At 42.7% G+C, this 144,179-nt stretch overlaps 1 protein-coding gene across 5 annotated transcripts; it reads right to left on the bottom strand.

Annotated features, from left to right (window-relative positions):
• Nucleotides 1-1,939: 1,939 nt before the first annotated feature.
• Nucleotides 1,940-74,113, bottom strand: rbbp8l (retinoblastoma binding protein 8-like). Of its 5 annotated transcripts, none has more exons than XM_068000778.1 (15): nucleotides 74,012-74,113; nucleotides 51,414-51,522; nucleotides 51,112-51,154; nucleotides 45,696-45,791; nucleotides 42,672-42,784; nucleotides 42,504-42,579; nucleotides 39,474-39,640; nucleotides 36,912-36,976; nucleotides 35,064-35,200; nucleotides 34,253-34,712; nucleotides 32,276-32,384; nucleotides 31,057-31,118; nucleotides 26,896-27,025; nucleotides 14,207-14,336; nucleotides 1,940-4,405 (listed from the first exon to the last, which is right to left on the bottom strand). In XM_068000778.1, exons 2-15 carry the CDS (start codon nucleotides 51,478-51,480, stop codon nucleotides 4,348-4,350), a joined length of 1,713 nt encoding a protein of 570 aa, XP_067856879.1. In that variant the 5' UTR covers nucleotides 51,481-51,522; nucleotides 74,012-74,113; the 3' UTR covers nucleotides 1,940-4,347. The 5 variants fall into 5 exon arrangements, with proteins under 5 accessions (XP_067856879.1, XP_067856881.1, XP_067856882.1 ...); XM_068000780.1 differs by lacking the exon at nucleotides 74,012-74,113 and adding an exon at nucleotides 57,877-57,943 and having other exon boundaries at nucleotides 35,064-35,197; XM_068000781.1 differs by lacking the exon at nucleotides 74,012-74,113 and adding an exon at nucleotides 57,877-57,942 and having other exon boundaries at nucleotides 35,070-35,200.
• Between the last annotated feature and the right edge of the window lie 70,066 nt (nucleotides 74,114-144,179).

Consider the following 144,179-nt stretch of genomic DNA (forward strand, 5'->3'; position numbering starts at 1 on the left):
CTCCCAGGAGATGACATGGCTGCTGGGGGAGGGGGGGTGGTGGTGGGTAGGAAGTGTCTAGTCATGATGCTCCAGGCACCATGAGTGTGGGGCAGGCTTGATGGACTAGCTAGTCTTTTCCTGCCCATCATTTTCATATGTTTGTATAACACTGCAGAAAAAAGCAATGCCACAGTCTCCATGTGAAAGCCCGAATGACAGGTGGAATTGGATGGATATGTCAGCTGATACAGAGTGGATGCGGTGGATGAGTTGGGAACATATGATGTATGGAGTGAAGGGTGGGATTTGGCCATGAGAATTGTAGCACAGAGGAAGTCACCACAGCACAGCAGTTCTCAATGTCTGAAGAGAGAAAAAAGGCAAGAAATATTTCCTGCCTCTGGACTATTGACATTTGTTCTTCAAAGAACACCCGAAAAATATTAAGTTTCAGTTCAAACAGGAGCAGATCAGCACAAATAAGAAATTTTATTTCCTCCTCAAACATATATTTATTGCTGAAAAATTTAGTCCTAGGACTGAGGAAAGAGAAATCAGCTGTCAATCAAAGATGGCAGTTGTCAATCAAAGATGTCAGTTGTAACCAGTACTTCTGCAATGTAACTTTGAAATTTTTCTGATGTTCTGCTATTCTGATCCTGGTTAAATCTTCGCTTCTCTGCTTTTGGCAGCAGAAAGAATGGGGAAGTTAAAACTGTTAGCGAGTAAATATAATCTACATTGGGCATGAGAAGGAAAATACTGTAGGATAGATTTTCCTGACTTTTGCCTCCAGGGAATGCTTATTTCCCCAGGTGCAAAGGTGAGGAAAAAGTGACAGATTCATTTTACCGGGTCTCCACCCCTTTTAAGTTTCGCTGGATCCCTATGGCTTCCCTGAGAGGGACAGAGATGGTCCTATACCTGTAGTCGGCTCAGGCCTGAGGATCCCATGCAAATGAGGCAGGAAGGGACATACCCAGTTTCCTGACCTCAACCCTCATTTCACAAAACCAGCCTTCGCTGGGCATCCAAGTGTAGAGCATTTAGTGAGACGCGGCACCCCCATCAGTTGCCAGACAGCCTTAATCGCACACGCCTGACATATAGCTGAAAGCCTGAGAGGCCTGCAACTGTGCCTCACTTTTCTGCCCCTTCTGCCTGGGGCAGGAAATGCCCCAGGAAATCCCAATGTTCCTGGGCCTGGACAGGAGCAGCGCACTCCCAGTTCATTGCTCCTATTCAGCACTGGGGCATAGTCAGGCATATCAAAGTTGCAAAGAGAGCAGGAAGAGGAAAAAAATTAATTGGATCCGTGAACAAGCAAGCACAGCAAACTCCATGGGGTAATTTTCTGAGTACTTGGCACAATGAAGATCTGAGCACCGCAAACTGCAGGCCTCTTACCATTGCCAGTGTCTACTTGGAAAATGTAGGCAGGCGATCTTTGGGACCATACAAAGTCCATGTAGCAGGTAAGACAGGGATGTTTTATTTGGGAGCCCTATTACTTTTTAACTTTAGTCTTACACTACCAAAAGCCATGGATATTGAAGAGTAAAGAAAATCATGTGTATTAGGAAGTATTGATCTCGCAGTTTAAAAAATTGTCCATGGTTTTTTGTTTGTGTGTGTGTGTTAGTATGTCTGTTCATGTGTTTTAGTATGTATGTTGTGGTGTTGGTGTGGGGGTGGGGCAAGCTGAAGGCTATTACTAATGGCAATACAAACATAACAGTTTTTTCTGAATGACTCACTATCGTGTGCTATTTGTCTGGCTTCCAACAACAAGGGCTTACTATATTATACATTTACAGTATGTGAACAAAAGGGAAACAGGAAAATTAAATTTGGAACAATAAACATTTTTAACACATTTTATGTAGGTACCTATGATGTAAACGAGTAGTTTTTCGGGTAAATACATTAAATAATACATTCGAATTTAATTGAGAGAAAAAATGAAAAATGTGAACTTTATTTAGCTATCACTAGTTACAATATTCACATAAAAACTGGACAATGTAACAGGAAGTGTCATGGCCAAACATGCAATGTGACAAAGTAAGACTGATTGGAGAATGGAGAATTAGCTGATGGCCACCCTCACTCAGAGTATTTCTTTTACATAGCTGGTCATAAGATATTCTATTATAATATTTGAAGAAGAATTTTAATTGAAAACCCCTAATTTTAGTTAGTATTGTGCATTTTTGGAGCCCATAAATGTGAGTTGAGATTTGTTTACTGTCACTTTGTTGTTTTGATGTTAAACCTGCAGAAATTCAACAAGTGTGGTAAATAAAAGTATGCAGGACTTTACCTGAATTAGATTTTAAACTGGAGCAAGTATGAGGGTGAAGGACATTTTAGGCTGGATTTATATTGTAACATGAGCATCGCTGTGAAGTGGGTTCTGTCCTCCTGAAGGAGGCAGTGTCACACTATTTGGTCACATGAAGTATAATTCCAGCTTGGAGTCAAAGCTGTTTTGAAACATGCTCAGGGCCCATTTAAAATTAGATTTTAAAATAACTCCAAGTTGATTTGAATATCTAGACAATGCAATATTTCCATCTGCACTCTCAAATTATTTAAGGTTGAACAGTTGGAAATTGGTCTCTGCCCATTTGTAACTAAGGTGGGGGAATTCCATTTGGAGCCAGGCAATATAAACGAGGTATTGCCCAGCTGGAACCAATGCTGCAGCTACTCGTCTAAATGCACCCTTTAACAGCCCCACTCCTGCATGCAGAGAGGCTTTAACTACTTTATTCCCTTAAAAATTCTCTTTGCAGGTGCAAAGACCAAAATCAGATGCATTATTAGCGTGGAATTAGTTTAAAGCTGCTTTTATACTGGCTTTAGAGGTGTGTTGGTGGCACCAATTTCTGGAGCTTGGGTCTTATGCACTGAGCACCATCCTCAAAGTAAACTTACTGGGTTCACTATGTCTGGCCAATGGGAAGATCTGAAAAAACAGGTCCACCTTGCGTCTGGATTTAGTGAATCCAACAAGTTTATACTGAAGTTGGTGCTGGCTGCACAAGTCCTACGTGCCAAGAACTAATGGTGTTAATACCTCTCTAAATCCAATGCAGAAGTTGCTTCATTTTATAACTTGATTCTTTCATTAGCATTTTAAATGTTAGAAAAATGAAAATACATTTTAAAAACGGCAGCATCTTACCAATCACTAGTTCAAACCCGACCTATTAAATGGGACCTTCTGTAATGAATATGCTGCAGAGACAGATACAATGCTAGCATTTATGTTCTTTGAAAAGTTACAGTGAGTTATGCAGCTCCAACTTATCCTGAGACAAATTGTGATGCTCTTTTCAGAACACTTATGCAGGTAGGTCAGAGATTGAGAGGAATGTAGGAAAAGCTGAATAAGTTATGCAATTGTTGGCAGAATCATTTATTGCATTGACATGCTACACCAGAGAGCGGTAGAGCACAAATACATAATCTCAGGTCGGCCTGTCTAAGAATCAGAGAGTGGAGGTGAAGGGTTTCCATTAGGCTTGAGATGGAAAAGTTAGAGATGTCTTAAAGCAGTTTTCCTCGACTGCCCATCTTAATGGAGCAACGCAGGAACAGTATAGCGTTCTAAAGACCCATGACAAAGAGGAACAGTATAACCCACAAATAAAGTAAGACTTGTAAAAATACTGAATGACAGACTGAAGGCTTTCTCCCTCTGCTCTCTGTAAGGGTCCTAAAGAAATGAGTTTAAACAAACTCAATCCAGTTCCTAGTACGTTAGTCCACAACGCCTACTTGCTATTAATTTAGCATTAAATTGGTAATCTCATTTGGAGAGGCTATAGGAATGGCTGGAGTTAGGAAATAGAATGGCAGTAGGAGCTATAATGAGGTTAGGGTTGTGGCCTATTTTTGGGGTAGAGTAGAGAAAGTCTCAGTCTGTTCCTGGCCTGTGTTACATTTGTCACAGGGATGCTTGATGTCAATACATGATAGCATAAGTGGAAGTGCTCCATTTCCTCAGCAATTAAACCATTCCTCAACTTGCCAAGAAAATGTATTTTACAAATGCCAGTTTTTTTTAAACAATGTACTGGATCAGGTGTTTATGATATTGTAGATCTGTCTATGTTACTAATTCAGCCTAGACATTTCAAAAGTACGTAACATAACTGATCATGAAAAGCAAAACTAATTTCTACTCTAACTGCGGGTGTTCAATTCTAAATGTGCTATTGGTCCACTAGAGGATTTGGTTGACTACTGATCAGGTAATGTACAAGGAACATTGGAAGTTCATGTGACTGAACTGCTGCTTAACCAAGTCATATATGTATTGATATTCTTAACTTCTCTTCTGTTCATGGAGAATCTTCAATCTTCAGATCTGTTGCTTTGCCGTCTTTGTAATAAATCTCCTCCTTCGTTTGGACTACAGAAAAACATATATTGTCAACATGATAACTGGATTCTGTTAAAATACAAAATCACTGAGTATTAATACATAGCTCTACAAGCCCACTTTCATCATAAACAGTAAGCCTTATCAACTACTATCTTTAAAAAGTATCTATAAAATACTTAACTATGAAAAGCTTCATTTCTTTCCCTCAACACTTTGGACATGATTTTAAATGGGAAAAACGGGTGGGCTGGGGCGGGAGGAGACAGTAAAAATTTTAAAAAGCTAAAACCCGCCCCTAACCCGCCTCCAACTCACCCATTTCTGGTTTTCATGGAGGCAGGACGAGGGGGCGGGCGACCAACCCGCTCTTGGGAGGTGAATCGGTCAGTGAAAGCTTTCAAAGATGCTGCGGGCCTCCATTTTGACAGGGTTTTTGTTTTTAACCCCTGGGAGCCGGGATTCCCAGGCCTTCTCCTTCACGCCACTTGAGAGGAGGTGAGAAGGCCCGAAACTGCAGGTAAGTGCCTTTATAGCACAGCTTGTGGGCCCGGAGGAGCAGGAGTGCTTCCCCAGGCCTAACAAGCCTACCTGCAGCGACCAACCCCACGATCTCCGATCCCCCCCAACAATCTCTGAACCCCGCCATGATCTCCGACCCCCCCACAATCTCTGACCCTCGACCCCGACCCCTCGATGACCGACCCCCCATCCAACACTTATCTGCTCGCTTCCTCTTCCTTCCTCTTCTCCCGTCCAACTGGGACCAGCCTGTCAATCAGGCCGGCCTGTCGGGCGGGAAATCGTCAAAAAAAAACGTCCTTATGTCAAAATCGTAAGGAGTCTGGGAAACCCATACTTCCAGGTTTCCTGTAAAGAATTCCATCCCCCGCCCCCTCGATAAAATCATGCCCTATAGTGCCCTAATTGTACCTACTGAAGTCATGCTTCCCCGTTATTCCATTGAGGAATGATACAGCAACTTTTGTACCAAATTTCTAAAACAAAATTACATGTTGAACATTTTTTTTATTTTAGATTGTTTTGGGTGAATTTTGCACTTAAGACAAGGGGCCCGATTTTACCAGGCCTGCGGGTTTCCGGCGGGTTGGGTTTCGGGAGCGTGGTCAACACGCTCGGTGAAATTAGTGGGTTGCCCGCGCGATCGTAGCAGGCAATCCACTAATTGGATCCAATTACCTGCTCCTCCGGGCTCCGCGCTGCTGGTCTGCGTGTCGGGCGGGCTGCGCATGCGCAGTACGATCTGTCAGCTGGAGGCTCTCTAGTTAAAGGGGCAGTCCTCCACTGACAGATGCTGCAACCAATAGAACACATTACAGCATGGAGCAGCCCAGGGGGAAGGCTGCTCCCAGTTTAATGATGCCTCACCCCAGGTATCACCAGATGGGGTGAGGAGGAGGGGGAGGACAGAGATCTTCCACCCGGCGGGCGGGAGGAAGCGGCCTGCCTCTGCCACCAAGAAGGCCTGGATCGAGGTGGCAGAGGAGGTCACCTGCACCACCAACATATTGCCCACCTGCATACAGTGCAGGAGGCGCTCCAATGACCTCAGTAGGTCAGCCACAGTGAGAACACATAGTCTTTCCCCTACACTCCGTCTGCCACAACACTGCCCCCACCCCACATCTCCTTCGGCACCGCCAACACCACTCTGTCACATCACCCCTCATACCCACTCAAACCCCATCCTCATCTTACCTGCACCTACTCACCTCGCGAGTACTCACCCCGCCACTAACACGCAACCCAATCCTCATATAATCTCATGGCTCTATCCCATACACACCCTCTCGTGCATCTCCCTCACGGCCAGCCTCACTCAACCTGCCACCACCTGTGCTGCAGCCACAGGGCATGCATCACATATGTGCAGTAGGCAGCGTAAGGCAAACATGTCGTGAGCATGAAGGGGATGCACAAGGGTGTTTGAGGGTTTGTCATGGGTGTTACCTATATTGAATTTCAGAACAACTCACATCACACATTATATTGGCACCACCACTGCCATGTCTCCGCGAATCCTGTATGTTTTGTGCAATAATGCCCGCTCCTGGGTATCACTATGAGGACCCACCACTGATGCCACCCATTGTGTCACTGCAGAGTGGGTGCAGTTTTATTTGCAGGGCTCTTCCGCGCAGACGACTGAGAGACATCGGCGGTGTACGCGGCTGCACCCTGGAAGGATGCGGAGGAGAAGTTGTGGAGGGCAGTGGTGACTTTGGCAGCGACAGGTAAGCAGATGGTGCTGGGGCCAGCCAGGAGCAGCTCGGCATGAAAGAGGCTGCAGATGTCCACGACTACATGTCGAGTGAATCTGCGCCTCCGTATGCACTGCTGCTCGGAGAGGTCCGGGGAGCTGCGCCTCGGTCTGTGGACCCTGTGGCGAGGGTAGTGCCCTCTGCGATGCGTCTCTCTCTGCGGTAGCCCTCCCTCCTGCTGTACAGGTGGATGTGTCACAGCACTCTGTTGTGGAGCTCCACGTGTCAGAGGTGGACGGCGTGGATGGCGAGGCTGGTGATGCTGTTCGCCCTCCGAGGGGGTCATGACTGCAGCTACGACGGCCCCCATCCGCAAGATGTACATCTGAGGGGGTCCGCAAGGTAGGCACATGTCTCCGGACCACGGGGTGAGTGTGCAGGTTGGTGACTTTGACCGTCAGGAGGGGGGTGGTGGAGGCCACACTTTGTCCCAAGTGACAGAGCGGCCTCCTGCAATGGGTGAGGGTCTTCCCCCCCACACCTGTCAAATGGACCTTTGCAGCTGCCACAGGCTGACGGCTGCAACACGTCCAGTTTCCCCCAGGGTGTGAAACAGTCCCATGTTTCTCCAAAATCACACACAGTCCCTTAATCAGGTCAGTTAATGACCTGAACAAGCGAAATAAATACACTCAAGTGGCATCCCGCTGGCTTTAATTGCCTGCGGGATTCCTACCAGCGGGGGCTACGCACGCACCCCCGCACGTCATCGGGGAACCCAGAAGTGGGCGGGATCGTGGTGCGATCCGGTCACGTGTCTGGATATCGGGATTTTCGGGGGCCCCCCGCTGGAAACGCACAGGAAACCCGCCGGTAAAATCGAGCCCAAGATTTCTTAGTGCTGGGGAAAGAAACAACCTTCCATTTCTACACCAGTCTCAGTCGCAAGAATAGGTACTCCAGGGACCAGATATAGACCCAAGCTCCTTCTACTCTCTCCCAACGATTGGATTGAAGTGGCACTATTGTGATGTTAGTATCAAGCCCGTTAAATGTTTGTGGGAAATTCCTCTCCTCACTATTTTGACAAAGACACCTCTGTTTAAAATAAATGGTTTAACACCTTCATTAAAATAACAGGAATTTTACTTGAACATGTTGACATATATTTTACTTATATATTGCAGTGAAATTTCAACCCAAACATGCCTTAATCCCAATCTCAGCACAGCACACCCTATTGCCCTGTGTGAATTTTCCAGTTTTGCACATTCTTGTGATTCTTCTGAGCGAGAAGACCAATGCAATGTCAATTATTGGTTAATTATGGACAATTTCATGCTGCAGATTTGTGCTCACTAGGAACTGAGTTGAAGCTGTCTAAATTCATCAGGACTCTTCTAGCCAGTAGCAGAAGGAGAAGTTTATCCCATCAGTCAGAGTTAAATTTAAACCCAAGTCTAAGAAGTAAAAGGGCAGTGTGCTAACTGCTCAATTCCCCTATTAACTTTTTAAACTTATTCAGAGAACAGCATAAATAATTTATTCTTATTGCTGTCATTTATTTTGAAGAAAAAAAATCAGCTAAAAGGTCTTCATCTCCCAGTGGAGCCGTGGTGCTCTTTGGGGTTGATTACCTTACTCTAGTAAAGGTTTGGGACTCTCATTAGGCCCTTGACTGTTTTTGTTTGGACAGGAGGATCACCCTGTTGAAGAAGCTGCAAACATTGGCCAGGATGGAGGGGGTCGTCAGGTTCCCTCCTAGAAAGGTAAAAATGCTGCTCCTTGTGGCTTCTGTGTCAGGAGGCTGAGTCAGGCAGGTGCCTCGGTCGCCTGAAAAAAGGGCCCAGTTAAGATAGTGGCAGATAGAAATCGAGCAGGAACGGGCTGGTAAGTCTTTGCAAAGATATTTTAAATGCGCACCCACCACCCTGTTCCTCGCTGGGCAAGGTGGGTTAAAATATCCCCTCATTTTTCTCTGAAATATTCAGATATGGGATATTATTAATAATATAATTAAACAACAACACAATAATGGCTAAATTCCTGGCTACAAATATTCTTCCAGTCCCACTTACCAATATGGTTGACTCTTAACTGCCCTCTCCAGTGGTCTAGCAAGGCACTCAGTTCCACCAGCACCATCTCAGGGCAACTGGGGATGGGCATTAAATCCCGAGAATGAATAATACAAAAAAAAAAATCACAAAGCTGGTAAATTCACCAAGTCATGTGATAGTGAGTCACACAGATAAGGATGGCCCCAGGTTCGACCCCCGATATGTGCTGAATTAACTAACCTTAGCTGGGGTGGGGTGGGCTTGGGAATCACTGCAATTGGTCATGGCTTCCCTGGGCTCGGGAGGAGTAACATCAGCTAAGGTTTCTGCTCCTGATTGGTATCCAGTGACTGCAGTTGGAAGTGCATCCTTATGAAGATCAGGCAAATTCAAGATTGGGTTCAGCTGTGATGCCTGCCAAAATGGAATAGCCCAGTGAAACTCACAACTGATTGGCCAATTGGATGAGGTACCAGAGGGCTGTGGCTGCCCATGGCACTGCACTGCAGAATAAGTTACTGCATTCAGCCAACATTCCTTCCTGATATTTGTCTAAGTCTCCCCTCTCATCTGATCCACTATAGCAGTACTAGCCTATTTACGGAGTGTAAGAAAGAAAGAAAGAGAGCCTTGCATATAGCGCCTTTCACAACCTCAGTACATCCCAAAGCGGTTTACAGACAATGAAGAACTTTTGGAAGTGTAGTCACTGTTGTAATGTATGAAACGTGGCAGCCAATTTGCACCCAGTTATGTTCCACAAACAATAGTGTGACAATGACCAGATAATCTGTCTTAGGATGTTGGCTGAGGGATAAATATTGGCCAGGACATCGGGGTGAACTCCCTTGCTCATCTCCGAAATAGTGGCATGAGATCTTTTACATCCACCTGAGAGGGCAGACGGGGCCTCGGTAAGAAAGTAAGCATAACCTCATAGGAACAACGAGGAGGCCAGTCAGCCCCTTGAGCCTGCTCTGTCATTCAATGAGATTATGGTTGACCTGTACCTCAACTCGATTCATCTCCTAACCTCTCCCTCCAGGAGATTGAGAATAGGATGGGACAGCAAATGGAGATGGTTGGGGTAGAGAGGGGAAACAGACACAAATTCACATTAGGCAGGAGAGGGAAAATGGCTGGTCATGGACTAAGTGTTTTGTGCATTCCACATGCCTGAAAACATTATTCAGGCACTTGTGGCTCAACCTATAAAGCTCTGCATAATAGAAATTGTTTCTCCCCCTCTTGCAATGCCATCCTTGTGCTGGCTGAAAATGGATATGGAAGACTTTCCCACGATAAAGTGATTGATCTCTGCTCTGCACCGCTCCATGAGGAGATAAGCGACTCAGCAATGTGGTGTCATGAGCATGAAGCCACGTCTTGCTACTCCATGACGCCACATATTCGAGGTTCAACATGCTGTGGCAGTGCACCATCATTGCTTAACTAGCTCTGAAATTATATTATTGGAAACATTGATAGTGATTGATGTTCACACAGTAAAGTTCATGGCCCCGAAACTCCGAACTGCTTGCTCCACCAGTGAGGACAATCAGACCTCGACCCAAATTCTGGCGACGGGGTCATTTGCATACTTGGGGCTGGTGCATCGTGTCAGTGCGGCTGCATCAACAGCACTCTCCCCTATCTGCTGCCGTTCGTTAGACTTACACTTGCCCATAGACTTTCTATGGGGTTTTGCATGGTGAGTTAGAGATCCAAACAGCGCAGCGCCCTCTACAGGACATCTGGGACCTGTGTGAACAGGGCAAGCAGCTGTGTATCTCCTTCACTGATCAGACTGAAGAATCGTTAATGAGCAGCGCAGTCAGAACCAGGAAGTATAAGTTAGAATAGTGAAAGCAAAATAAAAAGAGGGAAAGATTGGATTATGAGAGAGATAAAAAGTACAGAAAGAAAAAGTAAAAAAAAAATTATTAAAAAAATCTCCAACAATGATTAAAAGCTGAGCTAATGAGACTCCACACTTGTAAAGGTTAATTTTCAGTGCCAGAGAGGTTGTTTGGCAGTAATTAAGACTTACCATGACGTTAAAAAGGTACTTAGACTGGAATGGACAAGCCCTAACTTTCTGTGGTGAGTTTAGTTCCTATCTGCCACCCAAGTACAGGAACATCATGTCGTTCAATATATTTGAATGGGGAACCAGACGACGAGATGTCACTTTAGTGCAGCTTCTGGAGGAGCAGTGCATCTCGGACAGCAACTTCCAGATCTCCACGTTTAACTGTGCATCTCCGCTCGCTGGCTGTTGCTGCCTCATTTGTGTATAAATAACGGTGAGCGCTGTTAGCCTCACCATTATTTTCACAGCAAAATTCGGCCAAACAGGGTCTCAAAATTAGTTCAGTAATAATCCTTACATAGTGTTTCTCTCCCTTCCTGTCACTAGGTGGCAGGCTGTTAATCAAGTTCCATATTTTCCACAGTACAATCTACTCTTAATTCAAAGTTGTTTAATTCAAATGATCCAATAATTAAAATTTCCGAAATTCTAAATTCTCACTTGCTGTGTGATTTACATTGCTTAATTCAAACTATTGTATAATTCCATTTTTTTAGTGCAAAAAATGACTTTGAATTGTCAGGAATTTAAAGGGGACATGAATTCCAATCCTAGTTAATTGTCTTGGATGACACTTTTTCATCAGGCAACATATTGGAAAAATAAGATGTGCTCAACAATGTGACTGATAACTCAGCTACATCACCACAACGCCTATGGATAGTGCCTGTCTGCACTTAGGATTTAACCACCCATCCTCCCATACACAGCATAAGTTGTTACTACAGCAATATATAGCATTTGTGGTTGAGCAAACTTACTTCAGAAGCCAACATAGTGGATGTTCAGCTGAGCCTTGTGAACAGGCTGTTTCTGGGTGTTGCAGGAATTTAGCCTGTCTGAAAAATTCCCCAATGCGGTGACAATACCCATTTTACATAACTTTAGCTGGCTACTTACTTCTATTGGAGTATTACAGTAGAAATACTGAATGGTGCTAAAGCATGAATATATTAATGTTGAACAAGTAAATATTTAGGCTGGGATTCTTGTCTTTGGAATGGCGTTCCGGTAGGACAGGACTTCTGCCCACCCCTTTGAATCCGCCCCAACCCCGACACATTTACCTGGGTTTGCGGTCATTTGTGATGCTTGGCAGGTTCTTGCCACGATGCCTGCTGCCAAGAGGGAGCCTGCTAGTGCGAAGAGGACAATCTTAACCAAGCTGGCAAAGGACCTTAAAGGGGCAGGAGATTGGAGTGCAAGTTCCACTGAAAGCCTTTGCCGAGACCAGGGCCTTCAGTGAGTAAATGTTGGGTGCCACACTGGAGGGAGAGGAGTTTGCTACAAGCACCACAGGCAGGACTTCAGGGCCATTACCGATTCTTCCTGGGACCGACCGCCACCTTCCCCATGGTGGCTCCGGGAAGCAGCAGTAACACATGCAGATGGGAGGGAAATCTGACGGGCAGAGAAGGAGAGGCCAGCAATAATCTCATGGGGGGCAGGGGGAGGGAAATATCGGTCAGTGGTGGGGCGGGGGGAATGAGTCGGTAGTAGGTTTCACATTTTCCTTCATTCTCCACTAAAATCCCATCCGATTTCGAGGGGGGGGGGGGAATCGAGGGGAATCGAGGAGAATCCCGGCCTTAATGACTTGAACAGTTAAATCACTCTCTTCTATTTCACTTTTTTCTGCATCACTGATGATTGTTGAATTTTAGGAATAGCGCATGAAGTGAGAAATATTAGGGCAAATTTTCGCCCCTCACCCCAGCACTGGACAGGAGCAGTGCAGCCAAAATGCTCAGGCCCAGGAGTGCTGGGTTCTCCTCTCTCACGGCATTAACATAGCCTGGGGGCATCACCATCAAAGGCCTACCCCCGGGGGGGCCTAGCAATGTCAGAAGGGCCAAGAAATCTTAAAGGCCTCTGCAGCTGCATGTTAAGCCTCCAACATTGGATTGGGGCCTTCTGTTCGCCGACGGAGATCAGCAGCCAAAGAGCTCCGATAACTAGAAAACAGCTGAGGGTGGGGGAGTGGAGAAAATGACGGCCACTTATCTTCCTGTCTTTTGCCTGCCCCTGGGATCTCAGTTGGCAGGTATCCAATGGTAGACCACTGCACCATGTTTCACTGGGTACCCCTGTGCTGGGCTGCCTAGTGAGTGTTCCACTAGGAAAATGAGGAAGGATGCCAGGAATATTCCTCTCCTGCCCCATTAGCATGGCTGCAATAGGCCTGTGCCTACTATTGGTGCAGGCCCATCTCTGCCCCTCCACATCAGCCCTGGAAATCTGGTGGCAATGTTAAAGCGGTGGAGACCCATTAGGCTGGGTCTCCACCCCTTCTTCTTGACCTATGTGCCTGGGGAAATGGACGTCTTAGGGGCAAGAGTCAGCACACTGAAGCTTTAAAGTGGCAGATGCTTTTTTATTTTAATTTTTCTTGTACTTTGTGCTGATTTTTGTTTATTGTTATATTTTTTCCCCCCTATTTAAATCTTCTGTTTGTTTTTTTTAATTTTTAGAATTCTTTTGTAGCTGAACATAAAGGGAAGTTTATGTTGAAATCCAAAGAGCTGTTTCTGTAAAATCCTCTGAAAGCCGACTGATTATAAACATTTGCAACATTTCGAAATGACAGCAAGAATTTAACAATACAGGGGATATATAAAGGGTTCTTACAATACAAACATTCATAGGAGTTCTGGGACCATCAAGGCATCTAAGTGCATCCTGTGGCAGTTGCCTCCTTCCAAGCTATTATGGGGATCATCTGCAGTATCAGTCAATGCATCAGTCAGTCAATCACCCATGTATCAAACAGATGACTGACTGATGCATCAGTCAGCATGGCCAGCTCTTTCATCTCCTTTCCACTGAATAGCAACAGAAGCATGACACACCTGCCCAATGTTACTGTCCTGCTGCATTTCCCGAAATGCGGGGGACCATTGATGGCAGCCATGTGGCCATCTGGGCAACAGGTTCTTGTTCCTCCCCTGCCAACATCAGTTGCTCCTCCTGACCAGTGTATCATGACTCACCCATCACAACCTCCCCACTAATTGTATTCTTTGGAATGTGTGTAGCTATGCTGGTGCTTGCAAATGTTGGTGAGAAAGATACTGGGTGTTAAAATTGGTCTTCAGTGCCAGCGCAAAATGGGCGTTTGACAAGTCGGTAGCCTGTTTTACATCCTGCCCGAGGGTGGGGTGTAAAATAGGTTGTCAATTGAATTTAAGGATAGAAAATTGGGTGGGTTGTGGTACAGGTGGGCAATCCCCCCTTGCCTGGATTTCCTCTATATGGTGTGTCCAAGTGATCCTTTACACCAAATGCAATAATGTGAAACCTAGCTGAGTTCTAATATGAATAATTAATTTTGCACAACTTGTATTTTTACAGGGTGACAGGCATGTTAGCATCATTAATTGTGTCATACCACTGAGTAACTGAGAATGGTTAAGGCAATGTACAGATCTATTTAGAATAGTTACAAATGAACCCTTACCTTTCTGGAGCTAACACTGGAAGACTGGATGTTCTGTTTTCCAGGATTTTTGCACTGCATTGTGAGGACTGTGTGGGAGCTGGTGGTGCTGTTTTGCATCTTTTAAGTCTTCTTCCTCTCTTGTATGCTGCTACAAATAAACAAATGATTACATGCAGACGTTTTGGATTGTGCTTCCTAATGGCTCTGGTGATTATTCTGACACTCAATTAAATAACGAACAAATGGCAGGGAAAAGGAAAACAATTAAAATACAGAGATTGATTCTTCAAGATGGATGCAAATATCAATCCAGTCTTTAGCACTGTGATTTTGGCTGATCTTATTCCGAAAGTGTTCTTCCCATCCTGGTAATTATTTTATTTTACTTTTGCCTCTCTTTTTGCATTGAGAATTCCAGAGGTCAGGAATCAGGCTGCCTGCCCTCGGCCACTTGCACCTACACAATGACAGCACACCCAAGACTGAGAATTTGCCAATGGGAGAGTTGATGGTGCAAACCTGTTAAGTTGTCTTATCTACAGGTTGCCTTATATTCAAGTATTTCTCGCATAACAGCAACATCAGTGAGTGATACAAATCACAGGAGCAACAATATCAACAAACAATATACCGTATCAGAGAGACAATGAAACAGTGAGATTAGGTAATCAAGAGCGAGAATTATATAATAGTGAGAATTCAGATTGAAAAAATCAATTAACTTACATTTAATAAATGTAAATGTAAATGATGTATTCATATATAATTTAGGTACAATTTTGTACAATTATTTAATTTGATACATTTAAAATATATATAGTTGGATATATTCATACATTGCCTGATATATTATAATCTGTATGTTTTTGATACTCATCTATTCCATTTTTAATTATTATATGACAAAGAATACAGATCGGAGAGGGCACAGATTTATGTATCTAACTGGCATGGATAGCTGGCAGATGTTAATTTATCTGAGTGGGGTAAGCAAGGGCACAGATGTATTCATGTATGTAACTGGCATGGATAACAAACAGAGTTATTTATAAAAGTAGGGTGAGTGGGTGAGGGGCACAGATTTATTTGTATATATTCTCAATTACTCCTATTTTAATTTTTATTCATGAGCAATGCCACAGGAGTTCCATTATTTAATAATAATCAATGGAGGATCTCTCACCAATGATGTGTGTAAAATATTGTGAGTTGCAGTGAGTTATACAACAACTTGCATTTATATATCATCTATAATAAAAAAAGAAACATCTCAAGTTGCTTCATAAATAAGTGCGGAGAAAAGAGACACTGAGCCAAGAAGGGAGGGATTGGGAGAGATGACCAAACATTTGGTCAAAGGGATAAGTCTTAGGAGGTTTTTAAAAGTGGAGGTTTAGAGATGGAGTTCCAAAGACCAAAGTGGCTGAAAGCTCTGCCACAGTGTTGGGGCTAAGGCATTAAGGGAGACACAGAAGGATAGAGTCAGAAGAACGGAGCATTCAGAAGAGGATATAGGATTGCTCAAGATTGAAGATGGATAGGTGGGGCAAGGCCATGGAGGGATTTATAACAAATGACAAAGATTTTGAACTTAATGGGTTGGATACGGGGAGCCAGTGTACGTCAGTGAGGATGTGGTTGATGGGGAAGAGGGCCAGCATACATGGAACAGAGTTTTTAAAAAGTTGGAATTTATGGAAGGAGGAGGCTCAGATACCAGCAAGGATATGAGAAAGGCATTTTAAGTGTTTCAGTACATTGACACTGACTTGAGACAGGCAATATTGCAGAGGTGAATAGTTAGGATGTGGGGTTTAACGTTCAGCACAAAATCAACAGGATGCCAAGATTGTGAATGGTCCAGTTTCGCCCAAGAGTGGCCAGGGAGAATGAATGAATCATTGGCAAATGGGTGGAGTTTGTGGCGAAGGCTGAAGAAGGTGGCTTTGGTCTTCCTGGTGTTAAGCTGGAAGAAGTTGTGACTCATCCAAAGCTTATGTCAGATGAGCAGTTTAGCAGCACAGAGGCAGTTGAGGGTAAGGTGAGGTAGTGGAGAGATAGACACAATGAACACAAATGTACACAATGTACACATGAAAACTGAACCTGAACCTACAGATGATATCACCAAGGGGCAGCATGTAGATAAGGAAGAGGAGGGGGCCAGGTAAGATCCTTTGGGGTACTCCAGAAGGGAAAAGAAGCCATTGCTGGAAATGAACTGATGAGTTTGGATATGTAGGATTACATCCATATAAGGGCAGTCCCATGGAGATGCCTCCTTGTCCTGGATCCCCTCACCAGAGGAAATAGCTTCTCTATATCTAACCTTTCAAATCCCTTTATCATTTTAAATGCCTCAATTAGATCACCCCTCAACCTTCTAACACAATACAAACAACAAAGTTTATGCAACCTATCCTGCTATTTCACCCTTTTAGCCCTGCCATCATTCTGGTGAATCTGTTCTGTACACCCTTGAAGGCCAATATATCTTTCCTGAGGTTCGGTGCCCTAAAATGAATACAGTACTCCAGATGACCAAGGCTCCGTAAAACTGAAGCATAATTTCCTCACTTTTGTTTTCCAAACTCTTTGAGATAAAGGCTAACATTCCATTAGCCTTTTTGTATCTGTGCTATCTTTTAGTAATTTGTGTACATGGATACCTAAATCCCTTTCCTCCTCGACAACTCCTAGGGCATAATTTTAGCCCGGGGATGGGGATGGAATTCCTGTCAGGATATCTGGAAGTATGGGTTTCCTGGACGTCCTTATGATTTTGACAGGCTGGCTCTCAGTCGGACCGAAGAACAACCAGGAAGAGGACGTGTTCATGTACGTGTTAGATTGGGGGGGGTCACGGGGGGGTTGGGGGTCATGGGGCGGTCAGTCATCAGGGGAGGATCGTCAGTCACCGGGGAGGGCCATCTGTCATCAAGGGAAGGGGGAATTGGGGGCTCAGTCACCGGGGGTCATCCGGGGGGGGGGGGGGGAATCGGAGGTCAGTCATCGGGGGAGGGGGGAGACCAGTCACCTGAGGGGGGAATTTGGGGTCAGTCACTGGGGGGGGGGGGGGGGGGAAGGGGATCGGGAATCAGTCACCGGGGGGGGGGGGGAGTGGCAATTGAAGGGGGGGGGGGGGGTTGCGATCATTGGGGGGGGGGTCGCGATCGTTGGAGGGGGTTGGCGATCGTTGGGTGAGGGGGGGGGTCGGTGATCGTGGGCTGGGAGGGAGTCAGAGATAGTGGGGGTGGTCACTGCAGGTAGGCTTGTTGGGCTTGGGGGAAGCACTCCTGCTCCGCCGGGCCCACAAGCTGTGCTATACAGGCACTTGCCGGCAGTTTTGGGCCTTCTTGCCTCCTCTCATGTGATGTGAAGAAGAAAGCCCGGGAATCCTAGCCACCAGAGACTAAAATCAAAAAAGCTTTGAAAATGGAGGCCCGCAAACTCATTAAAAGCTTTTAATGTCCGACCTGCCTCCTGAGAGCAGGTTGGTTGCCATCCCATGTCTCGCCTCCGTGAAAACCGGAAATGGGGGGGTTGGAGGCGGGTTGGGGATGGGTTTTAGCTTTTTGCAATTTTTACTGCCCCCCCCCCCCCCATCCCACCCGTTTTTCCAGGCTAAAATCATGCCCCTAGTCTCTCACCATTAAATGAGAGACTAGGAGCTGTGGAGGAGCTACGTGTTCAGGTGTTAAGTAAGGAGGGGATCGAGCAAGCAGGAGGTGGGTTTCATGAGTGAGATGATCATTAAGAGGGCCAGTGTGGAGATAGGCAAGAAACTGCAAACATATGGGGATTCTTGGCTGATGTGGGTTGGGGACTGGGGTGAGGTTGGAAGTGTGGGTGAGAGGAAGAGGTGAAAAAACAATATAGACACCTGCATGAATGGGCTTGATTTTGGAGACAAAAGACTTCATGGCCTTTTGTATTGAGTTGAGGGTAGTGGGGTGAGGAGAGGATGTTTAAGGAGGTGGTTAGTTGTGGTAAAAAGAAGCCTTGGATTGTTCCAAGGTTTAATAATTATAATCTTTTGCAATTACTGATGCAATTTTTTGTTTACTCCATGGACTTTCATCTCTGGTCCAGCCTTGTCATTAAAATTGTGTACCATGCAAGGCAGAAATTCCTGTTTGTAACAGCTTTTAATCCATGGGTTATCAAATTTCACACCTATAGTACAAGCCAACTCTAATTTTCACAATACTTTTTTGCCCATCCCTAGTTGCCCTTGAGAAGGTGGTGGTGAGCCGCCTTCTTGAACTGCTGCTTGGTTTCAGAAAAGCATTCCATTAGGAATTCAACATCAATTAGGATGCATTTACACTACCAATCTAGTGTCAGTGCAAAGCAGTTTCGGTTTTATATCAATTCTAAACTTGTGTGGTGTAAATCAGGGGTAATGGCCCAAACTATCTGAAGCAAAACAGAGTGAGACTCCTTGCTCTAGGGAATCTTATTCTGCTTCATTCTAGTGACCTGACTCCAGATTCAAGCTGCACTTACACAATAACTGCAGCATTGATGCAAAGCAATATTGCTTATACCAACACTACAGATGTAGAAGTATCATTTTGCCTCTAAGTCACAAAGGACATGGGTTCCAGCCCCGCTGCTAGGGCTTGGGAACATAATCTAAACTAACACTGCAATGCAGTATTGGGCGAGTGCTGCATTGTTAGACATGCTGTCTTTCAGATGAAATGTCAATCTGAAGTCCTAGCTGCCTATTGAGGGGATATAAATGATCCCATGGCGGTATTTGAAGAGGCGCAGCAGATTTCTCCCAGTGTCCTACCCAAAATTTATCCCTTAACTGACACCACCAAAAAACAGATTAACTGGTCATTTATCACATTGCTGATCTTGAGACCTTGCTGTGTGCAAATTAGCTGCCATGTTTTCTCATATAACAGTGACTAGACTTCAAAAGTAATTCATTGGACACTGTGAAATGTTTTGGGATGTTCTGGGGACATTAAAAGTGCTATATAAATGCAAGTTCTTTCTTTCTTTAAATGCGACCGTACAGTAGGAGATTGCCTGCCTGCCTAGTACATCGCCCTTTAGTGCTAATACCTTCCATTTGTGTAGTTTTTAACTACAAGTCTGATTCTCAAGTGTGATGTTTAATTGATAATTGTTTTTAAGAGTTAAGTTTTCAAGCCCCAACTCTGAAAGAACTGACTGAATGGCCTTCTTCTGGATCAAAGCCAGATCTGCACTGCTAAAATGGTCAGATGCTTCCTGTAGCTCAACAGCAAAGTAAAAACTTGGCTTGGCTCCATAGTGTTATTTTGCCATTGGAAACATTTTAATCTGTGCAGATCCAATCCTAAACCTGATCAGGCTTGGTTTTGACTTAATTTTACAGAACCACACAAGTTTGAATGAGCTCGCATTTCAGCCTCCTATGCTTGATCATCCCTGCCCTTGGGCAAAAATCTAAAAAATATTTTCTTAGCTTTTCACAATGTCATTCAATCTTTGAATTCAACAAGAAATGGTCACTTTTCTGAAACAGTAAGCCAACTGGCACATTGTAATCTCTTATCTTTATTATGCAGCACGTGTTTTAGCAGAAAATCTCATGCGATACTAATTAAATGTTAGAGTTACAAAATGACATTTTGTTTTGAATTGAAAGTAAATAAAGCTCTTGTTTAACAAGTGCTTTAAAGAATTCTGTGCTGATATCACTGTCTCCAGTGGCATAATCATATTGTAGTTAATCAACTGTGAATAATAGGTGTGCGTAAAATCACAGTCTGATGACTACCTCACCCTCTCTGCACATATTCACTATTAGTAAATGCCAGAGTGAAGGTTAGATTTTATGGCAATGCTTTCCCAGGCCCCAGATAACTTGGAGCTAGCAGATGTAGCTATAAATTCAGTTCCCACAATAAATAAGCAGAGTTGCCAGTTTTGGGATTTTACCTCCAGTGAAAATCTTTCTTCAACATGGCAAATGGTCAGTTGGACAAAAAATTAATTTCACAAAGATACCATAGTATTTCCTGAACTGACTCAAGAACTTTTAAAAACCATACAGAAAAGAATTGGATATAGGTAGGTATGGATAAAAGAAAGGTAACCCATGTGTGGAGGTGGAAGGTGTGGATATGGTACTTAATGAATACTTTGCGTCTTTCTTCACAAAAGAGGGGGTGATGCAGAGATTGTAGTTAAGGAGGAGGAATGTGAAATATTGGATGGGATAAATGTAGTGAGAGAGGAAGTATTAAGGGGTTTAGCATCTTTGAAAGTAGATAAATCACCAGGCTCGGATGAAATGTAAATGGGTAATGGTTGACGGGTATTTTTGCGACTAGAAGGCTGTTTCCAGAGGGGTCCCGCAAGGCTCAGTATTAGGCCCTTGCTTTTTGTGGTATACATTAATGATTTGGACTTGAATGTGGGGGAGCTTAATCAAGAACTTTGCAGATGATACAAAAATTGGCCGTGTGGTTGATAGTGAAGAGGAAAGCAGTAGACTGCAGGAAGATATCAATGGACTGGCCAGGTGGGCAGAAAAGTGGCAAATGGAATTCAATCCAGAGAAGTGTGAGGTAATGCATTTGGGGAGGGCAAGCAAGGCAAGGGAATACACAATAAGTGTGAGGATACTGAGAGGAGTAGAGGAAGTGAGGGGCCTTGGAGTGCATGTCCATAGATCCATGAAGGTAGCAGGACAGGTAAATAAGGTGGTTAAAAAGGCATACGAGATACTTTCCTTTATTAGCCGAGGCGTAGAATATAAGCAGGGAGGTTATGCTAGAACTGTATAAGACATTGGTTAGGCCACAGCTTGAGTACTAAGTACAGTTCTGGTCACCACATTACAGGAAAGATGTGGTTGCACTAGAGAGGGTACAAAAGAGATTTACGTGGATGTTGCCAGGGCTGGAAAATTTTAGCTATGAGAAAAGATTGGATAGGCTGGGGTTGTTTTCTTTGGAACAAAGGAGGCTGAGAGGAGATTTAATTGAGGTATATAAAATTATGACGGGACTAGATAGAGTGGATAGGGAGGACCTTTTTCCCTTAGCAGAGGGGCCAGTGATCAGGGGGCATTGGTAGAAGGATTAGAGGGGAGCTGAGGAAAAATTGTTTCACCCAGAGGGCGGAGGTCTGGAACTCACTGTCTGAAAGGGTGGTCGAGGCAGAAACCCTCAACTCATTAAAAAAGTTCTTGGATGTGCACTTGAAGTGCTGTAACCTACAGGGCTACGGACCAAGTGCTGGAAAGTGGGATTAAGCTGGATAACTCTTTTTCAGCCTGCATGGGCACGATGGTTCCGAATGGCCTCCTTCTGTGCCGTAACTTTCTATGATTCTATGATAGAAAAATAAATGCCTGAGGAAAGCATTAAAAAGCTGTAACTCAATCAAGGGGATCATACGATACCAAGCTATTGGTTAGAAATTCCTTCATAGGTCAATTTTAACCTATGGGCAAAGTGAAGGTCAAGTTAGAGGAAATTCTGATGTGAGCAGTAACTCATTATTTGCCTGTGTGTTGCACATTGTTCAAAGTTTCTTGCTTAACTGGAGGAGGGCAAATTTCAGTGAGTTAAAAAGGGAGCGTGCCCAGGTGGATTGGAATCAAAAATTGGTAGACAGAACAGTAATTGAACAATGGGAGACCTTCAAGGAGGAGTTGGTTCGGCTACGGAATAGACACATCTCTACGAGGGGGAAAGGAAGAGCATCCAAAGCTAGAGCTACCTGGATGACTAAAGATATAGAGATTAAAATGAAACTGAAAAAGGAGGCATATGACAAAAGTAAGGTTCATAATACAGTAGAGAACCAGGCTGGATACAGAAAGTACAGAGATCTAAAAAAGGGAATAAGAGGGGCAAAGAGAGAATATGAGAATAGATTAGTGGCTAACATAAAAGGGAACCCAAAAGTCTTTTATAAACACTTCGCATCTGTCTTCACTGGAGAAAAGGATGCTGCCATTGTAGCAGTAAAGGAGGAGGTAGTAGCGATGTTGGATAAGATAAAGAGGAGGCACTTAAAAGATTGGCAGTACTCAAAGTAGAAAAGTCACCCGGTCTAGATGGGATGCATCCTGGGTTACTGGGTAAGGGTGAAAATTGCAGAGGCTCTAGTCACAATCTTCCAATCCTCCATAGATATGGGGACGGTGCCGGACGACCGGAGGATTGCAAATGTTACACCCCTGTTCAAAAAAGGGGAGGAGAATAAACTTGACAATTACAGGCCAGTCAGCCTAACATCGTTGGTGGGGAAACATTTAGAGACAATAATCCGGGACAAAGTAAATTGGCACTTGGAAAAGTATGGGCTAATAAATGAAAGTCAACAAAGATTTGTTAAAGGAAAATCGTGTTTGACTAACTTGATTGAGTTCTTTGATGAAGTAATGGAAAAGGTTAATGAGGATAATGCGGTTGATGTTGTGTATATGGACTTTCAAAAGGCAAATGATAAAGTACCACATAATGGACTTGTTAGCAAAATTAAAGCCCATGGGATTAAAGGGACAGTGGCAGCGTGGATACAAAATTGGCTAGGGTACAGAAAGCAGAGAGTAGTGGTGAACGGTTGTTTTTCAGACTGGAGGGAAGTATACAGTGGTGTTCTCCAGGGGTCAGTATTAGGATCACTGCTCTTTTTGATATATATTAATGACCTGGACGTGGGTATAGAGGGTTTAATTTCAAAGTTTGCAAATGGCACTAAACTCAAAAATGTAGCAAACAATGTGGAAGATAGTAACAGATTCAGGAGGACATAGACAGACTGGTGAAATGGACAGACACATGGCAGATGAAATTTAACGCGGAGAATTGTGAAGTGATGCATTTTGGTGGGAAGAATAAGGAGAGGCAATATAAACTAAATGGTATAATTTTAAACTGAATGCAGGAACAGAGAGACCTGGGGGTGCATGTACACAAATCTTTGAAGGTGGCAGGACAAGTTGAGAAGACTGTTAAAAAAGTGTATGGGATCCTGGGCTTTATTAATAGAGGCATAGAGTACAAAAGCAAGGAAGTTATGCTAAACCTTTATAAAACACTGGTTAGGCCTCAGCTGGAATATTGTGTTCAATTCTGGGCACCACACTTTAGGAAGGATGTCAAGGCCTTAGGGAGGGTGCAGAAGAGATTTACTAGAATGGTGCCAGGGGTGAGAGACTTCAGTCATGTGGAGAGACTGGAGAAGTCGGGTTGTTCTCCTTAGAACAGAGAAGGTTAAGGGGAGATTTGATAGTAGTGTTCAAAATCATGAACGGTTTTGACAAAGTAAATAAGGAGAAACTGTTTCCAGTGGCAGAAGGGTCAGTAACCAGAGGACACAGATTTAAGGTGATCGGCAAAAGAGCCAGAGGCGACATGAAGAAACATTTTTTTACGCACCAAGTTTAATGGTCTTGAATGCACTGCCTGAAAGATGGTGGAAGCAGATTCAATAGTAACTTTCAAAAGGGAACTGGATAAAAACTTGAAGGGAAAAAAATTACAAGGCTATGGGGAAAGAGCAGGGTAATGGGATTAATTGGATAACTCTGTTAAAGAGCCAGCACAGGCATGATGGGCCAAATGGCTCCCTCCTGTGCTGTACCTATGTTATTATGGTAGTTGCTGGGGATCAACAGAGATATAACTGCAATTGAGCTTGTTAAATAACTGTTAAATGGCAAGTTTGCTCACCTTGTGCAAGATTCCTGTGCTTTGGAATTTCCACATTTTGTGCATTCCTTGCTCTTAATTGAATCTGGGCAATACTTTGATGTGATCTGGCAGAGTTCCTTTGGGGACCAGCAGTTCAGAATTTTGGAGGACACTGTCTTTGTGGCAGCACGGGTACTGAATATAGTACCCACCTAATGCATGCTCCACTTCACTCCTTGTCCTGAGGAAGGAGGAAGCCTCCGAAAGCTTGTAGATTTCAAATAAAAATCGTTGGACTATAACTTGGTGTTGTAAAATTGTTTACAATTGTCAACCCCAGTCCATCACCGGCATCTCCACATCATGGGTACAAGATTAGTCAGAGGACTCTGTGGTAACGGATAGCTATATAACAAATAAAGGAGCCATCCTTAGAAGATGGCACCTGACTGATTATGATCTTCATGAAATATCACCCAAGATCTTACCCCAAATTCCTTTGAAACTATACCAGAGTAAAGGATATCTCAAAATTTCATTTAGGTGGTCAGACATTGACAAAATTTGAAATGACGGTTGTCCCAACAGTACAATCACCTATCAAAGATATACTTTACACAGCCCCACAGTACACTTGTAATGGGATAGAATGGCATGATCCATTAATCAGTTCCAAACACAATCCAAGAATAATGGCAGCAATCAAGCCAGCACATCAAGGCGTTTGGTATAGCAGACTCTAATGTACATTCTCTGCAGCTTTCAGAAATAGCTAGCAGTAACCAATTTTAACCTTGAGTGCATTGTGACCAGCAAGAAAGAATGCAATAATCACTTGCAGTAATTCTGCACATTCTGTTCAGATGCCTCGGGTTAAGCAAACTCTTTGGGGGAAAAATTGGATAAAGGCCATTTTTGGGTGTTAGCGTGATATGTTATTACCCCACGCCCAATGACCCCCTGCGCAGGCAGGACGTAATTTTTGACCAGCCCGAGGACTCACCTGCAATCAACATTTCATTCCGGGCCTTGCACGCGGAATCAATGCAATTCGCACTTTCCACCATCAGTGGGAGCTCAATCTCTTAAAGGGGGGATGTTTCTTAGAAATCTCTTAAAGGTAGCTGGTATCTGTTATTTGCTGAAAATAACAGTCTACTGTCTGCACGGAGTCTGAACGGAGATCAGACATCGCACTCGTAAAACACAGATGCAGGTCCCATCCCTATGTTTATACACTGATGAGTTATGTTAAAACATTGAATAAAGGTTGCGCATTATCAAATCCCACATCCTCCAATCTGCACGCCAGACCTCACCAATCTGCCGATCTGAGTTGGTCCCAGACCTGCGAGAGTGCGTGCACCAAGGTTCTCTGCTGATGCACTAGAGACCTTGGTGCAAGAGGTGGACAGAAGGAGGGACATCCTATATCCGTGGGGTGGGGGAGGGGGGGTGCAAGAGGCCCTCCAGACATATATCCAAAAGGCAGTGGGAGGCAGCGGGGGACGAAGTCAATGCCAGGCGCACAGCATCATGAACATGGATGCAGTGCAGGAAGAAGTTCAATGCTTTGACATGAGTGGTCAAGGTGAGTGAGGTCAACTGTCAAGTGGTGTCTCCTACCAACTGCACCACGTACTACACCCCCCATCACCCACATACCATCAAACTCTTTCCATCAGTACTCAACTCTTCCAACCAGATGCTTCCTCTCACACTTACACATTACCACTGTTGCAAGCCGCGCACCCACAACTCACAGACCACACACACCGGCAGTTATTCAACCATGACAGGCACATCACCCAGACACACGTCCTGCTTTCTTGCAGGAGAAGGTGCAACATATCAGAAGGCAGCAAATGGCAGTGACATTTAGCCCCTCGGGCCTGTTCCACCATTATGTGAGATCATGATGGACCTATGACCTAACTCCATATACCCGCCTTAGCCCCATATCCCTTAATACCCTTGGTTCACAGAAATCTATCAATCTCAGATTTAACATTCACAAGTGAGCTAGCATCAACTGCCGTCTGCAGAAGAGCGTTCCAAACGTCTCCCACCTTTTCCTTGTAGAAGCATTTCCTAACTTCACTCCTGCACGTCCTGGCCCTAAATTTTAGGCTATGCCCCCGCGTCCTAGTATTCAAGTCTACGAGACCTCCAAAAACAGTTATAAATGTCTCAGCAGCCAGAAGCAATAATCCAGCCAATAACCTGTAAATCCTGCATGGTCCCTTTAAATAGCGCTGGTGGGGGGTCCTCCAGGCACTTTAAGGCACGTTCAGATGGTCAGGGTTAAGACTGTGCGTTGAGTTGAGCGTTAAGTCCCAAAATGGTGTCTATCACTTTAAATCAGCATTGCACACTGATTGAAGCCATTTTCTCCTTACTTTACATGATTCCAGCGTTCGTTATCTGCGCCTGCACTAACCCCTATACCAAGATGGCGTCCGGTACACGTCCCGCTGGAAACGTGCACGCGCATCCAAGATCCCATCTTGGATGTCGGAGAGGCCGTGAAGCGCCAAAACAACGGGCGCTACACGGCCCAATTTAGCGCGCATAGACTTTTATTAATCTGAGTCAACTGTTTGTGCAAGCTGCACACACCCATCTCTACACCTGTCTTCACATTCCATCATCTGGAAGATATTTCCATTTCTTCTTCCTATGCCAGCCTCTCTTGGATTGGGTCTTTTTGGCTTGCATTAATAAGAGTAAGAAACTGCTTACTGGCCAACTTGCTTTCATCAGCTGCCTTATCAAGACCTCAGCTCTGTTACAGTCTGGGAATTCTATGTCTGCGTCCATTAAATGCTTGATGGTCAACAATGCCTTTTAATAACTGGGCACTGCGTAAACCTAAACCTGTGTTTCAATGAGGAGAATAAGATGTGTCACCACATTGAGAACAACAAGCTTTTGTTACTCCAATGCCTCTGGCCCCAATCTGGATTTTTGAACTTCAGGAAATTCTGGAAAGTTTTTTGTGTTATTTTTCTTATGAAGATACAAATCTATCAGAAACTGCTGCATTCTTACCAGACGTCCAATAATCCTGTGGTCTTTTCTTTCTCTTTCTTTTTGGCGGTACCTCATTATTTTCGGATTGGTGCTTCTCCTTTTTAGATTTTATCCCTTGGTTTCCGTGCACTTCTGGAAAATCGGCAGTCTAACAAAACAAACAAATTTTAAAAATTCACAATGGAAAACTGCCAACTACAAAATACCAGAGTTCATAGAGTTCTCTTTCTTATCAGTAACCTGGAGTGGGTTTATTACCACATTTTTATTTAGTGTCTAATGACAAGCAAATTGATTTTCTCCCTGTATCTAAAGCCAATCTAATAGGGTCCTATTGCTGAAGGGGTGGAATAGGATGCTGTGGAGGACATCGTTGGGGGGGGGGGAGGGGAGGTGGGGGGGAGGGGGTGTCTGATGTCGGAGGTGGAGACCAGGGTGGGGGAGGGGGTTGCCGTGGAGAAGATCGCGGGCCGGGAGGTGATCGAGTCATCAGAAGAGTTGGAGGTCGGGAGTCATTGGAAGAGTCAGAGGTGGGAGGGGGGGTCTCCCATTGGTGGGGGTGTCTCCCATCGGGGGAGGGGGTCTACCATTGGGGAAAGGAATCTACCATCGGGGCGGGGGGGGGTCTCCCATCAGGGGCGGTCTCCCATCGGGGGGGGGTCTACCATCTGGGGGTCTCGGACATTGGGGGAGGGGGTTCGGATGATCGTGGGGGTCCAATCGCAGCAGGTAAACTTGTTGGGCCTGGAGGGATCATTCCTGCTCCTCCTGGCCCACAAGCAGTGCTATAAAGCCACTCACCTCATGGATCTGGCCCTTCGCACCTCCTCTCATTGGACGATATTCACGAGCCCCAGGAAACCCGTGCAGGTGAGGTTAAATTAGAATCAACAAAATATTAAATACTTCAACTATTTCAATGAGATACATTGCCCCTTTAACCATCCGCCCACCGGCTTTAACTGGGGACGGGACTTCCGGGTTTCGAATGCGCGCGCATCCAAACGTGCCTGGGTTAAACGCGGAAGTGGGCACGTTGGAGCTGGGTTGTGGTCCTGCTGCTAAAATCTACAACTTTGACTACCCTCCCGCCCCGAGCCCACCTTGGGGTTAAAGTTACTCCTCAAAAGTCAAGATGAAAAGAATATTCAATATGGGTGGAAAAAAATAATTTTTAAAAATGCAGTTTGTACTGGAAAACTATCTTTGCCCCATTGCTCAGGAACAGGACCTTTCTTCATAGGTCCTGAATGGTGGAAACATCAATCACGATGTATGAGCATATATTTTCACAAATGAGACTCATAAATAACCATGAATGGTAATGACATACATTGATAATATGTTAGTAGATTTTCAACTGAAAAACTAAGCGCCTGAAATTCCAAGAGGGTTGGAGGGTGCAAAGCATGCAGTTCGACTGGAGGAGAGGAGTTTGAATGTGGAGCAGAATCTGGATAACTGGATTCACTAGGTTTCTATCCCATTTACAATCCATCTAAATTCCTGATGGGGTTGGGGGAGGGGGGTGGTGGGAGTTGGACAAGATCTCCACACATCCTCCATAGCCAGATGTTTCTGGGTGTGCTCCCAAGATATTTCCAGAATTCTGGCCATTACACCATTTGATAAGCTCAGCGGGACCTATGCCTGTTGATAGACCTCAGGATTACAAAAGAGAAAGGTAGTCAATCCCAGAGGGAACAATTACTGCCTCTTTGCTCCCTTTCTTTGGCCCATTCCGGGCCTTTGGGGGCCTCTGTCAGAGCAGAAGAGAGCTGCTCCAACTACTGGCAGCTCATCGGGGCAGGTGCCTCTGTTGTGCCTCTCTAGACATTGGCCCCCACCCCAACTATGAAATAACCCCATTCCCAAGATATGGGACAGAAACACTGTCAAGACTTAGTGGTGTTGGGAAGTCTTGCCCTGCCACACTTCTGGTGGCAGAGTGAGGGTCCTAGAATTTCAGCCCCTAAGTAGTTTGTAGTTTTTGTAGCATAAAAAAATAATTTGAAGATAATATGTAAGGTTTCTTTGTTGTCGTGATATTATGCCAACACAAATTAATTTTATTTCTACTACTATTTTCTCAAATTAGTGCTAAAGAATATATTCTGTTTGTGTTATACCATTAACCTTATATATAAATGTGTTTACCACATATCTATCATACTTTAACTGTCACACTTCAACAGCAACTTGCATTTATATAGCGCCTTTAACATAGTAAAATGTCCCACGGCACTTCAAAATTTGACACCGGTCCACGTAAGGAGATATTAGGACAGGTGACCAAAAGCTTGGTCAAAGAGGTAGGTTTGAGGGAGCGTCTTAAAGGAGGAGAGAGAGGTAGAGAGGTAGACAGGTTTAGAGAGGGAATTCCAGAGTTTAGGGCCTAGGCAGCTGAGGCACAGCCACCAATGGTCGTAGTATCAAAAGCATTTTTTTAAAAAAAGAAAGGCAGTTACTTTATTCTGGTTTCTTCTAACCTGGAGCCAAAAATTTACAAGCACCTGCTAATCTACAAACTTTCCTCAGTAACAGTAAGTAACCTCTAATTGACCTCACCATTTATATCAATTAATTATCTGATCTTGTTTTTTATAGTCTCTATCTGAACAATTGTACAGTAATCCTTAATAACATGTTTTCAGTAACCTGATAGGTCATTCGATCATAGAGAATTACACCTAACTACAGGAAGTTAAAGAACATTTTCAGAATAGGGCTTGAAGTCAAAATTAACATTCTTAACTCTCACTTTGATAAAACCATTGCAGAATATAATTGTAAAAATGAAAAAGAAAAAAGTTGCAAACGTTGGAAATCTGAAATAACATAAAATACTGGAAATAGACTGCAGGTCAGCCAGCACCCGTAAAGAGAAAATTCAGGCTAATGTTTCAATTGTGCACCCTTCATCGAAAGTGAAAACTAAAAGATCAACAAGTATTTGCATTTCTTGCTTATCTTCTAGTTTTCAGTACAGATAAAGGATATATACCTGAAGCATTAACCTTTATTTTCACTTTGAAGATGCTGACTGACCTGCTGTATATTTCCAAAATTTCATTATAGAATTTAATTGTTTATTTCTATAAACCAGATGGTCTTTTTTCAGTTAGTGTTAAAGAAAGAGAAAAAAAGAAAGACTTGCATTTATATAGCGCCTTTCATGACCTCAGGAGGTCCTAAAGTGCTTTACAGCCAATGAAATACTTTTTGAAGTGTATTCACTGTTGTAATGTAGGAAGAGAATCTTTATCACCTTATTTTGTCTCCATGTGGTGAAATTCCTTCTGTTCATAATTTTAATGAAAAAGATGGCCTGATTATAAAGCTCCCAGGGGTAAGAATCCTTCTGCTATGTGCACAGTAAATGTCTTTATAAAGAGCACCTCTGTTTGGATTTCTAATGAAATCATAGATACGTTTTGTTGTGGAACACGTTTATAATTTCACTAGAAATAATGAACCAAAATCGTCACAAACACATTGATGATGTTGCTACAAGTAATAATCAGAGGAATTTTACATAAGTAATATTGAGCGGAGGAATTTGCCCACCAGATGGACAAGCCATTGGCCAGGACTTAATGGGTATCTCTATAGTTGATGCCCCTTTTCCAAAATTTAAGACTCATCTAAGAGATAGCAAAGGGAATTTTCTTCTTTGCACCTTGGTGTTAAATAATCACCTGGGCAGAGTGCACAGAGAAAAACTGGGAAGAAAGAACTACATACTGGGAATGGAGTCCACCTGATTTTCCAACCAGTTAAATTAATAGAAAAAAAAATCGGGCAGGCTCCGTTAAAATCTGTTCGATTTTCCTCTACGCGCTCTGTCCAGGTGATTATTTAATACCAAAGTACAAAAGAGGAAAATCTGCCCCCAGTGTGCTTTCTCAATGTCATAATAACTGGGTTGGTGTTACAATAGCAGGTCAACCTTCTTCACTATTTAACATTCAAAACGGTCTCTAAATTTGAACATATTTTTACTACCTTTAAATTTCAACCTGTGACATAAATAGAAGAGACCATGAATGCACTTAATTACCAAGTAAATTGCAAACATGAGGAAGAACTTTACATCTCATTCATGACATTATTGCTTATGAGTTCTGAGGGCTTCCTCACTTGTAGATCAATCAATTTCCATGTAGCCTCTGTACTCACCTCACATTGAGAGGGTTCATGTGCATCTGGCGGCATGTTCAAAAATTGGAGATGAACTTCCACTGAAGAGGAAAGAAAAGTATGATAATCGCACTGCAATTTATAATATATATATATTATTAACCTGGTAAAAAGCAAATTTGAATTTTGCCTACTTGCAGTTTTACAGCCTATGAGGAAAATTGGACAACCACCTTCCTGGAGGATTACAGTTGATTATTGGAATAGCATTGAGAATAATACAAATGTATTAATCCAATGTTTGCTCTTTCAAAATATTTAACACTTCATAATCTTATTTCACTTGAGTTATTTAATGTGACTGATGTATACCCATAACTTATCCCCATACACAGTGACTCCAGATAAGTGTCTGCCTGATTAGAATAAGTTCCAACCATAATATGAACTTCTGGTCAAAGCAAATCATTCTAATTTTATCAACAGTTGAAAACAAGGGTGGGAGTTGAAAATAGTTGTTTTTTTGGGTCGCAACTGTAAAATTTTCAGACTTTGCATTCCCAGTGGGAAGCCTATATTTTACGTGCCCAAGTTAAACCCGGAAATAAAGCCGGGTTGTGGTCGCGACCCAAAAAACATTTATTTTTAAATCCCACCTGCTCCCAACCCACCTGTTCTTGGGGGTTAAAATCATCCCGATAATTTGGTGTGTCATCAGCACATGATCTAATTGGTTAACCAAGAAAACTATACCCAGAGATGTTGTCAACTGGTCATTACCATGGAAACTTTGGTACCCAATCAGGAAATGTGGTAACAACCGTTACTTCATCGTCGCTGGGTCAAAATCCTGGAACTCCCTTCCTAACAGCACTGTGGGAGAACCTTCACCACACGGACTGCAGCGGTTCAAGAAGGCGGCTCACCACCACTTTCTCAAGGGCAATTAGGGATGGGCAATAAATGCTGGCCTTGCCAGCGACACCCACATCCCATGAACAAATGAAAAAAACCCTACACAATTACAAATCACGCATGAATAAACAATATATTTTGACTCTTCACTCTAGATAATCCATCATATGGGAAGATTTGGTCTGAGTGCTGGGTATAGCAAAATCATAAATGGATTTAGAAAGAAAAGGTTTAGGATTTCCCTACACCAGACAGTGGAAATTACCCTATATGTAAATAGAAGCTGAAATCAGCAGTTACATGTTTGATATTTCTATTAGTTTTTAAAGGTCAATATTCTTACCACTTGAATTTCCACCATTCCTGGTCTTGGGTCTTTTAGTACATAGTTTCATTCTAATTCTTGGATTGACGTCCGGCTCTCTGGATTTAGAATTGCTGTCGCATTGTGCCTGCAAGCAGAGTATCTGATCCTCCATCTCAGCTCATACAGCATTGTTCAAATAGGACAGCTTAATACAGTTTACAGTTATTGCACGTACTTAGAAGAGTGACTATGAAATTGTATCAAACTGCACGTTATATTTTGTGCTTTATTTTAATTGTGTGGAATACTAATATCTGTAAAAGCTAATTGCTTACTTCAGTTCAACAAGTTTCTCATTTTTAATTGCACTGAATTCTGTTGTACCGTGTGACCTACAGATGTACTTTTCTCTGCTGGTGCCAATGAAAACATTGGGGTAAACAAAAAACAGGTAAAATACACTCACTGGTAATTGACTCATGAGTGTAATAGTTTATGTGACAGACAGTTTTCCTTAAGAACTTTAAAAGGATGCATATATGTATATAATTGCTCATGGGCTGCATTTGGCACCAATATGATTGCAATTGCGACTAAATACTTAAAAGATTCCCCACTCTGCACTAGATACATCCTTGTGTAAACATCTTAGAGGATGGTCCAGCATGGTAAAATACTGAGCTGTTAGAAGTTTTGTGGTGATGGTTGCTATGGCTCTGTATGGCTGTTCTATAGTAAAATTTCTCTATTCTTCAATTCAAACCTAAAAAGTTACAATATTCATCACAGAAGTGGGTATCTTTCAGTTTTCACTAATAACACATATTCTTAGTTTATATTTTCTAATTAACTCACTTTTGCTAAAAAGGTTGTTTATTTTTCAAGTGGAAAAAAATGCATTATGCTGCGTGATATTAGTAACAAAAATAATCAGCTTAATAGCTTTGTTAAAATAGCAGACAAAGGAATTTCATTCAAAAACACTTAAGGAGATTTTTACTACCTTTGTCCTGTGGAAATGGGGCAGTAGCAGAGTTAAAGTGGACGTCGTGAACTTACAGTCTCATACTACTATCGGCTCTCAAAGATAAAGCCAAAATGCTCCTCAAAACTGAAACAAATTAGTTTCTAATTCCCTTCCAATACTTAGATATAAACCTAGGAATAGCTGTTGGTGATGTTAGCAAATGAATGCTTACCACATTCGTATGACACTCCTTTGTCCGCTATTTTAATGAAATAACAACAAATTGCACAGTGTTGAAAAACTTCACAGAGGTGAAAATAACAAGACACTGAGAAGTGGAGGGAGAAGGTTTAGAAGTGGTTTTCAAAGGTGGATCCAAGAGGTACGTTTTGAGGAGGCTTTTAAAAGAGGGAGAGAGATAGCATGGTGTAGGGTTTAGGGACAGTGTTCCAGAATGGGGGAACAAAACAATTGAAGGTTCCACAACTGAATATGGAGTGGAGGGAAGGGAAATGCAAATAAAGTATTTGTTAACCTTTTTATTTTAAATGAGTTAATGCATCTCTCAAATAGTGGATACAGGAATGTCAGACAAAGGCTTTAGGTGCTCGTCTGGTAATATTGCCAAGAATAATTTCTAGTCTAAAGTCAAGCAAAGCTGTGTTTGTTTACCTTTAGAATGGTGGGTTAACTAACTAGATGGAATGAGCAGAAAAGGTTGAAAAACAATTTAAAATAAATCAGTCTAAATAGCAGAATTTAATAAAATGTTTCCCTAGTACCTAATTCCCTGTATCAATTGACTTTTATAATTTAATCTACAGAGAAAAAAAAGTGACTGGTGTTTCTCTTTAAGACTCAAGTATTAACATTACACTTTTGAGAACCAAAAGATATTTAACCCATAATTTCCACCTACAATGGACTTTTCCCCATTGCTTTTATGAGATATATGTGTTCAATATTGAACGGTAATGGTTACAAATGAAGCTAACAATAATTCCATAGCATTGATATTTTATTCATTACAAAACACGATAACACACCTTAATGTTCAAATTCTTGTACACTTTGTCTTCATTGCCACTCAATTCTAATCCATCTTTAGGGCTTGACACGACCTGTGCCTTATTCTTATCTTTACTGGATGGTTCAACACTCACCATCTTGCCGACTGTTTCATAAGAGTGTGTATTGTCCTGGGAATTTCCACTTGCTAAACTATCATGAGTGCATTTCTTCTCTGCTGGCTCTTTGAATCTTGGCTTCTTGGGCTCGAATTGAATGGACAGTTCATTTCTGTCAGTGGACCAAGGTGGCCCCTTATTTTTACTGTAATCTGATAAATCCAGAGGTTTCTCCACTGGTCCCTCAACACTTCTGTCAGTCTTTGTACAGAGATCAGGTGGACCCTTTTCTTCTCCGACATGTTTTTGCCCTATTGTGTCAGGTTGCTCTGTATTGTGTCTATTTCTTCTGCAGTCTTTAGACCAATTATGTACCTCCCTGTAACCAGGATAAGAAAGCATATTATGTTGACATCCGACCAACTATTTCGAATTATTCAGATGACATATTTATTTACATATTGTTGTTCTAAGTGCTGGCCTTAAAACTTGTACATTCCAACATTTCAGTCTCATTACCTATTGTACAGGTACGGGCATTGTTTTAGTCTCTTGTGGCAGACACTGTCACAGACACTGCTTAACTGCCCTCTGAAGTGACCTAGCAATTTACCCAGTTGTGTCAAACCGCTAGCGTCAGCATTTGAATATTTGTTTCAAACTTTTATAAAAATACACATTCAGCTTCTATCCTCATTAACCACCTGTAGCAATATGAAATGTTATATACTCATACTGTCTCTGCTCTTGGTGTTTCACACCAGGTTGTAATGCAGCAGCATCTCTCTCGGATGTACAGTAAGGCCCAGGGCCAGCCCGCACCTCTCCTATTGTTCCATGCAACTGATTAGATATTCTTTGGGGCTGCTAGAATCAAAGATAAATATCATCAGGAGTATCATTGAATTATAATTGCAGTTAATGCAAAATAAACAGATTAATTGGTCTTGTTAATAGTCTGGATACCATTTAAAGCTGGATATTGTCTAGATCTGCATTGCAGACTTACAGCCCTATACTAAGTACTCCATTCAAAAGCAAAATACTGCAGATGCTGGAAATCTGAAATAAAAACAGAAAATGCTAGAAATACTCAGCAAGTCAGGCAACATCTGTGGAGAAAGAAACAGAGTTAACGTTTCAGGTCGATGACCTTTCGTCTTACTGACAAAAGGTCAATGACCTGAAACTGAATCGCAGATGCTGCCTGACTTACTTGAGTAAGGGGACTGTTCCTTTGGTCCACAGGCTAGTTACCACTTCACGCAGGTTTTGGGCGGGAGACTGACTGGGGCTATGCAGATGAGGCCCTAGAGTTAAGATCTCCCAGGCCTCACGTTGCCAAGGTTTGGGACGGTTTCCACCTGACTCGATCCCCTCCAGCCCGACTCAAACCTCGAGTTAAAATCGGGGCTTAAGAGCCTGAGGTAACTTGTAGTAGATTCAGTTTAGATCTAGGTAGATGGTGTTTAAAGATTAAATATGCACTCAGTCTGTACTCTTGTGCTTCTTGTTATTTACTTGATGAAGTGGATCGCAGGGGCAATGGCTAAAACTGTGTCATCAAGATAGTATTTTGGCTTAATTGTTGTTCCTCACAAGATACTTGACCTAGCAATATTACTGTATGCAATGTTAAAAGGCATCAATTCTAGTCTGTAGTATTGACAAATAAAACTCATGTAGAAATAATATATTGGAATTTGCTGTGAGTGGCACTGTTGGACTTATACCTGCCCATAGACCTTCTATGAGCTTCTGCACGACAAGTTCCTGTAAATTAGAGATCCAAAAAACACGGCGCCCTCTACAGGGCATCTGGGACCTGTGTGTACGGGGCAAGCAACTGAGTATCTCCTTAACCAATCAGATTGGAGCATTGTTAATAACAGCGCAGAGTCAGTGCCAGGAAGTGTAAGTTAGAATAGTGGATTCAATGTCAAATCAGGTACAGAAAGAGAAATAAAGAGAGGGTAAGAAAGATTGAATTCAGAGACAGAGACAGAAAGAAAAAGTAAAAAAAAGTATTTAATTTTTTAAAATATCCAACAATAATTAAAATCTGAAGGAATGAGACTCCACACTTGTAAAGGTTAATTTTCAGTGCCGGAGAGATTGTAATTAAGACTTGCGCATTAAAATGGTACTTAGGCTTAAAATGACAACTTTTTTTGGTGAGTTTATTCCATGTCTGCAGCATCAGTACAGGAAATTCACACCGTTCAACATATTTGAACGGGGAACCAGACAGTGAGATGCCGTTTTCGCACAGCTTAGGGAGGAGCACCGCATCTCGGACAGCAACTTCCTGATTTCCGCATTTAACTGCGCGTGTGCGGTCCCTGGAAGTTGCTGTCCGATTTGCACGTAAATAACGGTGAGCGTTCTTAGCCTCACCGTTATTTTTACAGCAAAATCCGGCCCATTATGTTCTGATTCAGAATACTTAAATAAATAAACAGTATGTAATGGGCAGAACCACCTAATCACTACTGTTAATGACTTTTTAAGACTAACTGCACTTTGACTTGTACTTTGAGTTGCTGAAAAGGCATCAATTAAATAATTCCACACTTACCAAATCAAATAACGGCAGCTCAGGCCGATTATGACAGGGAGACCTTATAGTGGCTGTGGAACTCTCTAAAAGTGAAAATAGAAATTGGAAAACATTAAGACCATGGAGGGGATTTTCACCTCCTTGTATACAAATATAAATATGTGCTTAAAAGCACAGATTAAAACCCATTTGCATTCATTTTTCTCATCTATAACTAATGTATGTGACAGGAGTGTCAGCCGTGGCTCAAGGGTAGCACTCTCGCCTCTGAGTCAGAAGGTTCTTGGTTCAAGCCCCACTCCAGAGACTTGAGCACAAAATCTACGCTGACACCTAAGTGCAGAACTTGAGGGAGTGCTGCACTGTTGGAGGTGGGTCTTTCAGATGAGACATTAAACCGAGGCCCCGTCTGCCCTCTCAGGTGAACGTAAAAGATCCTCTAACACCATTCGAAGAAGAGCAGCGGAGTTCTCCCCGGTTTCCTGGCCAATATATATCCCTCAACCAACATCACTAAAACAGATTATCTGGTCATTATCACATTGCTGTTTGTGGGATCTTGCTGTGCACAAATTGGCTGTCGTGTTTCCTACATTACAACAGTGACTACACTTCAAAAGTACTAAATTGGCTGTAAAGCACTTTGGGAAATCCTGAGGCCGTGAAAGGCGCTATGTAAATGGAAGTCTTTCTTTTTAACTACAAACAGCAATCAGGTACCAGATCAAAATACCCTTGTAATAATATGCAAAGGTGTGCGACTTGCACGTGGACAACAATGGAAATTACAGAATGCTGAGGAAAATGTGGGAAGAGGTTCATAAAAACTTGCCTTTCAACCAGGAGGCAGAGCTTCAATTATGCGAGGCTCAGAAAAAAAAAGACAAATAACTGAGAATCAGAACAAATTTCTGCACACTCAGAAGCCACTGCTGAAAAATTTGACTGTCATTTTGCATGCACAATGAGGTGGGAAGGACAGCAGAAAAGTTTAACAATCTGAAGTGGTGATTGAGGGACAAGCTACATAACATTAGGTTTTTCCCTCAAGGTCTGTGTATCTCTCTCGGTCATGCAGGACACTTCATCTAAATGACCATGGTTATCAGCCTCAGAGATGGCATGCATCTCTCCTGATCTTCTGGAGGTGGGGAGAGCAACAAGATACAGTTGTCTTAGAGAACAGAAAAGGCCCTTGGTTGCAGTGAAATTAATGGCCGATCAAGAATAACCACTCTCTGTGACATGCACATTTTTATTTCCAATAGTTGAACAGTGGCTAATAATTCCACTGCACATCCAGATGATATGGAATATGGAATTGCTATTTTAATTAATAGGTATTGAGATATTTATTTGCTGGATTGTTTTATGTCTACTTAGGACTTCAATCTTAATTTACATGGTCAAAAATGCTAGGCAGTAAATATTTGATAATGCTTGATATATTAGTGAGTGATTGTTCTATGTTTTCTCTATAATGAGATGAATGAAGCCATGTTTATACTTAACTATATAAGAGAGAACACAACTTACCTACTGAACACTACTTGGACTAACGTCTGTTTTATATCAATGCCATGCTGAAAACATTCACAGCTGCTAGTGGCTATCTACAATCTTTGTGAAGTGATTGGTTATTTCCTTACTCTTCTGATAGTTGCCCAAATGTAAGGCAGAAAAATACCAGATTTATTTACTCTGTGATTGGAAATAAATAATGTCACAGAGAGTGGTTATTCTTGCTTGGCTGTTAGTGAACTTGGCCATTGTGCAATGTGCATAACATATAGTATAGTGTTCTGAACTTTCCCCTTCCGTAAAAGGCATTTTAGGCAGTTATAGGGATAATATCTTTACATAAACATGTTTCTCATTCAATTTTGACTAATTTTCTCCTGAAGACATTGACACATTGGATTGGGGATCCATGAGTGCTGACAGTCTTCTGGTATTTCACACAAATGGCTATTCTACATACATGAGCCTAGGCAGGAGTTTAGATCTGGGGACATCACAGCAGAGCCCAATAATGCCCTTGCCCAGTGTTTTCACACATTCACTTTCCAGAAGGGGGTCACTGCATAGTGACCAAGAGCAGAAACCATTCCTCACTGGAGGAAGCCATGTGTGATGTCCCCACTGCCATCATAGCTGACATTAGCTAATTCAATACTGACCATCTATCAAGCCAGGGGACCTTCCTGTTCTGTACGGCTAAGTATCCGATCACGCAGTACATTTACACATTGACCCATTGGGGAGCCTCATAAATATTTATTTATGAAGTTGAACCTGAGGCACCCAAGTCAGCCTCTTGATGTAACTCGGGGTATGTTACTGAGCTCCTGATGTGTTCAAATTGAAACTCATTTAAATACTTTGGCTGTTTTTCCAGATTACTTCATGAGAAAAACTAACTACTCGGGTAAGACAATTAGTTTACATGAAGTAAGATTACTTGACAAATGGATAGAAAATTACACATTTTTATGAACAAAAGGTTTTCATGTACTCAAAGATTTACATTAATAATTTAAACTAAGCACTCAGCAGCTATCAAATGTACACAAGAATCACCTTTTGTTGGAGGCTTGAAGTCCTGCTGATGTCTCTGATGCTCTGACATTGAACTGAATGTACCATCCAAACTTTGTTTCCTTCTGTTATTCAAGGGTAAATCAAAAGATACAGCAGTGTCCGACAAGGAACGGCTTCCTCTAGAATAAGCTTGACTTTGCCTATTCCTGTCAAATTTCAAAAGGCAAGCAAATACAAACTTACTACAGTACAAGCAAAAAATAACAGATGTGGCATTCAAGTGTTGACACAGTCACTTTATGTTCTTCCCATATATTTATTGTAGAATCATAGGGGTCATTTTAACCTAACTCGCCTGGCAGGACACTTACGGGATTGGGTCAGCCACCCGTTTTACACCCCGCTTGATTTATGGAAATACAATTGGGCAGGGTGTAAAACGGATGGCATGTCTGATCCTGTCAGTTTTCCGCTGGATGGATCAAGTTAAAATTAGACCTGGAGAGCGTTATTGCATAGAAATAGGCCATTCAGTCCATCAAGTGTTTTCTCCATTCCATGAGCTATCTTGTCTAATCCTACTGTTCTGCTTGCTTCCATATCCTTTAATATCCCTTTATTAACAAATAAACAACGTTATTAGGTAACAGCTATCTAATTCCCTATAAATAGGCTCTCCTTCAGCAGTGTTTTGTGGGGCAGAGAATTCCACTCTCAAGCCATTCTCTGAGTATAGAACTGTTTTCTAATCTCCCCTTTAATTCTTTTCCTGATTATCTTAAATTTGTACCCTTCTGTTACCATCATGCTGACCAACGGAAACAATCTATCACCATTTGCTCTATCATAAGAATGAGAGGTGATCTCATTGAAACATACAAAATTCTAACAGGACTAGACAGACCAGATGCCGGGAGGATGTTCCCGATGGCTGGGGAGTCCAGAACCAGGGGTGCAGTCTCAGGATACACAATATGCCATTTAGAACCAAGATGAGGAGAAATTTCTTCACTCAGAGGGTGGTGAACCTGTGGAATTCTCTACCACAGAAGGCAGTGGAGGCCAAGTCATTAGATGTATTCAAGAAGGAAATAGATATATTTCTTAATGCTAAAGGGATCAAGGGATATGGGGAAAAAGCGGGAACAGGGTACTGAGTTAGACGATCAGCCATGATCATTTTGAATGGCGGAGCAGGCCCGAAGGGCCGAATGGCCTACTCTTGCTCCTATTTTCTATGTTTCTATGTCTCTATAACCCTTCATAATCTAGAAGATCTTTGTCAGGTCACCCTTCATGTTTCTTAGCTCGAGTGCAAAAAAAAAGTCCTAACTTCTCAAAACTCATTAATTGTGAAAATAATTAAAAAGTAACAGGAAGACACTGAGAAGCCTCACTACTACAAAACTCTTCGGAAAGATTTCCTCTGATTGCCATTTCTTGCCCCCGGAGAATGTGTATTATAATTAGTCACGTGATTGGAATAAGTCACATGACATTTGCACCTTAGCAATGCTGAACGCCAAGAATTCTAAAAATTAAAACGTGAAAAGAAAATCTCATTGTTTAGCTGGCACTGCCAGTGTGCCATGCTAAGGCAGGCACCACAGCAATTTCCCTCCCCCACCTGAGGCAGGCAACTGGGTGATAGTGTAAATGGCCCAGACAACCACCCAAATTATAATTACCCTGAATTGGGAAATTTTCTGTCGTCAGGGGTGCAGAAACCTGCCGTGTCTCAGATTTACTATCATTGCAGCAAAGAGGAAAATACACCCCTTTATCTCTGTGCTCACTCACTTTTACTATAGCTTGCAGTCCAAAAGACAGACGAGCAACTCCTGAGATGTTCCCTGTGGGTGCTTGGAAGGGCCCCATTCAATTAAACTTGAGTACAATGGTGTATGATAGTCCATTGCAGATGACTGGTTGTCTTCATAGACAAGATAGCATACCTTAGTCACAACTTTCCCGGTGACCTGAGCCTCCTCATGAACTGCACCGTTGCTATATCCAGGTAGCTGACTGTTGCAACGCTTGCTACCTGAGGTAATACTTGCTGCACTATTGCACTCCCTAAGCCCTCTGTGTTGCAAGTCTTCTCTTCCCCTACCCACCATTCCACTGCAACATATTCACCAATGTGTGCTATACTCATTCTCTGTGACAAAAATCTCCACAGTACTATTCACTTCTGTCTCTGCTGTGGGGCTATTTTGAAATCTTCCCATTTCTTAAACTCACGGGGGCTTGGGGGGAGGCGAAGGTTGGAGGGGGGATTCAATATCCGCTCAAAATGGGCATGAAGTTGTTGAAGTAGCCGTGCAGCCTGCCCAGAGCCAGCGTTGGGAAGCCCGAATCATTTTCAGGTTCAGGCATCATTTCAATGTAGGCAGCAAGCTGTGGGCACCAATTGGGACATTGCGCTGCAGCCCACTAGTTGTGGGAGGGTGGGAAATCGTCCGACTCTACACTGAGCCGGTCGGCACCTTGGACCCGGGGTGGGGGGGATGCCAATCCTGAAGGGGGTTGAGCATTGGCCAATGGTGAGCCACAGTATTTTTTTGGAGCCTGGAGGGGCACTCCTGCTCCTCTTGGCCCCTACAAAATTCTCCCAAAAACTTTTCTGAGTGGCCTGAGCTGTTTCAGCTGCTCACCATCTGGAAAGTCAGCCCTTATATGTTAGCAACCGCTGAATATGTGGAGAATTGAGGTATTTCTCCATTACCTCATGAAAGGACTGGTCAAAGTCAATATCAATATGGTTGGCAGATCAGAGCTTCAGGCAGTATATGTGAATCACATCGCTTAGAATTGTAATGGCTGAGCATTCCTGCTTCTGGGTGGCATCTAAATACACCCGAGTTAATAGGAGTACAGCTACTTCATGCAAGAACAAATCTGATCCATAATTCTTAAGAAAAATTTGTTTAAGATTGTAATGTTTTTGTACTTGCTCTTGAAACACTAAACGTGACTGAACTCCTCTGAAACAACAACTATCGCGACCCCTCCCCAGAAGAATATTTTGATATTGTTGCTGTAACAATAATTACATATTTTACTCACTCCAAGAGACAGTTCAACTTTCTCAGCTCTTGGTGAAGCTTTATGTTTTCTTCTTTCAATCCATTGATTTCATAAGCTGCAAAATGTCCAACCAGAATCAAGTTGGTTGCAATGCTGTGAAAAACTGAGTAGGAATTGCACCAATATAGAGATTTTTAGAGTTCTTACTGAGAACAGAAATATGCTGAAGACTTCGGAGATGAGAACTTTCAAATTCGTGCTGTTTTTTTCTGGCCAGTTCCTGCGTGACTGTGCATCTGTCACATAGACCTGCTCGTAACCTAACACAAACATATGGTTAGTGTGTTTCATAGATTTGAACAAAATACAGTGAAACCACCATTATCTGTATCAATGGAGACAACTCTCCCCTCAAACCCCAGTGGATAATGGAAATTGGTGGATAATGGAAAGTCTCTGGGGTAGAAATTGGTATGCGTTGCGCCTGTTTTGCGAGCATAAAACGGGCACAAAGCATAGCAATGTAGCAGTGGGACAGTCTGCGCCCCATCTGTGCAGGTATTGGTTCCACTGCTAAATTCGTAGGTCCCATTTTCACGCATCCCGGGCGGTTGATTAGTAGCGGCCAGTCCCGCTCAGGATTGACTTCAATGAAAGGTAAGTTTCAAACATTTTTTTAAAAAACCCTTCCTGTGGAGCCTGGAGGAGCAGGAGTGCTTTCCCGACTCCACAGGCATCACCAACCCCACCCTCCTCTGGAGTCCGCTCCGACCCCCACTCCTGGGGACTTAGCTGAGGGCTGCTGCCGCTACCAGTGAGGCAGACAGTCCAAAATTGAAGTCTTCGCTCAGGCGAGCTGCTTGTGGAGGTGTGACCCACGCCAGCAGCTTGCCTCGAGTATGTTGATGAGGCTTGGGAACCAATTTCCATCAATCTTCGGGCCTTTGGGTTTGCACAGCGCCGATTCTGGCCCCGGAAACATCCTAGATTTCTACCCCAGATTTCATTCTCACGGTGTACTAATAGGGAATGGAGGCAAGTATAAGGCAAATAGTATAAATGTAATTTAATCTTGTCGGGTTGAGGCTGATCTATATCACTCAGGAGGAGAATGGAGCAATTAAAGAATTTCTTATGCAGTGCTTTGTCCCACAATCTGGAAGGTAAATGATAATGGAGGTTCTACTGTAATGTCAGGGTAAAATGAGACTTCCTTTAAACTTGTGTTAGTTTCCTTCGTTGTCAAAACAAAATCAACTACAATAGCGTTATTTGAAGCACTCCATACATTGATAATGTTGCTTGGAGGAACAGAAAACACTGACTGTAATGTTCTCTGATGTATCTTTACCTCTGATTTAACATACGTTATTCACGGGTCCCTCACTCATGGAGAAACTGTATCAAAGACCATCCCTGTAACGCAGCTGTTCCCATAACATGGTTTGTAATGACTCCCCATGACAGTATTAGAGAGAGGGTGTTTGTATCATCCCTTCCATTTCTTAATACTCCAATCTGAGCATGAAAATGAAGGCATTGGCTGAGCAATTCTCTAGTACAGAAAGCAAAAGGGGAAATATATTCTCAAAATGAAGGCAACTTTAGAACCTTTATATAGGTCATTAATATATGCTTAAAAGTAGCAGCAGCAGCCCATTAGAGCACTAATAGGCTGTACAATGGAATGGTGGAATTTGTGTTTGGCTCATGATTAACAACACCGAAATCCTGATCTTAGTCAGACCAACTGGGTTAATGCAAATTGAAGGACAGGTAAATTATCAACCACCAACCCCCTCCCACCCCCATGCAAACCCTAGTAACTAATCCAAGCTTTGGGTCACTCTACTTCCCATTTGTTTTTTCAAAGGAAAATATAAGGGGGAACGTCTCAAAATCATACTGATTCACTTACCACTGTCCCCTGTTTTCAGTGATCTATTATAGTCTTTTTGGGGAGGGGGGACGAATGATTATGGCTTGTGCTGCATGTTCTACAATCATGCACAGGGCTCTGTCTGAGCTTAATCTAACCAAAGCAGTACTGGCACTATAAATTGTTAACGTCTGTTAAAGCAGATGGTGGTCTATTCTTCACATTTAGCATTGAGATTGCTAAGATTTTTCAATGCACTGAGAGCTTGTGACCATTGGCTTCAAAACACAAACAAGCATTGTTTTCTCAACTCACCTGACTTCCAAATATGCTTGCGCCATTGAAATCAACTCTAGGAATAAAAGGTCCCCACCTGATATGGCAACACCCAATTCAAAGGGAAGGGCTATTTACTTTCTTTAACAACTTAAAATGTTTGTTTGCATTTACGCACCAAAACTAATTCACATTCCATTTGATACCTGGAACAAATTCTGTCCTCAAATATTTTGCTTCCATAGCTGTACACAAAATGTTGTACAAGCAAACTGGTTCCTCTTCTATTTTCAAAGAAAGTTGCCACCAATTTTTTTCCTCTCTCCTCAAAGCACTGATATACACCGTGATCCATGGGCACTAGTTTTGGACCAGTTCCTCACCCAAGTTGCTCACTTCTCATGTGTGAGTCCAGACTGTGTCAACAGGCTACTCCAGCATAGGGGGCATCACAACAAAGCCCCAGCCTGTCCTCACCCAATATTCACACATGTTTGGTTTCCAACAAAAGTCACATCAACAACAATAACTTGCATTTAAAAGCACCTTTAACGTAGTAAAATGTCCCAAGGCGCTTCACAGGAGTGTTATCAAACAAAATTTGACACCGAGCCACAGAAAGAGACGTTAGGACAGGTGACCAAAAGCTTGGTCAAAGGGGTAGGTTTTAAGGAGCCTCTTAAAGTAGGAGAGAGAGGTGGAGATGCTTAGGGAGGGTATTCCAGAGCTTAGGGCCCAGGCAGCTGAAGGCACAGCCGCCAATGGTGGAGCGATGAAAATAGCAACCAGGAAGAAAACCTGGCCGATTTTTTTCCCTCAGAGTACCGAGGCCAATTGTAGCATCGTCAAACTATATATTTTATTTGGTGGGCATCTGAATCATTCTGAAATAAATGTAAGTAAAATATCAACTAAATTACAAACTTAATATTCAAGTATAAATAGTGCATTATGGGAGAATTTTTGAAGGTTTCAATGCAGTTTAGATGTATTAAAGTTTAAAGAGGATGTCTTAGTTTGGAAACAAATCAAAAAGAAGGCTTAAGATGCTTCTCTTTTCTTCAAGTTCTTCTTACCTGTTTTCCAATATCTTGACATTTTCGTTCAGTATCTTGTGCTGTTCCCTCAGTTGATGGTTCTTGCTAAACAGCTCTTCCAATCTCTGTGCATCACTGTGTAACACAATACTGCTGTTATACCAGAGGTGAATGAAAAGATTTACATTGAGTGCTCTACCTAATGAAATACTCTCTTCTATTATCACAATTTCTAACAACACTTGATGTATGCCTTTGTTACCTCTAGACTTGACTATTCCAATGCTCTCCTGGTCGGCCTCCCATCTTCCATCCTCCATAAACTTGAATTCATCCAAAACTCTGCTTCCCATATCGTAACTCGCACCAAGTCCATTCATCCATCACCCCTGTGCTCGCTGACCTACATTGGCTCCCAGACGGGGAACACCTCGATTTTAAAATTCTCATCCATAGCAAATGAAATCAAAGATATATTGTTTACTGATCTTGAATGTATGAGTTGTGTTTATCCGTCCTCTTTTATAGTCAGTGACTTGCCCCAGTTTCTTTATAGCATCAGAATCACCCTTGCTTGCAAATGACACCCAATTGTACTACCATTTATGATATAATGTGTATTGCTTATGGGTCTCTCAAACCATATAGACTATCCTCTTGATGGTAAAATGTATTCCTTTGTAACATATTTTTGCATGACTCCAAAAAAATCCCTCTACAAGTGATATTATACCATGTGATAAATTTGATACTACACAGGACTGTGATAACACTGAATCATTCGGTTTGGTAGTAGTGCATTAAGAATCGATTAGGAGAAGATCTCTTGGAGAAGAAAATGGCAGCAGAGTAAAACCGTAGCACCAACTCTGTACAGCCATTAGACACACAATTCACCAACATAAATAGAAAACTAAGGGAATCTAGTTCTGGAAGATGAAGATATAGAAGAGATATCAAATAAACGTTTTGTGTCAGGTGTTACAAATGATTGTGGTAGTGAGAATGTAGTTGTGCTAGAAGAGGATCTGGAAAACTGTTAGCGATAACTTTAGAAAAGGAGTTAGTTTTAAAAAAAATTAGCAGAACTCAACGAGGATAAGTCGCTGGGGTGAACCCCAGAATACCAAAAGAAGTCAGAGGGGAGACAGCAGAGACTCTGACTACAAATTTTCAATGCTTCTTACATCTGCAAATTGTGCAGTGGGACTGGAGGGTAGACAATGTAACGCTTCTGTTCAAGAGGGATAAATCATGTCGCTAAAGACCCGTTAGTCTACCGTCTGTTGTGGTCAAAGACTTAGAATCTATAAATCAAAATCAGATTTGTGTGCATTTAGAGATGCATGGGATAATTAACGACAGCTAGCATGGATTTGTTAAAAGTAAGTCGTGTTTGACAAATTTTTTGGAGTTTTTTGAAGAAGCGATTAATTATATAGATAAAGGGAATGGAGTTAATGTAGGGCAGGTTTTACCTTTTTTGCCCCGGGCATAAAAATTTTTCCCTCTCCCCAACTGGTTTAAATCTTTCCCCACTGCCCTATTTACCTTTTCCACAAGGACATGGGTACACCTCCAGTTTTGGTGAAGGTCATTCCTTCTGTACAGCCTTATCAAATTTGTAAGCCAAAGCCCGGATGCTGGCCAGGACCTGCTGGCATGGGCTTTTTCATAATTGGAGGAGTTGTGAATGGAGCTAAACACTGTGAAATTGTTGGCCAATAGCCCCACACCTGACCATATGATGGAGGAAGATCATTGATTAGATAGCTGAAGATAGTTGGGCTGAGGACACTTCTCAAAGGAACTCCTGCAGTGATGTCCTGGAGTTGTGATGTTTGACCTCAGGCAACCACGACCATCTTCCTTTGTGTCAGGTATGACATCCAGCCACTGAATGCTTTTCCCTTCGATTCACATTGGTGTCAGTTTTGCCAGGCACCTTGGTGCCATACTCGGTCAAAATGATGTCAAGGGCAGCTAGTCATGCCTCTCCACTGGCTTCACTTCTTCTCTCCACATCTAGATCAAGGCTGTGATGAGGTCTGGAGCTGAATGATTCTGGTGCAACCTGGAATGAGCGTCGGTGAGCAGATTATTCACGAGTAGATGTTGCTTGATGGCACTATTAATGGCTTCTTCCATCACTTTATTACTGATAGGGAGGAGCTGATAGGGCGATAATTAGCCGGATTAAATTTATCCTTTTATTGTGGACACTTGGGTAATCTTTCACATTATTGGGTAGATGCCAGTGTAATAGCTGTACTGAAGCAACTTGGCTAGGGGAATGGCAGGACTTTTCTTTTGTAAATCCATGCTGAGCCTGACCGGTTAGTTTCTATCTCTACATATGTTCCACCAGCTTGTCCTCCATAATTAATTTGAACATTTTCCTCGGTGCTGATGTGAAACTAACTGGCTTATAATTTTTTGGACCCTCCCTAGGTCTATTATTATTAATACCAATGGCAACAACCAACACCATCATCCCCGGCTTCAATTTCCACCACCTCCCATGTGCAAAATGCGGTGGTAGCAACATGGCCCTTTTTTCTAGATCTCACCTTGGCCACTCCCCCTATTCCTCCAGCAGTTTCTTCTCCTTTGATCACCTCACCCTGTTGCCCATCATTCCTTCAAAATCCTCATCTCTCCCACAAACACTCCCAAGTTCCTTGCCGGAGTAGCCACCCTTTCTACTTCCTGTTATCTCTGCATCAAGTGATTCCTCATCCTTGGTGATTTTAATCTTCACCGTAGTTTCTCTTGCCCTCTATGCTTTGGATTCACCTCCATCCTATCCTCTCTAAACCTTTACATTCCTATAAACACCCCAACCAAGAGCCATCCCCTCAATCTCGCTATTTGCTATGGTCTACTTGTTTCCATGGTTATGATCACTGACAAGGCTATTTCCGACTACTTCTTTGTATCCCCTACCCTCCTTCAGTTTCACTTCTTTCAACATTCAACCTTGGGAATAAAACTCCCCCCCACCCCCCCCACAGCTTATTTAACAACTATGCTTTCTAACTCATAACTGCCTAACCTTCAGTCTTCTATCCATCTTGACACCTCTGCTGCTTTTTTTTTTGTACAGCTATTCCCTCACCCCTAATTTGATGCCCTTCTCCCTTACAAAGCTTTCACTCTCCCATCCCTCCCAGTCCCTGTGATATGGCTCCCATCTCCACTCCCTCAAATCACATGGGCATAAACTTGAGTGAACCTAATGCATAACTGGCTTAACTATTCACCATCAAATATATCTAAGACCATTTAAACTCGGCTAGGCCTTATTCTCTGCTGCCAAAACCGCCCATGATTCCAGATTAGAGGGAGCAGGTTGGGCCTCTTCTTGTTGGGAATAGTCATTACCAGGTACTTATGTGGCACAAAAGCTAATTACTACTTGTCAACCCAAGCCTGGATATTGACTCCAGCCTCTTGTGCGTTCCACCCACTATTCGCGGTCGTGCCTTCAGTTGCCTAGGTCCGACTCTCTGGAATTCCTTTCTCAAGCCCCTCTGCCTCTCCACCTTCCTCCTCTCCTTTAAAACCTTCTTGAAATTCGCCTCTGCTGAAACCTTTGGTCATTCATTGTAATCTTTCTCTCTTTGCTTCAGCATCCATTTTCACCACACCTCTGTGAAGCACCTAAGAACCTAAAGCCTTGTTCCCTACACTACAACCTTAGTCACGCGTTGATATCTTGTATTCTAAGTGAATCCCTGCTCCTGCATGTGGCACCAGTCGTATTTTGGAGAATGCTGCTGTGTCTGGATGATGCCATGGATGGGAAGCTATAGTTATAAGGAGAGAGTTGAGATACTGGGACTATTTCCACTGGAGCAGAGGAGGCTAAGTAGATATTTAATGCAGGCTTTTTAAAATAAGGACTGGTTTTGATCGAGTGAATTGGGAAAGACTGTTTCCTCTAGTATTGGAGTCAGTGACAAGTTGTCATAAATGTAAAATTGTCACTAAGAGAGTATCATAGAATCATAGAAAGTTACAGCACAGGAGGCCATTCGGCCCATCATGTCTGTGCCGGCCGAAAAAGAGCTATCCAGCTTAATCCCACTTTCCAGCACTTGGTCCATAGCCCTGTAGGTTACGGCACTTCAGGTGCACATCCAAGTACTTTTTAAATGAGTTGCGGGTTTCTGCCTCTACCACCCTTTCAGGCAGCGAGTTCCAGACCACCCTCTGAGTGAAAAAATTTATCCGCAACTCCCTTCTAATCCTTCTACCAATCATTTTAAATCTATGCCCCCAGGTCACTGACCCTTCTGCTAAGGGAAATAGGTCCTTCCTATCCACTCATAATTTTATACACCTGAGTTAAGTCACCCCTCAGCCTCCTCTGTTCCAATGAAACAACCCCAGCCTAACCAATTTTTCCTCATAGCTAAAATTCTCCAGACCTGGCAACATCCTCATAAATCTCCTCTGTACCCTCTCTAGTGCAATCACATCTTTCCTGTAATGTGGTGACCAGAACTGTACGCAGTACTCAAGCTGTGGCCTAACTAGTGTTTTATACAGTTCTAGGATAATCTCCCTGCTCTTATATTCTATGCCTTGGTTAATAAAGGAAAGTAAGAAGAGAGGTTATCAGAAATTGTTTATGCAGAGGCTTGTTGGAAACATGGAATGCTTTGTCACAGGCAGAGACCATTGCATCTTTTAAGGGAAAATTGAATAAATATTTGAAGCAGAGAAGAAGATACAGGGCCAAAAGTAGACAGCAGGGCAATAGGATTAGTTTTGGATTACTCTAGCAAAGTGTCAACATAGACATAGTGGGCCTAATGGCCTCCTTCTGTGTTGTAAGCTTCTATGGTTCTGTGCAGTTCACTGTAGAAAAATGTGTAGTAATACATTTTGGAAGTAAGAGTAGAGAAAGGAAATACATTTCAAATGGAATAGAGGACGAATGGACCATTGTGAGCCAATATACAGGTTATTACAGGGGAAGTGCAAGTAAATCAGGCCATAAAAAAGCCAAATGGAATTCTTGGTTTTGTATCTAGAGGCATAGAATACAAATGCAAGGAGGTAAGGTTGAATTTATACAAAACCTTAGTAATGCCACATTCGCAATATTGAGCAGTTTTGGACAGCCTATTAATGAAGGCTTTAGAAGCAATGGAAAAGATGCATTAGATTCACTAGGATGTTACCAGGGATGATAGGTCATAGAGATTTGAGAAGTTATGGTTCTTTTCCACTAGAGCTGAGAAGATTAAAGGACGACCTGTTCGAGGTGTTCAAGATTAAGAAGGGTAAACAGTACCAGATTTTTTTCTACTGGTCAATGAGTTGGTAACAAGAGGGAACAAATTTAAGATAATCACAAAAAGCATAAGGAGTTTTGTAATACAGGATTTGAGTTTATATATGAAGAAAGAAAAATGCAATCAAAAGCATAACGTGCTATACTCACAGACATCGCTCCATGTTTAGATCAGTTAACTTTGTGTACAGTCCTAAACAGTAAAGGTAAAAGGGGACCAGGAGAAAAGAAAACTTTAGAAACAATGCAATTATTGTTAGTATTCTCACATAGTTTTCCTGAGAGGATGTGACTGTTCTGTGTTAGAATAAATTTTGCAAATATGGGTACTTGCCAAATACTTCAAATGAAGATAAAAGATAACCCCACCATTACATTTTATGTTTAAAGCGAATGCATTTACGATGTAAAGGAATGCTTGGAGCTGCTAACAGCTTCCATAATTTCTGTACCTTGCACTTCTTGTTCATGCAGCTCCTTGAGCTTTGTCCAGACATCTGTAAAGTTGTCCGTAGCCATTGCTCACTGCCCTGAAGTGATGAGACTGAGCTTTGACTCCAGCTATTTAGGCACATAAACATATAAACTTTAAACAAGGTCGAAACACTTTTATTGTACTTACAACAACTTGCAATAATATACTGCCTTTAACGTAGTAAAACGTCCCGAGATGCTCCACAGGAGTGTAATCAGACAAAAATTGTTACTGAGCCAAAGAAGGAGACATGAGGACAGGGTCAAGGGGGTAGGTTTTAAGGAGCGTCTTAAAAGAGGAGACAGAGGTGGAGAGGTAGCTGGGTTTAGGGAGAGAATTCCAAAGCTTGGGGCCTTGGCAGCTGAAGACACGGCTGCCAATGGTGGGGCAAACGAAGTGGGGGATGCACTATAGACCAGAGTTGGAGGAACGCATAGTTCTCAGAGAGTTGTAGGGCTGGAAGAGGTTACAGAGATAGGGAGGGCGAGGCCTTGGAGGAATTTGAACAGGAAGATTGGAATTTTAAAATGGGATTGTTGCCGGACCGGGAGTCAATGTAGGTCAGCAAGCACAGAGTTGATGGGTGAACGGTACTTTGTGCGAGTTAGGATACAGCAGAGTTTTGGATTAACTTAATTTTGTGGCAGGTGGAAGATGGGAGGCCGGCCAGGAGAAAATTGGAGATAACAAATACATGGATGAAATTTTCAGCAGCAGATGGGCTGAAGCAGGGGCGGAGACAGGTGATATTATGAAGATGGAAGTGGGCGGTCTTGGTGATGGAGTGACTATGAGGTTGGAAGCTCAGCTCTGGGTCAAATAAGGTGCCAAGTTAACCTAATATCGAAGCTGTATTACAGGTAGTATTTATGGTGATACTCTAAAAATGGTGGTCACACATTTTTACAACTGTAGGTGTGATCTATGTTGAACCAATCCCACAGTTAGAGGGAAAATAATTTTCTCTTAATGGATTTCATTCGCTCTGTGATCACTCACATTTACATAAATTCCCACCTATGCTTTTTTTTTACTGGAATCATTATGTTTATTTAAATAGATTAATGTTTGTGTTAAAATCGTGTGGGCAGGAATTTATATAATTGCTTTAACAGATACAATAAGATAGTGCCCGGAGGCGATTAAGCCCACGGGTGTTATTTGTGTCAACTGAAATTACAGGGAATGTTTTTGGGTTTCAGTCCTGAAGCGACTTGAATAAAAATTCTGGCAGAATGGCAAAATTTCATTGTCAGTGAACATTGGGAAATTGTTGTTATTTAAGGGGGCTTATTACTAGTTGGCCAATTACGAAATCAGAAGCCAGAAAGTCTTGCTATAGAAAAGTACAAATGTGTGAAGAACACCATAGATGACCTCCTTTTCAAGATATTGCACATGAGTTACTACTGCAGGAAGTGCAGGAAAGGAGGTTGCCCTGGAGACCAAAAAGGGCACAAGAGAATTGTCCACTCTGCTTAGGAGGAAGTGAGCCAATGAGTTAGTGCTGTGTATAACATCTGAAGGACAAGAGAGCAGATGAGGAAAAAGTTTAAAAGTTGCAGGAAGTCTTTCAGGATAAGACTAGTCAGGTAGGTTGGCAAAGTATGCAAGCCACAAAGAGTTGCCTTTCAACCTGTTACACCACAAATTAGTCCACAAGAGAGTTAAGGACAAAATCTAGCTGCATGATGCAATTTAATTTCCGCATACACAAGCTGGGATACAGGGTGGGCACTTGGATGTCACTCTCATGCTCTTCAAACTTCTAACATCTTAGAACTACTTCTCTGCTTCCAGACAAGGTAGCACATAATAGGAAGGAACAAACCAAATGGGAGGAGAGCCCTGTAAATGTAAAGCCTTAAGGTCTGAATGTCCCAGGGCTAGAGAACAGTGAGTGAGTTGGCCAGGTTGAAGCCAGTGGCCTTCCTGAGGCCTGGTACCAACCTATAGAGTCTTTTTCCAATCACTCATTCATTTACATGCACTTAAGCACACCACGATGACAAATTCTATATAACTATTTAAGCACTGTTTAAAGGGGTGTCAGAGGCAGAATTTTAACATATGTTCATCTGTTTTTGTTGTTTACCCCAGGAATCAGCCCTATCTGTCCTACATGGGCAGAAACCTAGCACCTCACAGTACCCTCTATCAACCTCTCCACCCGCAGCAAGCAGCAGTACAGGTACATCCATCCTGAGGGATTTAGAGAGCCAGATTGAGGAACGTGCACTCGGTAAATCACAGAGCTTGAGTGAGCAAGAGTATATGGTGATGACTGTTGGTGAGTCAGTACCTGCCGGGTGGAGGGCCAGCAGAGCTGTGTGATTTGGAGCTCACAGGCGCTGCATTTAAAAGGATGCTATCTTAGCACCAATATTTTTTTGCTGTCATTAGAGAGTATGGCAAGCACCCTAAAAGGCAGTGACTGTGGAGGAGTCCACTAACTGTACCTGCCCAGCCATGCCTGATCGCTTACCCGAAATGTAGTCCAGTGTGGAAGGTGAGGCTCTGTGGGTATCGTTTTTAAAAGTTTCCCCACCATCGAGGTTAAACTGATTGGCCTGTAGTTGCTGGGTTTATAAATGGAAGTTTTTCTTTTTTTTTCTTTTACTTCAGGGCTATCTATATTGGAACTCCCACTGACAGAGGTAATTCGCATGGTGGGAAAATCTCTCCTGATCTCACATTGTTACTGTAGACACCTTGAGCTGTGATTGTTCTGTCCAGTTTCCCTATACAGGAGATGGAGAGAACCATTTTGCATTGCTTCATTGCCCTCATTGTTACCCAGAGATTTGCTCCAGAACAGATCACGGGACATGTTGCAACAATGCCCAGTAACAGGGGCATGATTGAAGCAGACACAGACGAGGCTGCTGTCTCGTAGCATGGTGCCACTGCTGCTCAAAACCAGCCTGACCCTCATCGCCATTTCATATACACAAACTGAGCATCAGCGCATTTCTCTGCAAGATAATCAGGCAATTGCGTTTGTGCTCATTACACTATCATCATCTTTGATTTTAACATACTTAAATGGAGCTCTAGCACATTCTGGCCAGAAGATCATAAGCGAAGAAAATTGAGTGTAAATCTGCTGAGATAGATCTTTGCCCAATGTCCCAGTCCCTGCTCTCCCCATCCACTCTGCCACCACTGGCTACTGGAATGGAAAATATGCTCTTATATATTGTACTGTATGCAACAACAATGATATAGGTTTTATAAGAAAACTTGGAATGAGAAGAGGTTACTCAGCCCATCAAATCATGAGCATGTGCAATCGCAAACTCTGTTCAACCTAATTAGTCTCCTGGGGTGTGCAGAGATTTCTGCCTCCACATCAGCAGTAAACCAACTAAAACTCTAGAGTACACAGTTAACCTTACATCCTTCATTATCCATCATTGACTGGTTATTTTCTTGGCATGGTATTTCCATGGACTTAGCAGCTCAGGAATCATCATATATTACTAGAGATTTATACATTACTTTCTGTATTTATCCTTGCATCATTCAAACCTTTCCCTTAGCAGATATTCCTTAAACTCTTTCAACCCAAAGAGCATTAATAATTTTAACCAGTTGGGAATCCTTCCAAAGAGACATAATAACTTGGTTCATTAATATCGGGTTACATTGCTAGAAAGTTTTAGAAATCAGGAAGAGAAAATTCACCCGTGATAGAGGATTGTGTTTTTTAAAGCTGCAATAGCTCAAAATCGTATTAATGTGGTTTTAAAATTCAAAAAGAAAATAAAAATTGCATTTGCATCATGATTCCTTTCAAAGCTTCCTTGAACTTTCTTTGTCCACTTGAGGCCTTGTCTATATATTTCTGTGCTTATTAATCACTTAAAAATAATGTTAGTTCTTAGAAGTTTGACTGGTATTCGCTGACCCCACACGATCAATGATGCCATGGGAATGATTTTTTGTCTATTGGTGTAAATCTTAAATGATTAAGAGCTGGTGCAAATCTCGCTAGTGCTAATAGTACTCATTTGTTTGGGGTAAACTCACATGCATAATTATTCAAAGGTTAAAATGTAGATAGGGATGGGTGCAGGGAGCACACTTATGGTGGGATTGGAAAAATGGTATGTAGGTAAAATGTAAATTTATATGGATAATTAAATGAGGTGTCAATATAGACAGACAAAAATCTGTACAGCCTCAGGAAAGGCTCAAAATGACTTTCAAATAATTGATAGTCTTTGTCAAGACTGCATGGGGTGAGGGATGCCAGGCATAAGTAAAGTGAAAGGAAATCCAATGGGCAGGCACACATTTTCAGGGAAGTGACGGTGCAGCAAAATGGTCCACAGCCTGTATGACGGCAAGTGATGTGGAGGTGATGCAGCGCGAGGTGCTTGCCAAAAGGATGCTCCTCCTTGCCTCTTCACACAGCATCATTGCCAAAAGTCATTATTGCAGCACACCTGGAAGGAGATGGAGGCAGGCTTAAAGCCGCAGCAGGTGTTGCTTTCACTGGTTGTGTCAGCCCTATGTTGCATGGTGGCTGAAAGTTGTCCCCGCAGAAGCTGGCACAAATCCCTGGACCCTACGTGAAGACAGTTCCCTGCAAACACTACCAGGTAAGTGCATCAGGGCCTGGACATATGTTTGGTGCCATTTCTCAGGAATAGCCACTTGGGTGAGATGCTTAAGGGCTAACTGTGCCTGCAGAACCTAATGTAAGCATCAATCAGAGCATTCAGGGAAGGAAGAAACTTGGGAAAAATATTATTAAAAAACATTAACAAGTTCATAGGACACCACAGCTTCAACCATTTCAGGGTTAGAATCATTGCTATTTGTTAATTAATTCACTTTGTTGGAAAACTTCCCTTTTGCATAAATGAATTGTAATAATCTATCGCATAACGTCTAGATAAATGTTTTGAGACTCTGCTCCCGGTGAGGAGTCTTGTTTAGTTGGACTGAAGTATTGGGAAATTTCCCTCTAATCTTTTAGGTAAACGAAATTAAATATTAGTTGGAAAAGAAAATCGGGTGGAGTGGAAACTGGGCTGCCTGTATTGCGCGATCGCCAAAGACCTATTTTACCATCATTATACATGCAACGTTTTGTTGATCTATTTTACACTCTTTAAAAATGTACATTATTTGATTTCTAGAGGAAATTGTTCCTTGAAACCACTCATACTTCATTATACTATAGTTTGGATGGGTCTGTTGAAGTATGATTTACTTGGTCGTGATAGAATGAAATCTGCTTCATTATCAATAATTATATAACTACAATTGATTAGGTTCCAAAAAAGGTCTGTACCATTTTTTCCTTTTCAAAAACCAATCCTACTCTCTTCCCATTACAGCTTTTGAACAACTACTTGACAGGCAGACAGAGCCTCAGTTTAGCTTCTCATCCATAGGACAGCACCCGTGATAATGCAGCACCCCATCAGTACTGCACTGGAGCATCAGCCTAGACTATGTCCTGCTAGGGACCATGGGCACAACCTTCAGCCAATACATCATCATTTTATATCATAATCCAGGTCTAATAGAACACCAAGCAGCAATTTAAAAACATATTTTTTTCATTTTTCGCTCTCCTTTCCTGAAGGCTGTGTTGCTGGGTTATAAGTTCACAGGCACAAACAGCCCTCCAGAATGCCATTCTTCCTATGCGAACCTGCAGAGTATTGGTGGGCTATTTAAGCATGGCATCACCAAAGCCAAGCTTAATCCTGCCTCCACACAGCATCCAAGCACACACTTCTAGTGGGAGTTGTTAGGTAATGACCATGAGGGGGAGCCCCGACTCATTTTTTCCCCTCCCTATCCCAGGGCCATTGAGGAAATTGTACCACTCCCACTGCTGCACATGGACTTCACATGGACCAATGATCAAATGGCTCAGTGCCATATCACATGGTTTATTTCCATTCTAGGCTTTTGGGAATACTTGCCCACGTGTAAACTTTGCTTATAAAATTACTTTATCATGATCATATCTCACATGATTAAGGGGAAGTCTTGGACAGAATCAAAGAACACATAGCTTTACTTTATGATATATTAAAATGATCTCAAATATTTTAAGTGATAAGCTATCTCAGTACATTTCCAAACACTGTGAAATAAATTAAAGATACTGTGGGTTTGATTCTACCACTTTTGTGATGGTGCCAAAAAGATTTTGAGTGTTGATAAGTGGCGCCAAGTAATACTCAGCCCCGTCACGTAACAATATGCTCTTTATGGAGCTTTCTGTGGCAGTTTGGGGTTTATTACAATGGATAGGGCATGCACATCACAATAATGTAAAATGCAGTGCAGTAAGTGCTTCCATAACTATCATTGTTATTAACTTTCTATCTCAATGGGACCATGGTTTTGGTAGCATTGGGAAGGTATTACATCATCAAAACAAAACCATTAAAATAGAAACAAAGAAATACCAAGAATGGATTCCGTCCCAACTGGAATAGAATTCTTTAAAACCATTTATGCCTTTTGTTTTTTTGAACTATCTGGAGTTTGTGCCACAACTTTCCAGCATTTTGAATTGACGTTCTTTTCTATGAAATATGACAAAATGGACATATTTAATATTCCGAAGTATCTACAAATTTGATTTAGTATATTAAAACAATGAGCTAGAATGCAACTGTGCATTGGGATACAGACCACATATCTTCTCTTGAACACAATCCAATTGTTATTCAATGCATGCTAATGTAGCTGCTATTATATCATTTTGTGCAATCAGTATTATATACACAAATTAAAATGCCAATTTTGGATTTTTGTGATTGCACACTTGGGTCCCAGAATTGGCTTTAGCAGCAAAATCTACCAAGCACTGGTGCTACTAGCTTCAGTATTTTCCAAGTACAGTGTATCATCCCATGAAAATATATTCTACCTTATTTCCAATGCACCTGTTGCATCCAACACAGAATGGCATTTGCTTAAAATCTATCTTCTTGGTGAAGAATGGAAAGTCATATTATCCATAATATCACACATACTGATGTAACCCATGTGTTTTGGTGAGGGGCTCTGGTTGAACAGTAGGTTGGTGAGAAATTGAGCATGAGAAAGAATGTTTTTGACTTGTCAAGGGTAAGGAATAATTTGAGGCAAGGTGCTTTCTCAGAAGGAGAGAGGAAATTTGGAGGGCAAGCTTCCCTGTGCCAGAATGACACACTTGGTGATAAGTGGTAACCTGCCTTCTTACCAACTCAGCTAGGGAATACAGCATGGTGTATGGGACGAAGACAGTTTGCTTGGGGAATAAAAATATTTTTTAAACTGAAGGGAAAGGCATTGGTTTGGTGTCCAATGATTCAGAAAAGTAACATTTAATGGGATTTAATGTTTTATTTAAATTGGGCCAGTTATGGCTGGATTCATCAATGAAAGTTCCGTGCTGGTCTGGTGAAAATGCCATTCCACAGTCCCATACCCAGGTGTCAGTGCCTGGCAGAATCTTGGTCTGACTGACCATGAAGTTGTGGAGAACAACCACGAGCCACTGTTTTTCACTGACCACAATCAATATCTTTTCTGCACTATCATAATAGTATCATTGCCCACTGAATTATAAGTCTACAATACAGGGGGATTTATGCATATTTTTCTTCACTTCTCTCCTCAATATCTATAGAATATGAAAGTGGAAAAAAATCAGCCATGTATACTGTCAATCCTGATTTGTAACTCATTTAACAGGCGATGCACTTGAGCAGTGAAGGAAGGGATCCCCAATTGGTTTTCTCACAGAAGGCATGAACAAGTCTTTAATGAAACTTAAGTTTTAAGAAAGTCTGACTGTGAATGTCTGTATAAACTGATTTTTGAACTCAAGCTTAATAAGGCCACAATAAGGCCAGACCAATTTAGAATTCTAGTTTAAATAATAGCTAAAACTAAGATGCCTGGCATGATGTGTCCTTTGAAGGTTTTGTGAATGCGAAGCAATGCTGGGGTACATTGTGGTAAAAATAAAAAAACTGCAACAGCTAGAATTCCGAAGTAAATACCAGATAAATGTTGGAAATACACAGCATGCCATACAGCATCAGAAAAAGAAAAAGACAAGGTAACATCTTAGGCAAAGACTCTTCATCAGAACTAGTTAACCTATCTTCTCTGTTTTTGGATTCTAATGGACTTAAGTGTATATTTTACAAATTCACTCTCCCCAATGCAGAGCCTCACATGCCAAAAGTGCATATTGGGAATCTGGATGCAGAGGTCAGCAAGTCCCACAGGATTTTCTATGCCAGGCATGAGTTGACAAAGTTTGACCTTTGAGCTACATTTCTAGCAATTTCTGTCAGAATACATAATTACTTCTATTATATTGTATGGCTGCCAAAGAGAGTATTACAACAAATTGGCATTTAAAAGCATATAGCCATTAAGATTAAAAATACCACGCGCAGTTAATAGTAATTATTTTACATCATACAGCAACAAATGTCATTATCCACACCTTCCAGAAGTAGCTGCAGTCATCAACACTGTAGGTCGCTCCACAGCTTCCTCTGGGCATGGATGTGAGAGTGCCCTATTCTTAGGTTGCGTGTTGTTGGCGAGATAGCGATCCTATTTACATATGGCTTTCTGCTCACTTAAGATAGCTTCTACGAGTTGTTCAGTCTGACTTTGAGAGCATTAATCATTGGGCTTGTTTGTTGCCTAAAATGATATTTAACCCATATTCTGAGGCACAAGCTGAAACTCCATACACTTGGAACTAACACTTTAACAGGATGCATGAAACACCACTGAAAGCAAATGTGATTGTGCAATTAGTGGACTTTGTCACTTTCAATTTATTGACCTTTCAGAGTTCTAGGTGCAGTGTTCTACCTGGATTCCTCACCTGAATGCATAATAGCTGTACAGTATACCTTTAAAGTGGCATTACCACCAGAAATGTATCTCTTGGAAGCCAGGAACTTGCTGCATATAAACACCGACTGTTTCAGGAGAATTAAGAGAGGGTGGTACACGTTTGAATTGGTTGTAATTTTACACTGACTTTGAGTGGTTGGAAAGATATGGCCAATCTCTGCCCATTCATAGTCAATGGGCAGAAAATCTAGCCAAATTTTTCCATTAAAATTTCAACTTCAAAATTGTATCATTGTAAAAACTCCAGTTAGTGTGCTGCTATCTTTGGTTTCCGTAAACTGTCAGGCAGTATTAATACCTGAAAGATTCCTGATGATCTAGGAGGTTAGTGCATGTGAGAACTGTATGAACAGGTGAGTAGGCCTTAGTACTGTTTCTCACCTGATTCCTTCTCCCCATGTGTTACAAATTTTGGGTCTGTCTTAGATATTCTCTCAGTATAGTATCATCGGCCTCTCCCATAAGAGGACTAATGTCATATAATCAGGAGCATACTTCCACGACCCAATGTCTAGATGTACAATGGTATAGCCTGGAGGAGAGGGTGTAACCATAAGACCCCTTTGCTACATGAATTGGATATCATGATATTCACACGTGTATTTACGTGCATTTCTCCAATCTTCTAAAAGGTGGATTGATTAACACTTTAGTGACATGAGGTCGGTTAGGAATTGTTAAGCTGCTTTATTTTGCAGTCAGTAAGTGAACAAACACAGTAAAAGTTATAACAAATCTCCTTATTTCAACTTAACTTCAGTCCTTCCTCGCGGTGGAAAAAAATAATAAAAATACACCACATTGTCTTGGGGTTAGCTGTGTAACACTTTCTTTTGGCTTACTAGACTTACACTTGGCCTAGTTAGCTCCATTCTTAAGGTAGACTGGCCTGTGCATTACTCGCCTCTCAGCAAACCTTAACAACTAATTTCACGCAACAACAACTTGCATTTATATAGCGCCTTTAACATAGTAAAATGTCCCAAGGCGCTTCACAGGAGCGTTATCAAACAAAATTTGACACTGAGCCACGTAAGGAGATATTAGGACAGGTAACCAAAAGCCTGGTCAAAGATGTAGGTTTTTAAAAAAAAATTGTTCATGGGATGTGGGCGCTGCTGGCGAGGGCAGCATTAATTGCCCATCCCTAATTGCCCTTGAGAAGGTGGTGGTGAGCTGCCTTCTTGAACCGCTGCAGTCCGAGTGGTGAAGGTTCTCCCACAGTGCTGTTAGGAAGGGAGTTCCAGGATTTTGACCCAACGACGATGAAGGAACGGCGATATATTTCCAAGTCGGGACGGTGTGTGACTTGGAGGGGAACGTGCAGGTGGTGTTGTTCCCACGTGCTTGCTGCCCTTGTCCTTCTAGGTGGTAGAGGTCGCGGGTTTGGGAGGTGCTGTCGAAGAAGCCTTGGTGAGTTGCTGCAGTGTATCCTCTGGATGGTACACACTGCAGCCACAGCGCGCCGGTGGTGAAGGGAGTGAATGTTTAGGGTGGTGGATGGGGTGCCAATCAAGCGGGCTGCTTTGTCCTGGATGGTGTCGAGCTTCTTGAGTGTTGTTGGAGCTGCACTCATCCAGGCAAGTGGAGAGTATTCCATCACACTCCTGACTTGTGCCTTTATAGATGGTGGAAAGGCTTTGGGGAGTCAGGAGGTGAGTCACTCGCCGCAGAATACCCAGCCTCTGACCTGCTTTTGTAGCCACAGTATTTATGTGGCTGGTCCAGTTAAGTTTCTAGTCAATGGTGACCGCCAGGATGTTGATGGTGGGGGATTCGGCGATGGTAATGCCTTTGAATGTCAAGGGGAGGTGGTTAGACTCTCTCTTGTTGGAGATGGGAGAGTCTTAAAGGAGGAGAGAGAGGTAGAGAGGCAGAGAGGTTTAGGGAGGGAATTCCAGAGTTTAGGGCCTAGGCAGCTGAAGGCTCGGTCACCAATGGTGGAGCAATTAAAATCGGGGATGCGCAAGAGGTGGTGTTCAACAGATGAAAGCCAATCTATCTCCCTCTAGCTTTTTCTCTTGCTGCTGCTGCTGCTGTTCAGGTGGTTGCTAAGTTCTCAATGTTGGCTCCCCTTCCTCTTCTGGTTATCTCCATTGGAAGAACCTTCATCAGAGCAAAGTTATGCAGCATGCCACAACTATTGTAGCTACTGTAGCTGGTTTGTACTGCAGTGCTCCCCCCCCCCCCCCACCCCAGTCTGTGGAGATAGTGGAAGCACATCTCCAGATTTCCTATGATGTGCTCCACAATGATATGAGACATGGCATGTGCCTCAATATACCTTTCATCTGCATAATGGAAGTGATATGGGCAGGAATCATTAGCCAGGGTAGCAAGGGATAACCATTGTCACCAAGGAGGCAGTCAGACTCTTCTGCTTCTCTCTAGAACAGAGCAGGGATGGTGGAGTTCTTCAGAATAAATCCTGCAAATTTAGTATTAACAGTATTCCAGGGGCACATTTTCGAAGAAGAGCAGAGGAATTCTCCTCGATGTCAAGGCCAATATTTATCCCTCAACCAACATCACTAAAAACATATTAGGCTCGATTTTGGAATCCAAGTGTGGGTGCGTTGGGGGCTGGGGGGGGCTCCAAAAATTGGGGAAATCCTGAGCGGGTTTGGAATGTGGCTTCCCGTGCTGTGGGAAACACTCCATGTTCTATGAAACATGTTTCAGCCAGTTGGACATTCAAATGCTTGTTTGACAGATGGGGAGAAAAGGTGAGTTATTGCAGCAGGGCACTCAGTTCTTTCAAACAAACTTTTGGCTGGGAGATCTTTGTGCTTTCACTGAAAATTACTTTCCACTCAATTCTTCTGTTCACACATATTTACCAAGCTTCCAGACCCCTTCAAACTGGCGCCACAGCTGCAGTCGCCACTACATCCGAGGACGAGCAACATCACCAGCCTCGTCATCCCTCCCTGCACAAAACAGTCCTGCAACTACACATACACCCACTGGTAAAGTGACCCACTGGGTGGCATAAAGTGTCGCCGATCATGGTGAACCTCATGAAAGGGCCCTATCACAACAGCCAGTTAAGAATGGGCAAGATCTGGCTGTAGCGGTGATAATCATAACATTTAATGTGAGTTTAACAAAAAACAAATATAAATGTAAAACAGGACCATCTGTCAGACACCCTTGTGCATGCTCTTCGTGATCACAAAACCTTAGCCTTTCTCTTCCTACTACTTCTACGTGGTGCATCCCCTGTGGCTGCAGCAGAGGTCGTGGCAGGTTGTTCATGTTCATGCCCTGACTGCTTAGATGCTTTTGGCCTACGCCCTCTGGGTTTTGGAGCCAGTGAGGGCCCCTCCAAAGACTGCTCCACCTGCACCTGTGCAGGGGCAGACTCGGCCACCTAGAGAGGAGGCAGCATTGCAGGTACTGGTTGAGAGGGGGGCAACGGGTGAGACGTGGGAGAGCTTTGAATGGCGTCCCCCACTTCCATGTCCCCTTTTGCCATCATCCCTCCCCTTGGCCAGGCCCACATCACTCCTACCACCCTGCTGGACAAGAGTGTAGTGGACATGTGTGATGCGTTGGAAAGCCACTTCTAAAGCATCTGTCAGCCTGTTTAAGGCAGCAGAATGTTGTTCACCCTGAGTCCGCATAACCATTGTTAGGGCCTGAATGGACTCATTTGAGCCGTGCTTGAAGGTCAACGGAGGCTAGCCTTCTCTCCATCGCAGACATTCCCGCACTTACCTGAGACACTATCTCAGGCATTTCAGCAGTTACCTACGACACTATCTCAGACAGTTGCTCACGTCCCTGCGACACTATCTCAGAGATTCCCTCACATTCCTGTGCCACCATTCCACTCATACAGGAGTTGGACTCCTCCATCCTCTGCGCTATTGTGGAGAGTGCGCGTAGCACCTGTTCCAGTACCTCACAAATGTGCTGCTGTTCCTCGATCATTCTTCTTTTAAAGGATGGCCCCCAGGGTTCAGCATCTGCGTCCAGCTGAGCAGAGCCTGGAGAGGAGTACTCCCTCCGACACGGACTCTCCACAGCTGCTCCTGCCACCAGTGTCTGCTCGTGCTCACTTGTGTGTGGTGACTCACCAGGTGCCAACCCAACTAACTCATTACTAGGGCCCACTGAGGTGTGAGTATTTGCGCTGGTGGATGGCTCACTAAGATGTGATGGTACACTCTCAGAGGCCGGTAGTTCCTCTGAGAAATCGCCCTCTGCCGTCACTGTGGTCATTGACGGCCTGTAAGAGAAGGTAATATTAAGCATCATCACATGTGTCATGTTGCGATGAGTATACTGAGGTGTTGAACATGGCAAGCATTGTTAACATCAATGTGTGTGATGAATGTTAAAGTTGTGTTACCAGACGATTGTGGGGTGCCACTCTCGGTATCCCCAATGGACAGGCACTCGAAGGTGCGGCTGATCTCGAGCGCCTCCTGCTCCACGTCTGTGAGGACCACTATTTGTTGTGGCACCCCTCCAGTCCTCGCCCTCTCCCATGCATTTTGCACTCTCTCTTCTAGAAGGGGAGAAAGAACAGAAGAGTGAGTGATGGTGAAGTAGCCAACAGATGAATGCATTGCTTTGGGTGAGGCTGACCATGAAAGAGATGCATCAGAAGGTGAGTATGAGACAGAGCCATCACATTGGATGAGGATTGCTGTGAGTGGTAGAGGTGGGGTGACTAATGGGGAGGTGAGGAAATGCTGAGGAAGTGCAGGTAAGTTGAGGATGAGCCTTAAGTGGTGTGAGGAGTGATGTGATGGAGTAGTCTTGACAGTGCAGAATAAGTTGGGGAGGGGGGCGGTGATGTGGAACACGGAATGCAGGAGAATGAGTAAGTGTACTCACTTTTGCTGACCTAGTTAGGTCATTGAAGCGCTTCCTGCACTGGATCCAGGTGCAGGAGATGTTGCTGCTGGTGATCTCCTCTGCCACCTCGAGCCAGGCCTTCTTGGTGGCAGAGGCAGGGCACTTCCTCCCATCTGCGGGGTAAAACACTTTCCTCCTCCTCCTCCTCACCCTGTCCAGTAGCTTCTGCAGTGAGGTGTCGCTGAACCTTGGAGCAGCCTTGCTCCTGTGCTGCTCCATTGTGGTTTCTGGGTCTTTACTCCAGCAAAAGCTTTTGGAGCAATGGCCCTTTGAATAGAGCTCCTCCAGCTGACAATCTGTGATGCGGGTGCGCAGTCCGCCCACTGCGCAGCTTTCCGACAGCAAACCTGGAAGCCATGTTAAGTGGCAGCAATTCGCTTGCGATTGCATGGGAAACAGACATATTTTCTTGGTCGGGTTAACCACATGTCCATTCACCCCTCCCGCTGCTATCCCACCTCCATTCTAAAATCGGGGCCATTATCTTGTCTTTTATCTCATTGCTGTTTGTGGCACCTTTTACAAAAATGATTCCGCTCTATAGAAATTAAACGCTAGTAAAAGGAGGTGTGACATTGCACCATACAAGCTATTAACTGACCTATGATCTGCTCTACTGTCATAAAGTTGTAAAACATGCTTTTTCCAGTCATTTAGAACAACTTGGCAGCTGTATAACATGATAGCTTCGGAAAGGTAAACAGCAACAAACTCTTCAAAAACAAATGTTGCCTGAGAGTGTAATCATAACACTCAAGCCCTGAGGTGCATTTCTGTGTTGTAGCACACTTCCAGGCATTATGCATTATGTGCTTTACCACTATAATTTATAATGTGTTGTTCGACATGTAAAATCTTTCTTTTAACCAGCAAAAGACCAATAAAGGATGAAAAGACCTCAATCAGATATTGGGATCACCGTTATTTCAGTGCAAATGGTAGAGCAACTTCCAGCGAGCGCACATCCGCAGTCAAACGCGGAAATCCAGAAGTTGCTCTACCAGATGCCCTGCTCCTCCGTACGCTTTGTGGAAAGGAAATCTTGCCAACTGACTCACCGTTTAAATGAATGGGATGGCATGAAATTCCTGCACTGACCTGATGGATACGAAGTAATCTCACCAAAAAAAGGTAAATCAAGTTATTTAAGTCTAAGTACCTTTTTAACGGTGTGGTAAATCTTCATGACTACCAAACAACCTCTCTGGCACTGCAAATTAACTTTTGCAGATGTGGAGTCTCATTCCTTCAGATTTTAATTGTTGTGCATTTAAAAAAAAGTCACTTTTTTTTTACTGTTTCATTCTGTCTCTTTTATCTCTGTCTCTTAATTCACTATTTCTTACCTTCTCTTTATTTCGCTGTCTGTACCTGATTTGACATTGAATTTACGATTCTAACTTACACTTCCTGGTTCTGACTCCGCGTGGCTTATTAACATGCTTCAATCTGAATGGTCAAGGAGATGGACAGTTGCTTGCCCCGTTCACACAGGTCCCAGATGCCCTGTAGAGGGCGCCATGCTGGATTCAGTGCCCGATGGGAGGAACTTGCCATGAATAAAACCAAGAAAAGTTCATGGGTGAGTTCAATTCTAACGAGTGGCGGGGGACGTTCATTTGGCGCTCAGAGCAAAATCCGATCCATGAGTTAGGCATTAAATAAGGAAGACAAAATTCTACTATTTCAATAAAATGATCTAAGAATTTTATATTTTTCACTAAGATATAATGGTTGTACTTACAGTAAAATAAAAAGGACACATAAAATGAATCTGTAATCCTTGTTGTGCAACTATTTTAAATGTACTGACATATAATCCTACTCCGAGTCAAACTGCTCCAGAGATTGGATCCCACAAGTGAAATGGGATCACTTCCTTTCATTGGGGTAAATTCTCGTATTCACTGCCTTGGCAGATTGCCCGTCCCTTGGAGAACTCCCCACCCGCCCCCCCCACTCTAATTTTCATTCCACTGGGGGCAATCCACCCCATCAGATTACCAGCCAGGTGGCGAAGGTGAAAATTTATCCCATTCTGCCTTAATTCACGTTCTGTTGGGAATACACTGTGGAGAATTGAGATCTAATAGACTGACCTGTGTAGAGAAAAAAGATGGATGGCACATGATGATGTCACATCACTACGCTGAAGTATTCTGTTACCCAAACAAATCCGGTGGAGCAGATCTCCTGCCCGTTGTAGAACCCGACCAATTTTCATTCCATTGAAATCAACGGGATGAAAATTGGATGGATTCTACAACAGGCTGGCGATCTGCTCTGCCAGATTACGGCCCAGGAGTGAAGACGCAAATTTACCCCACTTGTCTTAAAAATTGACTGCTGAGGTCCAAGTTTACACTGTAGATTCTGCCTGAAGTGAACTTGAGGATGAGCATTTGGATGAATTCTAACTTTAGATTTGTAATCAGATCCAAATTTGGATGGCACAAGTACATATATAAATAAAATTTCTTGGCACATAAACGGGGATAACCAAACAAGATTTTTAGAGAATTGGACACAAACCATTATTTAATGAGTAAATCAGACCTACAGCCATCATTAGATTATTAGTAAATCTCACCCATACCCATTACTAGATAACCAGTAACTCAAACCTACACCCAACACTAAAAAATCAATGAATCAGATATATGACCATCACTACATAATCATTATTAGATTTATAGGGCTCGATTTTGGCGTCGGGTTTCCGGCGGGTTTCCAGCGGGGGGGCCCGGAAAATCCCGATATCCGGTCACGTGACCGGATCGCGACGAAATCCCGGCCACTTCCGGGTACCGCGCTGACGTGCGGGGCTGCGCGCGCAAGCCCCGCTGGTGGGAATCCCGCAGGCAATTAAAGCCAGCGGGGTTCCACTTGAGTGTACTTACCTTGCTTGTTGAGGTCAGTTAATGAGCTGAATCAGCTGTCAAAAGAGGAAGTGTGGGATTTTAGGTTCAAGGCAGTGAGCTTCACACACTGGGGGAAACAGTCTCTCTCCAACCAGGCGTGTTGCAGCCAGCAGCCTGTGGCAGGTGCCAAGGTGCACTCCACGGGGGACAGCCCTCACCCACGCAGGAGGCCACCGCGTCACATAGGGCAACAACTGCCCCCCACCACCCCCCGCCAAGCCAGAGGACAGACCAACACGAAACCGCAGCCCCAGTCCGAGGAACCACCCACCTACCCTGCACAACCCCTCAGACCAACACCTGCCAGATGGGTGGTGTGTGGACACCCTCGGAGGACGAACAGCATGACCAGCCCCAGCAGCCTCGCAGTCCACGCCGTCCGCCGCAGAGACGTGGAGCCCCCCAACACGGTGTTGTTGCACGCCCACCTGCACAGCAAGAGGGAGGGCTACCGCAGAGAGAGACGCATCGCAGAGGGCACTACCCTCGCCACAGGGTCCACAGACCGAGGCGCAGCTCCCCGGACCTCTCCGAGCAGCAGTGCACACGGAGGCGCAGATTCACTCGACATGTAGTCGTGGAGATCTGCAGGCTCTTTCATGCCGAGCTGCTCCTGGCTGGCCCCAGCACCAACTGCTTACCTGTCGCTGTCAAAGTCACCACTGCCCTCCACACCTTCTCCTCCGCATCCTTCCAGGGTGCAGCCGGCTACACCACCGATGTCTCTCAGTCGTCTGCGCGGATGAGCCCTGCAAATACACCTGCACCTACTCTGCAGTAACACGATGGGTGGCATCAGTGGTGGGTCCTCATAGTGATACCCAGGAGCGGGCATTATTGGACACAACGGACAGGATTCGCGGAGACATGGCAGTGGTGGTGTCAATATAATGTGTGCTGTTTGTTGCTCTGAAATTCAATATAGGTAACACCCATGACAAACCCTCAGACACCCTTGTGCACCCCCTTCATGCTCATGACACGTTTGCCTTACGTTGCCTACTGCACATATGTGATGCATGCCCTGTGGCTGCAGCACAGGTGGTGGCAGGTTGAGTGAGGCTGGCTGTGAGGGAGATGCACGAGAGGGTGAGTATGGGATGGAGCAATGAGATTGTATGAGAATTGGGTTGCGTGTTAGTGGCAGGGTGAGTACTGGCGAGGTGAGTAGGTGGAGGTAAGATGAGGATGGGGTTTGAGTGGGTATGAAGGGTGATGTGACAGAGTAGTGATGGCGGTGCCGAAGGAGATGTGGGGTGGGGGCAGTGTTGTGGCAGACGGAGTGTAGGGGAAAGACTTCGTGTTCTCACTGCGGCTGACCTACTGCGGTCATTGCAGCGCCTCCTGCACTGTATGCAGGTGCGCGATATGTTGGTGGCGCAGGTGACCCCCTCTGCCACCTCGAGCCAGGCCTTCCTGGTGGCAGAGGCAGGCCGCTTCCTCCCGCCCGCCGGGGGGGAAGATCTGTGTCCTCCCCCTCCTCCTCACCCCATCTGATGATACCTGGGGTGAGGCATCATTAAACTGGGAGCAGCCTTCCCCCTGGGCTGCTCCATGCTGCAATTTGTTCCATTGGTTGCAGCATCTGTCAGTGGAGGACTGCCCCTTTAACTAGAGAGCCTCCAGCTGACAGATCGTACTGCGCATGCGCATGCGCAGCCCGCCTGACGCGCAGACCAGCAGCGCGGACCCCGGAGGAGCAGGTAATTGATTCCAATTAGTGGGTTGCCTGCTACGATCGCGCGGGCAACCCACTAATTTCACCGAGCGTGTTGACCACGCTCCCGAAACCCAACCCGCCGGAAACCCGCAGGCCTGGTAAAATCAGGCCCATAGTCTTCACTAGATAACTAGTTAATCATATCCATATCCATGAGTTAGTAACCAGTGTATTGAAACCACAAATACCATAGTTTAGTTAACTGTAACTGAGATATAAGCCCAGAAATTGTTTGAATCAGAGGAGCACAATTCTAGGGTTATGGCTGGCGGGGGAGTTGTAATTTGGGGAGGGGGGGTGGGTACATGGATCTGCCAAGTCTCCACCCCATTCTTACCTTGATATGAGATTGTACTCACTGGGAAGGAGCACCTCTTCTTCCTGCTGCACCTACACAACTCCAACACATTGGGAGCAAGTTGAGGGGAGGGTGGGAGGTTCCCTGAAATTCGGCTTGAAGCACTCTTGATGGGTCCAGCAAGGTCTACTTTTGTTGTGAGTAGGTGTAGGTCCCATCGAATTCCAAAGTGGGGCCTGAAGCTGCAAAGGCAAACAGCAATTGATCCCAAAAGGATCATTTGTCATTATTGCAGGGGCCATGCCTTGCCAAAATCAAAAATATTAAAAATTGTTGGCCTATTATTAGGTCCAATCTAGGCCTTAGGCTCCCCCTCTCAGGATGCCACTTGGAGATCTGCTGCTTCTGTGGGCTGGGCAGCTCTCTGCACCATTACAGGTATAGGTTCCAGTCCTGATTTTTCAATTGAGCTTGTCCCTGGGATTTGAGACGGGCTCATCAGCGGGCAAAAGTGACGCACTTCTGGTGCTGCAGAATTTCGTCCCTAAATAGTTCTTTATCTTAATTAGTATTGCTGAAAATGGAAAAAAGTCTGTTCTTACCTTCAAATGAGCCTTCTTTAGCTTCAAAAGAAAAGACAGACTAAAACTGCACTGGACCTCTGATGTTTTTAATTCCCTGCTTTGCATCACCTATTCCATATGAGATGGCTAAGGAACGGTTTCAGGGAATCATTGCACCACATAGCATTTCATCAGATACTTAATTAAAAGTTATTTAAAAGAACTGCTAAGACTTTGAACTTTTTATTGTTTTGGAACAGTTTATGTATCATGAGTCAAGCAATGTACTTCTAGTGTCCTGCTGTATACTTATGTTGTGCTTTTGTATAATTAACTTGTAAATAAATTAGACTATTAGTTTTAGCCTGAATGTAATGTTATAACAGTGTCCTAACTCGCACCAAGTCTCGTTCTCCCATCACCCCTGTGCTCGCTGACCTACATTGGCTTCCGGTCCAGGAATGCCTCAATTTTAAAATCCTTATCCTTGTTTTCAAATTCCTCCATGGCCTCATCCTTCCCTACCTCCTCCAGCCCTACAACCCTCTGAGATCTCTGCGTTCCTCCAATTCTTGCCTCTTGCGCATTCCCGATTTTAATTGCTCCACCGTTGGCGACCGTGCCTTCACCTGCCTAGGCCGTAAGCTCTGGAATCCTCTCCCTAAACCTCTCTGCTTCTCTACCTCTCCTTCTTTAAGACACTACTTAAAACCTACCTCTTTGACCAAGCTTGTCCTAATATCTCCCTATATGGCTTGGTGTCAAAATTTGTTTGATAACGCTCCTGTGAAACGCCTTGGGATGTTTTACTTTGTTAAAGGCGCGATGTAAATACAAGTTGTTGTTGTTGTGTGACCATTACCATCTCATGTAATGGACAGGAGAATGTGGGTGCATCCCATGTGGTTCCTGATACATAGTAGTGTGATAAAAGGTAATTATTACTATCCTTTCATGACACAAATATATATACAAGTTTCCATTTATAGAACCTGCCTTATTGATGTGAACATGAGTTTGGAGAAAGTCCAAGTTGTAACACTTCCACTAAATAATAAATGAATCAATCAATAACAACAGCATGTACTTATATTATTGCCTTTCAGAACTTTCAGATTTTGACTAGGCAATTATCCTTAGTTTTTACTTTGGTGTAAATGTAGCATTCATATCTTGCAGTGCATTCATGAAATTTGTTAAACTTTGGAGTGGAATCATGTCTAGATTCAGTTAAAGGTAAAAAAAAGTGGAACAGGGCTCGTAGGTACAAAATACTGATTACATTTCCAGAGTGTGGCCACTTATTGAGCATCCTCAGCTTATATTACATCACTGGTCTCTGTGCAGCCTCTAAGGATTGGCTTAAGGACTGACCTAATGATTGACACATGGTGACATTGAAGTGTTTCTATCCAGCCTTTCATTTAAATTCAGTCTGAAGGAAAACATCACTTCTGCCAGTCTTCTTTTTGGAATTTTTTTCCTTTGTTTAATCGAAGGTAATATCCTTTCTTTTTAATTGGTTTAACTATCAACATAATACATAGAATCATACAGCACAGAAGGAGGCCATTTAGCCCATCGTGTCTGTGAAAGAGCTATCCAATTAGACCCACTCCTCTACTCTTTCCCCGTCGCTTTAAAAAAAAAATCCCCTTAAAGTATTTATCCAATTCCCTTTTGAAAGTTACTATTCTATCTGCTTCCATTACCCTTTCAGGCAGTGCATTCCAGATGTTAACAACTCGCTGTGTTAAAAAAAAATTCTCCTCATCTTTCCCCCTCCCCCCATTCTTTTGCCAATTACCCGAAATCTGTGTCCTCTGGTTACCAACCCTCCTGCCAGTGGAAAAAGTTTCTCCCAATTTACTCTATCAAAACCCATCATAATTTTAAACACCTCTATTAAATCTCCCTTTACTCTTCTTGTCTCTAAGGAGAACAATCCCAGCCTCTCTAGTCCCTCCACATAACTGAAGTCCCTCATCCCTGGTACCATTTTAGTAAATCCCCTGTGTACCCTCTGCACGTAAGATCATTAATTCATGTGGGTGCTGTTCCTGTCAAATGCAACTTAATTTCTAACTCAATTCTTCCTCACTATACCGTTGGAAAGGAAATCAATGTGAATTTAATTGGAATCAAAATGGCCTCAATCGGGAATGTTCTGTGCACAGTAGCCAATTTGTTTTTCTTGAAAACCAGTAAATGCTACCAAACTGTTAACAACATAAAGTTCTAAAAACAACAACACAAAGAATTGTCTCTTTAACCCTTGCCCCTGGCAAGTCTGCTTGTTTAACTGGAACAGTTTGTTTTTCTCAATCAGTAATGAGAACAGTGAGGGCAAAGGGCCTGGATAATTATTACAGCTCTCCTGCAAAACACACAAATGTTTGAGTAATTGTATAACTCACAGTCAACAAGTAGAAATGCGAAGAAAAAGTCCCCACCTACATCCATCAAAGACATCACAGAGTGTCAGTGAATACGGAAGCAGTTACCAGGTGAACAAAAAAATTGGAATGATATTGAGAGCCAACTTTAACATCCCTGGACACGTTGCAGTGATTAAATTGAATTGTTGCCTGTGTTCTCCCTGTGACTTTCATATTCTACGCAGTGATTACTGCTGTGCCTGATTTTTATAGATCTTCCTCCACATGTCAGCAGAGCAGTTCACGGAAGATTACGTCGGCACCAAAAAAAAATGTGGCACTGAAATGTTGGCATGTATTTCAGTGCCACATTTTGTTATTCTGACAGGAGATGAAATCCTGTGCAGTATGCAAATTTCTATGAAACCATTGCTTGAAAAAAACTGAAGATGTTTTGACTAGACTACAAGATGAAACATGCCTGTGATACCTTTGGTCTCCAATACACTGTGAATTAATGGTTGTAGAAGTCTTTAGAAAAAATATGAATTCTCTTTTAAATAAATACTGCATTTTATAGAACTATTGCAGACTGTAATTTAGCTCCTAAGTGTTACACTCATCAGTTGTCTCAAATTATCAGAAGTGTAAATTAATGTCTATATTAGACTATTTAATAATCTTATCAGAAACATAAATGCACTTTACTTCTATGCGTGCGGTATAGTTACAAATGGAACAAAAAAATGGTGATAAGGATCTCACAAATACTAGAAAGGTATTAGCACAGTCAGGGAGAGTGAGACGAGTAGCAAAGCAGCAGTATGCAGATAGTCCAAACGATTCTACCCTGAACACATTTCAAATAAAACTGGAACAGATACGAACTGTTGACAATATAGAACGATCACATACTTACTCTACTGCCCTTGTTGAAAAGGATATCGTGTACTTTTGTTCAACTTGTGCTTTCCGCTCGGATCCAGCATCACCCAGACGCAGCTAGGCAGGATGCAATAGGTAACAGGATGGTACAGAACACCCTTAGCTCATACTTGCAAATCTAGTTTGTGCTTCTTTTCCAGCTCTGGCAGCTGCACTAAAGAATAAAGTACAGTAAACCTGTCAGACAGGTTTTGCTATAATATTATAACAGGTAAAACTAGTCTCCTCCATATCATTTAACTATCAAATTAAAAGTTTTCTTTGTGTTTACTGTATGACTGCACCTACTTTCTCCAAGCCACTGCTTTGACAGAAAACAGAAGGCACATTTTTTTTTGGCAACAAAATAAACCGTTTTGCTGCTTTTTATTTATTTCACAAGCACCCTATTAAATGGTCTGTTCCTACTGTTCAATTCTGCTTGTACTACATCCATTTAATCTATAAACTTTTGCAGATGTTGATATTCAAAGATTTTGATGTCACATTAATTTAGCTTTTGCAGCTGCTGTTATACTTTGAAGATATTTGTTCATATCGTTGTTATGTTTATTTGACTGTACATTTGCAAAACACTTGTATAAATTTGGAGCATGGCTGAAAATTGCATTCTTTGAACTACCCAAAATTCAACATGTTTGGGCACGATTGAAAATGTATCCAAAAGGAGAGGAATTTTTAAAATGTAGTAGAGCGAAGAATGTTGCTAATTTCACATGATAATTCACTGCAGTCAAATGAATATAGACAACAGTATACGGGCAGGGAGATTGAATCAAAGCTTTGGCACTATCAAGTGACTTTAGGGTCATAAATCATGAAAGTGAAACTTGAACGTTTAAGAATCCGAGATTGCATTCGTGCTGACCATCTGTTATTCAGGAGAACAGAAACTGAATGAATGATGCTAGCCTTTAACTTTTGATATGCTGCAGACACGTAGAACATGTGGGAAAGGTGGCAGGAGCTGAAGCTAATAGCCATGTAGGACCTGAGTGAATATGCATCACATTTCATTATGAATTCTTAGTGACCAAATCAAAGTAAATTAATAACAGTGTCTGTTATAAAATGGAAGGAATCTTACAACACCAGGTTATAGTCCAACAATTTTATTTTAAAATCACAAGCTTTCGGAGATTATCCCCTTCGTCAGGTGAATGAGTGGAAGGTTCTCAAATCGCATATCTTATATTAGGCTGGGACAGCATCACACCAATCAAAAGGTGTCGTTGTTGTTCAAACAGGCCAGTCACGGAGAACAGCACGTCCCAGTACACCGGATATACATTGTGTCAATTACACAGACAGAAAGAAAGAGACCCAAATGGCAGCGAGAGAGAGAGAGAATATTAAAACGCATAATTTTTTTTTCCATTTTTGCTGGTGGGGATACGTGTAGCATGACATGAACCCAAGATCCCGGTTGAGGCCGTCCTCATGGGTGCGGAATTTGGCTATCAACTTCTGCTCGACGATTTTGCGTTGTCGTGTGTCTCGAAGGCCGCCTTGGAGAACGCTGACCCGCAGATCGGTGGCTGAATGTCCTTGACTGCTAAAGTGTTCCCCGACTGGGAGGGAACCCTCCTGTCTGGCGATTGTTGCGCGGTGTCCGTTCATCCGTTGTTGCAGTGTCTGCATGGTCTCGCCAATGTACCATGCTCCGGGGCATCCTTTCCTGCAATGTATGAGGTAGACAACGTTGGCCGAGTCACAGGAGTATGAACCATGTACCTGGTGGGTGGTGTCCTCTCGTGTGATGGTGGTATCCGTGTCGATGATCTGGCATGTCTTGCAGAGGTTGCCGTGGCAGGGTTGTGTGGTGTCGTGGACGCTGTTCTCCTGAAAGCTGGGTAATTTGCTGCGAACGATGGTCTGTTTGAGGTTGGGTGGCTGTTTGAAGGCGAGTAGTGGAGGTGTGGGGATGGCCATAGCGAGGTGTTCGTCGTCATCGATGACATGTTGAAGGCTGCGGAGAACATGGTGTAGTTTCTCCGCTCCGGGGAAGTACTGGACGACGAAGGGTCTGTTTGGTTGCGTCCCGTGTTTGTCTTCTGAGGAGGTCTATGCGATTCTTCGCTGTGGCCCGTCAGAACTGTCGATCGACAAGTCGAGCGTCATATCCCGTTCTTACGAGGGCGTCTTTCAGCGTCTGTAGGTGTCCATCGCGTTCCTCCTCGTCTGAGCAGATCCTGTGTATTCATAGGGCCTGTCCATAGGGGATGGCCTCTTTGACGTGGTTGGGGTGGAAGCTGGAAAAGTGGAGCATCGTGAGGTTGTCTGTGGGTTTGCAGTAGAGTGAGGTGCTGAGGTGCCTGTCTTTGATGGAGATTTGTGTGTCCAAGAAAGAAACCGATTCTGAGGAATAGTCCATGGTGAGTTTGATGGTGGGATGGAACTTGTTGATGTTATCGTGTAGTCTCTTCAGTGATTCTTCGCCGTGGGTCCATAGGAAGAAAATGTCATCGATGTATCTGGTGTATAGCGTTGGTTGGAGATCCTGTGCAGTGAAGAAGTCGTGCTCGAACTTGTGCATGAAAATGTTGGCGTATTGGGGTGCGAATTTGGTCCCCATGGCTGTTCCGTGTGTTTGGGTAATGAACTGGTTATCGAAGGTGAAGACATTGTGATCCAGGATGAAGCGGATGAGTTGTAGGATGGCGTCTGGAGATTGGCTGTTGTTGGTGTTGAGTACTGATGCTGTCGCAGCGATGCCGTCATCGTGGGGGATACTGGTGTAGAGTGCCGAGACGTCCATCGTGGTGAGAAGTGTTCCTGGTTCAACTGGTCCGTGGGTGCTGAGTTTTTGTAGGAAGTCTGTAGTGTCGCGACAGAAGCTGGGGGTTCCCTGTACGATGGGTTTCAGGATGCCCTCGACGTATCCAGAGAGGTTCTCACACAGGGTTCCGTTGCCTGATACGATAGGACGTCCGGGTGTGTTGGCTTTGTGTATCTTTGGGAGGCAGTAGAAGTCTCTCACGCGGACCAAAGAACACACCCACCAGCTCAACAAACTGATGAAGACCTTCGATCCAGACCTTCTAAGCATCCTACGTGCTCTCATCCCACGTACTCCCCGCATCTCTTTACCCAAACACACGGAACAGCCATGGGGACCAAATTCGTACCCCAATACGCCAACATTTTCATGCACAAGTTCGAGCACGACTTCTTCACTGCACAGGATCTCCAACCAACGCTATACACCAGATACATCGATGACATTTTCTTCCTATGGACCCACGGCGAAGAATCACTGAAGAGACTACACGATAACATCAACAAGTTCCATCCCACCATCAAACTCACCATGGACTACTCCTCAGAATCGGTTTCTTTCTTGGACACACAAATCTCCATCAAAGACGGGCACCTCAGCACCTCACTCTACCGCAAGCCCACGGACAACCTCACGATGCTCCACTTTTCTAGCTTCCACCCCAACCACGTCAAAGAGGCCATCCCCTATGGACAGGCCCTATGAATACACAGGATCTGCTCAGACGAGGAGGAACGCGATGGACACCTACATACGCTGAAAGACGCCCTCGTAAGAACAGGATATGACGCTCGACTTGTCGATCGACAGTTCTGACGGGCCACAGCGAAGAATCGCATAGACCTCCTCAGAAGACAAACACGGGACGCAACCAACAGAGTACCCTTCGTCGTCCAGTACTTCCCCGGAGCGGAGAAACTACACCATGTTCTCCGCAGCCTTCAACATGTCATCGATGACGACGAACACCTCGCTAAGGCCATGCCCACGCCTCCACTACTCGCCTTCAAACAGCCACCCAACCTCAAACAGACCATCGTTCGCAGCAAATTACCCAGCTTTCAGGAGAACAGCGTCCACGACACCACACAACCCTGCCACGGCAACCTCTGCAAGACATGCCAGATCATCGACACGGATACCACCATCACACGAGAGGACACCACCCACCAGGTACATGGTTCATACTCCTGTGACTCGGCCAACGTTGTCTACCTCATACATTGCAGGAAAGGATGCCCCGGAGCATGGTACATTGGCGAGACCATGCAGACACTGCGACAACGGATGAACGGACACCGCGCAACAATCGCCAGACAGGAGGGTTCCCTCCCAGTCGGGGAACACTTTAGCAGTCAAGGACATTCAGCCACCGATCTGCGGGTCAGCGTTCTCCAAGGCGGCCTTCGAGACACACGACAACGCAAAATCGTCGAGCAGAAGTTGATAGCCAAGTTCAGCACCCATGAGGACGGCCTCAACCGGGATCTTGGGTTCATGTCACGCTACACGTAACCCCACCAGCAAAAATGGAAAAAAAAAGTTATGTGTTTTAATATTCTCTCTCTCTCTCTCTCTCTCTGCCATTTGGGTCTCTTTCTTTCTGTCTGTGTAATTGACACAATGTATATCCAGTGTACTGGGACGTGCTGTTCTCCGTGACTGGCCTGTTTGAACAACAACGACACCGTTTGATTGGTGTGATGCTGTCCCAGCCTAATATAGGATATGCGATTTGAGAACCTCCCACTCATTCACCTGACAAAGGGGATAATCTCCGAAAGCTTGTGATTTTAAAATAAAATTGTTGGACTATAACCTGGTGTTGTAAGATTCCTTACATTTGTCCACCCCAGTCCATCACCGGCCTCTCCACATCATGTTATAAAATGATGATTTGTTGCAGTGAAATTATTAAAAAAACGACTGAGAATGTTTTGGATTCTAGCCTTGGTTTGTGTCGAGTTGGCCCACCGCAGCCACATAATACTAATTGGTGTTAAAATTGACCTTGGCATCTCTGGGCTGTGATGGGGTGGGGGTGAGGATCATCCAGGGTTCCAGCTCCTGATCACTATCCAGAGTCTTGTTCTAGAAATTGCCTGTGTGTGGGCATCAAATGAGAACAGACTGAGACTCAGCTATGTTTTCTCCGCAGATTAATAGATATGTGAAAAAGGGAGCTGTTAAAAGCAGATGATATTCAAACTCTTTTTAAAGAGAAGTTGAATGAACATCCATACCTGTTACCTTGCATGTAACATGGGGATGCAGTGTGTGTGGACTGTCAGACATGCTGTTGGCCTGGTAATCTCCTTCCAATGTCCCTATCAGTGACAAAATGGATGTAGGGAGGATGTTTCCCCTGGCTGGGGGGTCCGGAATGGGGGATATGAGGTAGGACATTTAGGACTGCAATGAGGAGAAATTTCTTCACTCAAAGGGTGGTGAACCTGTGGAATTCTCTATCACAGAAGGCTGTGGAGGCCAAGTCACTGAATATATTTAAGAAGGAGCTAGATAGATTTCTAGACACAAAAGGCATCAAGGGAGAGAGCGGGAATATGATATTGAGATAGAGGATCAGCCATGATCATATTAAATGGCGGAGCAGGCTCGAAGGGCCGAATGGCCTACTCCTGCTCCTGTTTTCTATGTTTCTATCTTTCTATGTTAAAACTGAGTTAATGGTAAGTTAATGCTGTTTTCCTTTTCACTACAGACTTAGGTGTCAGCCGTGGCTCAGTGGTAGCGTTTTCGCCTCTGAGTCAGAATGTTGTGGGTCCAAGTTGCACTCCAGGGACTTGAGCACATAGTCTAGGCTGACACTCCAATGCAGTACTGAGGGTGTGCTGCACTGTCAGAGATGCCGTCTTTCGGACAAGACATTAAACCGAGGCCCCGTCTGCCCTCTCAGGTGGATGTAAAAGATCCCACGGCACTGTTCGAAGAAGAGCAGGGGAGTTCTTCCCGGTGTCCTGGTCACTATTTATCCCTCAACCAACATCACTAAAAAATACGTTATCTGGTCATTTATCTCATTGCTGTTTGTGGGACCTTGCCGTGTGCACATTGTTGTGTTCATTGTCTGGCAACATTTTACATTATAGCTGGATGACAACTTGAAGACTATTTCCATACATTGTAAGACTGTCATTAATCGCAGGAAAAAGAAGAGGCACTTGGGAATCCATTGCATCCAAAAGATTGGTAACAGGGAAGGTAAGAGGAAAGGGGAAGTGTGAATTTCACAGACTATTAATGGCATCTTGCAGTAAATGTAACCAACCTTTGAGAAACTGGAGTTGTTGATGGTCCAGTTTGGCCATCCCTCAGCTGTAATGCACTTTTCCACAAGTGCTGAAAATACAGTGCTTCCCTGAACCATATGGGCTCATTTTTATCAAGGAGGAGAAGGTCCAAAGAGTCTCTCAGCAGGAATGAATGAATGTTAATGACAATGGAGCTAATAATGTGAGGGTGATGAACACATCAACACACCAACTGTTTGGCTCAATCCTTAGATCTGTTGGCACATATTTGCTTCAACATAGATCAGATTTTACTGTCATGGCCTTTGCTCAAATAGTTTTCTCAGATTTTTTCACTGATCCATTAAAACTATTGAACATAATACAGTTTTACAGTGAACAAGATTTCAGTGTATTCAGCATATGGCAGCTGATTGAGAACTTGATTTTCTTGATTGAAATGCCCAACTGAACTTAAAGTGACCTCACTGTCATGTTCTTATAACATTGACAGACCTGATAATTGGTCCACGGTGCAAGCTTTGATAAAGGTCATAAAAACTATCCAGCAATTGAATTTAATAATGCTTCCCTCAGCCAAGTAATTCTCATCACCCACACACTCCTGTGGGCGACTGTATCTCTGCTGAGGTTGCTGCTGTGGCCAAATCGATGCTGGACAAGCTGTGTTGTCAATGTTCTACCTTCAAAGCAGATCATACCATCAGAGACATCGATGTTTCTGCATATTAACAGTAGATCACTAGGAATTTAACACACACCTCAATCACCAGGGAATAGAGTCTCCAACGCCTTAGTATATAAACAAGGCATCTATTATTCAAAAGAAATAAAAATATTGAACAAAGAAATGGGTGTTAACTCATTTGGCTGTGTGTATTATGAGCTAAATTCCAGATGACAACACTGTCTGGGAAAGAATTCCATATGCGGCAGCAGAAGAACAAAGCTTGGCATTATGGATTTGAACATCTTTTTATTCCAAGCTTAGAATTTTATAAAAAAACACATTCATCTCAAGTCGTCTCCACATGCATATTTTCCCTGAACCTTACTGCTGTATATCAATAATGTAAATAGATTGTCATTGAGGCCAGTAATTTATTTCACTTTGTTCAAGACAATGTAAATTTATTTGTTTCTTCATTCATAGATTTACATTCAGAAGATAAACTATACCATGTGTATATAAAAAGAAGATAGTTGTACTGTCAGAAGGAAAAAATATGTGTCTCATGCTTATACTCGTGAAAAAAGGGTTAAGATGCTGTTGATTAAATCATCCCTTCAAATTATGTGCCCTCACAGAAATAAAACACAACACAAGAGATTGTTCTGGGAAGAAAAACTAGCTTTCCCTTGTGAGAATCCAAATTTTAACATTCTGTCTCTGTCACTTTGTTATCTGCATCAATGAATAACAATGTTACCAGCATCTTCCTTCCAATGGCTTTGTGTTTTTTTAAAAACTAACTTTTGGCCAGGACTTTTGGAAAAATTATAATGTGGGACTTAAGTTTCTATTAACACTGCAGCCCAGTTTGTATTTTTTATATTTGTATACAATTTCTTCTTCATGTGCTGTGACTTGGTATGTAGTTAGAACATTTCTACCAATGGCTTCTCTTCCCAATCCTGCTCTGTCACTTTGAGAGTTCTTCCAAAGATCCATCCTTGGCTTTCTGCTCTTTCTCATCTACATGCTGCCCTATGGCAACTTCATGCGCAGACATTGGGTCAGCTTCCTCCTACACCGTTGACAGCACTGTATCACTTCTCTTGACCATTCCACAGCCTGTGTACTGTCAGGCTACTTATCTGACATCCTGTATTGGATGAGCCGCAATTTCCTCCAGCTAAACATTGGGAAGACTGAAGCCATCATCTTCGGTCCCTGCCACAAACTTCATAACCTTGCTCCCAAATTCAACCTCCCTCCCTGGCCAGTGTCTCAGGCTGAACCAAACTGTTCACAACCATGGCGCCCTATTTGAACCTGAGCTGACCTTCCACCCCCATATACTGTACCTCTGTAACATTGCCCGCCTCTACCCATCTGCCGCTAATATCCTCATCCATGACTTTGTCATTTCCAGACCCAATTATTTCAATGTTCTCCTGGGTGGCCTCCAGTCTTCCATCCTTTGTGACCATAGCTCATCCAAAACTCTGCTGTCCATATCCTATCCTGCACCAAGTCACCAATCAACTCTGTCCTCATTGACCTACTCTGGCTCCTAGTCCTCCAACACCTCTAATTTAAAATTCTCATTCTTATGTTTAAATTTGTCCATGTCCTTGCCGCCCCGTCTCTGTAACCTCCTTTAGTGTTAACATTTTCCCCCTCTCCCCCACCCCCTGCAAAATCTTCCATTCCTCTCACTCCGGCCTCCGTGCTTCCCCTGCCTTCACCCCCCCCCCCCGCCACCCCCACTGGGTGGCTGTGATAAAAGGCCATAATACCTCAGCTCAATTTGTGCCACTGATGGGCCAGATACGTATTTGTTTTCATGTGCCAAGCTCAGGATATGGTCAAATGAAAGCTAGAGTGGAGATTGGTTTCTAATGAGACCCTTCACTGTGTTACACTGTGTTCTGCGAATAGTATGCAGTGTTCAGAAGTAAATGAGGTATGACCCTGAGAAAGTCCAAAGGTACAAAAAGAAAGATTGCGATGTACTGGAAGATTTACAATTTGTGAAGGTCTGTCTGAAATCCTTTTAAATTATGGAAATGAAATATGAACCATACAAAATATTGGCCTATGATTTTTTCACAATCCAACAAATGAAGGCTGTTTTACCATGATTACACAATATTCTAGATACCTAACCGGTCTAGGTGTGGTGTGCTTTGATTAAACATTCCACATTTTACGGTCATCAAAATTAAAGGCTTAAATAAAACTAGATTGCTTTTCAGTTAGGATTAAAATAATGAAATGCTGGACTTTGAAAGAAAGAACCTGCATTTCTACAGCACCTTTCTCAACCTCAGGGCAACTAAAAGTGCTTCATACCCAGTGTAGTTACTGTTGTAATGTAGGAAAACAATTTTAACTGTGGGAAAGGTTTGATTTGAAACTGTAGCTTCATGAAACTGTGCTCACTAATTGAAACAACTGTTTCTGTGCTACACTGTGGAAGGTGCACAGTTAAACCCCATTTCAACCCCGGGCCTTTGGAGTTTTATGCTGCTGTTATATGAGCAACATGGCATCGAATCCATCCTGATTTTGGTGTAAATCTAGCACCAAATTGTGAGTTTAATACAACAGGGTGTACCAGTTCCTTTGGAACCGCCAAATTCCACCTCCATAACATCGTCCGTCTCCGGCACTGCCTCAGCTCATCTGCTGCTGAAACCCTCATCCATGCCTTTGTTACCTCCAGACTGGACTATTCAAATGCTCTCCTGGCTGGCCTCCCATCTTCCACCCACTATGAACTTGAGCTCGTCCAAAACTCTGCTACCTGTATCCTAACTCGCACCTAGTCCCGTTCACCCATCATCTCTGCTCGCTGACCTACATTGGCTCCTGGTCCGGGAACGCCAGAATTTAAAAATTTTCATCCTTGTTTTCAATCCCACCATGGCCTCTCCCCTCCCTATGTCTGTAACCTCCTCCAGCCCTCCAACCCTCCGCGATCTCTGCGCTCCTCCAATTCTTGCCTCTTGCGCATCCCCGATTTTAATCGCTCCACCATTGGCGGCCGTGCCTTCAGCTGCCTAGGCCCTAAGCTCTGGAATTCCCTCCCTAAACCCCTTCACCTCTCTACCTCTCCTCCTTTAAGATGCTCCTTAAAACCTACCTCTTTGACCAAGCTTTTGGTCACCTATCCTAATGCCCCCTCATGTGGCTCGTTGTCAAATTTTGTTTGATAACGCTCCTGTGAAGCGCCTTGGGATATTTTACTACGTTCAGGATGCTATATAAATGCAAGTTGTTGTTGTTGTTGAATCAATACTCCTGTTTCGCTTCTCACTCTCCAAAAGGAAGGTCTGAGCACATTCAGTTGAGTCAGCTCTAGTGTAACAGCTTGAACAGGGAATGGTACAAAGCATTGGGGGGGCGGGGAATGAGGAAATAACTAAAAATTGAAAGGATTGGCAAATTAAAAGTATGTTTTAAATTATTCTACAGTTTAGAAAAAAAAACAAGGAAGTAGGAGTGCAGCTTCACCCATGAACTCTTTTATCTGCACACTACAAAAGCAGCAGCTGCAATAAGGCAACACCAGGCCACACGACAGCAACACTAGTGTGATAGTCAGGAGAGGAGCACAGGCACTAATTTGCCTTTTTTGTTTTTGAGGCATGTCACAAAGTTAAGGGCAAGGAATAAACTTCTAAAGTAACTAAATTAGTTTAATTTTTAAAAAATGCACAGTTTTGCAACACAAATTAAAAAAGATTGAATACTATTGAAAAATACTCTGTGGTATTCATGAGTCGTTTAGCTTTCATGAGGCAATCAGGAAGGCTCAATTACTGGGACACTGCGGTTCTAACTTGCAGACTCCAATCTGGAATGAAGTCTTTTATAATAAATGTAGTAATTGTAGAATGCATTAAACAAATCATAAGAGGTACAGGGGAAAGCTGCGCATAACTGCATTGCCAGATAATCATTAATACGTAGACTTGCTGATTGGTCATATTTTTCTCACATCTGCTGTGGTCTGTTTTTGGATGATAGCAAACAATCTGGTGTTGCAGGTCTGTATGTACTACTGATAGAATGAAGAAAGATATCCAGTGCAGTCACAACTGTTAACAGAGCACCTGGTCAGGCAAGTCAGTGAAAACATAATGTGAGACGGAACATCGAGTGTTGCTTCATTGGGAATCCATACTGTCATTATGGTGCTGGTATGTGGTCCTGGCACAATGCCACCATGACTGCTGCTCCTCGGGTGCTGGGTGGCCTTGCACTCTACAGAGCTGACCTTGCATGATAATGTACGATCAGCTCATTTAAATATTTGTACGGTGCTCCAGGTGCTCAGTGCATGATGCTGTGGGAGCACCACGGCGGGGGTCAGGTGCTGCATTATCGGGTGCCAGCAGCTAGTGAAGGGCAATTTTTATCCAAGCACAAATCTGTTAGGACACAATGACTCTCCACCCTCAATTATTGGGCTGATATTGCACTGTGATGCACCTTAACCACCACAGTGCTTCTGGCACAGGAGCCTGCATGTGATGAGTACACAGACATGCCAATGCCTGCATATGTAGCAATTACTTTCCAGTAATTCACCAGTATCAGGCACCCACTGATTTATAAACGCTAATTATGCCAGAGACTCAAGCCAGAATTTCTTGTTTCAAATGGGTTTGAAGGTATCAAAGGTGGTTGAACGAAAGGGGAGTCTGCTACAATCCGTGCAATGACAATGCTTTGAACTATTTAAATCAGCGAGCATGAAATAAAAGATTTGGTACAAGAATAGTTTCAGAAATATTCAAGAAAAGAATTATTATTAAAGGTGCAGTTCTGATATTATGGAGCAGATACCAATACTGCGGTTATGGTTATTAACACCCTGCTACCTCCCAGAAGTTGATAAATCACCTTTAAAACAAATTGTGCTATCTGAAGTATTTTCAGATCTACATATGGAATCTCATATGATCCACAAAGATAAAAACATTTGCTTACAATGAGACTGGCACATAATAGGACTGTTGGCACTAGTTTCGGCTGCCATCTTGCTTTGTGGGAACAGTATATTGATTATGCACAGTGAACAATTGCAGAAAAATCTAAAGGTCTGCTGACTTATTGGACAATAGTTCTGCTGGATATTATGCTATGTGGTTCACTGGTTTAGTTGAAATTTGCAGCTACTGGGTTCAAGAAGTGGATTATTAGCAGTATACTGTGTAGAATTTTAACATACGGAAATATCTGGTTTGGAAATTATTTTTTAACCCCTCCCCCATTTTAAAGAAAATATATTTGCAGGGTATTCTAATCTTGCTTACAAGAGCTAGTCTATAACACATTACTGAACTCTTTGGCTGTGCACTGCTTAGGTTGTCTCAGAAGACTGCCATAATACTAGGCAATGTGAATTCCTATAATTCAACTTTTCCATAAAACATCCCTCTGCAGATTAGCAAAGGTTAGTGACTACCTTGTGCTTTGTTGGTGTGTTCAAAAGCTCATTTGAATCAGATTTGGGCTCCAGCTTAGTCTGAATGCCTAAACCTTTATTTGGATCATAGAAATTACAGCACAGGAGGAGGCCTTTTGACCCATAGGGCCTATGTCGATCAATGTTGGTATTCAGTAGACATGTTGTAATTCTATTGCAGCTGTACCCCAAATTGTTTTTATTCTTTTCATAGAGCAGATGTTTGTATTGCACTAATTCCTACATAATTCTTATATGACATTTGGACTCTATGCAGCATGCCTAAGATTCAGCTTTCTGCTTTATGTATGTTTAACCAGTTATATTTATTCAACTTTTTGATATTTTGCTCAGAAATGCCCCATAGTTCCAAACATATAGCAAAAATGCTCCTCCAGTTGCTTTGCCAAGATTTTGTATCAAAACAAAATTTGCATAAGGGTAGCTGCAGAACCAGCAATTACAGACCTAAAACTATAGTACAGTAAGACCTACGTGAGTTCCAGTACAGTGAATAGAATAACTTACTTTCTACCAATATTAAGAGAAGGCACTTATATCCATATTCTACTTTCATGGTTTCTTACCTATGTTTTCTCATGGAATGATACGCTGAGTATCGAATGCTGTTTCATCACTGTGCCACTGCCCCCTGGAACTTCCTCCCCAGACAGCTCTATCCCAAATATATTGGGGCTGAAGAGGTGGAATTTGCGACAGAACCTGTTTACGCCGGGATTCTGCCCCATCTGCCCTAGCCTTTAACTTACGGTAGGGATGCGCCATGGGCAGATTTTCCACCCACCCTCACCTCCATCTACATAAAGGGGGCGTGTCGGGGATGGGAGGTCGGGGGGGGGGGGTAGTTCCTGGGCTACCCTAGGAAATTCTGCCCTTTGTTGTTGAAAGGCCTCAGAGGACTCATGCCAGTTAATATCTGCCGTGTGTCCTTCTGATGCATTTTGACTAAAGTAATCAGTTCTAGGTGGGGTCAATTATCCTGTGTGATGGCTAAATGGCTCCTTTTGGAGCTGAAAACTGAAGCCTCGGGGGCATCACAGTAGACTGACTAAGGGCTATTCCACCTTACAAGGGTGGATCAAGCTGGACTGGGGCCGACGCTCCTTATGCAGGGGGAGTGTCCCAGCCATGCAATTGATCCTGTCCCCAAGACTTAGGATGGATCTCCAGCCTAGGGCTAGGGCTGGTGGGGTTCCCTCCACTGCACTTGTGCCATCAGAAAAGATCCCCAGGTATTTCAAGGCCAAGCTCCACCCTAATACCTGCTTTCAAAGGCCTTCTCAATCCTTTTCTTTGGCCACAGTTTTGCTATCCCCAAGCTTTCTGTTCTCCTTCTTGACCAATGTCCATTTTGTTCTCTGCTTTGTAAAGTGCTCTGAGATGTCTTTCTGTATGTGCAGAATCCATTAGAAAGGTAAGTTGTTACATCACACTGTTACCAATTTGAGTTTTGGAATATTTGAAGGTGTGCAGTGATATACTGAAGGCAACTTCTGGGCTGCAGGCTTTGTGAAATATTCTAAGCAAAAACGTATTAACTTAACAGGAATTTACAAGTAATGTCATTTGGTTAATTGGAATGATTTTTAACTCATGTGGACTTGTTACATGACTCCTAAGATACAAATATATAAACATATGAGAAGTGACAGACAGGAAAAGACCCTCTGGTCCATCCTGCCTGTCCCACACAATTGTGATACCTTGTGTATCACAATAAAAACACTCCCCACCCCACCCAAAACCACGTGATCTCCTGGGAGAGGCAAAAGACCAGTTAAAAACCCAGGCCATTATGGGGAAAAAAAATCTGGGTAATTCCTTTCCAACCCCCCTGCTAGGCAATCGAAACTAGTCCAGGAGATCACTCTGGCCCAGATAATTCTATGCATTACGTTACCCACCTTTTGTAAGAGGTGATCTCCGCCCCAGCCAGAAACAGGTCCAGCTCTCGCTTGAAGGAATTCAACGATTCGGTGTCCACCACACGAGCCTGCAGCCTGTTCCAGGGGTCCACTATTCTCTGGGAAAAGAACCACCTCCTGACATCTCGTACAAAATTTGTCTTTCCACTATTTTACCAGAGGTATTAACCGATTTATTTTCATGTCTCCATTAAAATAGCAGAGTGTGGAATTTGGTTTGAGTGGGTTAGATATTCATGTGATAACATCACTCGCAGTAATTCCTACCCTCTAATTACTTACCAGATATTCATGTTTTAGGAATTTGCTTTTAACAAATTTGCATATAAGAGGGTTAAGAGGGTTGAACTCTATGGTATTGATTTTAACCCTACCCAGCCGACAGAAACCAGACAGGTGGGCAGTTAAAAAAAAACCCAATACGCCCAAACGCACAACGGCATTGTAAAATTCCTAATTCTACAGAGAGAGTCTAACCACCTCCCCTTGACATTCAACGGAATTACCATCGCTGAATCCCCCACCATCAACATCCTGGGGGTCACCATTGACCAGAAACTTAACAGGACCAGCCATATAAATACTGTGACTACAAGAGCAGGTCAGAGGCTGGGTATTCTGCGGAGAGTGATTCACCTCCTGACTCCTCAAAGCCTTTCCACCATCTACAAGGCACAAGTCAGGAGTGTGATGGAATACTCTCCACTTGCCTGGATGAATGTAGCTCCAACAACACTCAAGAAGCTTGACACCATCCAGGACAAAGCAGCCTGCTTGATTGGCACCCCATCCACCACCCTATACATAAACACCCTTCACCACCGGTGCACAGTGGCTGCAGTGTGTACCATCCACAGGATGCACTGCAGCAACTCACCAAGGCTTCTTCGACAGCACCTCCCAAACCCGCGACCTCTACCACCTAGAAGGACAAGAGCAGCAGGCACATGGGAACAACACCACCTCTAAGTCACACACTATCCCGACTTGAAAATATATCGCCGTTCCTTCATCGTCGCTGGGTCAAAATCCTGGAACTCCCTTCCTAACAGCACTGTGGGAGAACCGTCACCACACGGACTGCAGCGGTTCAAGAAGGCAGCTCACCACTACCTCTCAAGGGCAATTAGGGATGGGCAATAAATGCTGGCCTCGCCAGCGACGCCCACATCCCATGAACGAATAAAAAAAAAAATTCCTAATGTCTTTAAGAAAGTTGACTGATTTTGTATCTGAGGTTTGTGCCAAGTGTATCCTGCCTGTCTCATTTCCATATTCTGGGAAACTTTTAATGATGAGCAAAGGTGGATAAAAAAAAATTGTGAAACTGAAATATAAATATTGAAATCTTCTCCATTTAAACGTAAAGTGATTTTCTTTTAGCTGGCGGCTGATGATTTACAAGGATTTTGGGAGGAAGAGAGAAAGAAAAAGCAAGGAAGAGAAAACTGAATTGAAGACTAAGAAAGTGAATCAAAGACAGAAACCAAGTAAAGAGACGGAGAAGAGTGAGGAGAAAAAGACTGGAGAAAAAGGATATTAAGGAAAGTGAGAAAGTGAAGCAACAATCTGTTACATTGGTATGATATTAATTATATTAATTAATAATAAATTAAATTATATTAAATGATTTTAAAGTATATTATATTATATATTATCGCCTTGCAAGCTCCAGATTATACAAACACCATACATGTCCTTCTTAAAAAGTCAGAGGGCAATAAAGTAACCAACATGCTCTCAGAGGTGATGGGTCATGCCTGGAATGCTTTGAGGAGGTAATTAATTGCACAAATCCACTGGAAAGCTGTTAGGAGGTAACTAAGCAAGTAGCTGAAGGCTAACTGATTAATATAATATAGGTGTATTTTCAGAGGGTATTTGATAAGATTTCACATTCAAGGCTTTCAAAGCGATTACGGCTCATGGAATTAATGACCAAATTAGCTAATCAAATTGAGAACTGGCCTGGCAGTGAAAAATAGCTAATAATGAATGGAAAAGGCTTTGTCATGAGAGGGATAGGAGTACAAAGACTAATGGGGTTTTGCAGGGGTCTACACTTGGCAGGGGGAAGAGAAATTGGACTTGTGCCCAAAATGGGTGGCAAGTCGGTGAAGCGATTGCTTTGCACGTCTGAGGCCTGAGCCAAAATAGACATCGGGCTTCATTTGAATGAAGCTGGTGAGATATATGTACCAACTGGGGCCTGACGAATTCCGGCCGGCTATGATGCTGAGCTAGCCTGCAGGTAAGTCTGGGTGGTGGGGGCTGCTGGGGAAGGCGAAGCAAAGTGGGGCAAATCCAGACCGGTAGCAGCCTACAGTGCCCCTCCTGGCTCCACAGAAATGTAACTTTTAAAATGTTGCGTGGCCATTTCATGAGCGGCCTCCAGTGGTCCATTTATGGATCGCTAATTAGGCTACTGAAGACCTGGTACAGGCAGAACTTGCACGGCTCATGCTTCACCTATTTGTACCAGAATAACACCAGTTGAATGCAAGGCACCTAATGCTTGTTTCAGGTGGGCACACTGGCCTCCTAAAAGGCTCCCGCTCATGAAAAACAGCTCACTTGCAGGCCAGATTATATGCGAGAAGTTGCCATCCGAAATTTGCAGGCCCAGCAACCGTTTTACACCTGAAAAATGTTCAAAGGTAAATTGAATTTGTCCCCTTTGGTCTCCTACGGCTTTCACTATTCTAAAGTGACACTCAGGAGAATAATTATAGTAATTCTATAACATTTCCTGATGATAGCAAACTATGTAGTGCGGTGACTAACATAAGGAAGATCGATATCGTGCAGCTGGTTAATTTAAATGATGAGCTAAGGAATGGCTGATGGACTTTAATATGGATAAATTGGAATAGTATAGAAGATTGAGGGGTGACCTGATTAAAATGTTAAAAGGAATTGATAGGGAGAAATTATTTCCTCTAGTGGGAGAATCAAAAACAAGGAGACATAATCTTAAAATTAGAGCTAGGCCATTCAGGAGCGAAATCAGGAAGCACTTTTTCCACACAAAGGGTAGTAGAAATCTGGAACTCTTCCCTCACAAAAGATTGTGAATGCTGGGACAACAGGAGCTTTCAAGATTGAGGCAGATATATTTTTGTTGGGCAAGGGTATCAAGGGATAGGGAGCAAAGACAGGTAAATGGAGTTGAGATGCAGATCAGCCATTATCTAATTGTAAGGAGTCACACTGTTGTGTGACTCCTTACATTTGTCCACCCCAGTCCATCACCGGCATCTCCACATTATCTAATTGAATGGCGGAGCAGGCTCGAGAGGCTGAATGGCCCACTCCCATGTTCCTATGTTCCTAATAGGAAACGTGAAATGTGTACACAATGATTAGGTTAGCAAAGGTGGAGAAGGAAAAGGATATGGGTGTGATTGTTTACCGTTCACCGAAATAATCCAATCAATGTGAAGCTGTTATCAACAAGGTTAACTAAGTATTGGGATGCATCTCAAGGGCACTTGATTATGAGTCACAACAAGTTACTTTAACCATGTATAACTTATTGATAAGGACACATTCAAAATATTGTGTGCACTCTACCTTCAAAGGACATTCGTGTAATGGAGAGAGTTCAGTGAAGAGTAGCAAGGATGATTGTCGTACTTGGAGCTCTAAGTTGTGTAGTTAGACTTGTAAAACTGAACTTTTTTCATGTTGCAAGAAAGGAGACTAACTGAGGACAGGATGTAGGTCTTTAAAACGATGAGAGGGATGGACAATGTAGAAGCCGATTACTTAACTTGGATTGTGACTTGAGAGAACAAGGACATTAGTAGAAAACTAACAAACCTTAAATGAGATCAAATCTGCAAATGGGAACAGAACAAATATTAAATGGTACAGATAAGGTAAATCCAGATTATCACTTCATGTACACTAAGTAGGACCAGAAAACAGAAACGGAAGTTAGAGAAAAGTAAATTTAGAGCAAATAGCATGAAAATGTACTTTCTTCAAAGAATGTTTGGAATAATTCAACAAGCAAGGTACTTTGGGGTGATTAAAAATACAATTTAAGTGCCATGATGGAAAAGTTAGTGCACTAGACAGATGACCTTTGGTGGGCTGAATGGCCTTTTCTCATTGTTGACTTTTCCTATGTTCTTAGGAAACTAAAGGAAGGCCCCCCCGCCCCCCACCCATCCCCAACAGAAAGTGCAGTTGTTCCATTAAGCCCCTTAAAAAGAGTGGGCTAAATATCTGGTGACATTCCCGGGAGCCCAGCACAATCCTTGTTAGGCATACTCACTGAAGAATGAGAATTTCCACAGCACGCAGGCTATCACAGCACTCACTGCTAGTTGAAAGAAGGTGTATGCTGACTGCGAAGGACCAGTAGAAAGCGAACCAGCATAGGAGTGGGAATAAGCCAGCAACAGCGACCCACCTATAAACTCTCAAGGACAATAACCTCAATCAACAGGACTACTAGTGGATAACAGCGCAACCTAAGCGAACTCCATAAACCAAACAAATTGATTCAACTCTTAAGCTCACTTTGTTCCAAATGCAAACACATCCATGCTACCAAAGTCATAATGTATCAAAGTAATGTTTCCATAAGCATCATGCTATCAAAATGTAGAATAATTTCATAAAATCTTGACATATTTCGATAATATAGATAAGAACATATGTAAATGATTAAATGATCTGAAGAATATGATAGCTCCTATACCTCTGAGACTATGAGTGTGCCATCTGTGGAATGGAACTGGTCAGAGTTGAACAGAGTGGGGTAGGTCTTCCTTTTGTGCGATAATGTAAAACTGGTGATAGCAAGTCGGCAGCCCATTCTACATCTCTCCTGATTTTAATTTCAATTGACTTCAATGGAATTAAAAATCGGGAGAGGTAAAACGGGCTGCTGATTCACTATCACCCGTTTTACACTATCGCACAAAATCAAAATCTACCCCAGTGGGTTATAAAGTTGGATTAATATTCTGGTGCTTCATTTCAATACCTTCAATGGTCAGGGAGAAAGTTCACAGAGCTTTATGTGTTTAAAGATTTTACTTGTGCTCGGTTAAGATATTAGGGGTGAAACTGAACTATGCCAATGGCGTGAAATGGGCTTCTAGCAAATGGCCATCCTGTTTTTACACCTTGCCTGATTTTCTTTACCATTAAAGTCAATTGAGCTGCTTCTCCGATTCCACTATCCCTCCCAATCTGGTAGCATCAGCACATTTGACCACTTTGCACTGAGTTTCTGAATCCAAGTTATTACATGAATAAGCAGAAGCTGATGAAATCGGTTTATTCAGGCAGCATTTATTGGTTTAGATTCCATGTGTGTGGAAGTGCAGAAGTTGTAACAGACGATTGGGTTCAATCTATAGTGCACTGGACCTACCCTTAATAATTGGCTGAATTGGCAAACTTAGTGACTGTGCTGAAACATTTTTCTGCCCCGTTTTATATAGGTGGGTGGCAGTAGCAGAAATGTAACCAATGGCTAAATTTGTCCCCAAAGTGCAATTTTCCACCTGGTTTTGACGATGAACAATTGCTCCTTTGATACTGAGCAAGTATTTTACTGTAGAAGTGTCTAGAAAAATAGCTTTGTTGAAGGTTATGGATTTCTAAATCATGTTGGTACTTGTTGTGGAGCTGTTTTGAAGACTTGGCACCAAGACCGAAGTGTGTGCACTTCTGTACACAGCACAAAAAGTTATTTTTGTTGCATGCTAATCTTGCTTTTGCTCATCTGTATTGTAGACAAGCATTGCAGCGATTCTCAGGAGATTTTCTTTTTAGTATAACAGATAAAATCAAGCATTGTTATGGAGAAAGAATAAAATCCTATCGACCATTTTATACGAAGGGAAATCTGCGTGAGGTCTGTATTAGGGTGAATGGCTATCAGTTTACATGATAGCTTGATGCAGAGTATTGTAATCAAGAGCCCAACTAAATGTTCACAACTTATGTATGCTAACTTGCAGTATACACTTGAGAATCAATAGATTTATGTAACAGAAAAAATACATATGAGCTGTCTTCATGGCTTAATGAATCTATTAGTGTGTAATTGAGCCACACAATGCAGGAAAGATCCTGATTCAATCCCTGGCCTAGGCTAGCTGACCTCACCAAGGACAGTGGTAGTGAGGGAAAGGAAAGGAAAAGTGTCTCGATTCCTCCTTCTATTTGCCGTCCAGTGACTCCTGCTAGAAGTGCATGTGTGTGGATGTCAGATGAGGAAACGATGGGACTTGTGTGGGATGCCTCCGTGATCAAATAGCCTGTTAACAATTTACAATAGCCTGCTCACAATTTAGAATGGACACTTGAGCAAGGTTCTGGCGGATGGCGGGAGAGGAGACGAGAAAAAAACGAAAAATGTAAATGGTTTCCAAAAATACTTTTATGTGTTCAATACTTGGGCATGTTTGAACTGATCAGTGTTTGGAACTTGATATTTGCACCAACTAACATCTCTAGTATGAGTTGAGGAAAGAGGTGTCACCTATTACTCTAAGTAGGCCAGTTTAACATTGCATTTGCAACATGAATAATGGGGTATGGACTGTAAAAGCAAAACCTTTACAGAACATTACATTCATTACAATATACATACAGAAGCAGATTTCCATAGAAATAGAACAAATAAAACTTTGATTTTTAAAATCTATACCTGAAAGCACAATGTACACCATATACATGACCTTTAGAACTTTTGGATACATAATCAAAAGCTATAATCTGTGAAACTCAATCTGAGCTCCAACAAATCATTAAAGACTGAATAAATTATCTTTACAGTTCAGTCCTCAACTTGTATGCAACTTACTGTTAAACGTCACTATTACCTGTATTATATTTCAGAATAAACTTGCAATAAAATTATTGCAAATGGATTCTCTGATGTGAACATATAAAAACTGGAGTGTGTTGCCAGACAGAAATGTATCAAAGAAAGAAAGTTAGGTCATAAAATGCAACAGCGAAGCTCAAAAATAATTTTAGAGCATAAAAATCCAGAGATGCATCACATTTTTTTGCAACACTTCTATATAAAATGTGTCATTTCTAAGGATTGCTTTTGTTCCATTTTGTCAAGTTTTAAAAAAATGTGTGTGTTGAATTAATGGCAGTTGAGAGGATCCTCTGATCAAAGCACATGATTTCAATTAAAGTGCTCTTGTACGTGTGATTTGAACTATAGTGATACTGGGTTTTACTTCACTGCAAGTCACAGGGAAAAACATTAAGCAAAAAGCTAAATACTGCGGATGTTGGATATCTGAAATGAAAACAGAAAACGCTGGAGACACTCATTAGGTCAGGCAGCATCTGTGAAGAAAGGAAAAAGGTTAACATTTCAGGTCTTATGACCTTAAGTCAGAACATACCAAGGATTCTGACGGAGGGTCATAAGACCTGAAAAGTAAACCTTTTATCTTTCTTCACAGATCCTGCCTGACTTACTGAGTGTTTCCAGCATTTTCTGTTTTACAGGGAAAACACAACGTTCATAGTCAGAAAATGTATTTTTCAATATCATCCACTAGAGGGAGCTGTTTGCAAGCTTAAACACACAACTCCATTGGATGTTACAGTGATTTGTTAAAAACATTTTAAAGCATTTTAGAGTTTAATCAGGCAGTCACAAAATCAGCATGAAATAGCTCATTAAATAATTATAAATGTTCAGGCATGAAATTAATATTTCCCTGCTTAAAACAAAACAATAAATATTCAAATTAAATATCCAACCTTGTTTGTGGAGGTGGCACTTTGTCTCCTTGCGAATCCTGCAATTTTCAAAAGTTTTATTTAATGCTCGTGATTTATGCAGGAAATTGTAAATGTAGCTTTCAGCACTCTGTAAACCTCAGCTCGTTCAAATCCCTCACTGCTGCATCCTAACTCGCATCAAGTCCTGCCTGCCCATCGCCCCTGTCCTCTCTGTTCCATTGGTCCCCCAATACTTCAAATTTAAAATTCTCGTCTTTGGGTTTAAGTCCCTCTAATGATTCTCCTAATCATCTCATGTGGCCTCTCTATTCCCATTGTCTCAATCACAAATAACATCATCTGTGACTGTAACCATGGTGCACTATCCCTCCTCATCCTTCTCGACCTCTCTGCAGCTTTTGATATGGTTGACCACACCATCCTCCTCCTAATCCTTTCTTTCATTGTCCAGCTGGGTGGGACTGCCCTCGCCTGGTTCCACTCTTACCCATCCAGTCGTATCCAGGCAATCTCCTGCAATGGCTTCTCTTCCCGTCCCCGCACCACTACCTCTGGAATCCCCCAAGAATCTATCCTTGGCCCCCTCTTATTTCTCATCTACATGCTGATCCTTGATGACATTATCCGAAGGCATGACACCAGGTTCCATGTGTATGCCGATGACACCCTACCTCACCACCACCTCTTTCAACCCCTGCACTACCTCTGTGTTGTCAGACTGCTTGCCCGACATCCAGTCCTGGATAAGTCAAAATTTCCTCCAATTATACATTGGGAAGACTGAAGCCATTGTCTTCAGCCCCCTCCACAAACACCGTTCCCTAGCCACTGATTCCACCCCACTCCCAGGCCATTGCCTTAGGCTGGACCAGACTGTTCGCAGCCTAATCATCCTATTTGACCCTGAGCTGAGCTCAGGAAGAAGCTGAAGCCAGAGGAAAAGGGTGGTGAGGGGGGGAGGGGGCAAGGTTTGTAGATTTGGAGGATGTTACCGAGATAGAGAGGGGCGACAACAACAACTTGCATTTATGTAGCACCTTTAACATAGTAAAATGTTCCATATTTAAGAAACGGGAATAAGAAAGGCAGGGTAGTTCTCTCCGGTGTCATGGCCAACATTTACCCCTCAACCAACATCACTAATACAGATTGTCTGGTCATTATCTCATTGCTGTTTGCTGTGCACAGATCGGCTGCCGCATTTCCTATATTACAACACTTCAAAAACTATTTCATTGTCTGTGAAGTGCTCTAGGATGTTTTGAGGTGAAAGGCAGTATATAAATGGAAGTTCTTTCTTTCTTATATCCTCACCATCAGAAAGACCACCTTCGACCACCTCCGTAACATTGCCCGTCTCTCCCCACCTCAACCCATCAGCTGCTGAAACCCTCATCCGTGCTTTTGTTACCTCCAGACTTAACTATTCCAATGCTTTCCTAGTCAGTCTCCCATCTTCCACTCTCCATAAACTCAAGCTTATCCAAATCTCTATTGCTCGTATCCTAACTCGCACCAAGTCACCGTTCGTCCATCACCCCAGAGCTCGCTGACCTACATTGGCTCCCGGTCCACCAATGCCTTGATTTTAAAATTCTCATCCTCATGTTCAAATCCCTCCATTGCCTTGCCCCTCCCAATCTCTGTAACCTCCTCCAGCCCTACAACCCTCCGAGAACTCTGCATTTCTCCAACTCTGGCCTTTGCGCATCCCTCACTTCTTTCACCCAACATTGGCCACTGTGCCTTCAACCGTTAAACCAAGGTCCTGTTTGCCTTTTTAGGTGCATATAAACGATTCCATGGCACTGTTCAAAGAAGAACAGAGCTCTCCTGGTGTCATGGCCAATATTTATCCCTCAAGCAACACTACAAGATTAACTGGTCATTTATCTCATTGCTGTTTGTGCACAAATTGATTGCCACATTTGCCTATAAAACAAAAGTGACTAGACTTCAAAAGTAATTCACTGGCTGTAAGGCGCTTTGGGGTGTCCAAAGGATGTGACAGACACTATATGAATGCATATTTTTCTTTCCTCTATTTGAATAACTAAAACTGGATGATAGGAGATTGGTAGAAAGGTAACAATTTGATGTTAACATGGCTAATAGGTGAAACTTCTTGAAAGCTTTGTTATTTTGTACCTTAAATGTGTGTGTACCATCCACAGGATGCACTGCAGCAACTCGCCAAGGCTTCTTCGACAGCACCTCCCAAACCCGCAACCTCTACCACCTAGAAGGACAAGAGCAGCAGGCACATGGGAACAACACCACCTGCAAGTTCCCCTCCAAGTCACACACCATCCTGACTTGGAAATATATCGCCGTTCCTTCATCGTCGCTGGGTCAAAATCCTGGAACTCCCTTCCTAACAGCACTGTGGGAGAACCGTCACCACATGGACTGCAGCAGTTCAAGAAGGCGGCTCACCACCACCTTCTCAAGGGCAATTAGGGATGGGCAATAAATGCCGGCCTCGCCAGTGACGCCCACATCCCATGAATGAATTTAAAAAAAATCAAAGGATTACTTTTTGAAGTCCACTGACTGTTGTTATATAGATGAACAGAGCAACAATTCTGTGCTGGCAACAGTTCTCAAACAGCAATAAGTTGAGGAAGGAATGCTGACTAAGACACAAGGAGAGTTCCCTGCTTTTCTTTGAATAGTGCCTGAACCACTGGAACAGGCAGATGGAACTTTATCATCTCCTGTTAAAGGTGCCTCCAATAATGTAGCACTTCCTCAGTTGTGCACTGGAATATCATTTTAAATTATGGGCTCAAACCTTGGTGTAGGTCTCAAACCTGCAACATTGGCCCAGAGGTAAGAGTGCTACCAACTAAGCCAAGCTGACATACATACTGCATGGACTGAATGTAATAATATGGGTGGCAGATAAGAATTGGTTATCTTTGGGGATTAGGGTGTATTTTTTCAAAACTTTCCCACAGGAGATTAATGAGTGGGATAGAGTCTATGATAGGGTAGATTGCGCATGGTTTGTGGAAGAAGTGGGAGTGAAAAGGAGACTGGCCTTTTCTTGTTCCGTGTTTTCTTATGTTTAATCAGTTGTCAACGTAACGGTTGCTATGGTGGATGTTGATAGCCAGGATGTTCTTTGCAATCAAATCCTGATGACATCCAGACTGAAAGATTAACAATTGTGGTATAATCATTGCAAGTTTACCAAATGATAACCTGCAGTTAATTACTAGGAAATCATACAGTCAGTGTATATTATAAAGTGATAATAAGCAGAATTTGGCAGCAACATAGTCATATTAGGAGATAAAGTATGAATAGAATCCTGTTGAGAAGAATTGGGATTCAAAATGTGATTTACATTGGGTGTGACAGGAGAGAAGGAGCACGAATTCTGGGGCCATACTGCACTTTTGATGTTGGTGCTGTATTGTCTTGGGCACTAAGGTGATGCCACCAGTGCAGTATAAATACAATAACCCTAAATTTCCTCGATGTCCATTGCACCAGAAAGTTACACTGCTCACCAGCAATGGGCACAGTAGAAATGCGGGTGACATAACACTGGTTCCAAAACACTCATGGGTGAACTTCCGTGGGGTTTCTCTCACTCGTCCGCTGTGACTTTGGTGGAAATCCATTTTTCCGTGGTTTTCATGGTTTTTCCACCAGATTTACGATGGACGAGCAGAAGAACCCTGCAGAAATTCACCCTCATGTGCAAGTGCACATGTCCCTGTGTGTCTACGTAAGTATATTAGTGCGGATATGGAGGGGTACGTTTTCCACTTGGCTGAGGCCTAAAATTAGCATTGCCGATTGGCTGCCAGTTATAGAAAATGTCCCATTTCAGTTCCATTGATTTCAATGGAAATTAAAATTGGGCAATTATTATAACGGGTGACTGATTCATAACTCAAATTTTATGCCCGGGAATCAAGTTGAAAATCTGCCCTGCACTCAAGACTGTATGTAGAGAACTCTGGGAACAAGGGCCCAGAAATTTGACGGTGCCATGCCCGTTTATCATGCGCTGGTTACACGCCGGTAGTGTGTTGCCCATCATATTGCTGAAGGCAGAGAGAAAACCGTCCGTGGCCCATGCCTGAAATAGGCATTAGGCCTTTGCATAAGTAAATGAGGAGCCTGATGCCGGTTTGAGGCCCTCAATGCAAAATTGAGCTGACCTGAATGCAGCCGGCACCAGGCGTTCAGGAAAACGTGGTCTACAGACGGCCTAACCTGCGATCCTTAAAGCTTTTAGCTTTTCAATCCTTCCAAGTATGTTTGTTCGTTTTGCCTTGATGCAAGTTCCTTGCATCCCATGAATTGCATTGTGCAATGCTAACATTGGTAGTCACACACACACACACACACACACACACACACAATAATTTTAACTTTGGGTGATGGTATATAATGGGCGATATCGAATTAGCCGCCCATTGTACAACATGCTCCATGCTCGATTTTTCTTTCCATTGAACTTAAAGGAAAGGAAGATCGGGGCAGATGTACAATGGACGACCAGTTCGATATCGCCCATGATACACCATCGCCCAAAGTTGAAATTACCCCCCATATGTATTCCACACAAGAAGCAATCTAACTTTCTTGCATATATGTGTATCACTTGAAGAGGAATGGATGGTACTTACTTTGTACATTCCTTAAATAGAGTCCCCTGTGGATTTGTATTGCAGCTTCCTTTTTATATTTAAAACAAGATGCATTTTACTAATGCATTAAAATGCCCAAATCAATTGCTAACGCACTGTGATATTTCCAAACGGTATTCTGAATATCGTACAACTAACTAATGTATTCAGTTACAGAATTAAATAATCAAATATCATAATGAATGTTTTAAAGTAGAACTGACTTCAACTAAACACATACCTCATCCAAACAGAATTCCGATTTACCGAACAAGTTCCATTGACTCCTGCTGTTTTTAATTCCTAATCCAAGCATAATAAAAAGCCCAGCCCAACATAAAACATTTCCCTCACACCTGAGTCTTAATGTTCACTTCACCCAATACAGTGAATCTACCGTGAGCTTTCACCTTTTAGAAGTCTAACCAACTTTGGGTGATAGGTGCTTTTCATCAGTATTTTCTGTTTTTCTTTAGATTGAATGCTAGAATGAATGACTAAACAGGTTGTGGTATAAACATTTTGCAAATTGATTATTTTTTAAATCTGGTTGATGTAAATCCTGATCCAAACAGAACATTTCTTGGCAAGCTACCATTACAGTTATCATGATTCCACCACACTGTAAGTTGTGAGCTTGATGTAAAATGTATCTATAGAGCTGCAATGCACAGAGCACTGTAAACTGTACACTGACCAAGGACAACCACATCCAATTGACTCCAGTATGGACAAAATGGAGAATATATCAAATCGTTATCTAAACAAGAATGTGATTAATCTAAATAAATGTGTTACCATTCTCTGCTTAATAAAGGCAATGAGATAACGGCCCAGAATTTGCTGGAGTGGGGCATCTCACGGTGTGCCCCATTAGTTAGACTTTCTCCCTCACCCTTCAGCTCAGAAATATTTTACATGGCAAATTGCTGGAAATGCGAGCTGATACTGGGGCATCTGAGATCAACAGTTTATCTCCTTAACCGATGAGATTTAAGGATTGAGAAAGAAACAGAGGATCGACGGAGAAGGAAATAAGGTCAATTAGAGTCAAATTAGATACAGAAAAAGAAATAAAGAGAGGGAGAGAAAGATTGCATTAAGAGAGGGAGAAAAAAGAATAAGAAAGGAAAAGTAAGAAAAAAATTGAAACATTTAAAATTTTAAATTTAAAAATCTCTATTCATTTACTAATGCACAAATGAGATTCCACAGTTTTAATTGTTCCTTTTTTGGGCTGGAGAGGTTGAGTGGCATTGCAGGAACATAAATCTCGTCATTAAAAGGATCCTTACACTGTTAAGTACCAGCTCTAACTTTCTGCAGTGACTGTTTAATTGGTAATTAATGTGCAAATGCAGCAATGTCTTGAAACACATGGGGAGGTTGAGGGCGAGTTGCTGTTTTTGCGAGGCTAAAGGCAGAGCGGTGTAAATTGTCCAGCAATTTGTGGCGATTTGCTACCTCACCCCAAATCTTCCTCGCCACAAATTGCTGGACAATTCACACACTAATAAACGGTGTGCACATTAAACTTGCCGTTATTTTGCCAGCAAATTCTGGCCCAATGAGAAATTTAGTGCATTCACAGTATAAAGAGGCTGAGGCTGGTATATCTTCGTATATTATGTGAAAGACAACAATTTAGCAAATTTTAGCACACAGGGCATCTTTTTCAGTGAGATTCCTGAAACACAAGCTCGTTGAAACACAAAAAGGAAAAAATGTTGGTTATGCTCCTGTGAAGCACCTTGGGACGTTTTACTATGTTAAAGGCGCTATATCAATGCAAGTTGTTGTTGAAATACACAGCAAGTTCATCAGCAACTATGAAGAGAATAAATACTGAGCCTTCATTAGAATTGGAAACAATCAAGATCCTTTATAGGACTGGATAAAACAAATGGGGGAGGAGAACAACAGGGAAAAGTCAACAGTCAGGTTTTCAGATTCCTATGTCAAAGAATCCAACCAAAACCTTTCCAGTTCCAATGAAGATTCTGTACCGAGTATATTAACCTGTCTTTTCTTTTTACAGTACTGATGGAGCTGTTTATATTTGGAGTATTTTGTTCCAGATTTCTCTCAGTTTTATTTTTCTTTTGGGCAGATTAATTCAATTCACTTGTCTCTTTATGAAGGCAGATCTGTTCCCAGCATACCAGAGTTTCACTGGTGGTAAGAATGAGATGTTGGTGAGAGGTAGGTTTTACTACTGAAATTATCTATTTAGATTTATGTGTATTTTGCATTCAGTACCTTTCTAGATAAGGTTGTTTCCTTGTAACATGAATGGTCCTGGTATACACCAGTCAGGTTATAGTGGCTGTTTCCAGTGCTGAGTATGTGTATATAACTTCATCTTGCAGGGGCCAATTGTACTGGCTGCTAAGCCCTGCGGGCTTCGTAGATCACATGAAGCATGCAAAGTGGTTCACACATGCACACTTTAGGCATCGCTTGGAAACCACACAATAGGAAAAGAGAGAAGTTCGTTCTAATGATCCTAAACATTGAATTCTGCTAATGATTTGCAGTCTTTTGATGATGGCCCTGTTGTTGGATTTTCTTTTCCTGTTGGAGGAAAAAGGTTTGTGGATGATGGTGAATGGTTACATTGCTAGTGGTATGATTTAAAACTGTTACATCCATTGGTCTGCCTTTATATTCCACCTTTCACAAGAGACACCGGGGTGGGGGGAGTGAAATTGGTTTGGGCGACAGTGCAAAACAGGCAATAGAGAATCAACAGCCCATTCTGCACACTGCCTTTGATGGAAAAGAAAGTGTGTAAAATGGGTGGTCATTTTACTGTCGCCCGAGATCAACTTCACTTGAATGAAAGCCCTTTTATCTTCATGTTGGCAATGGGGTTAGCTTGAGGAGCTCTGATGATCACATGTGGCAAAGTCTTATGAATAATACGGACTTACGCCACAAGTGTGCCATTTACTGCTTCCTGGACTCCTCTCAGCCCTGCCACTCACTAAAAGTTCTGTGCCCTGTCTAGCTCATACCTTCTTTCCTAGGGAAAGCAATGAAGGCGTTGTCCTTTGCAAACATAGCATCAGTCCCTTGTTTATGTACTTATTCACCGCAGATTGGCAGATGTTCCCTGCTATGACTTGAAAGAATCTGGTAGCATTAAAGTTTAGCCGTCACAGCTATGGGAAGAGCTGTCCCTGTGGTAGAAATTGTCTGTAGGTTAGCCAGGTGCTGGTAGAATAACTCAGTGATAGCCTCTTTAGTTAAGCAGTGCAGTGAAAACAGGTGTCCGCTGACATGCCCTGGTAGGAGTGTCAGGGTGAAAAAATGTAGGTTCCGCTGATCAGTATAGATGTAGTGCTTCCGTGTTGATGCACTTGCATATGGTGTCCCATTGTGAACTAATCTTTCTTTATTATTTAAAGTGGAGCGTGGGAAAACTCCTTCAAGGAGATCCCATCTCCTTGAGGTTGCTTGCTGCAACCTCAATTGCAGCAACAATACTGGAGCAAAGCCATGTGGGGGAAAACAATGATCTTATGCAGAATTGACATCCTCTACAGCAACCAAAACTAATGCAGGAAGTAAAATGCAAGAAAATATCGATGCTTGTTGTAATAAAAAACACTTCAGTATGACTTTCTGTTACAAAAACCAGACTTTAAAGAATTCAACCTCAGCCGGCTAGGCCAAGCCCAAGCTCATTTTACATGGGTAAGGTGAGAGCCAGGAGTAGAGTTCATCTGAAGAGTGAGGAATTTGATGTAAGACCTAACAAATAAAGTTACCATATTACAATGAAACTGGCACTTGCCACCAGCATAGCCTTTCTTTACCTGCCATTTTTCTTTGCTATGAAATGTGGTACGCTACAAACCATACACACAGGCGATTCTTCACTGGTAGCATAGAGCTTTGCAAAATCAGGGCTTATGGGTCGTCACTAATCATGGTGCATTGAAGTCAATTATTGAAACCTTTTTTTTTTGCACATTCACTCTGTAATGAAGCGTTGGATGATCATGTATACTTGATCCAGTAATAAAATATCTTAACCAAATACTATATCTCCTCATTACCTTTTCATTTAAATGCAATTTTTCAACTATTAGACAGATTTTACACATGTACACATTTTGGCATGCTTATCAACTTCATGTGAATAATTGCCTTTGGAGACCCTGGTGTCTGGCTCTGTATTATTCAATAATCTTTTTTTATCAATGACCACAGCCCAAAACAATAGTTTGCCTGTGGGTCACTCCAAGAATACTGTAACACACTGGGCCACAAAATGCGTGGACGCATCCTAATTATAATTATGCTGCACTGTGCCAGTTGGCCCTTTCCATTGTGTCATTTATTGGAAAAGCCCAGCTCCCTTTTTTTCTGCTGCAGGAAAGTAAGGGGAGAAGGAACTGCACTGAATCCCAGCTCCAGTAACATTTCCTAGCCACAAATGAATAGAGCAGTAAGTCTGCCAAGGGCATAGATGCAGGGGAAAAAGGCTTCGAGTGGGCACTGAGCCATATTAAGAGTTCAAGTGGTCAAATTGTGTCCAATAAGTTGAGAATGTTCATTCTGTAACAACCCTGGAGAGGTGCAACCAAGCTGCCAGTTAAATCTCCCCGCAGCGAGGTTTTTTGGAAGATTTACCATAGGCAATGTCACTTTAAGAAGACATATTCAAAATAAATGTTTATAAATGGCTTCACTCCAACATTACTGCATATTTTTATGCTGGAATTTTGGACAAAATTATTATTGCAGCAGATTGTGCAGCTCTGAGCAGATTTTCAGTGTGAAGTTAAGTTAAATATGTTTCTTGTACCTTACCCTCATAAACATTAAGGTATATCACAATTACATATGAACTATGAATAATGAGTTCTAAAGAGAAAAGCTGTAAGTCAGATTGAAGTTATTGGAGAGCTGTAGATAAGCCAGAGATACTCCATGAACAGCTAGTAACAAATAAGCTAATATTCAGCGATCTCTGCTTACATCGTAGTTTACCACAGCAGATGTGACTGTTAGTTCCTATCTTCCAAGGAGGGATAGGTAAGCTTGTAACTACTGTAAATCTACAATATGTTATTGCTTCTGTATACTTATTCATTTATATATCTATTTGACAGTTTGCACCTTAAGCAATGGCCATATTCTACTGCTACCTGATGTTGAAGAAGACTAGGTGGGGGTATATGTTGCAATCAATATCGGAAATACAATAACAAGGGATTTCTGTTAGATCCCTGGGATTGCTACAAATGACCTGTATCTTGGGTGCATTCTGGGTCATAGGAGTGATTGGCTGCCTATGAGAAAAATTCAACTGGAAGAAATTATCTAGAGTAAGAAACACAAAAACTTAACAGCCCTGTTTGCTCTTTTATTTTCAGATATACCCACAAGGAACACTTTTGTGTGAGCAAAGTTGCAGTTATTTAGTGATAAATGTTGTCTAAAAACCATAGCCTGGACATTGCTCTCAGTGTAAAACTTTACAACGATGATTATTGAGTGTTAGTGGGCAGCAATGTCGGAAGTGCAGTGCAGTGTTCGCATACTGCACGTATTCTGATCTGAACAACATTACTGGAAGGTGATTGCGAGCACTATTGCATTCAAATCATGCACCCCACTAATTAAACGACTGGGGGGAGAATTTCCTCTTCCTTGCACCTAGGGAGCACTCAGTTCACAGAGGCAGCAAAGAGAAAACGGAGCAGTGACCCGCACAGGCCCAGCATGAGAATATTAATTAGACGGGGATGTATTCCTCACCCTCTGACATTACTTTCCTCTTGGTGTGACCATGGGGCACTTAAATGGAGGAGCGCCCAGAAAACATGACGGAGGGGCTTGTGCTGGGAGTTCTTCACAGACCAGGAGGTCTGTGGGGATCCTGGGGGCAGCCCAAAGATATAAATATTGAACATTTTTACCCTCTCACCACCAATTATCTTAGGACCTCTCCAGCAACAGCTAAAAGCACCTTTTTTTAAATATTCATTCATGGGATTTGGGTGTTGCTGGCAAGGCCAGCATTTATTGCCCATCCCTAATTGCCCTTGAGAAGGTGGTGGTGAGCTGCCGCCTTAAACCGCTGCAGTCCATGTGGTGAAGGTATTCCCACAGTGCTGGTAGGTAGGGAATTCCAGGATTTTGACCCAGCGACATGAAGGAATGGCAATATATTTCCAAGTCAGGATGGTGTGTGACTTGGAGGGGAATGTGCAGGTGGTGTTGTTCCCATGTGCCTGCTGCCCTGGTCCTCCTAGGTGGTAGAGGTCACAGGTTTGAGAGGTGCTGTCAAAGAAGCCTTGGCGAATTGCTGTAGTGCATCTTGTAGATGGTACACACTGCAGCCACAGCGCGCTGATGGTGGAGGGAGTGAATGTTTAAGATGGTGGATGGGGTGCAAATCAAGCGGGCTGCTTTGTCCTGGATGGTGTCGAGCTTCCTGAGTGCCGTTGGAGCTGTGCTCATCCTGATGCAAGCTGCAGGCCCCTCAGGCCAGGGGGCAAGCCTATGCTGGGAGGTGCCCAGGCCACGTAAATACCTTAGGCCAGGAACATTCAGTGGAACTCGACCTCCAGTTGGGCACCCAGAAGGGGCCCAGAGAGGAAAATTGGCATTTAGGTATTTAAGAGGGACTTGACCCACATCGCTGTAAAAGCACATCACCGGTGCAATGTGTTCGTCTCCCATATCTAGAATTAGCATTAAGGCAGTGGCTTCATTTAAAATAAGAACGACATTAATTTATACTGTGCCTTTCACGACCTCAGTATGGCCCAAAGTGCTTTACAGCCAATGAAGTACTTTTGAAGTGTAGTTGTTGTTGTAATGTGGGAAGCACAGCAGCCAATATGCGCAATGCAAGGTCCTACCAACAGCCACAAGATACTGACCAGGTAATCTGTTTTAGTGATGTTATTTGATAAATATTGGCCAAGACACTGGGGAGAACTCCCCTGCTCTTCTTTGAAATAGTGGCATGGGATCTTTTGCGTCCACCTGAGGGGGCAGACGGGGCTTCGGTTTAACATCTCATCTGAAAGGTACATAATTGAAATTTTCTTTCCACTCTTTATATTTCTGGCCACTACAAAGACTACATTTAATACTTCAGTAGCACTGGACTTGGTACAGAATGGCCAGCAAGAGCAAGAAATAAATGCTTGTGATGTTAGGTGGCACACGTGGCATACTGTAAAGTTCTGCACTTTGCGACACAGCAGGCCTCTTATACCAGACATAGCTACCAGATAATGATAATAGAGATGTGCTTAAGGGAGCTGAGGCTTAGCAAGGAACCTGTCACAGAGCTGTGTCATCTCCTTCACAAAGACATCAGTACACATAGCATCCATATAGCACTGCCAGAGGCTATCAAAGGCAGTGGAGCCCTCGATGTTTATGTGCTAGACTGTTTCCAGACTAGAAGTCTATAGTATCAGCCAGTCTGCTGTCCACAAATATATAAAGTAAGCCATAAATACATCACCCAGCAGACGTAATGACTTCATCCCTTTGACCAACAGCAGCAGCATGCAAGAGCAATATAATTCTACAAAATGACTAGCTTTGCTAGAGCTAGAGGTGGTCATTGATTGGACCCATGGGTCAAATCAGCTCTTTGGCACAATAACGTCCCTTGTATGAATCAAAAGGGCATTTCTCTTACAGTAAAGCAGGCATGGTGTGAGACCACCAGCACAGAATCATGCAGGTCATTGCTTGCTCTTACAGTGCCTACATTTTAAGGTAACTGTCTGTGCCACCTTTGTCTGAAGTGGAATGAAGAGTGGAAAGATGGCACCAGAGATATCATGGTTACCCTAATGACCATGGCTCATAGTGCCCATGTGTAAACCACAAAGAAAAGCAGAGCATAAATGTAATGAAGCTTTTGCTACAACCACAATTATATAAAAAATACCTTTGGTATTTTGAAGCAGTGCTTCACATGTCTGTACTGATTGGAGAGGGGGGAGCCTTATCGTACACTCCACCTTCCAGGCTTTCAAGGATAATTGTTATCTGCTGCATGCTTTATATTTGCACCCTGAAAAGAGGCCTCAACATACACCTCAAATGATGAGAATGGTAAAACAATGCCAGAGTAAAAGAGTGAAACTGCCAATTAATAATTAGCAGTGGTACCAGCAATGCAACAAGACTGGTGCAGCAGGAACTAATTCCTGATGCTTTCCAAGAAGTATCACAACTGCACCATTTTTTAAAGAGGCAAACCACATGTATCAAGTAACCATGCCCAAATCACCAGGTTCCATACTTTCATACTCAGATTTTCAAATACCATATTTTGCCATTACTGGCAGGAGTCCTGTTATATTGTAATCAATGAAGCATAAATACTCAGCACAATATTCAAGTCAAGTGCATGGCATTTATTTGTTCTATTATTCAGTATTTGAATGTTGGCAGCTTTAGTTGGCACGGTGCTGCCCCTTGATGCTTGTGCTTTGTTTCAGATATGTGACTCGGAACCTGCCAGTTTTTTTTAGTGAACCACAGCTTTCTTCCTGCAGCTTTTCAATGAATGCCTGTTCCACCTATGTGAAATGAATTCATTGCATCAGTAATGTGTTTCTGCAGCAGTGTGGGGTGAGGCCCTTTTAAATGACTAATCTGGCCCTTTAATTAGAGGGTCACTTGACCTGAGCACATTAGTGCTCCTATTTGTTTTTTTCTGCCTTTTAGGGATATTGTGGAAGTAGTAAGTATGTTTCCTAGCTACAGGAGCCTATTGAGTTTCTGGTGACGCTCGACCTCTCTAGGCTATGCATTGTGAGAACCGTGCATGTGACATCCTAGACTGTGGTGACTTACAGGAGTTGCCTGCTTTAAGCTGCTACCTCCTCATGAGACGAGCAAGCTTAAAACAGGCACCAGATGTTTCGGGGGAAGGGGGTATCAATCTTTTACATTATGTGCCTTTTTAAAAATTCATTCTCGGGATATGGGCGTCGCTAGCAAGACTAGCATTTATTGCCCATCCCTAGTTGCCCTTGAGAAGGTGGTGCTGAGCAGACTTCTTGAACCGCTGCAGTCTGTGTGGTGAAGGTACTCCCATAGTGCTGTTAGGTAAGGAGTTCCAGGATGGTGTGCGACTTGGAGGGGAGCTTGGAGATGATGCTGTTCCCATGCACCTGCTGCCCTTGTCCTTCTAGGTGGTAGAGGTCACGAGTTTGGGAGGTACTGTCAAAGAAGCCTTGGCGAGTTACTGCAGTGCATTTTGTAGATGGTACACACTGCAGCCATGGTGCGCGATGATGGAGGGAATGGATGTTTAAAGTGGTAGATGGGCCGCCGATCAAGCGAGCTGCTTTATTCTGGATGGTGTCGAGCTTCTTGAGTGTTGTTGACACTGCACCCATCCAGGCAAGTGGAGAGTATTCCATCACACTCCTGACTTGTGCTTTGTAGGTGATGGAGAGGATTTGGAGTCAGGAGGTGAGCCACTCGCTGCAGAATACCCAGCCTCTGACCTGTCCTGGTAGCCATGGCATTTATGTGGCTGGTCCAGTTGAGTTTCTGGTCAGTGGTGACCCCTACGTTGTTGATGGTGGGAGATTCAGCGATGGTAATGCTGTTGAATGTCAAGGGGAGGTGGTTAGACTCTCTCTTTTGGAGATGGTCATTGCCTGGCACTTGTGTGGCATGAATGTTATTTGTCACTTATCAGCACAAGCCCGGATGTTATCCAAGTCTTGCTGCATGCGGGCATGGACTGTTTCATTATCTGAGGAACTGCGAAAGGAACCAAACACTGTGTAATCATCAGCGAACAGCCCATCTTCTGTCCTTATGATGGAGAGAAGGTCATTGACGAAGCAGTTGGGCCTAGGACGCTGCCCTGAGGAACTCTCACAGTGATGTCTTGGGGCTGAGATGATTGGCCTTCAACAGCCACTGCCAGGTATGACTCCAGCCAATGGAGAATTCCCCTCTTGATCCCCATTGACTTCAGTTTTGCTAGTGCTCCTTGGTGTCACATTCAGTCGAATTCTGCCTTGATGTCAAAGGCCGTTACTCTCACCTTGCCTCTGGAATTCATCTCTTTTGTCCATATTTGGACCATGGCTGTATTGTGGTCTGGAGCCAAGTGGTCCTGATGGAATTCAAACTGAGCAGCAGTGAGTAGGTTATTGGTGAGTAAGTGCCATTTGATAGCACTGTTGACAACTCCTTCCATCATTTGATGATGATTGAGAGTAGGCTGATAGGATGGTCATTGACCAGGTTGGATTTGTCCTTTTTATGGACAGGACCTACCTTGGCAATTTTCCACATTGTTGGATCGTTCTGGAGCATTGGTCTTCAGCACCACAGCCGGGATATTGTTGGGACCTGTAGCCTTTGCTGTGTCCAGAGCACTCAGCTGAGTCTTGATATCATGTGATATCATAGAATAGGTTGAAGACAGGCATCTGTGATAATGGGAACATCAGGAGTAGGCCGAGAAGAATCATCCACTTCTGGCTGAAGATGGTTGTGAATGCTTCAGCCTTGTCTTTTGCACTCACGTGCTAAACTCTGCCATCATTGAGTACGGGTATGTTCATGAAGCCTCCTTCTCCCATTGCTTAATTATCCACCACCATTTGCGACTGGATGTGGAAGGACTACAGAGCTTTGATCTGATCCTTTATTTTTTAATCGTTCATGGGATGTGGGCGTCACTGGCGAGGCCAGAATTTATTGCCCATCCCTAATTGCCCTTGAAAAGGTGGTGGTGAGCCGCCTTCTTGAACCGCTGCAGTCTGTTTGGTGAAGGTTCTCCCACAGTGCTGTTAGGAAGGGAGTTCCAGGATTTTGACCCAGCGACGATGAAGGAACGGCGATATTTTTCCAAGTCGGGATGGTGTGTGACTTGGAGGGGAACTTGCAGGTGGTGTTGTTCCCATGTGCCTCCTGCCCTTGTCCTTCTAGGTGGTAGAGTTTGCGGGTTTGGGAGGTGCTGTCGAAGAAGCCTTGGCGAGTTGCTGCAGTGCATCCTGTGGATGGTACACACTGCAGCCACAGTGCGCCGGTGGTGAAGGGAGTGAATGTTTAGGGTGGTGGATGGGGTGCCAATCAAGCAGGCTGCTTTGTCCTGGATGGTGTCGAGCTTCTTGAGCGCTGTTGGAGCTGCACTCATCCAGGCAAGTGGAGAGTATTCCATCGCACTCCTGACTTGTGCCTTGTAGATGGTGGAAAGGCTTTGGGGAGTCAGGAGGTGAGTCACTCGCCACAGAATACCCAGCCTCTGACCTGCTCTTGTAGCCACAGTATTTATATGGCTGGTCCAGTTAAGTTTCTGGTTAATGGTGACCCCCAAGATGTTGATGGTGGGGGATTCAGCGATGGTAATGCTGTTGAATGTCAAGGGGAGGTGGTTAGACTCTCTCTTGTTGGAGATGGTCATTGCCTGGCACTTGTCTGGCGCGAACGTTACTTACCACTTATCAGCCCAAGCCTGGATTTTGTCCAGGTCTTGCTGCATGCGGGTACGGACTGTTTCATTATCTGAGGTGTTGCGAATGCAACTGAACACTGTGCAATCATCTGTGAACATCCCCATTTCTGACCTTATGTTGGAGGGAAGGTCATTGATGAAGCAGCTGAAGATGGTTAGGCCCAGGACACTGCCCTTGATTGTGGGATGGCTTATCTCTTTCTATAGCATGCATGCAGTCCTGTGTTGTAGCTTCATCAGGTTGGCACCTCATTTTCAGGTACGCCTGGTGCTGCTTCTGGCATGCCCTTCTACACTCCTCATTGAACCAGGGTTTGTCGTCTGGCTTGTTGGTGATGTCGGATTGAGGGATATGCTGGGCCACGGGGTTGCAGATTGCGGTGGTATACAATTCTGCTGCTGCTGATGGCCCACAGCGCCTCATGGATGCCCAGTTTTGAGCTGCTAGGTCTGTTCTTAATTGATCCCACTTAGCATGGCGACAGTTGCGCACAACACAAAGGAGGGTATCCTCAGTGTAAAGACGGTGGTCACTTCTACCAATACTATATGGAGAGATGCATCTGTGACGGGTGAGAATGAGGTCAGATAGATTATTCCCTCATGATGGTTCTCTTGCCACTTGCCGCAAGCCTAGTCTGGCAGCTATGTCCTTTAGGACTCGGCCAGCTCGGTCAGTGGTGGTACGGATGAGCCACTCTTGGTGATGGACACTGAAGTCCCCCACCCAAAGTATATTTTGTGCCCTTGCTACCCTCAGTGCTTCCTCCAAGTGGCGTGCAACATGGTGGAGTACTAATTTATCAGCTGAGGGAGGGCGGTAGGTGGTAATTAGCAGAGGGTTTCCTTGCCCATGTATGACCTGAAGGCTTGAGACATCATGTGGTCCGGAGTCAATGTTGAGGACTCCCAATGCCACTCCCACCCAACTGTATACCACTGCAGACCTCTGGTGGGTCTGTCCTGCCCGTGGGACAGGACATACCCAGGGATGGTGATAGAGGAGTCTGGGATGTTGGTTGATAGATATGAGTCAGTGAGTATGACTATGTCAGGCTTTTACTTGCGTAATCTGAGGGACAGCTTTCCTAATTTTGGCACAAATCCCCAGATGTTAGTGAGGAGGACTTTGCAGGGTCGACTGTGCTGGGTGTGCCTTTGTCATGTCCGAATCCAATGCCTAGGTCGAAGCTGTCTGGTTTTATTCTTCTTATCCTTTTTTGGAGTGGTTTGATACAACTGAGAGGCTTGCTGGGCATTTCAGTGGGCAGTTAAGAGTCAACCACAATAGTGTGGGACTGGCGTCATATATAGACCAGACCACGTAAGGACGGCAGGTTTCCTTCCCTAAAGGAAACTAGTGAACCAGTTAGATTTTTACAACAATCCGACTGCTGATACCAGTTATTCCAGATTTATTTAATTTTCTTTTAATTGCATTTCACAAACTGCCATGGTAGGATTTGGATTATCAGTCCAAGCCTCTGGATTACTAGTCCAGTAACATAACCACTACACTATTGTGCCCGGTTTCTCTGCATGAGTCCTTGCAGTATAGCTTTTCTCACGTAGTAATTTGGTGAGTGACCAGCTAGTTTTGCCTTCCCAGTGCTATTTTAGGTGATTAACTGGCTTCTACTTACAATTCACAGGATTTATGTTGTTCCACATTCATTGACTGGCCCACTGTGTGCACGAAAATGTCCATAAGTTTTGCCCAGAGACAACACAGTAAACCATGAGTAAACCAAGAGGAGTGAATTCTCCCAGAAATGTTTAGTAACTCACAGTTTACCACAAAAAGCAATTTTCTGACACATGTCTCACTAGAGGTTATTTATAGGGTTGGAATGCTAATTGCAAGGGTCACTTTGTGAGACTGGTCCAGGATGTGATTATAGCACCTGTAAGGGAATATTGCTGAGTATTACTGTGTTGTTTGCTTCCTGCTCTGTAATAAAGGAGAGGCCACCCTGTGAATGCAGGAGCTTCAGCCAAGTCAAACTAATAATGGATTGGTCCTGTTTACTTTATATTTTCATTGTAGACTGCCTTGTCTAGCTGGCAGAAGTGGTCGCTCTGCTACGAACAGAAAGCCCAAGGCAGGCACCAGCATTTAGGGCAACAATGCACTGGGGCACCACGAGCCAGTTCCCAGGTTTTATCACACTTGTGCATCAACAGCAGCAATGAAAATAGCTGTGGTACAAATTTCTCCCAAGAAAGAGTTTGATTTCCTTTGTTTGTACAGGACTTCCTGGTGGTATGACTGGACTACACTTAACCCTTTGAGCACGGACTGACCTTTGTAGCTCTCAGAATACCCACTTGTTTTTATCACAAACCATCTGTAACAAACAAAACAATGGGCTAGGAATTCGAGAGCACCCATTTTCCCCCTGCGCGGGTTATTTACCATGCACACGAATAAAAGGGTCCGAGGAGCCCCGGATATTGGGTCTCTGTTGAGGAAGTGGGGAGTGGGAGATTGGAGGTGGGGCCAGATCCAGAACATTGAGGATCTCAGGGGAGGAAGATGGGAAGTCGGGGCCAGGCCCCAGAGTTCGGAAATCTCAGGACTGGGGAAGCTGGCAGTGGCAGGGATTGGGATGGTGTTTTACAGGTAAGTTACTTACCTTTTTTCTGCAGCCGATCTGTAGGGTTGGTTTCCCTTTGTGTCAGGGCAAGCCAGTGTAGTAGCAGGCATTAGGCCCCTTATTTCCATATGCAAACGGCCTCACGCCTGCTTCAGGTGTGTGTAAAGAACGCCTCTTGTTTGTCCTTACCCAATATAGCGGGAGTATGCGCACACTTCCTGCCCCTCACTTTGGCGACTTAGGAGGCCGCACAGCACCTGAAAAGTGGGCACTAAGCGGCCCAATTTCTAGGCCAATATATCTGATCTGAAACTTTCTGTTGGTGGATTACATCAAATAGATTTCAAGAAATATACAACTCCCCGAAGCAATTTTTCATTGCCTGGGTTTTCTGACTAACACGGCCCTAGTTTTCATACTCAATTTACCTAGCATTCAGCCGAAGGGGACCCATTTAGTAATTATAGTTGAACCCAAAATCAATTCTCTTCATACTAAATTTGTTAATGCTGCTATGTTTTCGGGTTTCTTTAGTCGTTTATATATTTTCAGCTTTTGTGTTTTAGACTACTATTATATATGAGTCATTTGTTCCAGAGAGAGTGTTTTCACTTGCCTAAATATCTAAATTCATAGTGCCCAGGGAACAAACAAAGAACCCTCTTCAGTTTATTTCAGCTGCTGGTTATATCACATAATCTTATGTGATCCTCCTTATCATATGATGGAGTAAAAATTGACAGGTATAACTGCAAAACAAATTTATTACAAAGTAACACAAAATATATTTTTGTAACAGTTGTTAAGCTTAGCTAGCTCCTTGTGTAATAAAAAATTATAAATAGTTCTCAACTTCTTGTCCTGAACTATTATATTACCAAATACTTACATAGTAGCTCCTTTCTTTTTCTCACACTCTGTAGAAATCATCTGGCCTGACTATTTGTCTTTGAAGGCTTCAGACAGACCCTTCAATTTGAACAAGACAGGTTGATATATATGTTCAAAAAGGGTCCAGGACTAGGCAGCTTTTAAAAAAAATGCCTATAAAATTCAAAGAAGCTGCCAATCAAACACATATTTAAACAAATTCCACAGATGTTTGCATTATATTGGACACTAGGCACAGACAAATTGACTAAAATCTGTTAACAGCTATCACGTTAAGCTGGGACATGATTTTGATGCATAGAGCTGGCTTTTAACTCCTTACACCCTGTAACAGAATTAAAGACGACAATACTATCAATGATAGAAGTGCTTCAGTTTTGTTATAAATACCATGCTTTTTTTTTATGATGAACTTAATTAAAATGATCCATTCTTGTAAATACAATCAAGTATTTAATATTATTAAATCAGATCTTAAGTATGGCCATTAGTCTATAAAAATAGTCATGATACACATAATTGTCCTTTGTTCCAACAGTCTTCCAACAAATCCATAGTTATGCTCCAATATGTTCTTGTTTAGGCCAAGATGACCTTCTAAGTTTATTTCTTCATATTCCCTTCTCCCCAAGAGCTTCTAAAGATGGCAACTACTCACTTCTGGAGAAAGTTGAAAGCAGGTCACATGACCTACAGGGAAGTATTAAAACAATCACTCACCCAGCAATAAGCATTACTGTGGGCACATGAAAAATGATTACAAAGATAAAGTCATACACTTAGAAACAGCATGCTTAAGGAAAACTGGCATGTACTTGTGAAGAAAGTCATTTGTGCAATATACTTTAAATTCTATAACTCAGCACTAGCTCCCCAAATGTATGTTTTGTGTCTTAAAGATTGAATTCAAAGTTACCTCTTGTGTTCTGTCAAGTAAAGTACTTAGGCATCACTTAATGTAACATTATTTGGAAAATAAAACAAAATGTGCCTTGAGGTACTGAGCTACATGACCCCAATAACATAATTATTTTAATTCTCATGTTGGTCCAATAAATGGTATCACACTACTTTATCTTCCTTGACTTTTTAAAGTTTGTACTGATCGTGAATGATAGGCATATATGAAGATGCCAAGTTAGAAGGAACGAGAAAATGACAATATAAATCACTTCTAAATTAAATTCCCAATTAATTCAAAAGAATAAAAACACAATATAACTAGAAATTCAGACTGCATTGTTTAACTTAATAGTTGGCGCAGCTAGTAGGCCACAGAGGACAGATTGACTGAGGATTATGCATATCCGTTTAAGAAGTACACACAAACTTGTGCAAAGATAAGACATCAAAGTATTCACAGATCTTAACACATCTAGAGCACACTTCATGCACTCTCTTCAAAAATATAATTTTATAAATGCTTGTATTTAGTTATCGGTGCAGATGGGGGGGGTAATACTTTGGGTCATTTCAATAATGAAACATTCTTCCAGCACAGTATTTTCTCTATCAGATTAATAGGTAACTTATGGATATGATAGCCAGTTTGTAACAGCTACAACAGTCAAAGTGTCATGATTTGTGATCAAAGATTCACATTGTAATATGTTATATGGCAGTAAGATGTTATCCATGCTAGCAAAACTTAAAACATTATTGTTTTGCAAATTATATTAGTTTGTCAAGCTAAAGTGGGTCCTCATGTGGGAAATATTTTATTTTTACATCTTGATTTGGTAACAGTAATATTTTTAATCTCATCACAATAGAAAATACCTCCACAATCAACGATTAGTAAGAACTCTTTGTAGGTGCCTTGTTAAGAAGATCTCAGGTGTTATACCTCAAACCACTAAAATATGTCACAAAAAACTTTGGATTTTTCAATAAGTGGTAAGGGTATTTGATTGGGAAATGTGCTCGTTCATCCTGAAGCACTAAATTGTTATTTTCCCCATTTTAGAGTCTGGTAATAATGAACTCAAATGAATTTTAAATGACATGCAACTGAATCAGCATTACATACTGAAAATGATCTCTGTTAATAGCTGGAGTTCCTCCTGCCAGCAATAAACTTCAGAAAATGCTGGAACGTATTTCTCAAGAAGGAAATCACATTATCATGAGGCACAATTCAAGATTTTAGCCACAAAATATAAAAATCATTGGCCATTAGCTCTTACTAACTGAGTGCTTGGGCAGAAATTGTTTATAAGATAGAAAAAACAACTTGGATGTGGAAACCCCAAGCTAATTGGTTAAATTTGCAGACCAAGCTGGGAGGGGCAATGGGCCCAGAAACTACAGAATGAGCTAAACAAAATATGTGACTGGGCCGAACAACGGCTCATCAAATTTAACGCAGACAAGTGTAAAATATTGCCTAAAAGGAAGGAAAAATGGGCAACGTGCATAGTTCATAAAGGGTGTTGTAATAGTTAAGGATGATGTTGAAAGAGACCTAAGAGTCTGAATAGACTCAACGCTCAACATGTCCAGCCAAAGCAGAGCAACAATGAACAAAGTCAATAGAATGTTGCACTACAGAGACGAAACAGTAGAGTACAAGTCATAGGAAGCCGTGATCAAAATGTACACTGCTCTGGTCAGACTAGCGTTGCCAACTCTCCTGATTGTCTCTCGGAATTGCCGATCAATCTCCTGGGCACCACTGCTGGCAACCCGTGAGAAAAGTACGTGGTACGTGCCTAAGCACCTCCTCCGTGAGTGTCGTGTGAGGAGGTGACTAGTTTGTCTCACTGACTTCAGCGTAAAAGTATGCTCAGAGACTTTCTTGAATCAACTGTAGGTAATTTGCAATATATGACTACTGATCTTGTAAAGACTGCACGAACACTATATACAATTCAAGTGATCTGCTTAAAAATCAATGATAGTCTGAGGAGAAAGAGAAAGTATAATTTTGCAACTAATGAGACCGATGCAATGTTTAAATGTTTATCTGCATTATTTACATTCCATGAAAACTAAAGCGCTTGTTAAAAATGTGAACAAAAATAATCTGCTGTGGAGCTAAACCTTTACATGTTAAAACTTTGGAAAATAAATTCTTGCCCAATTTACTTAAATGTAAATAATAAATGTACAATGATGTTATAATTACTTCAGGAAAAAACAAACTTCTTATTGGGGCAAAAAATAAAATTGTTTATCGTTAAACCTACCTTCTAAGTGATTTGTTTCAGCACAATTAGGCGATACTCTGAAACCTTGGCTACAATATATAATTTTCCCTTACTGGAGTCAATTTTATCTTGCTTTGCCTGGCAACACTTGGCCTCAAAATGGGGTCGGTAGCCTGGAGCCCCATTAACCCAGACAATGCAGCCGGCACCATTTTGAAAGGGGCCAACTGCTGGGTGCCCAAAGAACCTTCCTGATTCAGATAGGGTTGTCTGGCAGTTTCCTGGCATTGAGGGTTATCTTCCAAGGCACTGAAATCGAGGTTTTCTACAAAACAAAACAAAAGCTGAAATATTTTATTCGGCCTTTGGTGATACTGAGGCACTCAACTAAGGTATATGCAATAACATTTGCAAACAGTGAGTAAATGTCACGTGATCGAATACCACATGATCAAACATCACATAGTCAAAATGTCACGTGACCAAACATCCAAGAATATGTCCAACCAGATTTGGCAACCCCAGGTCAGACCACACCTTGAGTACTCTGCCCAGTTCTGGTTGCCAAGAAACAAGGGAGACAGTCAAGTGCTGGAGGCTGTGCAGAGAAGATCCACGAGGCTGATCCCTGCTTTCAGGGGTTTGAGTTATAAGGAAAGACTGGAGAGACTTAGGTTTTCGGCCCGGAAATGAGGCATCTTTGTGACAGTAAGATCAGGCAGGCTTTCAGCTAAAACAGACATCTCTAAATGGCAGGTGGATGGAGTTAGGATTCAGATCAGCTATCATCTCATTGAATGGCGGAGCAGGCTCAAGGGGCTGAATGGCCTACTCCTGTTCCTGTGTTCCTATATCTGCCACATGAATCAGCAGATCATTTCTCCCCCCTCCCCTCCCAAGACAGAGAAATCTGAGGTTGGGCAATAGCCTAGATGCTCAAGGCACAGAAAATCTAAAGTCTGCAAAGAAGTCTGGCTTCAAACGTACACTGACCATGTAATGTTACGTCACAATATACAAAGCAGTTGAATCTAGTTTGAAGAGCAAGTTAAGGCAGTCAGTGATTGAACAACTCCAGTCAACTTCATCAGCCATTCTCTCCTGCATTGCACAGGGATGCCAACAATCAGACCTCCTCTCTTGAGTTTTCAGTTGCCTGAGTTGCTGAGATTGTTGTGATACCCTTGAGTGCCACAGTGGCCGACATACCGCCCCAATCAGAGGATGCCCACATGGAAGCTCGTAAAGGCTTCTAGCAAAACTCAATTCACAGCAGTCTGGAGCTATCATAATTACCCAAGCTGCAGTGAGGACAACTAATAATCCACTATGTTTTAATTTAATTTGTAAGCATATTTTATAACCCAAAAAAAAAATGCTCTCAGACTCCAGGGCCCTCATTTCAGCCCTCCCAGAATCCAGGATCCCCTCCCTGTGTTCCCAGAACCCGATTCCAACCTGCTACCAGATTCTGGACTCCATCAATGCTTCCAGGTCCCAGGATCCCAATAACCACCAGTCCTTCCAGGCCCTTGAGCACTTTTCCCCAGTACAACCAGATCTCTACAATGCGCCAGTACTAGTGCTGGTACATTCCAGCACCCCTCACCTAAGTGTTACTAGTCTAAAGTACTCCTTCCCCCAAATTCTGACAAAATCTATGATTCCTCTCACTGCTGTACTCACCAGCCCCCTCCCCAGTCATGCCATCTCCTGTGACTATACCCCTCTCCTCCCAGTGCTAATAAATGCCAATAACTCACTCCAATGTTCCCAGATCCCATGACTTTGCCCTCGACAAGGCTACCATACTCCAGGACTCCCCACTCCCACAATTACAAAATCCTCCCCCATTTTTAGCTCGCACAGAAATCAACCAGGAAACCAGATTTTTTTTAATAGAGAGTGTTGTTAGGACATGGAATACCCTAGAAGAAACACCCGTAATGGTTTTTAAAAGGGAAGTGGATATAAATTTGAAAAATAAAATTTCAAAATGATATGGGGAAGGGTAGGAAATGGTAGTAAGCAGATAGCTCTTCCGTGTTTGGTCCTAATGGCCTGCTTTCAAATTCTCTGATTCTAGATAAAGGAACATATAATAATAATTAAAATATTGTTGACAAGATATTATAAAAAGGAAATATGCAAATTAGTTTAATCCCCCATCTTGTATGAGAGGTTTCTTTATTGTATAAATTTGGGGGTTCATTTTCAACTTCTGCAGGGGTAGAAAACCCAGGCAGCGAATTGACCACCTGAAAGGAAAATCGGGCACAGTGTATAGTGGACAGTCAATCTGCTACTGCCAGTTTTCCACCCCCAATGTTGAAAATTACCCCCATGTTATATGGTGGAACAAATTTGTTTTATCTATCTACAGTTGGCAAGGGGACTGTTACTTATTTCTTTTCCAGGAACCCATTCAAAAACACTTACTTCACTGTTTCTTGGGATATCTCATAAAAACATCTTTTCAAATTCTCTCAAGTAGAAATGTTCACCCTTCTCCCACTTTCAAAATGCAACACCTCTTGCCCCTTGCAATAGCATGACTTCTGATGAGCAATGCCATGGGTATATACAAGATAGTCATATCAAGCACACTTCAGAAATCCCAAGTAAGATCTTCCCCTTTTTCACTTGGGCATAAATAATCATCTGGGTGGAGTGCACAGAGGCAAATTAAGTAGAGAGGATTACACACCACTTAAATTAATGGAAAGAAAATGCAGAGGTTTATTTATTGATATGTGAGGGAACAAATTTATTTATTTACCTGCAGTAGCCAAACAAAATATCACTTATTTTCCAGGAACCACTCAAAAACCACTTCCATAACTGTGTCAGGGAGATCCCTTATAAACTTCTTTCCAAATTCTTTCAACATGCCCTCTCTTGCAACAGTTTAACTTTTAATTCACCTTGAGCAATGCCATGGGAGATTTATTTGTTCTTAGTAAGCAGTGGAGAGAAAAAATTGTTACAAATTCCCAGTTGAAGCCATTCCCCAGTTAGCACAGATACAAATGACAAATTTAATTCTAAGCTATGATAATTTCCAGTTTGAATGATTTGGCTTGTCTAAGGATCCCAAAGTTTGTGCAACTGATATAAAGGATCGGATCTTGCTGGAAAAATGATGGCATGTTAATGACGCACGTCATTATTGATGGGCAAATCGGCCCGCAAGTTCAGGGGACTAAGAGAGACGCCGTGAGTTGCAAATCTCCAGAACTTGCAGGTCGATTTACGCCGCTTCGCTGTTTGCTTCGCATCTCGCCCTTAGCCTCCCCGTTATTTTCAAGAACTTGCTGGATTTGCACATTAGTTGCCCATTAAACTTGCCACAGAAAGTTAAGTCTGGGAATTAAGAGCGTAAGTACCCTTTTAACAATGTGATAATTGTTAATGCATTGCCAATCAATATTTCTGGTCCAGAATGGGAACAATTTTAAAGTGTTCAATCTCATTCCTGCATGTAGTCAATTGTTGTTAGAGATTTAAAAAATGTCAAATTAAAAATGTTTTACATTTTTTTTCTTACTTTTCCTTTCTGTCTCTTTTTTTCTCTCTCTCTTAGTCCAATCTTTCCTTCATAAATAAAAACAGAAAATGCTGGAAATATTCAATCTTTCTTTCCCTCTCTTTATTTCTCTTTCTGTACCAGACTTGACTCTAATTCACCCTCCTTCTCCATCGTTCCTCTGTTTCTTTCTCAATACTTAAATCTCATGGGTTAAGGAGATACACTGTTGGTCCCCATCATTTACTAAGGTCCTATATGCCCAGTTGCCCTCGCCATGCCATTATCAGCTCGCACTTCCAGCAAGTGACGGCATAAAACATTTGAACTGAAGAAAAATGTCTAACTAACGGGGCAGCTGCGAGATGCCCCACTCCAGCGATATCCAGCCCAAAATTTATTTTACAAATCACTAGCAAGCATTTTCACCAGGTTGCATTTTATTTATTAGCTGACAAGAAACGAATTTGCTCAGCAATTCACTTGATATAATTTAACAATTGCTTACTATACTTTTTGTGACAAACAGATGGACCTCAATGTTCTGATTAGTTTCTCAAAATATTACAAGAAAGATATTTCATATCGCCTGACAGATTAATGCAATGAATAGTTCGGTTGATGCAAAATTTCAGTGTACAGTATTTATGAACTGCCATCAAGACGCTTTTCTTACCGAGATCTTAATGCTAACTTCCCAAATGCAGGTTAAGTGTGGCTACTGCCATCAAGATGCTTTTCTTACCGAGATCTTAATGCTAACTTCCCAAATGCAGGTAAAGCGTGGCTACTGTACACTACTTTCTGCAACTATTTGATGTTAAATTACTGAAAGGAAACATGACTTTCATTTACAAATGAGTGGACTGCAATTTTATTATGCCACTACATTTCCATTTCAATTAGTCACTGGTTAATGTTCACAATTTACATGAAGTCGTCAAAATGTTCACAATTTACATGAAGTAGTCAAATTGTGCATCTTGTGGCAGTCATTACCAAGTCTTGTTCTTATCTTAGGAGCAGCAGTCTGATACATAGGCTCCCTTCTGCCTTTGATTATGCTGCAGTGGCTGGGCTACAGTGAGTGTTGCTGGCTGTGGGAGGGGTGATTGATTGCCATTCAGAAGAGAGTTTAAAGCAACATGCAGTGAACTCTAATGGTTTCTTTTTGATACACTATAAGAAACATATTTTATCTGTGACAGAGTATTAATCACTATTGTTTCAACATAGCCTTTTGCCTTGACTAATCAAGGGCAATGCTAAACTTACTGCTAATTTTATTTGGTAAAACAACGAGACTAAAGACTGCATTTCTAATTAACGTATCCTCAAACTCTGTCAGTTTATTTATTTGGAGATCTTCAAACATGTCTACCACAGACTGTATACATTTGATCCAGTTTATTAAAAAAGAAATTTTGATTGATTCACGGAAGAGTGATTACTTTTTTTCTCTGGAAAAATAACATTTACACTATACCTTGAAAACAATAATTGTGTAGTTCGGGTCAGAACCTAGTACATCATTCAGAAACTTGATTTTGCTGGACTGGACACAAATTAGCTGCCAAGGAAGCAGGTCCTTTCCAGCCCACCCACAGGCCTAAGCCATCATGTCAAACAGTGCCAAGTATGTGATTTATACGACTTGGACAGAAATTAAACTCCATACTGTCAAGGAAAATGGCCTCCACTTGGAAGGAAACTGGAAGCACATTGTCTGGAAGATTAAGTTATTTTATACATTTTAGGAATTTGGATACAATTAGTGGCAGCATTTGTTCATCCTGGATATTGTCTCTTGCTGGCTATATGTTTATGCTAGGGCAGGAGTGCAACCTTCAAATATTCCACTAATTTACTGTTGTGCACGTGTGTCTAAATGATAGAAAGTTACTTCTGAATTATTACCTCCTCAGTTATTTAAAATAATTCAGCTTCTTGTTAAAAATAGACAACTAGTTTATGGAACACTATTTTTTTACTGTACAAGGTCAAAAAGTCATCACATCAACATCCATAAATCAACTTTAATATTGACTTTGATAATATTACAAACCTTCTAAACAGGCTTTGCTCAGCACTTTCCTCATCCTGTACACAGCTTTACTGGACTCACAGTTTTGAAAACCTTTGGTTGCTGCAGAATATAATGAAACATTATAGGTATGAATTGTGGAAATGTAACAGAACCATTCCTAGTATAACGCAGCTTCCTTACAAACAAGTGAGGGAAAGTCAGATGCATGATAACAGAATTTTTTCAAGATTCCATACATTTTTATTTTATTGCAGTTTTATTCCTGTTCAGACCTAATAGCTTTAATAAAATGGAGCTGATGATATTGAGGCTGTTCTGTATTCTTCAGTTTTATACCACTGCTGGCAATGGAGAGGATATTGGGAAGACCAAAGCCATTGCCTTCAGTCCCTGCCACAAGCTCCATTCCCTAGGCACCGACTCCATCCATCTCCCTGGCCACTGCCTGAGGCTGAACTAGACCGTTCGCAACGTGGCGTCCTATCTGACCCTGAGATGAGCTTCCGTCCACATATCTGCTGGATCACCAAGACCGCTTACTTCCATCTCCATAACATCATCTGTTTCCGTCCCTGCCTCAGCTCGTCCGCTGCTGAATCCCTCATCCATGCCTTTGTTACCTCCAGATTTGACTATTCCAATGCTCTCCTGGCTGGCCTCCCATCTTCCACTCTCCATAAACTTGATCCATAAACTCATCCAAAACTCTGCTGCCTGTATCCTAACGTGCACCAAGTCCTGTTCACCCATCAGCCTTGTGCTCGCTGACCTACATTGGCTCCCGGTCTGGGAACACCTCGATTTTAAATTTCTTACCCTTGTTTTCAAATCCCTCTCTATCACTGTAACCTCCTATCCACATCTTTACCTCTCCCTCCTCTTTTAAGATACTCCTTAAAACCTACCTCTTTGACCAAGCTTTTGGTCACCTGACCTAATATCTTCTTATGTGGCTCAGTGTCAAATTTTGTTTGATAATCACTCCTGTGAAGCGCCTTGGGATGTTTTGCCATGTTAAAGGCGCTATATAAATGCAAGTAGTAGCTTTTGTTTTGTTTGACATCTCTGGCTGCCTGTGCACATTTCAATTTCTGGCGTGCACGCTCAGGTGACCAGGAAATACAGTCATGCAGTGTCCACTGGTTCACAGAATCTTTCCATGACCTATGGGCACTGCAGGATTTCAATTGCATTATTGGTCCAGGTTTCCAAATTATTATATAAAGATCTTACTTGCATGCACACTTAGTTTGGACTGTCTGTTTTCATTCCCTGGTGTCCTCCTTCAAAATAGAAAGACGTGCATTTTTATAATGCCTTTCATGACCTCAGGACATCCCAAAACACTTTACAGCCAATGGGGTATTTTTGAAGTGTAGTCACCGTTGTAATGTAGGAAACGGGACAGCCAATTTGCGTACAGCAAGGTCCCACAAACAGCAATGTGATAATGACCAGATAATCTGTTTGTTTTTAGTCATTTTGGTTGAAGGATCAATATTGGCCAGGACACCAGGGAGAACTCCCCTGTTCTTCTTCAAAATAGTACCATGGGATCCTTTACATCCACCTGAGAGGGCAGACAGTGCCTCAGTTTAATGCCTCATCCAAAAGACAGCACCTCTGACAGTGGAGCACTCCCTCTATACTGCCAGCCTAGATTTTGTGTACAAGTCTCTAGAGTAGGACTTGAACCCACAACCAGAGGTGACTTAGAGGTAAGAGAGCTACCCACTGAGCCACAGCTAGTAAGAAGAGTGAACAAAATAGGACCAAGTTGACTAACATTGGGCTGGATTGAACTATGAGAACCAATTTTGGTTGAAATTACACAACTATTATCCCCATTCAAGCTTAACACAGTACAATGCAATACAAAAGAACTGTTTCCCCTTCCATTGGTAACCAACCTACTTATCTATGTGTGATGAGATAGCCACACAGATGCAAAGCTTCTGCTCTACTTCTAGTCTGCCCCGACAGAAGATAAAACACCAGGAGCAGTGTAAACAGTATTCAGTGAAATGCCCATTTTGTTTAAAATCTCTTTTTTTAAAAATCAGCACATTTTTGCTAGACTACAGGAATTTGCTCGGTATCATTTTTAGATTTTTTTCTTATTCATTTATCTCGTTGTTTGTGTGTTATTTTTATCTCTGCTTTGAAGCTTACACCCACACTCCCCATCCCGTCCCTTCACACGCTCGGTCATCTGTTCAAATGCCTCTGCTACCGGCCACTGGGAGGTGCATGAGGGCAGCCTGGAGTAACTTGCTTGCTGATTTTCCTTCCCTCCTCATTCGGACAAGAGCCCAACTGAGATCGAGGCTCACAGTGCAGGGAATTGCAAGCATAAACCTGCCAAATTCCTTCTGAAATAATGTGTGTGTGAAATCTTGCTCCATTAGAACTCCTGATGTCAGTTGAGGTTACTTGCGCTAACTTGGAAGGGAGAGGGAAATTTCTCCTGTCAAAAATTTGAGTGAATGAGTTAACGTGAGTAAAAAATGAGTGTTCTCGTTTTGTACTTGACAACTTTTTTCCTCTATAATTGTCAACGTAACTTTCACCCCCTTAAAGTCGGCTATGTTTATGTGGGATAAATTAAGAGCTTCAATACAATAGAAGGCAATTCTTCCAAAGTGGGTCACCTACTCTGCTTATTTAGCATGGGCATTTGCAGAGGATGTGCTATTATTGTAAGTTTAAAATACCATTTTCCCAAATAAAATATGTTTGTCCTACAGGGTGTTTTATATCTACACCTCTGAAGTGCACACTGTGTATCTGTGTACACACCACTGAAGATTAATTCTACATTTACCGATTTATGTCAATATTTTTTTAAAGAGTTGAAAATTAGCACAGACGTATAATACGACGTCAATATATAAAACTGATGGATTAATTTTCCAGTCATCTACCTGTTCATTTAAAGTCACTGGTTACAAATACACTTAAGGATAAATTTTCCAATTATTCTCTCACGCCACCAAGTCTCCCCCATCACGCATTAAAATAAAATGATCGTGGGCTGTGCGTTTGCGATTTCCCGACAGGCGCTCACGGTGGGCGAGACCGCTTGGTAGGTGTGCACAATTGGAACATTTACATCTTGGTGTTTAACAGGAGCTCATGCACTCCACTCCAGAATGATCTGAGCTATGTGCTGGCACAATAAACTTTTGTAGTCAATGGAACAATATCAGTGGAGCTTTGTTGCTTTTAAAACCATTCTACCTTTGGAAAAAAACACTTGCACTTATAAAGCACTTGATCACATCTTTCAGAAATGTCCCAAAGTGCACTGAATTGTTTTGAAATGCAGTGACTGTTATGTAGACTTACACTACAACCATTTTGCACACAGCAAGATCCCACAGGTAGCAATGCATTGAATGATCAGTTGATGTGTTTTTGATAGTGTTAGGATCAGGAATGTTGCCCAGGATACCAAAACTCCTTTCTCATCGTTCAATAGTGCCATGGGATTTTTAAAGTCCACCTGAACCAAAGTAATAGACAAACAGGACAGAAGAATATAAGAAATAGGAGCAGGAGTAGGCCATTCGGCCCCTCGAGCCTTCTCCGCCATTCAATAAGATCATGGACCTCGATTTATTACCTTATCTGAAGGAATGGAGCGCTCCCTCAGTACTGGAGTGTCAACCTAGATTGTGTGTTCAAGTCTTGAACCTGAAAATGTTGCTGTCTGTACTCTTATATTTCATTCGGTTATTGTTATTTTTCTTCAGTGCCCTGAACAGGAGTCTTATGATTTTTCTGATATTCAGTTTTATGATGAAGCGTTTATGAATTTAAAATAAAAATGTTATGATTTCCATAAACTCTTGCCATTCTTTCTTCCTTTTAATTAAAATATCCAAGTTGTTCTACTTTTCTGAGACGGATGAAGCTAAGAGAGTTGGGAATTAGAATATCTGACAGTTTTGTGGAAAGGAAGAAGGTAAGAATTTGCATTTATAGTGCCTATCGCATCTTCAGAACTTCGGAAACTGCTTTACAAACAATAGTTACTTTTGTAGTCACTGTTGATTTGTTGGTAAACATGGTGGTCAGTTTTCACACAGAAAGGCCCCACAAGTGGAGCATAATGGAGGCAACATTCAACTACGGCGAGGAGAGGAAACTGGCAGAACTGCTGCTGGTTTTACATCTTGCCAGATTTTCCTTTCCATTGACAACAAGCAGCCAATTCAATATCGCCCGTATTCCACCTTGAAAGGTGACTGAGAGGGTGTTATATGAGAAATGTTACAGAAAATGTCATTCCAGAACATTAAACTAAGCAGTGACGGTAGAACAGGAGGCTAAAAGTTCAAACTTGCACATAGTGCGCGCCAACCAGGAGGCCCTAGGTCGGCCCAAAATTGGACCTCAGGCCTCTTTAACATTATTTGGGCAACTTGCTGGTGCCCATCACACCTCCACAGGCAGTTTGCCCATTTTATAAAGATCAATGACGGGCCACTTGCCTTTCCGGCAAAGGCCTGAAGGTAAGTCCTGGGAGTGAGGAGGAGAGCAGAAGGGGGCCAATTCCCAGCCAGCAGCAGAACCTCGGGAATGCTGTGGAGCTGGGAGGAGCACTCTTACACCAATATGCCGGCTGGTAATGAGCATGCGCTTCCTGGCTAACATATTGGAGGCCGTTTAGCGCTCAAAAAACGAGCGCCGCACAGTCGAATTTCATAGAATCATAGAAATTTACAACACACAAGGAGGCCAATCAGCCCATCGTGTCTGTGCTGGCCCAAAAAGAGCTAACCAGCCTAATCCCACTTTCCAGCTCTTAGTCCATAGCCTTATAGGTTCCGGCACTTCAAGTGCATATCCAAGTACTTTTTAAATGCAATGAGGGTTGCTGCCTCCAGTATCTTTTCAGGCTGTGAGTTCCAGACACCCAACACCCTCTGGGTGAAAAAATTTCTGCTCAACTCCCCTCTAATCCTTCTACCAATTACTTTAAATCTATAGCCCTTGGTTATTGACCTCTCTGCTAAGGGAAATAGGTCCTTCCTATTCACTCTATAGGCCCCTCATAATTTTATACACCTCAATTTAATCTCCCCTCAGCCTCCTTTGTTCCAAGGAAAACAACCCCAGCCTATCCAATTTTTCCTCATAGCTAAAATTCTCCAGTCCTGACAACATCCTCGTAAATCTCCTCTGTACCCTCTCTAGTGCAATCATATCTGTTCTGTGATGTGGTGACCAGAACGGTACACAGTACTCTAGCTGTGGCCTAACTAGTGTTTTATACAGTTCTAACATAACCTCCATCCTCTTATATCCTATACCTCGGCTAATAAAGGAAAATATCCTGTATGCCTTCTTAGCCACCTTATCTACCATTCCTGCTACCTACAGGGATCTGTGGACATGCACTCCAAGGTCCCTCTGTTCCTCTACACCTCTCAGTATCCCTCCATTTATTGTGTACTCCCTTGCCTTGTTTGCCCTCCCCAAGTGCATTACCTCATCCTTCTCTGGATTGAATTCCATTTGCCACTTTTCTGCCCACCTGACCAGTCCATTGATATCGACCTGCAGTCTACAGCTTTCCTCCTCACTATCAACCACACGGCCAAATTTTGTATCATCTGCAAACTTCTTAATCATGCCCCCTACATTTAAGTCTAAATCATTGATATATACCACAAAAAGCAAGTGACCTAGTACTGAGCCCTGTGGAACCCCTCATCTCTTCTGGTAACTCAATTTTTATTTTAAATCTGCCCCTATATATTTTTATTTCACTGACCTTTATTCCTAAGTACTACACAAGTTGTTGGCCTCCAATTTAGCATTATAGAGAACATATAAACAAAGTGTAAACTAAACTGTTTCTTCTACGCAAATGAATGGAATCTTGATAAGGCTTGAACATAAATCAGATAAAATGGCTCTATAATATATCTGACAAATGTGTGCAAAATTGTGACAAACTTTTCAGTCATACGCTTAGAAAGGCATGTTTTTATGTTGGTGGGGGTGGGTGTGATTGCATGATTGACATGGTGACATTCTCGTGATATAATGATGCCTTTCGGCACCAGTTGCCTCATTGCGTCTAAGGCTCTGGCAAATAAACAAAAAGTTTGTCAAACACTTTTCCCAGTTCGAGGTCATGCCCTTTTCAAGGAGTACACTATGTACGGCAGCACAGAAATATTGGAAGGTTATGTTCAATGCAGGAATTAAAATTCAGTGCCATTTATACTTTAAAAAAAAAGTATTAATATAGGCAAAGAAAGGCAATTGACAAGGGGACTGAAAGGACAGAATGCAACAAGTGAATCAATTGTCGAGTGCAAGTGACTAGGGGTAGTCATTGTGACGACTCCCCCAAATAAATGAAAGAATGTGTTATATTACAGCCACAGTTTCCGTGCTTGACTCTGATGGCTGAGGTTCTAAGTTCATGTCACAGTGGGGGCCTGAGCACATAGTCTGGTAGAACTGACACCAGAAGGGGTGCTTTAGCAATAACCATTGAAACATCCCCGAGATAAAACTTCAAAGTCTGCTCGCACCTTTAACGGATGATGACAGATTAGACACTTAACCATAACTATAACTTGCTAAAAAGTCACATTATCTTCATTTCTTCATATTCAATAAGAAATGTGCACATTTGAGCTGATCTTAAATTTTATGCGCAGAATATAGTCTGATTCTTTTGATGGTAACATAAACTAATTGATGTGAATTGACTCCTGCCGTTAGGTGTTGGAACAGCCTTTATATTTATACCCACAGTGACTATGACACGGTCCACTGCCTTGTTTAGGGTTGAGCTGTAGATTACTTCAAGTCTGCAACTGATGTGAAAGTCACACCAACTGTCAAGTGCAAAAGGCACAGAGTTATTACGATATCTGGATTTCAGAAGAAAACTTCCAGCCCTTATCTGCAGTGCTGGCTGAGGTTATGAAACAGGAAACGGGTATCAAGCTGGTTTAAGTACTTCCTGTGGATCCTGTCCACCGATTTCAATTGAAAATCAAAACACAAAACTTTGTGTAGACGTGCAGATCATTTAATGGCTTGCTTGCAGGGTAGCCTGGAACAGGAGAGGGGACAGTGAAAGAGAATAAAAACATTGGCCCAAAAACTTGTTGGCGCTGTGCCCGCTTTACAGGTGTAAATCGGGTGCCTGAGCAGCGGGCGCAGCCCGGTATATTGGTAAAGGCTCTCGTATAGGTGTCCAAGGCCTATGCCTGAAACAGGCGTTAGATCCTTTGCATATGCAAATAACGACAGCTTGCATTTATATAGATTTATTCAATAGGGGGCCTAATGCCTGCCTAAGGCCCCCTTTCCAAAATTCGTTCGTGACTGACTGCAGCATGCGCTGTGCATTCTCAGATGCTTGGCAACCAAACCAGCAAGCCTTAGAGGCTACCACTTGAAAGGTAAGTTTTAAAGTTTTTACTTACCTTATTGTGGAACTGGGAGGGGTAGGAGTGCTCCTCCCGTCTCCACATTAAACACGCGGGCGGCTGCTAGCCACCCCTTGCCCTACTTCTGATTGCCTCCCCCCCTTCCCCAGACTCTGCTTACTGCCTAGGTCGGAGTCTGAGCCGGGCGATTTATGTCCTTCCCAGAAACGGCGAGCTGCCTCTCGAGCTGTGAATGGCGCTCATCGGTAGTAAACAAGCAAGGCCGGCAAACCAATTTCTTGTGGTGTTGCCGTTGGTCACATTAGGCACGTGGAGCAAACGCTGCACCAGGATCGTGCCCTGGTTCAGTTTGAAGATAATGAGGTCCGAGGCCCAATATTAGGTGTGCCTCGGGCCCATCCATTCAGTGCAGGGGTCATTCCTTGCACCACCGTTTTTGGGCGCAAGTGAATTTTTACCCCAAGGGGTTTCTTCTTAACATGAGTAACAAGATCTTGGGAATACCATCACCTCTAAGCTCCTCTCCAAGTTACACACCATCCTGACCGGGCCATATTCCTTCATCATTGCCAGGTTAAAATCCTGGAATTCCCCAGCTAACACCATCATGGAACCACCATCAGCATAAAGACTGCAGCGGTTCAAGGAAAAGGCCAATCATCACTTCCCAGGGCAACTTGGGATAATCAATAAATGCAACTTTTCCAGCATCGCCCACATCCTAAACACATATTAAAAAAAACTCTGGAGCTGAATCCAGTCCCAATTTTCTTGCAGGAGCCCAAATCCAGAGTGTAAATATATGGGTTTTCCTACCTCAAAATCACCTTCGCTATTGCTCAGTACAAATATATCGTTATATTCAACTGAGTGGAACTTGTTCTGCTTCTACACCTTGACTAAAGTGACATTGCTTCTACATTCTAAGTCCAATTGCGTGCATCAAGGGTATAATTACAGAGTCATGCAATTGATTAAAAAGTTTACATAGCACATTACACTAGATAAGTCACACAGTACTATTTAACGAACACACAACTAAACATTACCATTATGAGGGTTGACTTGGCCAGTCCCATTTGATTGTACCTCACTTCTGACAAGCTGATGAGCTAAGCCCAAAGTACTTAATGATTAGGATACAGAAACTGAGACAGACCAAGGAGAAACTGACTGTTGACCAGGGTCAATAGAAAATTGCAAGGTGGAGTTTCTGTGGTATGCACTGTTATCAGCAAAGACTAATTCACATGATGGTTGTAAAGTCTGCGCCTGCGTCTTTTGTAGAAATATGTTAATAAACTAGACAGAGTCAGTAAATTGGGGAAATTGGATCCTTTCCTCCCTACTTTACTGAACTCACTGTCTAAATGGTTTGAAACTGTTCTCTTTGGGTACGCACTTAAACAAAGCATGGAGAATTATTAATCTAACATCTAGACAGGACGTAACAATGGTTTATATTCATTCTTGGATGTGTGCGTCACCGTCAAGGCCGGCATTTATTGCCCATTCCTTGTTAACCTGAGAAAACTACCGCTCCAACTCCAACCTCCCTTTCCTCTCCTAAGTCCTTGAACGTGTTGTCACCTCCCAAACCCATGCCCAAATCTTTCCCGCAACACCATGTTTGAATCCCTCCAATCAGGTTTCTGTCCCTGCCACAGTACTGAAACGGCCCTTATTAAAGTCACAAATGACATCCTATGTGACTGTGACCATGCTCCCTCCTAGAATCATAGAATCATAGAGAGGTTACAGCACAGAAGGAGGCCATTCAGCCGATCGAGTCCATGCTGGCTCTATGCAATCCAGCTAGTCCCACTCCCCCGCCTTATCCCCGTAGCCCTGCAAATTTTTCCTTTCAAGTACTTACCCAGTTCCCTTTTGAAAGCCACAATTGAATCTACCTCCTCCACCCCCTGGCAGTGCATTCCAGATCACAACCACTTGCTGTGTAAAAAAGTTTTTCCTTATGTCACCTTTGGTTCTTTTGCCAATCACCTTAAATCTATATCCTCTGGGTCTTGACCCTTACGCCAATGGGAACAGCTTCCCTCCAGAAACTGTCCAGACCCTTCATGATTTTAAATACATCTATCAAATCTCCTCTCAACCTTTTCTGTTCCATGGAGAACAACCCCAGCTTCTCCAGTCTATCCACGTGACTAAAGTCTCTCATCCCTGGAATCATTCTAGTAAATCTTTTCTGCACCCTCTCTAAGGTCTTTACATCCTTCTCGACCTGCCTGCAGCCTTTAACAGGGTTGACCATACAATACTCCTCCAACTCCTCTCCTCCATCGTCCAGCTGGGTGAGACTGCACTTGCCTGGTTCCATTCTTATCTATTCAATCATAGAATCATAGAAGTTACAACATGGAAACAGGCCCTTCGGCCCAACATGTCCATGTCGCCCAGTTTATACCACTAAGCTAGTCCCAATTGCCTGCACTTGGCCCATATCCCTCGATACCCATCTTCCCCATGTAACTGTCCAAATGCTTTTTAAAAGACAAAATTGTACCCGCCTCTACTACTGCCTCTGGCAGCTCGTTCCAGACACTCACCACCCTTTGAGTGAAAAAATTGCCCCTCTGGATCCTTTTGTATCTCTCCCCTCTCACCTTAAATCTGTGCCCCCTCGTTATAGACTCCCCTACCTTTGGGAAAAGATTTTGACTATCGACCTTATCTATGCCCCTCATTATTTTATAGACTTCTATAAGATCACCCCTTAACCTCCTACTCTCCAGGGAATAAAGTCCCAGTCTGTCTAACCTCTCCCTGTAAGTCAAACCATCAAGTCCCGGTAGCATCCTAGTAAATCTTTTCTGCACTCTTTCTAGTTTAATAATATCCTTTCTATAATAGGGTGACCAGAACTGTACACAGTACTCCAAGTGTGGCCTCACCAATGCCCTGTACAACTTCAACAAGACATCCCAACTCCTGCATTCAATGTTCTGACCAATGAAACCAAGCATAGCCAGAGAATCACCTGCAACAGCTTCTCTACCCACTCCCGCACCATTACCTCTAGAGTCCCCCCAAAGATGTATCCTTGGCCCCCTCCTATTTCTCATCTGCATGCTGCCCCTTGGCAGCATCATCCAAAAACGCGTCAGGTTCCACATGTAGGCTGACGACACCCAGCTGTATATCACCACCACCTTTCTCAACCCATCCACTGTCTCTGATTTGTCACAATGCTTGCCTGACATCCAGTACTGGATGAGCGGAAATTTCCTCCAACTAAATATTGGGAAGACTGAAGCCATTGTCTTCGGTCCCTGTAACAAACTCTGTTCCCTAGCCACTGACTCCATCCCTCTCCCTGACCGCTGTCTGAGGCTGAACCAGGCTGTTTGCAACCGTGGCGACCTATTTGACCCGGAAATGAGCTTCTGACCACATATCTGCTCCATCACCAAGATCACCTACTTCCACTTCCATAACATCGCCCGTCTCCGCTCCTGCCTCAGCTTATCTGCTGCAAAAAACCCTCATCCATGTCTTTGTTACCTCCAGACTGGACTATTCCAATGCTCTCATGGCCGGCTTCCCATCTTCCACCTTCCATACACTTGAGCTCATCCAAAACTCTGCTGCCCGTATCATAACTTGCATCAAGTTCCATTCACCCATCACCGCTGTGCTCGCTGACCTACATTTGCTCACAGTCTAGGAACACCTCGATTTTAAAATTCTCATCCTTGTTTTCAAATCCCTCCCTATCTCTGTAACCTCCTCCAGCCCTACATCCCTCCGAGATCTCTGCGCTCCTCCAATTCTTACCTCTTGCGCATCCCCACTGTTAATCGCTCCACCATTGGTGGCCGTGCCTTCGGCTGCCTGGGCCCTGAACTCTGGAATTCTCTCCGTAAACCCCTCTGCCTCCCTACCTCTCTCTCCTCCTTTAAGATGCTCCTTAAAAACTATGTCTTTGACCAAGCTTTTGATCACTTATCCTAATATCCTCTTATGTGGCTCAGTGTCAAATTTTGTTTGATAATTGCACCTGTGAAGTGCCTTGTTGTTGTTGTTCAGCTGTCCAGATGCAGCCAAGGAGTGACAATTGTTGACAGCAGATGGGCAGACCAACTTCTAACTGATTAAATTTGCTGGACATTCCCTTATTATCCTTCTTTTAAAACTTGAAAGGCTGGATATTATTCCATTATGCTACACTATCGGGTGGCATAGCAGAGGAAAATCTGGCAAGGAGGCCTACTGCCACATCTCCGCCCCAACCTAGGTTTTCCCCTCTATGCCCCAGCAGAGAAGGTTGCTGGTTGCCCAGTCACATGCAAATGATGGCAGGGAGGGGTGGCCCAGCAACCAGGCCCCAATTTTTCTACCTTCCCCTGCTGGCACCACCAACTCCAGGGACCATCGGGGAGGGGTGGAGATAGTCTGTGAGGGCAGTGGGGAAAAGCCTACTGATGTCCCTTTTGGACAGAGAGGGCCCAGTAGTAGACACCTCTTCCTCTCCTCAAGCCCTAAACGCTGACCTTTATTGGCTTAGTCTGAGGCCTAACAAAGTTGCCGCCAGATCATCAGGATCCTTCTGTCCACCTTAAATTCGACCTCCTCTTCTTCTGGTGCTCCAGCGGGTGTCCTGCTACAGCACTGCCACATCTTCCTCCCCTGGCAGCGATGGGTTGCTTCTTGCTGGTCCAGCTAGGAGCCCGCCCTCATGTATAAACAGGCGCAGGCCAGGGAAATGGGTTGGGGCGGCAATGGCATATCCTGCCTCGACTGTCCTTTGGTGCAAGGAGGAAAATCCAGCCTGAAATCTTGTAAATCAACTTGTTTTAATAGCTGTTTACTTTAAATTTCTTTATTCAATTTTTCCCTTTGTGGTCTGAATGAGGGGTGCAACACCCGAACTTCAAAGTAGCGAAGGGAAGCTGGTCAAAAAAAGATATTAGTATGTAGTAGAAAATGCTGGAAATACCCAAAAGGTCAGATAGCATCCGTGGAGAAAGAAACAGAGTCAACGTCTCAGGTCGACATTTCTTTCTCCACAGATGCTGCCTGATCTACTGAGTGTTTCCAGCATTTTCTGTTTTTATTTCAGATTTCCAGCATCTGCAGTATTTTGCTTATCATTTAGTATTTGGCAGAGTGAATTGGGTCAGGCTTGGACCTTATCATTTTGAGGTCCACCAATGTGGCTTTGGAGGACCGCCTCCATTTCGTTCCCAGGAACCTCTGTCACCTGTCTTCACTCTCCAGGTTCGGCCTGAAAGTCTATGCTGCCTATATCCTACCTTGTACTAAGTCCTGCTCACTCCTGAAACCCATTCCTCACCAACTTCTCCTACCTCCCAATTCTCCAGCACATTGACTTCAAAGTCCACATCCTCATTTACAAATTTTTCCACAGCCTTGCTGCACAATAACTCCACTACCTCCTCAAGCCCTATGTCCCAGCTTGTGCCCTCCTCTCTTCTCAGTCTGAACCACAGTTCATTACTTACTCCCCCTCCACGCCACCACACAGAGCTGATGAGACTTCAAACATCAGTTGTCTCAGAAAATGCGTATAGGAGAGACAAGGTGGAGAAAAGTAAGCTATCTTATGTCCTGGAATTCTGCACGTCCATGCACAAAACTGGGAGACACACCTCAAGCAGAACTTAGCCTCGCGCAACTTGGCTTTGATCCCGTTGGAAATTCAGGAACACGGTGCTCACGATTTTCTGACCATTGATTTTAATGGCTGGAAGGTTATGGCCAGTGTGTGCAAATTCCCAATTCACGGTGGGAAAGGCTCCCTGTTGTCAGCGACAACTTGTAAAATTAACCCCTATAAAACCACTGATAGTTGTTAAAGGACTGGCCTCTCAGGCAAACGCATACTGGATGCTACTCATTTCACCAGCAACTGGTCCACACAGACAAAAGGGAACCTTTTCAACATGTTTGGAAATTTATAGCCTTTAATATTAGTTTTGAGAATTCAATTTATTTTTTTGGACTTTGGCTCCAAGATCAGCTTGAATATTTACAAAGCTGAACCACAATCTGATGCACAAAATAAATTGAAGTGCCAACAGCTCTTACTTAATATAAATGTTCTGTGGTAAGAAGTATGGATGATTACCACAAATCCGGATAATGCAATGTCCCCTCTCCACTAGACTGCATGTGGTAAGATGGCATATTTGCTCAAAATTAGATGCCCCAGTCGAATGACAGCAACAGAGAATTATTTTTTTCCAAACAAAAGGAGAGACTGGGTTGAGCAGTGGGTTAGCACAGTGTCTCCCCTCTCTGCTGACTGTTAAACAAATTTAACGCAGTTTCAAGTGGCTGTGGTTGTATAGCACCAAACTGCCAATAACTCAGTGCAAATTGGCAGTGAATTGGCAACATCACTCAAAGACTCACAAGGATGTGGGAGACAGAAAAATTCACATTGCTGCAACAGTGGGAATTCTGGGTTTAGGATACATTATATTTGGTGCAGTGCAGAGGGATCAGCACTGACATCTCTCCCCCGATTAGCAAAGAAAAGAATTGATTAATAATTGTTTACTTTTAAAAACAACCTTCGTTACTGTGGATGCAGTTATTTACTCATATACTATTGCAATGGGAAAATATATCATACAATGGCCAAAATAATGATTTGCATGCTAAAATTTATTAATAGAGTTCATCCACTCTCTGGGGTTTCGCAATTATAGCATTAAGTCCCTACTGCCATTGGGAGCAATAGGTCAACTTTGTTATTAATCAGTCACTGACCAACATTAAACTTTGACAACTTAGGTGTGAGGTCGCCTCTCTGCAACCTTATTGGTCTTGAGGAGGATGTTTATCTCATCTGGCAACCTGTCAAAGCATCACATGAGCTATCCCAAAAAAGCCTGTGTCCTTTGATGTAGAACTATTCATTATTTACCTAGATCAAAATTTGCACCGAAAAAGTATGGGGCTGGACGTCTCTGTGATCCCGTTCCTTTGACTCCTTAATTGTGAATACTCAGCTCACTTAAGAAAGCGGATGGGTCGTAGAGATTTCTCAGCATGTCACTGGTACAAATGGCAAGGTTTGAAAAGATAAGAGTGATAATGTTTGATATGAGTTGGCATTGGCTGATAGCTGGCAATGTTGGACTATTGCCACCAGTTAAACAGAATGTAAATGTATGGAAATAAATGGAGACATACTTTTGTTTTTGCAATGAAATTCTCACCACTTTCAAATAAATTCAGGAAGCTTTACTGAAAGTGAGAGAGATTTCTCTTTGTTGATGTTCAATATAGTAAAACATTCCAGCCGTTCACATATTCATTGTGCTGGGTATAAAAAACGGTCCAAAATTCCCACTGTCCTTCTGCTGTACCTCCAGGAGACAAGTTTTGCGCAAAGGAAGGGGGAGGTGGCACTGTACAAATGATACAAATCACTGACATATTGTCTAATTGTTTCCCGTCTGGCTAGAAAGAGTGACCTTTGTGTGTCACTCTCCCCCTGTTACTTTTAATTTGTGTGCTGACTGTGCTAGGCTGTGTTGCCTATTATAGTAATCTAATTCTAATGTTCTAAACTCAGAACATGACATCTATCTGGCGAGCATTGTATGGCACAGAAGCTGGGTTTTTAAAAAGGTGTTTCTAGAGATCTTCAGAATCATAATCAATCCATCAGTCGTGTCAGCTTGGCTCAGTTGGTAGTGCTCTTACCTCCGAGGCAGAAGGTTGTAGGTTAATTCCCCATTCCAGAAATTGAGTACAGGTTGGCACTCCAGTGCAGTACTACATATTCTTGAAGGTGCTATTTCTTTGGTTGAGTTTTGAAACTAGGCAGACACATGGCAGACTAAATTTAATGCAGAGATGTGTGAAGTGATGTATTTTGGGAGGAAGAATGAGGAGAGGCAATATAAACTAAATGGTACAATTTTAAAGGGGGTGCAGGAATAGAAAGACCTGGGAGTGCACATACACAAATCTTTGAGAGCATATGGGATCCTTGCCTTTATAAATAGAGGCATAGAGTACAAAAGCAAGTAAGCAATGCTAAACCTTTATAAATCACTAGACTTCAGCCAGAGTATTGTGTCCAGTTCTAGGCATCACACTTTAGGAAGGATGTTAAGGCCTTGGAGAGGGTGCAGTGGAGATTTACTCCTCGCAGGGAGTGCCCATTCAGGGAATCAGCCCTATTAGGTATACCTGCAGTTTATTAGGACAGGCCCAAGCCCCAGTGCACTTTCAATGTGACTACATGTCATAGACCAATTCTCAGAGCTGTTATTGAGTTGTCAACTTTTTGAGGCCATGTTGTTTTTTGAAGGTCTTGGTTAGCTTTTGTACGTTTTCCAGGTACATATGAGGCATGTGTGTGTTAAAGGTCACAATGCACCATTTCCAAAAAAAAAGCAGGGCGTTCTCTCAGTGTTCGGACCAACATTCCTCCCTCTACCAACACCACCAAGAACTGATTAAGTGGTCACTCAACTCAGTGGTGTTTGTGGAATCTTGCTGTGTGCAAAATGGATGCAGAATTTGCCCATATAGCATCAGCGACTATAATTCATCGGGTGTGAAGTTTCTGAGATAAGTGAGAAGCTGTTATATAAATGCAAGACCTCCCCCCCACCCGACCCCCACCCCTTTTCTTGCATGGTTAAAACTAGAAAAGAACCACGAATAACAAGCTCCCAGCATTTATGTTCCTGAATCCGATGCACATTCATAGAGTCCTATTGTATATGCTTCCAAATAAAGTTAAATTGCCTACAAAAGCTGAGAAGCATTTGGATCAGTTGATTCCCATAGTGTATACAGGGTATTAAAGTACTTGGAACGACCACTGGGAGCATAGTGAAAAATTATCCATTCTCCAGCATTATTGCCTCAGTCTTAATGAGCCTAAAAATAGGTGTAAACAATTGTATGTGATTGTGCAGCCCAGCAGTGCTTTTTTCCCCAGACCTATTGTTTAGTGAAAACTGATTGCTGTTTACTTTAAACGTTGAGTTTTAATTCACAGCCAATGTGCCATTTTAGCAATCTCATTTTAACCCCTATGAGACATTAAACCAACCTTCTTTGGACACGTATTCTAACAATGCATTGAAAAATAGTCAAACTAATATATAGTTGGGTACATACATAAAGTGATTAATAGGGTGCAATTTCAAGGCTGTATTCTAATTCATGGGATCAGCTGATATAACAGATTTCAAAAGCAAAGTTTGTGTCGTTTATACCAATCATCTGAATCTTGGGATTACACTGCACCCTGAAATATGGGTCATAAAGTTAACTCATCTCACTGCCTGAGCTGTGCTCCCTTTGTCTCAAAGCTGTGTGAGGTAAAGAATTTGTGGACATGCTTCATGTCAACAGTCAGCAGCTGTTTGTAATTTTTGTTTGAAGCTTCTTGCTTCAGTTCTGACGACAAATGAAACTTTTCATTCTTAGCAATTTTTTTTGGTAAAATATTTTGAGTTTTTTTTAAAAAAAGAGTCCACCTTTTTGGTTCCTTCTAGGTTTTTATGGCTAAAGTGGCAGCTTAAGTATCAGCTTTGCTCAGTAGTAGCACTCTTACCCTTAAATCTAAAAGGTTTTGAGATCAAGCTGCACTCCAGGATTTGAGCATGTAATCTAGGCTGACACTTCGAGGTAGTACTGCATTGTCGGAGGTGCAATCTTTTGGATAAGACTTTAAACCAAGGCCTTGTCTGCCTGTTCAGGTAGAAGCAAATAATCCCATGGCACTATCCGAAGAAAAGCTGAGCAAGTTCTACTGGTGTCAACCAAAACAGATTAACTGGCTATTACCTTATTGCTGATTGTGACACCTTGCTGTGTGCAAATTGGCTGCAATGTTTTCTTACATAACAAAGGCTGCATTTCAAAAGTAATTTAGTGGTGTCAGCCATGGGGATTTTCCGTGAAGTATAAGCCTGGATAAACTGTGCCTTTCATAGCATCATATGAACTCGGTTACACATGGAACATGGGGGCAGAGATAACATTAGGCACCCATAAAAAAACATTAGCTGCAGGGACTCCTGTTTTTTGTGGGGGGGGTGGCAGAGGTGGTGGAGCGACTGCCTATAGTAATTCAGCAGAACATTACTGAACGTTAAAAAAAATAAGAAATCAATTTATTCCCCCTACCTGTAGTTCTCTCTTCCCTACTAAATCTAAGATATCACCTCACATTTAATGCTGGGAGAGTATATATTTTCAATAATAACTGAAAGCCTTAAAGGGACCCGCTGAAAGGAGGGAAGGAGAAATTGTACCTCAGGAACCCCAATCAGAAAGCTTCCCTTTGGAGTAGAAAAAGCCCATGTGGCAGGGAAGCAGCTTGGGAGAGGAGAGGTTGGGCAGGAGATTCCATGATTAACCTCACTTGGGGCTCAAAAACCCAAGGCCAGTTCAGTACTGGAGCAGGTAGGACTGGATAGGATGAATTTCCTGGAACATCAGGTAGGCCTCGAGAGGGACCAGAGTTCAACCAATTGCACACTACAACGATAAGGGAGGGAAGATTGTTTCTAATTGTTTAATTAATGTAATCAGTTTGATTACCTAATCATTGAGTGGGAGGTGGAGGAGGGGTTTATCCATTAACCTGGCCCGAATGACGGAGCTAAGCTGCCTTTATATTGGTTTAGTGGTGATTTAGTTTAGTTTAGATGTGTGAGTCTTGCACAGTTGATGGCAACCCCAAAGTAACAAAGTAAGCTTGCTGGATTTATCTAAAACTGACTATCAAGGCCTGTTTTTTTTTAATCCAGGTGTTCCCAGCAGCTGGCATTAGTGAATCCAACAACTTTACTTTGGGTTTGCTGCTGACTGTGCAAGACCAACACTTGGGGAGGTAGTACTACTAGCACATCACTAAATTAATATGATGTGGAGATGCCGGTGATGGACTGGGGTTGACAATTGTAAACAATTTTACAACACCAAGTTATAGTCCAGCAATTTTATTTTAAATTCACAAGCTTTCGGAGGCTACCTCCTTCCTCAGGTGAACGATGTGGAAAATCGTTCACCTGAGGAAGGAGGTAGCCTCTGAAAGCTTGTGAATTTAAAATAAAATTGCTGGACTATAACTTGGTGTTGTAAAATTGTTTACAATAAATTAATATGATACAGCTTAGGCTGCTGTTATGCTGCAGCGACCACCAGTCTGAGATCAGTAGCTGTAGTTTGGGTTCTAGACTGGCTGCCTGTCTGGATCTGTGATTCTAATGCTCAGAAGAGAGCACTGTGCATGCATACTTATACATACATGCAGACTGTCTCTCCCAGCAGTTTTAACTGTTTAGAAGGTGTGTGTGGCAGCGTCTCCACTCTTTAGAAATTTAAATTAACTCTTGGTAGGTTTAAAAACAAAGTCCAAGGAATGCCTCAAAATTGACCCCTTAGTGTTTGAATGAACATGGTTAAAGGGAGGGAATTAAAGAGAGGGAGCCAGAGTCTGGCAGGAAAGGGGAAAGCTTGAGCAATTTCCCTGTTGCAGTAATACAAGACACAAAGAAAAGTAAGAGAGAAATAATGCAGAAGAAAATAAGGTCAGAAAGGACAACCAGCAAAAAGAAGAGAGAAACAACAGAAGCAGTAACTTATTTCATACTGTAACCATAGAAAAAGAAAATTTGTGTACGGATAGAGGTGAAAATGTACATTGCTTCTTTCCTACTGTGGTGCATTCTCATAGGTATTTATAGATCAAAATATACAGGAAAAAAACAGATCAAAATACAGTGTGATCCACAGGAAAAGTGATCAGGACATGGGAACACTGTAACAGCGTCACGGGGCATGGGAACACTGTAACAGTGTCACGGGGCATGGGAACACTATTTTCATTCTGCTCTCCTCTGTTACTCATGCTGGCTGGGGTATAGTTCCACAGGCACCAGCAGAACAGCTAGTAGCTGATATGCCAGCCTGACTAAGTTGGTTGCTTCAGAGTCAAAAGTTTGTAGATTCATACCCCTCTCTGGTACTTAAACATTTGTAAACAATTTTACAACACCAAGTTATAGTCCAGCAATTTTATTTTAAATTCACAAGCTTTCGGAGATTTCCTCCTTCCTCAGGCAAACATTTGCCTGAGGAAGGAGGAAATCTCCAAAAGCTTGTGAATTTAAAATAAAATTGCTGGACTATAACTTGGTGTTGTAAAATTGTTTACAATTGTCAACCCCAGTCCATCACCGGCATCTCCACATCACGTACTTAAACATGTATTCTAGTTTGACATTCAGTAACAACAACAACTTGCATTTATATAATGCCTTTAACATAGTACAACATCCACAGGAGTGTTATCAAACAAAATTCCAGTTAAGGCTGAGGGAGAGCTAGCTACATTGCCAGAGGTGCTGTCCCTCAAATGAAATGTTAAACCGAGGTCCAATCTGTATTCCAGTGGGCATTAAAAGATCCCATGGGAGTCCCTGGTCAGCATTTCTTCTTCAATTAACACCACCAAAAACAGATGAACCTGTCAT

The sequence above is a fragment of the Heptranchias perlo genome, chromosome 19, assembly GCF_035084215.1.
Source record: "Heptranchias perlo isolate sHepPer1 chromosome 19, sHepPer1.hap1, whole genome shotgun sequence".
NCBI lineage: Eukaryota > Metazoa > Chordata > Chondrichthyes > Hexanchiformes > Hexanchidae > Heptranchias > Heptranchias perlo.

What these genes read in the sequence shown, in the direction of transcription:
- rbbp8l (XM_068000778.1), bottom strand. Translation starts at nt 51,480, where the DNA reads ATGGCTACGGACAACTTTACAGATGTCTGGACAAAGCTCAAGGAGCTG. An exon ending in GTCAAGATATTGGAAAACAG is followed by an intron (nt 42,785 to 45,695) that starts GTAAGAAGAACT and finishes TGTTTGTGTTAG; the next exon opens with GTTACGAGCAGGTCTATGTG. An exon ending in ATGAACCCTCTCAATGTGAG is followed by an intron (nt 27,026 to 31,056) that starts GTGAGTACAGAG and finishes TTGTTTTGTTAG; the next exon opens with ACTGCCGATTTTCCAGAAGT.